The sequence below is a fragment of the Pinus tabuliformis genome, chromosome 9, assembly GCF_031772625.1.
Source record: "Pinus tabuliformis cultivar Carrire ecotype Pingquan chromosome 9, CPIR1, whole genome shotgun sequence".
Lineage (NCBI taxonomy): Eukaryota > Viridiplantae > Streptophyta > Pinopsida > Pinales > Pinaceae > Pinus > Pinus tabuliformis.
In genome coordinates, this window is record NC_142307.1 from 313,305,883 (window position 1) to 313,450,061 (window position 144,179).

The following is a 144,179-nucleotide window of genomic DNA, read 5'->3' on the forward strand; positions in this document are numbered from 1 at the left end:
TCCTCACAAGCTTCTAAATGGGAGTCCTAATTCCTGCAGCATCTACCCTTAGAAATGTATAGCTTTCAACCTCTTCTCCTTCTGGCCCAATGCCTGTATTTATAGTGCTCAAGAGGAAGTTAATCAGGTCCACCATCAATGGGATAATCCCCTCTTTGGATGGGATAGCTCCCTTATTGATGGGATAAGTTCCTCTTTGGTAGGAGTGCATGAACCATCTGGAGGCGCTCAATACACGTCGAACAACCTTCTAGAATGCTCTAGAAATGACCACAAGTAACTTTTTAAAGATGAAACTTGTGCATTTTAACCTTTACAGGGGGACGCACCTACCCCTTTACATACAGAGCGTCCAAAGACGCAACTTTTTTGAACATTGGGTGCGTACCCGCAGGTAAGGTTGAGAGAACCTGCATCCTCAGAGATAAATACATTTAGAAATACTTTCTCTCTTTTTTGGAGTTTGACATGGAGAGCAGAGGCATAAGACTTGCCTAAGAGGGTAGCATGACTGTTGATAGAGCCATACTAACTGTAAATAGTCATGGTGACATTTTTTAGTGTAACAGATTGCCCCCTAAAGTGCGAAGCCTGTAATAGATTAGGGTTTTGTATTATCTAGGAAGGGTGAAGCGCTTTATCATTTCAAGGATTATCTCATGGAGAGCCTGGTCAGAACCTGCAATTTTCAACACAAAATACATGTATAAGATTATATCATCACTGAGGTAGGCATTCCCATACTCAGATTAAAACTTTAACTAACAGACTAACTACTCTGATACAGGAATGATCTTGCAGTACATCATAATCATAGACTTTTGTAGACACAGTATGGGCGCAGCCATCTGTTTATGATTAGTCTACTTAGATAATGAATACAAAACTCCTCGCAGCATGGATGGTGGAAACTAGATCCAGGGTCTTCATTTCTACTTCCCGAATTGGTACGATTCTAGCCATGCGAATAAATGAGTCGATGTCGAACATGGTAGAAACCACTTGATTACCAGTCGATGATGTAAACTGTTAACAAGTGTGAGAGAGACCACCAGTAATGTCAATGGTTCCCAAAGTACCCAGTACAATCCATGAGATGTGAATGAATGAGTTGATGTCGAACATTTCACGGAATCCTTCGATCGAAAGTCAATGATGTAAACTGACGTCAAAGGCGAGAAACCTGCCATTGATGCATGCAGACTTCAAGGTACTGACGATTTCTAAGTCATCTCTCTAGATAATGTGCTGATGTCGATAGAAAGCGACTCGTTGCAGGGAAGCCCGCAACACGAAATCATTGTTCAAGTTGAAGAAATGTTGCTGTAAGGACTGACTCAGGGATGGTCAAATGGATGACAAGTATTTTGCAGATGAAAGTTTTGTTTGCAGACCTCTTGAACACATAACGACACAATAGATGGCTTGGTGATAAACGACTCAAAGTTAATCCTCGGAACCCGGCTGAAGACTTTCAAAGTGGTTTGTTCAACTGTGAGGTAAAGGATTTCCCAACCCAGGTGAATGAAAAGTGTCGTGTTCAAGAGTGGTAATAAAGTTTCTTCTGAGACAAAAGATAACAAATAGGCTCATTCTTCTCTCTTTTCCCCCACCATTTCTGGCAAGTACCTCTTTATTTTTAACAAGCTTGAGGAGGATAACATATGCTTAATTATAAGCTCATCCTTCGGATGAGTCCAACCTAGTTTTGATTCGAACCCTAGGAAGGAGTGGTTCGTTCCTGTTTGTAATTGAACAGGTCCTTTACTGTGAAATGTTTAACGAGCCCAGTATAGGAGAAACTCGGCGTTTTTCAATTTTAGAGAGTCTGAAAAACTTAAGAAGACTCCAAGTTGAACTTTTTCGTAGATTTGTGTCCCTCAAGCCCGAAAAAGTATAAAATAATACCTGGGGGAACCGCTTGATCTTGCGACCAAGGAGTACTTTCATAATTAGTGCCACTGACCTGAAAAGTAAAAAGCGATCAAGGACACGTCGTTTTATTTCCGTATCGAGTTTGAAACAACAAAAACCCGGCAATCTTTTCCTGATTTTACGGTAAGAAAAGAGCTATAAGGGGACCGTCTTTTAATTCCGTTTTAACGAGTGTAAAAGAAACGCTCGGCAATCTTTTCATTTTTTAGGAGTCAGAAAAGGGCTTAAAAGATGACTCTGATATTTTGGTTCGTGAAAAATGACAATTTTCCCTCTAAATCCCTTTGTCCTGCACAAAAATGACACATTACTCATACCTGTTTAAGATAGGCAAAAATACATCGAAAAAAATTCTTCCATGGTGAAAAATGAACAAATTCATCCAAAAAACCTATAAAAAGACTTTTTACCATGTCATTTTTACCATTTTACTGTTGAGGTTGAAAAAAGGGCTTTTGGCAAGAAACTTCCCGTGGTCGCTGCGGAAAATCCGACCATCAGAATCGAACGCCATCTCTTCCAGGTATTTTACAACATCCTCCTCTTCAATTTCATCCGTTTAAAATTGTGTTTTAGGTTTTAGTTTTGATTTTTGGGGGGTTTTGGGTTTCAAAGTGCGCTCTGCGGGGGACGCAGGTGCCCTTCGGGTGACCTGCGTCCCTCGACTTTTTCCTGTACAGGAAAAAGGTCGGGGGACGCAGCCCACCTTCAGGCCAGCTGCGTCCCGACGCTCTGTTTTCTGAACGCGGGGTGCGTCCCCCACGAAAGGCGGAATTTGAAACCCCAAACTCCACAAAAAACCATTTAAAATTTCCCAAATCAATTCTAATCTCTGTTTCTTGGTGTGTAGGGCACTCACCATGTTGGATTGGAGAGAAAGAGAGCACGAGGACGTTGATTTAGCCGCAATTGAACATCAACCTTCCATTGATGCCCTAAAAGCATGCAGGCTATATAAATATTGGGCCATACCTGGCATGAGGGCTCAGGTGAGATTCTTGGAATGGCTGGTTGAGAGATGGAACGTTCATGAGCAATGCTTTTACATAGGAGGGCACCAGCTCGAGATAGAGCCCTCTGACGTATACTTTCTCACTGGCTTGCCAAATAGGGGCGAGCAACTCAATCTAGCCGGGACTAGGCCGGGTGGCCAATCCCTTGCTAGTCTCCGGGCAGATTGGTGCACACCCAATGCACACCATGCGAAAGGCGTGGAAATCAAACACATCTCTCTGCGTGAACTCAAAGTTATCACTTTCACGGTTACCAGAATTTGCGACGCAGCTGCTTTACATATTGCCTCCGGGTCCCAAATGCGGATGGCGATTGACTGTTACCAAGGCACCATTTTCAACTGGTGTGATGCTGTGTCGGCTAATATGAAGAGCCAACTGACTAGGGCAAAGAACGGACAACTGAAGACCTTTGGATATGGGCCTCTAGTTGTGAGCTTTGCCTTAGAGAGAGTTCCGATGCTGATCCCTCAGCAACTCACTGTTGATATCTTGGGTCCTCGGGAGCCAAAGCTGATACGATGGGTTACGGTGATGGCCCGGCATCCTGACGAGGGCACAACGATTGTTCGATTCTCTGATAGTTATTTTCACTGGTTAGAGGACCAGGTTTTTTCGATCCAGGACTTTCCGTATGCCGGAGTAGATTTTCGAGGTGATCCGGACATGGTTCTTCCACAGGGAGAACAATGGGACGACAGAGGTACTTTATTTTTCACAAGTTTTCAAATTATGTATTTTTTTTTTTTTTTTTTATATATATCGTCTCAAAACTGACAGTAAAATTTTCAAAATGCAGATGTTGGTCCACAACGCCCAGCCAACCTCCGGCCTTTTGAGAGGAGACATCCAGTTGCACCGGTACCGGCCCCACAGGACGCGGCTGCAGAGTCACTAGCTGAGTTGGAGCAGGATCTAGAGCGTCTGACGGTGGATATACCTGAGACTACCATAGATGATATTCCTATCAGACTTCAGCGCTATGTAGTCGCAGTCCCTGGACCGTTTAGGAGATTTTTGTGTAAGGTAGCCCGTGCAGTGGTGTCGTATAAGGAGCACCACCAGTGATTGGCTAGTCACTTTGTAGACACATGTGACATTTTTGACTTTTTGTACTTTATCATTTTTGCCGATCATAAGGTGTTTTTCAACCTATGATCGAAGACGATGTATATTTTTTGACACACTCCTATCTATATATATCACTATTACCGGCTTATCTTGTTTAACATATGTGATGAAATGTTTTTAAATTTACTTGCATGATTATCGTAAATGTCTGTCCAACATTCGAGAAGCAATTGCATCTGCTAATGTATTTAAAGACCTTGGAATATGCTGATATTCAATGTAATCAAATTCACGTTCCAAGAGACGCACTCTCAAAAAAACCCTTAATAACATAGGATTTCTAATGGCATAGACTCTATTAAGCTGTAATACAACAAGTTCAGAATCTAACCTCACTATCAAACGTCGAATTCCAAATGAAATAGATTCGAATAATAATTCAACCACTGCACTGTATTCTGCAATGTTGTTCGTTGTTTGACCGAGGCTTACCCCATGCATAGAAACTAACTCGTCAGAGGGTGAATAGATAACCCAAGCTGCGGAAGAGATATTCTGTGTACTACGACAAGCACCATCAGCAAATCCAATGTATGTTTGGAGAGGCGTCGACATCTGCAATATCAAGAGTAAAACCAAGATAAGCCAGAATAACGACGAAAAACACACTCTCTAAGCTAAGCACACTGACTAACTAACAAACATACTAGCTAGAAAGAAAACCTAACCTAACTAAAAATTCTCCATACCCACCATTTAAGCATAATACCTCTTTAGGTAAAGTCCATTTCTGGGTTTACCCAAAGAGTCCCCATCAAAATCTACCAGCTCATAAGCCCCTTTTGCTAGCTTTCGCTTTACAATGTAGGGTCCATGCCACATAGGAACGAATTTTCCAGCACCTAGCTTATCGTTAGCTTGATCATATAATAGCACTAGGTCTCCTTCTGAAAAACTTCGAGGGGTCACATTTCTATCATACTGAGCTTTCATTCGCTTCGCGTGAGTCTCGATTGCCAATGCAGCGTCACGTCGAGTCTCATCTAATTTAGCTAAGTATAATAAACGTTTCTCCTCTTCGGAAGTAGCTGGAAGTAATTCGACAGCCATTTGAAGTGATGGGATTTCGCATTCAATGGGTAACACAGCTTCCAAGCCATAAACTAGCTGGAAAGGAGTGAACCCTGTTGAAGTTTTCACTGAGGTTCGGTATGCCCATAGCGCTGAAAATAACATGTTGTGCCAATTCGACCGATGAATACCAATGGTTCGTCGGATCATGATAACTAGAACTTTGTTGATAGACTCAACCAAACCGTTGGCTTGCGGATAATAAGGAGTAGAGCTATCGTGGCGCAAACCAAGCTGGCTTGTAAGCTCAGTCATCATGATGTTTCGAAAATGGCTCCCATGGTCAGTAATGATTGCTTGTGGGACACCAAACCTAGTTATAATATGATTGAATACGAAAACTGCAGTTGTTTTTCCGCTTGCGTCGAATGTAGGCATCGCCTCGGCCCATTTAGTAAAATAATCAACCGCGAGGATGATATACGCATGCCCCCCGGCCGAGTGAGGGTTACAAGTAATAAAGTCGATACCCCATTTGGCGAATGGACCAACGACAATTATAGGGTGGAGAGGAGCAGGTGGTGCGCGCATCTTGCGATCAAACACTTGACAGTTGTGGCACTTCCGGACTGCAATGATACAATCTTTAAACATAGACGGCCAGAAATAGCCAGCGCGCAACACCTTCTGAGCTGTGGCATACCCAGACATATGACCGCCACATGCTCCAGAGTGACAATCATTCAAAACCCTCTCAGCCTCTTTGTGAGTTAAACAACGTCGAAAAACTAAGTCTGCCCCCCGGCGATAAAGTGTATCTCCAATAATTTTGTATTGCTAGGATTGAAACCGAATTTTTCGACTTTCCGCCTTGGAAGCTTCAGGCCGAAAGGTTTTGGTTTGGAGATAGATGATTATATCTCCGTACCACGGATCTACAGTACTGATAAGAAACAAAGATTCGTCCGCAATGGACTCCTCTGCCACAGTTTCTGTGTCAGCACACGGGAAATCACACATCAATTCCGCAAAAACTAAGGATTTCTTAGACTTGGACTTCTCGAACTCCAAGTCGAACTCTTGCAGGATAACGATCCATTTAGAGTACTTGCCCCCTAGCAGTTGTTTTGTCAAAATGTAAATCATAGGGTTGCAATCCGAAATAACTGTAGTTTTACGGAGAAGAATGTAGTGACGAAAACGCTGGACAGCTTGAACGGCTGCCAGGGCCAATTTCTCCACATGCGAATATTTTAGCTCAGTGGGATTTAAGGTCCTACTAAGATAATATATCACATGTTCCGCTCCGAATTCATCTTCTTGAACTAACACCATTCCAATGGTGGAATGCGAAGCTGCGAGGTATAAGAAGTAGTCCTGGTTGTAGTTGGGAGGATGCAACAACGGTGCATGGGTCAACGCGTGTTTAAGTGCATCAAAAGATTGTTGGGCAATCTCATCCCAAAAGAATTGAGCGTTCTGTTTCAACAACCGTGTAAAACCTTTAGTGACCTCGGCGTAGTTTGGGATGAATCGGCGTAAAAAGTTCGCTTTCCCTTGCAAACTTTGGAGTTGGCGCAAACTCGAAGGAGGAGGCAATTTGATGATAGCTTCGACCTTCGAGGGATCGACGCGAATGCCGGCTTTTGAAACAACAAATCCCAGCAATCGACCTGTTTCTATACAGAAAACACACTTGTGGGGATTCAACCGAATTCGATAATGCCTACACCTCATAAAGATTGCTCGTAAGTGGACAAGGTGATCAGCTCGATGTAAAGAATGAGCAGGCAAATCATCGAGATACGGTTGCACAATGTGCTTGATGTCATGAAATGCGTAAGACATTGCCCGTTGAAAAGTGGCCCCGGCATTCTTAAGCCCAAAAGGTAATTTGCAATAAGCAAATGTTCCCCATGGACAAATGAATGCCGTTTTTGGTTGGTCGGCAGGTAGAATATTGATTTGATTATAGCCCGAAAAACCATCCATAAAGGAAAACATTTCACTTCCGGCACAATCATCAATAATTTGATCGATATAAGGCGTAGGATAGTTGTCTTTTGGACAAGCTCGATTTATATCCCTATAATCGATACAAATTCTTATTGTTCCTTGTTTCTTGTTGACCGGAACAATATTCGATACCCAATCCGTTAACGGGATCGGATAAATGAAACCTGCTTTCAACAGCTTTTCAACTTCTGCTTTAATCGCAGCCGCTTTTCGAGGGTGAATCTGACGCAACCGTTGCCGGACGGGTTTAGCATCCGGGTAGGTCTTTATTTCATGAACAACAATGGCAGGATCGATTCCCGGCATTTCCTCGTAAGACCAGGCAAACACATCGCGGAATTCTTGGAATAGGGCCTTGTAAGTTTGGATTTCATCTTCTGTACATGCGGCACCTATATGAATGTTCTCCTCAATTCCGGGCTTCACTGAAATATCAATGGGAATAGTGCGAGAAATATTCCCTAAATTCAACTCTGAATCAGAATGTTTCGTTGGATCCTGAGCGTCTTTGACATATTCAGCAGTAAAAATAGATGAAAAATCATTTTCAAATGCATCATCCTTAGGTAAAAACGAAGATCTGTGATGGAGATCTTCCCATGGTAGATCGTCTACACTTAGGATTTCGCGAAGTTGTTCGTCAGATGACACGACTTCGGGAAACGCTATCCGTTCTAAGGTTGAGGTGAAAAGTGATTCTTCACTGACCACATTCATTTGGTCGATTTGGGTTGAACGCGAGTCGGTAAAAGACATGACAGCTTCATAAGCAATTTCATATGGACTCAAAGGCATAGCATCACCGAATGAGTCTATCTCAGATTCAGATGGGACAATCCAAGGATCATCATAAATAATGTTTTCTGATGTAATCATATGAATTGTTGCAAATGAAGGATCTACGCTTAGTGGAGGGAGAGGAAAAGTTCCCAGTAAACCAAAATCTTTAACTAAACCTACGCCAACGTCCCTATAAGGGATTGTCGTCTTACCGACATGCTGGATACTCTCTGAAGAGGCTAGGTCGGATGAAAAGTATGTCAGCTGATCAATAGTCACGATCTTACCGTTATATGGAAACTTAATTACTCTGAAGACCGATGAAACGACCGCCGTCATAGCATATGACCAACTTCGACCCAAAAGAAGGTTGTAGTCTAGAGGGGCATCAACCACTTCCACATCCAGACTAACAGTTTTACCTTCTACCCCTATAGGCAATTCCTGTAGAATACCAAACGGACAGAACCCACGGCCATCAAAGGCCTTAAGGATGGTGGGGGATTGGTTCAACGAAGGAGAACCAAGAGATCTCCAACATTGAATTGACATAATACACGTAGAAGCTCCCTCATCAATCACAGTCCGATGAATAGGCCTGTTTTTGACTATCACTGGGATTTGGAAAGCCATTTGATGGGGGAGACGTGGTGTACTATTTTCTAGATCGAAGATTATCAAGTTCGGGTCCTGAACATCAACAGCTCTGATAGCCGACAAAAGTAATTTTCGTTGTGCTGGGCATGATTGCAGCACTTCTAACGCCGACATTGTTGAGGGTGAAACAGCTAAGTCCTCAACAATGTTGTAATTCTGGGCTGCTCTCGCATGTGGATTGAAAGCAGACCTTCGAAGTACACCCTTGGCGGGTGGTTTAATTACTAAGTCCGGGTTAGGTTTTTCGATCTGTAGTGGATCGGAACCAGGAGCTGAGGTTGATGGGTTAGAGTGAGAAGATTCTGCTTCCTTACCATCAACAGGATTCTTACTACCATAATCTTGCGATCGAGTCGCAATCCTCACATGAGACATCATCAAAATGGGTTCTTCACTGGCATTTGAGGAAGAACCTATCATCTTATTCTCCTGCTCCGGAAATGGATTTTTTAACACAGCAGGAGTGGGAGAACCTTTGACTATTTTCACAACCTCGGCCCGATGAGGGCAATCTCTCGTAAAATGATCCTCTTCACAAATAAGACAAGGATATCGAGGTTTGCGTTTTTCGTCATTGGTTTCCGACTTTTCGGTTTTCTCCTTCGGAGCCTTGTCTGCTTTAGACTTCTTCTTTCCTTTCTTCTTTCCACCGTCTTTTGATTTGGCCGTAGATGACTCTACAGCATGAATATCGGCGGTAAGTTCGGGAGAAGACTCTCCTGTCGGGGAATCAGGCAAAGTGATAATAGGAGTAGTTGAAGCCTTGGAAGACTTCTTCTTTCTCTTTGTATTCACGATACCAATCATACCATCAACGGCATGAGATCCCGAAGGAGCAGCAACGATTTGATTCGATTTTGGAAGATCCAGAATCTTCTCGTGTAACGTACCCGACTGAGTGTAAACAAAGTCAAGGTATTGTGCCTGAGCAATGACTTGCTCCTCAGTAACTACTCTGGCTTTAGCTACATCTTCAGTAATCTTCGGTAATAATGATTTAACAAACCATTCAGCTAAGATTTGGTCCGGGATAAAAACTTTCACTAGTCTTCTTCGACGTCTCCACTCATGAATGTGATCCGAAATATACGTGGACTTCGATTGTTTTAGTGAAGTTAATAACTCTGTGTCGTTATCATATCTGACCGGCAACTGAAAGTGAGTTAAGAATGAGGTAGCTAACTGGCTAAAATTGTAAAAAGAGGTCTGTGGTAGCTCAATGTACCACTTGGCCGCGAGACCAATGAGTGTACGCTGGAAAAGACGTAAGCGGATTGAATCATCCGAGATAGAATTTGAAGCACACCAGAGGTGGTATGTCATCACATGATTGGACGGATCCTCTCCAGACTTACCTTCGAACTTGGGTATATCACTGGGCAACTTATTTGGCATTGGCAGCCAAAACTGAAGATATTGAATTAGATCGTTCGTTAGGCGCGTCAAGTCTGGTAAATCCAAAGTTGCGATAAACGGTAACTGCCGGTTAGGATCTCTAAAACTCTGGGTCACAAGACCAGTCCCAGGAGGAGGATATCTAGGATAACTAGGGACAGGAGTCGCATTTGGGATATTATATCCTCCTGGAAAACCAGGATTAACCGGACCGTACTGGGGTTGTTGAGGTTGTTGATAAGTGTACCCAGGATACGGTTGATACTGGTAAACCGATTGTTGGACAGCTTGCCCAGGTTGGTACTGTCCATGGTACGATTGGTGAACAAATTGAGGTTGAGTAGTGACAACCGTACTTATACCAGGCTGACCTGCAGGCATCTGGACCGTGGTTTGAATCATAGATCCAGACAACGGTAAAGATGTCTGAGGAGTGGTTACAGAGACAGTAGAAACCGGAGCCGTTGATACTCCAGAAGTAAGTATGGTAGATGTGGCGGTAGTTGCAGCAGCCGTTTGAGATGGAGTACTAGGTGCGATTGGCGGCTGAGTAACTATCGAAGTTACAGAAGTTTGAACATTTGACTGGACAGGTTGCGGTTGCTGGGGTGGACCAGAAACTACGGGTTGTCCAGCTTGAGGTACCAACTGCATACTTGGCTGCAACATCTTTTGACCCTGTGATGGATCCCACACTAACGTTCCAGGGTATTGACCCATAACAGGTTGAGGATACTGAGATCCATAACTGGATTGAGGATAGGATTGATAATTGTAAGGTGCAGTTCCCATACTTGGAACATATGACTGACCTTGAGGCGGTTGATAACCTTGACTCTAGCATTGACCTTGAGGTTGATAACCTTGAGGTAAATACGGATACTGGGGTTGACCTTGACCTTGAGGTTGGTACCCTTGAGGTTGATATCCTTGGGGTTGATACCCTTGGGGTTTCCATCTTTGAGGTTTCCATCCTTGAGGTTGATATTGATACTGAAGTTGACCCTGGGGTACATATTGAGGCTGGGGTTGACCTTGAGGCATGTATTGCACCATGGGTACATACTGACCTTGAGGTTGCCCCCCAGACACGAATGGTGTACCTTGAGGTTGCCCCCCAGGCGTTAATTGGCCACCTTGAGGTTGGGAAATGGGAACTGAACCTGACATCATGTAAATGTCTCCTACACCCAATGGTATATTACCACTGTTTCCAGCTAATAACCCATGATCAATGGGTTGAGGAGATGCCCCCGCAAAGGTACCAGAAAGTGATGGATACCCGGTGGGAACAGAAGGACCACCGTGTTAGAAAGATTCAGGACTTTGAGTAAACACGGACGACTGACCAGACATATTTACAGGAGTATAAATACCTCTAGGTGGGAATAGAGTACGAGGTGTAGAAAAACCTACCCCTGAGTTGTCTAACAAATTGGTTAACGAAAGGTACCAAGTAGTACTTCTAGGAGGACTGTAAAAGATAGATTCACGCTCCCTTAGATCAATGGTAAGTTGATCTTCAAGGTTAGAGACGCCTATTTCTTCCTCTGGAGCAAGTTCTTCAATAGCAATCAAACCAGTAGGAAGATTTTCGGTGATAACTCGTTCTACTCTAGGTGAATCTGGAACACTAGAAGTCGGAGTAACAGGTTCAGATATTTCAGGTTCTTCGCCTGTATCACTAGCAGACGAAAAACTACCAACAAGCTCAGAAACTGTAACAGCTTCAGGATTATAACATGTCTCTAAACTTTGGTAATCTGGATGGACTACCAAGGAAGATTCTCCTTCTTCAGGTGAACCTACTCTACTGCCACTAGGAGGAGTTACAAGGACCTTCAACCCTTCGTACTGACCCGGAACGTCTTCAGGAGATCCACCCCGCGATCTACGGAGTTTTCTTAACAAATCTGTTCCGGTAACAATCTCAGGTGACTTGCCCCGAAGTCTACGGGACTGTCTCGGTAATTCCGCCACAGCTAAAAACTTTTAACTACTACACACGAAAACAAAGTAAAATTTCAAATCAAACCACCTAAAGTCTCTAAAGAACCAAACAAATTTGAATCACACGCCTAAAGAATCTCGGGTGTCAAACCAAGTACAAACAGTAGCCTTCTAGACCGAAAACGCTAGTTGGTGATGAAGCCCAACATCGCCGGATTCAGTACAGAAGTGGCGGGTGGAACAGTTACCCTGGCAACCTGCTTAATGAATAGACTGGACCAAGTTCCTCCACTTTAACCGTCTCAAGTGAAGTGAACCCCCCAGAAAATCCAAGTGAGTCTAGCCGACGTCTGCTCCAGGTACAGTGGGATCTTCCCTCCACCGTCACCTCGGTAGAATCCTAAAGATAATGGTCACTAAGGTTACCAACCGCAACAAATCCACCTGGGGGAACAGTCTAAACTCCGACAGCACGCAAGGGCAGAGTATCAAGCTCAATCCCCTTGCCGGCTCCTTGACAATAATCCAAGGTTTACCGAAAAGTGACCCCTGGCTCCTCGACAATGATTAATCTGAGGTTTACCGTTTGTAATACGTGCGTGTCTGGCGTCGTTCCCAACGAGGGGGGATTGATCCCCTAACTGGTTCGGACACGAGCTCGTGCTTCTCCTTTAAGAGGAGCTTTCCCAGAGTACAAATGAGACAATTGGATTTATTCTATCACAAGATAAGCTACTTGTTTGGTTTTGTTGTCTTGGAGAGTTAATTACTCACCTACTCCAAGACACTAGCCTGATCTAAATTGGTGTTTCAGAGCCCTAGTAAATAAAAGTTACTACGTCGATTTTACTTTAAGCGTTAATTTTATGGTTTTTCTCAAAGACAAAAGGTAGCGGAAGTGAAACCAATGGTGTGTAGACTCGACTCAAACCACTACAAAGATGCACCTAAGATGATTTACGCTACTTTCCCTTTTCAATGAAATTCTTAACTAAGAGAGTTGAGAGATGCAAATTTTATAGAAAACAACTTTCTTAGTAAAGACAATCAAAGAAACAATTCTCTTTATATTTTCAAGCATACAAACATGACCACTCTTTACGTGCACGAAAAACTCTTTTTCTTTCAAAACTTTTCAAAGCTACTTGAAACAAAACTTTTCAAAGAGATGTTTTTGTATTTTCTCTTTTTAATAAAGCATATAAATCTATCTTAACGAAAATCAATCTCAAAAACTATAAAATCTATGAAAACTTGACTCACAAGCAAATCAAAAAAGAAATTTATTCTAAGTAGACCTAACAAGGCAAAAGCTCACAAAGATGATTCTAGGTTGTTTTACTTGACCAAAATCAAATCAAGGACCAGCTAATGCAGAATCAAAAGACTAGTCAAAACAAAACTCAAATCTTTTTGTTCTTTTTGTAAAATGGAATTCAAGACTTAATCAACAAGCACTTTGAAATTTGCCCAAGAGACCAATCAAAGGTAATTTGCTCTCACAGGTAGACTTTATGACAGGTCTGACTTCTAAGAATGCTGACAAAACCGGCGAGATCTAAGGCTTGACAACTTCTACCGCCAAAGTCAAGAACTACTCGAAAATCAAACCCTAGGGCTTTAAACTTCGATGAAATCCACTAAAACACTCAATGCTATCGAAACAAGTTCAGGTGAAGATCTTTGACAAGAGACTAATGAATCTGGGCAGTAAAAACTAAGACAAAGCAAAATCTAAGAGAAAAAATGCAAAAAATGGAATTTTCTCAAATTTTAGCAGGGGACGCAGGCAGCCCGTTAAGACAGGTGCGGGCCCGCTCTGTGCACACAGAGACAGTGCGTCCAGGGACGCACTGTGCAATACTCAGAGGGTGTGTCCTACTGGAAAATTCAAGAAAAACCAAAATAAATCTAACTCTAAGCTAACCCACCCAAAGACAAAGTCACAGAGCCAAAAATCAGAAAAAAAAAAAAAAAAAAAAAAAAACCAATTTTCTCAGAGCAAAGTTCATACAAAGGAAAAGACTTTTCACATCAATGGAGTCCCCAGTGGAGTCGCCAATTTGTCAGGCGGAAAGAGTCGATTGTGCGGACACAACCAAACTCCCTAGGAGCCTAAGACTCTCTAGTGACAAACAAGACAAACAAGAGCAACCCTTCTCTAAACATGCATTTACTATATGGGAAATCAGGTGTTTAGATCCTATCTGTAGTCCAACGCTGTTGTAGCAGTCCAGCTCCGTTGATCCGGATGAGCTCCTCCTTCACTTTGAAACCTGCATACACTAACAATCAAACGATTAAATAGCACTTGATAATCTCATAGAATAAAACATATTTAACACATAGACCAAGGAGTACATGAAACAACTCATAAATAACAAGTTATTGAGAAGAATGGAATCATTTGCATTAATAGGTAACAAAAGGAACAAATACAACCTGAGCCTTGGTGTTGTGCAAGTCCCTCCCAGGGTCCATCAAGAGTTCTCCTTTACTTTGACAAAGCTCACCCACTTCCAAATAGAACAAGCAAAGATGGCAATCTCTCCTCACAAGCTTCTAAATGGGAGTCCTAATTCCTGCAGCATCTACCCTTAGAAATGTATAGCTTTCAACCTCTTCTCCTTCTGGCCCAATGCCTGTATTTATAGTGCTCAAGAAGAAGTTAATCAGGTCCACCATCAATGGGATAATCCCCTCTTTGGATGGGATAGCTCCCTTATTGATGGGATAAGTTCCTCTTTGGTAGGAGTGCATGAACCATCTGGAGGCGCTCAATACACGTCGAACAACCTTCTAGAATGCTCTAGAAATGACCACAAGTAACTTTTTAAAGATGAAAGTTGCGCATTTTAACCTTTACAGGGGGACGCACCTACCCCTTTACATACAGAGCGTCCAAAGACGCAGCTTTTGTGAACATTGGGTGCGTACCCGTAGGTAAGGTTGAGAGAACCTGCGTCCCCAGAGATAAATACATTTAGAAAGACTTTCTCTCTTTTTGGAGTTTGACATGGAGAGCAGAGGCATAAGACTTGCCTAAGAGGGTAGCAAGACTGTTGATAGAGCCATACTAACTGTAAATAGTCATGGTGACATTTTTTAGTGTAACAGTGCTACATAGGTTGTTGCAGAAAGGGCCAGTAGTGTAGGGTTTTTTTGGTTGGAACAACTAACTCTGAACCTGGTTCAGGACCCCCTAAGCCAACACTCAGTTGAGAAACTAACATTGTTGCTAACTAACTGATATCTCAATTAACTAATCAATTAGCTAAAAATAGAAAAAACCATCCATTGAATTCAAATTTCCTAGTTGAAGTGGACGAAAATGCATGTTTGTACTTACATTTGTATATTGTTGAGTGTACAATGATTTTGCATTGTGTAGGTGATCAGTTCCTCAAGTTATTATGCAAGGAAATAAAGGTTGGTTGAGGCTTGAATTGGTTGTGTTGGCTAGAGAAAGCGAGGAAGTAGGCAAATAGGATCGTAGTGCAGGGTGTGCTTTAGAGTTGAAGCAAGACATTGTAATTGTTTCCATTTTCATATGAATTAATTCAAATTAGTGGAGGGGTTTTTACTAGTTGGGTTCCCCTGTAAATAATTGTGTTTTTATGGTTTTGATTGTTGCATGACATTGCATGTGTTTATAAATTCTGATTTCCATTCAGGATAATAGTAGAGGAGATTTATAATCTCTTGATTTCAATTAAATTTCATCAGTAGTAGAAAATTTATACTAATTTGTACATGGTATTAGAGCCAAAATCACACTAGAAACTAGTCTATAGAAATTCTCCTTTAGATATTTTGATTTGCAGATCATTGAAGAAATTTTTCTTTTATGGAGCAAATTGTCTTTCAATGGGTTGAGATTGGAGTATAACTTGGATGGAACCAAAAATTTCATATCTTGGAAGAACAACATGGAAGTACTCGATGATAATGCAACATTGGAGTAGACCAAAACTAACATTCTAAAGCCAGCAGTATCAGATGCACATAAGTTAGCTTAGTGGAAGAAGGATACTAGAAATGCTAGGAGGATCATCGTGAAGGGTGTGAGAGACCACATAGTCTCAAATTTACATGGAAATGAAACTCCATTTTCTATGTGGAAGATCCTCATTGAGCATTTGAAAATGGAAGTGATGGCATGAAATTGGCATTGAGGGACAAGCTCAGAAACATCTGCATGTAGAAAGGTGAAACCATTCCACATTACCTCTCTAGATTCATTCAGTGTTCATATGAGCTTGGAGGAGTTGGAGAAAATATTTCCTCTTCAGAACTAGTAGGCCTAGCTCTCCTAGGCCTTACAAAATCCTAACACAACTACTAGGACTCTATAAATGGAAGGGAGAAATTACCAAATTGGGAGAGAATTTGATCCAATTCGATGCACAAATAAATATAGAGGAATACTAAAGATGGAGTAACATCCAAATCTGAGGAGGAAGAAAAAAATTCCTTGGTTGGAAAGGGTAAGAAGGGTAAGGGGAATAAGACCCAAAGCAAGCCAAAGTATATCCAAAACAATGACAAGAAGGACCTAAGCAAGATAAAATGTTTTCACTTCCATGAATTTTGGAACTGTGCAATAGAGTTTCCACATGAGAAGTTTGACAATAATCCTTTAGGAGGAGTAGGAGGTGAAACAATTGCCTCACATTTCGAATTAGATTTCACCCTAATTGCATGCATGGCTATCACTGTAATGGGGAGTGTGTGGTACCTAGATTGAGGTGACTCATTCCATATGCTAGGATGCGAAGAATTCTTCAATAGTGTAGAGGAGAAGGATCTCCATATGCACATAGAACTTGGGGATGATGGGCAATTCAATACCAAAGGAATTGGAACTGGAATCTTTAAGAGGTAGTTGGGCTCCCATATTCATCTGAAAGATGTCATTTATGTTGAAATTGGAAACTAGGGTCAATTTCCACTTTGGATAACTCATTTGATGGATATAATTATTGCATTGGATTCCTCTTTTTGAGAGGATGAAAATCAAACTAAATATCACCCAAATCAGCCAATGAGAAATGTGTTATTAAAGATTAGCCCACACACGTGTAAATTGTCAAGGTCAGCCACATCAACATGTAGGCTCATGAATCCTAATAGACATGTATTTTGACCCTCAATGACTTGTATAAATAAGAGAGACCTCCAACCTCATATGGCACCTCATCAACTCAAACATTCTTCTCTCTCCTCATCTGATTGGTTCGCACACCTCATTGGGCACTTGATTTTCTCACACACGTGGTAGAAAGGAGGATGCAAATTACAAGGCTGAAAATGTGATTTTTTCTTTAGTTTGGCCACGGTTTATCCAACGTTCAATTTGAATTTTTGGGAAGCTTTTGAATTCTAGTTTTTGGGATAATATTTGTCTCAATAGGCTGCATTTATTGGCACAAAAATTGAGGCAAAAGGATCACTTTGAATTATGTTGACATATACTAGTTTGACCACAAATTTGACAATAGGTTAACCAAGTTTCACTACTAATCCCTTAATTGTTTTAGGCTAACTTTTACCTGCAAGAGAGGCCAAGTCACTCTCTCCTTTGACCAATTTGTTTTGGGGAAATTTTGACCATACTTTGAGTATTGTTGACTTTCTAGTTAGGACTAATTTTACTATTATTGACTGAGGGAAGAATCCCATACTTGACAGGGTTTTTTTGGATAGTGATTTGGCGAGTCAATTTTGACTTTCAATTTGTACTATTGTACTGTCTCTTTCTATTGAACATTTGATATAATAATAAGAATAATTGAGCAAAGCATTTTCCCCATATTGGATATTTTCCCAAGAATTCACAAAATACTAGTGTTCTTTTGTCTTGGCTTGTCTTCTATATTTATTTTTTATGTTATATCTACCATTACTATTAATGTGATTAATAGTTAAACATATTTTGATTGGTAATTAAGTGGAAAATTTTCTTTGGGTTGATAAAAGGACATTGAAGTAATTGTTTCAAACATAGAACATACCATTGTTATCTAAAATTAACATGGTTTTAAAGCATAGGTGAAGGCAAATCCCAAGCAAGAGAAAAAAGAAATCACTAAGAGATATGTTGGTAAAATATTACTAGTCAAATCTCAATGGATTCTACATCCTACTTCAAGACTAAGGACAAGCTCAATGAAAAATCTGACTTCATGCATGGAAGATGATTTTGGGCCTAACATTGTAGGACCATGAAGTATTGGACTATGTGCATGGAAAGGTGGTGGAGCCTCCTTCAATTGCACCTGCTACTATGAAAACAAATTATCAAAAAGGTGAGCTCAAAGAAAACAAAATTTTGATTGACTCTATTCAAAATAATTTTGTTTCCTATATTTTGGATTTTGGAACTTCTAAGGAAATATATGATAAGTTGGTTTGGATGATCAAAGTGAAAAATGCAAGTCAAATCCTCTTTCTCAGGAACAGGTTGAAGGATATCAAGATGGATACAGGGGAGTTTATCCAATCCTACTTCATGCGAATAACTCAAGTTAAGAATGACCTACCATCAATATGAGAATTTATTGCTGACAGGGAGCTCACTCCCATTGCACTTGGAGGTCTTTCAAGACCAAGGGATGTATTTACCACCACCATTATCAAAAATGAAAAGGTACCTAGTTTTTATTAATTATTGGTTAGATGCACTCAAGAGGAGACAAGGATGATGGATATAGATAAGTCCTCCAATGGAAATGAAACTACTTCATTATTTTCTTAGGAAAAAGGAAGAACAATGTTGGTCTAAGAAGAGAGGGTCAAGGATATAAGAAGGGATTCAAAGAAGGAAGGAAATGAAGATGCTACAATTATAACGTGTTTGACATGCTAGAGAGTGTCCTCACAAGAAGAAACCTACAAGGGATGAAGACAATGAAATCAAACAATTAGAAAATCAAGGCATTAGTGGAAAATCAAACAAGGAATAATGTGAAGACGTTAAGGACTGAAAAATGCAACTAAATATGAATTAAATGTATTCAATGACTTTTGCATAGAGGTTGGAATTGAGAGGGAGACAATTGTCCCATAAAATCTTGAGCATAATGTTGTTGTTGAAAGGAATAATCAAATGATCATGGAAGCCACCTGTGCCATGATCTATGATCAAAATTTTCTGAATTTCTTCTAAGGAGAAGCTAAAAATACTATTGTATATGTTCAAAATAGGAGCACTCATCAAGCTTTGGATTTAAAGACACCGGAGGAAGTCTTCACTAGTAAGAAACCTGATGTTTCTCATTTTAGAATTTTTGGTTGTTTGATATATTTTCATGTGCCTAAAGAGAAAAGGAAAAGTTTGGAAGGATATGGGAGGAAAGGTTTATTCGTCAGCTACAGTGAAAATTCAAATGGATATAGAATTTATGTACTTGGTCAAAGATATTTGGAAGTAAGTTGTGATGTTACCTTTTATGAAGACGCTTCCCCTAGGAAAGACAAAGATCTCCCCATCTCAAGGAAGGATGATGATGATGCTACCAAAAAGCATGATGAACCTCCGATGGATGAACCTCTTAGTGAATCCTATACCTCAAGGAAATGACCATTCCGACTCAAAGATACTCTTGAAGATGCTGAGAGACATATTGGTCTAAGAGGGATATTTCATGAAAGTAAGAAGTCAAATAAGAATCAGGAGTATTTCGCAACTATGAGTACTATTATCTAAGATGAACCATACACATTCAACGAATTTGTAAAACACCAAGTATCGAAGGATGCAATGTGTTGTTACTTTACATCATCATTTTCAAAGAATTTATTGATCAGAGCCAGGGCTTAGCTCCAATATTCCTTTTAAATAAGCTTCGAAATCATTTGTAGAACCTCCTAAGTAAAAGGATAGCTAAATCAACTATGGGGGCCACTATCAATGCCTAGAGGTATGTTGAAAGGCCTAAAAGCACAGAAGCCCTTCATTGGACCCCTAACAAGAAAACACAATAGGAAAGAGAGGTTTCACTACATAGGCACGTGTCATCGACTAAGCTTTAAGAATTTTCTGGGCAGATTGTCATCTAACCCTGCCCAGATACCCTAGGAAAGAATTTCGGTTGGGGGTAAATTGCTCGAGCGTCAAACAAGAACCCCCTAGAATGAATCTTTGGATATGGATCCAATGGTCCAGATTCATTCTGAGACAGGAGCGGAGGGTCCGACCTCCCACTATCCGACCTACTGAAGGATGGTGGGAGTGGGGACCACACGCCACCTAGAACAATTGATGGAAAACTCTTCAAGTGAGCATGGATTCAAAGATAAAGGTAACTCCTCACACCCTCGCTCCTATCCACTTGTCCTCGCATAAACCAATCAAATATAGTTGTGTGTCCCCCCATGATGTCAACCCCACATTAGCTGACCATTTCCCCTAAACCAATTATAAAAACTTTCCCACCTCACCATTTTCAAATGTTTTTCACCACTCCTTAACCCCCCCATCAGCTGCATGTCTAGAACTTTGTTCAATTTCAACCAACCGAGTACCTCCTCTCGACGTCATTTTATACCCTCTCCATAATTAATCCAATCTCTCCTTTACAACTTTAAATTTTCTTAGGAATTTGTAAAAATGAAGAAAAGGACCCCCGAGACTCCAAAGGCCCAAGAGGAAAAAACCTCTTCTAGCATTGACCCCCTCATGGATACAAAGGTTCAAGTAACTAACCTATTGTGTGCATATCACATGGATAACCTTCATTTTGACCTATATGGAAACCATGTGACGGGGGAGGACCCATTCCAGCTAGTTGACTCTGGCTTGTACTACTAAATTGTGCCCACTGTGCATCATTTTACAGAATTTGTCTCATGGATGGTCGCATCATACTTTGACGATAAAAAATTCATTGTTTCGTCCTCTAGGGTCAAAATTCTAGAAGTAACCCCAAATCTAATTGAAAAATCCCTAGTGTACCCCATTTCTACAAAACCCCAACAGTTTACTGATGTCACCCTAGTGTATCATTACTCAAACCTCCTAGCTAATGAAAAATAGTCTTTCTTGCAGATGGTTTTGGCCCCTGGCCTACAAGCCCTACCTATAGTTGAAAACTTCCCTATCACCATCTTTGTTGAACCTATACAACCCATCCTATCCCTAATTTCCCATCTCTTGGGGGATGATGATGACAATTGTTGGGAGCAAGATCCCCCAAGGGCAGTTTTGGGGCTAAAAGCCCATGTTTAAGTCAATTTTTGTAATATAATGGTAAATACTCCACATTTTTTGGTCACGGAGCATGAAGGTATTATGGGTCAAAAAGGGTAGTCCGCCCTTAGTTCTGTAAGGTAAAGTTGGTTGTAAGAGACCTACCCATGGTTCGTGGACCATGGGATTGTATAAAAAGAGTTAAGCTTTAAGTAAATTAAGGAGAGGAGACAATGGGAGATCATGTAATCGAGGGATAGCTCTGAATAAGAAGTCTAAGTCTTGGGTCATAGCATAGGTAGAGGCTCTACAGTTGAGTGTGCAGAGGCCTAGGGTAGAAGTCCACAGCTAAGTGCGCGGACCCCTGCTGCTGTGTGAGTAGGGCAGATAGAGTCTGTAAACACTGGGAAGATATTAATAAAGAAAGATATTCTACAATTTATTGTCTTTGTTTTGTTGATACATCTGGATATTTTATGTACGAATTTCTTTTATTGTGCTTATATGATGCACGAAATACCACAATTACATTAATTAATTGAATGCATTTACGAATATCTGGTTACATGGTGTTAACTATAACAGTTTGATAAGATAAGCGAATCACTTATATTAATTGGGTAATTTGTACAACACGTTGCTCCAGTAGCGTGGAAGTACCTGAGTAGCAGGTTAGGGCTACGCGAAGGTTGATTGTACCGTTTCAAGGAGGTATTGAAGGCTGGAATAGAGGGGTAGTCTTGCAAGACCTAGAGTGAATCAACCTGCACGAAGGCAGGGATAGAAGGAATCAAACGAAATCACAACCATATCAGGGTGTGGAAACTTGGTTCCAGCATCCCCCCATACTGCTTCAGGTGAGACTTCGTTCCACGCTCTGCGGGCTGATGCAAAAAGGGCCAGTAGTGTAGGGATTTGTTTGGCTAATTAACGTTGAACCTGGGTTAGGCCCCCTCAAGCTAACAAATGGTTCTATTGTTGGGACCAGAATATGCATAAGAGGCGTGTGATGTTGTACCACTGGAATCCAACTAAGAAGGAGATTGGAGACTAGTTGGATAGAAAGATCCACGAATTCACGACATAGGAGAAAAAAACCTGTGACTGACAAAGGAACAATGGTTGGACATGTTATCAAAAAATCTGACCTTGATAGGCTGTTGATCAAGTAGACTGTGAGTAACTCTTTCAAACCAATCTTTTGGTTGAGGCTTAGCCTCCTCAACCTGGGAGGGCTCTCTCACTAGGTTTAGGGTTTTTGATTAATGATTAGATGGCTAACACTACGAAAAAAATGACAAAAGTATAATTGCTTGACTAGTTGAAACTATGACTAGCAAATATCTATTGGGCTATGGAGTCAAAATAGTCTTCAACAAAACAACATGATCAGAAAAACATGGAAGTCAAGGCACTTAGAGTTTAGGTTTATGAATAAAATAGTAACACAGTGAAACAACACAGTTTACAAGCATGTGAAGGAAGTTAGAGCATTTTCCAATGAATTCTAAGTATCACAAGCTCATACCACTACAAATAAATAATTGAACAAAGCCATAAGAACCTCAAACACATAAACTCTTTGTGAATCTTGAGTAGTTAAATTGATCTTTGTATTAAGTATGAAAACCACAGTTTTTTACAATAACACAATCTTTCCTTTACTAATGAAATTTCCAACCTTGAGGAATTCGATTCTCAAGCTTAATATAGAGTTTTACATCCTTGGATACTATCATCCACCTTTGGAGGAATTTGAATTCCTAACTTAGACACCTATCCATTCAAAAACAAACTATTTAATTACAACTTGACAACTAGCTGTCTTTAAGAGTCCTAATACAAATAGGAGTAAAACTCCTAGAACATGCTTTCAACAACCTTATCTGGGTCTTCAATACATTCTTGAATTAGCTTCCAACCATGTCTTCGAGTTTGATGATGTCCATAGTGTTGTTGCAAAACCTGTTGAGTTATGCCCTAACTGTCCTGAAAAATAGGAGACAGAGTTCCTCTTTTTAAGGCCCTTAACCCTTGGTGCTTATCTTCAAACAGTTTTTTGCTGGTGTATATGTGGCATACATTAATAATCTGTTAAAGTATCATTTTCCACCTGTGCAAAAGGAAATTCGAGCATATGGTGTAAAGGATGAAACATGACTGTGCTACGAAAATACTCTGTTTTCGTAGCACAACCTTCATATTACCTATGAAATACTCCTTGAAGTTATGCTATCTACACCACTACCATTTGAGAGTTCATACATGATCACCTATCTACCAGCAACCTCAAAATTTGGAACTAATCCAACCTTACCTCTGGAAAGCATCCATAAGTGCTAAATAATCATCTTCAGCAGTTTCATAGCATGCTACGAAACTGTTGTGTATGTTCTTTTTTCAACACAGCCTTCAAAAATCTGTAATTTGGGGAGTTTTTTCAAAATTCCAAGAGGACTGATATGATCAACCACAAAAAATCAAAATCACTTATCCTTATAGATGTTCTTCTTCATAGCTGTCCTTCCTTTATATGCCAAAACTCTTTTTGTGTGCCAAAACTGTTATAATATATCTCCTTCACTGCCTCTTTTCAACACCCTATTTTATAATTGCTGTAGACCTTTGCCCAGATTTGGTTAGTTGTATTTCTAGATCTTCAATTTGTTGGAAATAATACTGACAGGGGGGGTGAATCAGTATTATCTAATCAATTAAAACTTTTCATTTTCATACTCAGATTCATATACGCTACTTCAGTTAAGTATACTCGCGTATATACGCAACTATGTCTATTGTAACTAGTGTATAACCATTAAACTCATGATTCAGTTATGTGATCTTCAATGGATGCATCAGAACATTATTAGCCATATTAACAGTCAACAGTAGCAGTAAAACAGATAGATCAACACACATAAGCAACACACATGAACACCATGATATAAGGTGGAAACCCAATGTGGGTGAAAACCACCTGCTGTAATTCGTTTCTATCTTCCTTTACTAAGAAACTTCTTTTACAATGTACTGGTGCAGTCCTTTACCAGCAGGCAGGCTACAACCTTCTCTAGTTCTCCAGAATCTTCTGGAAGGGAGCTCCAACCCCCTTTGCTCTTGTACTAGCTAAGATACTACTACGTAGGTGTCGACCTACAATCTTCTCTCCTCCGGGTACCACGTTTCATACATTTTTAGACTAGATACTCCTGAAGCACAACACATAATCTGAAAGGCCACATTTCATCCAATTTTCATACTGAACCCATAACTATCATTGAAGCTCAAAACAATCACTACTAGCATCATCAATTTCTGAACCACTAAAACACTGAAACCCTGTCAACAACACAATCACCAGAACACAGAGTAGACACAGAACTCTGCAAAATCACTCAGACCCAACTGCAACTTCAAACATCAAACTTCAAAATGTATACGCTATTACAATGAATCAAACCCGCATACATACGCGCTTTTTCCAAGGCCAACCCGCGTACAGATCTAAAAATATTTTCTTATAACTTTGCAGCTGTACCAGACATCAGTCATACTCATAACATTCATAGAACATCACATGCGTCAGTATGCAGATCTAGAATAAGCATAATCAACCATATAAAGATAGTTCATTTCAAACCATTTGATCCCAGTCTCTCCTTAGTTCTTGTTCTCCATCAACCGGTGAGATCCCTCCTTAGCTCAGATCAAGCAATGCATCATCAACCCATAACCTGCAGACCTCATCCTTCCTCAGATATTCAAGACTTTTCGGATACACTTGCCTAATGATCTTCATCTCCTTTTATAGTCTTAGCCCTTTCTCAATACCATGGTCCAAAACCATAACAAAACAATACTAGGGACCCAATACGTGGGTTCAACAACTTCGAACACAATACGAAGACCAAAACCATAGGTCTAAATACCATCGACCCAAAAATAAGCTTTCCCACACGTACGCGCTTTTCCGTGCATGAAAGTGCATGCATACGCATACTCGACTTTTGATTGGTAATCTCGCGTGTATACGTGTCTTTGTATTAGTGAAGCTGCGTGTATAACCTGCGTGTATACCCTACTTGGTATATAGCGAACCTACGTATATACGCGACTTGGTACATAGTGAACCTGCATATAACCTATGTGTATACCCTACTTGGTATATAGTGAACCTGCGTATATACTCTGACCTGCATATATTCTCTTCTTTCTTCATTCTTTGTAGTCTGATTATCAAATATTTGCTACTGATCTGCTACACTATGATCTACCATCTGTGTGAGTTGCCATCACAGACAACACTTGTCTCATATTGCCAACAATCTCCCCCTTTGGACTTGATGGCAAAGCTAACTTGTCATGCTGAGAACTGTCATTTGATTCCTTTGAGCTATCCTGCATCCCATGCATTCAGCCACATCTGATATCTCTTCTGAAGATTCATCTAGTTATAAATAAGTGAGATGTTCTTCTATGAGCGGGTTGTCATCAAGTACAACACATGCATCATAATGCCAACAATCTCCCCCTTTGGACTTGATGGAAACAACACCAAATCACTCTCCCCCTTTGACATAAAGGGCAAAGGGCGGACCAAGATATTTTCTTTCCTTAATAAACATTCTGCTATCCATACTCCCCCTGAGTATCTGTTGAAATCTATGAATGAGCTCCCCCTTTGTATATGCCAGGGTGTACCAATCTGTCCGTGCTCCCCCTGAGTACTTGCTGAATCTCTACTCTACTAAAGTGTGCTAATCATGCTCCCCCTGACTGTAGGTAAGATCTGAAAAATATGTTCTTCAAGAAGAACCATGACTTAAGCATCATAAAAGACCTTCCTATCACCAAAAGACTCAATACATACATCCATCACCCAACCAAGTGGGGATACATCAGAAATTTACATATGACAACCAAGATCATTACATGTTCATCCCAGGCATAGTGGGGAAACCAGAATAGGCCGTTACATGACCTTGATAAAAAGAAGATATACATGACATAGAGACGAAATATCTAGAGCAAGACTATGAAAGTCATCAATGGACTAATATCAGCCGCATCTGTCAATCATCAGCAATCATGTTCTCCTTTTGCAGCCAATCCACTTGTCTCTGTCAGACCCATATCAGACTCTTCTTACTGATTTCCTCCAAACCAGCATATACGCGACTGTATCCACAGAAATAGGTGTATATATGCGGATATTACTCATAGAACTCGCGTACAACCACTTCTAGATCAGCAACCTGTAAATGTCCTGTAGAGTATAAGTCATCAACCTATAACAAGGTATGTCTACATCAATTCATCCCTTTGAACAGAATTTTGCATATGTCATACAGAGTCATTCACATTATATCATGTGTGAAACCACCATAGCCATTTCATCAACATCAAGATCTACATGATCCAAGTATCATTCATCATCGTGTCTCCAACAAAGCAACTTTTAGTAGTCATCCATGTATCAGCACTATATATCTTGAGCTCAAGCTGATTTGACAAAACTTCTTGATATCATCAACAGCAACAATCCTTATCCACATGAGTGCCTGCATCATAACTGTATTATATGATCTTTATGTATATGACCGTAGTAGCATATGAGTGGCCCATTACCAAGTACATTCTACTTCTCCTTATCCTTATGAAGATCACCATGTAAGCATCATATATGCACCATCTAAGAATCAATTCACAAATAAGATATGAACATCAACTATGTAACCCCAAGAATCATATGGGATTTTATCATGGACAACCCATAACCATATCATAGCAAGATATATTATTTAGCCATATAAGCATCATCACCAAGGACTATTAACCATAATGCCAACAATGCATTATTAAAGGCATATGCTCCCCCTCAACCTATGCCATTTGTTAGATATGATCATGCATATATCAGTAATAAGCATCAAAACATCATCATCATCAAGTTAGGATCAAAATACTTCTAAACATCTTACAAGTATCAAGACATTTCCACACATCCTCAGCAGACTGTAACTATTAACCAATAGAGAAAATAATGGATTAAATCATATCAGACAAATTTTCTGAGCCTGTCCCCACTGCTTTTCATCAGACTGACATATACGCGACTTTGCAGTGTCTAACTCACGTATATACGCAACTTCCCTTTATGAAACTTGCGTATGAGATTTGGGACACCGAAGTTGTACACTTTTAGCTGCCCTTGAATTTGTTATGTCTGTGCTGTGCTGCATCTGAGTACATTGTGCGGTGCCACATCTTTCTGACTGAACTTCCTTCTTCTTCCATATCTTCAAGCGTGATGATGACGTTTTCTCCTTTTGATATGGTGCCCATACTTTGATCCTGCATTCCTTTGCTATTTGTCCAAGTTTGTTACAGGCATAACATCTTACCTGTTTCATATTCCTTCTGTAGCAATCAACAACTTTGTGACCAAACATATTGCAAGAAAAGCAATATCCATTAAAGTATCTGGAATGTGATGATCTTTCTGCATGATTGTCTTGAGCCCTTCTTCTTCTACATCTAGCTGCAACATGTCCAAGATTATGAAATACATAACATTCAACATTATTCATAGGAGGAGTAAAAGATTTTCTTTGAAGGACTTCTTTCCTTGCTTGATGATGAGATTGACCTTCCATCTCCTTTTTGAGCATTTCAGATTTTTCATTAGAGTCCCTTGTCTTACTAGATTCACCTTCAACAGTTTCATGAAAATCAAGACCATTCTTGATAGCAGGAGACCTTTGACTACTAAGAATATCATCCAAGGCTTTAGTACTATCTTGAAATTGTAACAATTTATCCTTTTCTTCTAATTTACCTTTCAAGATATTTACCTCAACTTGAAGTTGTTCTTCCTTTTCTAGACATTGCTTCTTCATGTCTTCTTCAGCTTTCCTTCCTTCATCCAACTAATGCCTTAATTCAAGAACTTCGTTTTCTTGTTCTTGGAGTAGATCTTTATTCTACTTCTTTGATTCTTCAAGATCTTCCTTTAGTGAGCGGATCATAGCTTCAAGCCTTTCATAATAACTGGATCTATCTCTGAGTTTCTTGATGATTGAGCTCCTTTCATTGACTTAATTTCTTAATGATATCACTTCACACTGCAACTTTTGACATTGATTTTCCTTGTCCTTGAGTAACTTTCTTATCTTGTTTCCTTCCTATAATTGAGCTTTTAGTTTGGTAACTTCTTCTTTGAAAGCACATTCCTTTTTGTTCAATAGATCTTGTTGATCTTTAATTTTGTCTGTAAGCCTTCTAAATACTGCCTCAATTTGATATTTTTCTTGCTCACCCATAAGAGAAAATTCAGTTGCTTCACTATCACTTTCATCATCTTCACATGGATGGAAACCAGAGGATACCCAATTCATACCTGATAAATCTTGTTCATCTTCATTCTGAAGAGATTCTTAACCCGAAGTGCTTCTTCCACATAATCCCCAATCGATTCTCCCACTGTCATAGTTCTTCTGAGATGTCTTCTTCTGCTTAGGTGCTTTCTTCTTAAGCTTCTTTCCCATTGTTCCACGGATCTCCTTCAAGCGATCAAGCTTCTACCAAAGGACCTGCTCTGATACAAATTGTTGGAAATAATACTGAGGGGGGGCGGTGAATCAGTATTATCTAATCGATTAAAACTTTTCATTTTCATACTCAGATTCATATACGCTACTTCAGTTAAGTATACCCATGTATATACGTGACTGTGTCTATTGTAACTAGCATATAACCATTAAACTCATGATTCAGTTATGTGATCTTCAATGAATGCATCAGAACATTATTAGCCATATTAATAGTCAACAGTAGCAGTAAAACAGATAGATCAACACACATAAGAAACACACATGAACACCATGATATAAGGTGGAAACCCAATGTGGGTGAAAACCACTTGCTGCAATTCGTTTGTATCTTCCTTTATTAAGAAACTTCTTTTACAATGTACTAGTGCAGTCCTTTACCAGCACGCAGGCTATAACCTGCAGAAGGCTACAACCTTCTCTCGTTCTCCAGACTCTCCAGGAAGGGAGCTCCAACCCCCTTTGCTTTTGTACTAGCTAAGATACTAGTACGTAGGCGCCGACCTACAATCTTCTCTCCTCCGGGTACCACGTTTCATACATTTTCAGACTGGATACTCCTGAAGCACAACACATAATCTGAAAGGCCACGTTTCATCCAATTTTCATACTGGACCCATAACTATCATTGAAGCTCAAAACAATCACTACTAGCATCATCAATTTCTGAATCACTGAAACACTGAAACCCTGTCAACAACACAGTCATCAAAACATAGATCAGATACAGAACTCTGCAAAATCACTCAGACCCAACTGCAACTTCAAACATCAAACTTAAAAATGTATACGCTATTACAATGAATCAAACCCGCGTACATACGCGCTTTTTCCAAGGCCAACCTGCGTACATATCTAAAAATATTTTCTTATAACTTTTCATCTCTACGAGACATCAGTCATACTCATAACATTTATAGAACATCACATGCGTCAGTATGCAGATCTAGAATAAGCATAATCAACCATATAAAGATAGTTCATTTCAAACCATTTGATCCCGATCTCTCCTTAGTTCTTGTTCTCCATCAACCGGTGAGATCCCTCCTTAGCTCAGATCAAGCAATGCATCATCAACCCATAACCTTCATACTAGATCTCATCCTTCCTCAGATATTCAAGACGTTTCGAATACACTTGCCTAATGATCTTCATCTCCTTTTATAGTCTTAGCCCTTTCTCAATACCATGGTACAAAACAATAACAAAACAATACTAGGGACCCAATACCTGGGTTCAACAACTTTGGACGCAATACCAAGGACCAAAACCATAGGTCTAAATACCACGGACCCAAAAATAAGCTTTCCCACATGTACGCGCTTTTCTGTGCATGAAAGTGCGTGCATACGCATATGCGACTTTTGATCGGCAATCCCACGTGTATACGCGTCTTTGTATTAGTGAAGCTGCATGTATAACCTGCATGTATACCCTACTTGGTATATAGCAAACCTGCGTATATGCGTGACTTGGTACATAGTGAACCCGCGTATAACCTTTGTGTATACCCTACTTGGTGTATAGTGAACCTGCGTATATACTTTGACCTGCATATATACTCTTCTTTCGTCATTCTTTGTAGTCTGATCATCAAGTCTTTGCTACTGATCTGCTGCACTATGATCTACCATCTGTGTGAGTTGCCATCAAGGACAACACTTGTCTCATAATGCCAACACAATTTGCCTCTTCAACCCCATGTTTTTAGCTTTGAGCTAAGCATTGATTTTCCTTACATATTTGGCTTCTTTGATTGCAGGAATATTCCAGGTGAAGTATTGATTTTCACTGCTAACTATTTCTGGTTTGGACACCTTTTCAGCCTCCCAGAGAGCCTTCATCCTTTTGAAATTTTTCCTTTCAGCAGCATGCTCTCTTGCTCTCACTCTTAGTTTAGCAATTTCATTATTGGCAGCTTTTAACCTTTCTTCCATAACTTCATAACTGGCCTTTTCTGTTTGAGTGGCAGGAACTGTGTTTTTGTCTCCTTCAGGTCTTGGAGATGGTAAGTCTATCAATTCCTCTTGAATAGAAAAGGTTTCTTCTATCCTCTCCAATCCAACATTGGACTCCTGCATCTTCTTGGATTGCCTGGTTAAGGGCTTTCTAGGTTTAAAAACAAAAGTTGTAACATCATCCTCAAATTCTAGTTTCTTGGAGGGTTTCACTTTTTTCGACTTCCTTTGATCAAATTTTGTCACATTTTCCTGCACCAAAGGGGATTTTGTAATGTCAATGGCCTTTAAGATATCATTTAAATCACCCTTCAAGCTTGAACCTTCTCCCGAGATCACTGTTTTGCCTTTCTCCTTTGCAATTTGGCTCCTAGTCAACCTCTTTTGAACTGGTTTGCTAGTTGACTACTCTTGTGTCTTTCCTTTAACCTCAGATATCTTTTCCTTGGCAGATTTAGGAGTTTCAGGAATGACTGTTGGCATTTTGACTGCTTGCTTGTTCTTTCACCTACTTCCTAGGCTTTAACTTAACATACCTTTTTTCCTTGGACATTGCAGACTTGCTGGTTTTTACTAATGGAGTTCCTTTAACCCTGGGGCTAGTGCCTTCACCTTGTTTTTGTTAAGTTATGGTATGTTCTATGCTTATAACAGTTTACTTCTTTTTCTTATTATATTCCACCGATTAGCAATCACATGTACATAAAGTAAAGTGCAGATAGAACATTAAATGATCGACAGAAAACAAGCCAAGACAAGAGACACAAGATGTGGCAGCTAGCCAGGGACAAACCCCACAATGTGTGGGGAAACCCTTTGATCAAATCTTCTTTTATCTTCAATAATTTAGCAGAGAGAAATAGTACAATAAATCTGATTCATATCAGCAGTAGCAAACCCTAGATCAGTAGCATCAGCATTAGCAGCTTCATTATCAAATTAGGGCAGACCATATCTCACAAACCGACAGTCGGATTGACTTCATTCCACCACCAAAAGTTTCAGCTTCCAGAGGAGGTTCAGATGAACCTACAGTGCAGTTCAGATTAGGAGATCTTCTAGGCCACGCAAGTCAATCTTTACTTCTACAGTTGCAGCTTCAGTTTCAACAGTTTCCGGCTTCAAACTAGGGCAGTCGATATCTTGCAAACCGTTCATCGGATTGACTTCATTCCACCACCAAAAGTTGCGGCTTTCAAAGGAGGTTCAGATGAACCTACGGCATAGTTCCAAAGAGGAGATCTTCTAGGCCACGCAAGTCAATCTTTACTTCTGCAGTTGCAGCTTCAAATTCAGCAGTTTCCGGCTTCAAACTAGGGCAGTTGATATCTTGCAAACCGTTCGTCGGATTGACTTCATTCCACCACCAAACGTTGCGGCTTTCAAAGGAGGTTGAGATGAACCTACAGCATAGTTCTAAAGAGGAGATCTTATAGGCCACGCAAGTCAATATTTACTTCTGTAGTTGCAGCTTCAGTTTCAGCAGTTTCTGGCTTCACATGTGTGAGAGAGAGAGACCCATTTCAGCGCAGTAGAGAAGAGACTCATATCTGCGCAGTAGAGAGAGAGAGAGATGTGATGATATGAGTGAGTCCAAATGAGGAAAATTCCTCTTAAATTTATACACAACGTTGGTGGGTGAATAGATGCGACTGTTGGGCTTCTGAGCCTACATGAGTTGTAGGTCGGCTTGATAATAATTCCATACTCAAAATAAATTCATATCTCCATGAATACTTATTAGAATTGGATGATATTTATATCAATACTACACCTCTCGATGAGAGGAATCTAATAAAAATATTATTAGCCATGAATAAGATGACCCACATGAAGTTTTGCCCTGGTTTCCAATTTTAACACTCCCACTCAACCATGGAGAACTTCATCTGCAATCTATCTATCGATCGTTACTATTCATCCATAAAATGCACTACCCTGTACAGCCTGACCCTTGCCCTGCTCTGCTCTATTTTGCCTATTCTGCTTTGTCTTGTTCTGCTTTGCTCTTGCATTGTTCTGTTCTACTCTGATTTTGTCCGAATTATGAAGAAGAAGAAATGATCGAGGATGTATCATACTGACTCAAAGTCAGTCTCAAAGTATGTACCACTGGTCCCAGACCAGTCTCAACCAACCCAAAGTCAGCGTCATAGTGAGTACCACTACAATGGTCCCAGACCAATATCATCCTCCACTGACTCAAAGTCAGTCTCAGAGTATGTACCACTGATCCCAGACCAGTCTCAATCGACCCGAAGTCAGCGTCATAGTATGATACAACTCCTACCACTGGTCCCAGACCAGTATCATTGATCCCAGATCAATGGAGGTCATCCTAGCATAGGGAGTATGGTAGTTACAACGATGCGTCCATCGGTACTACTATGGTCCCAAACTTCATTTCCCTGCTCATTGATCAGATGAGAGGTACTTCCCATGAGTCCCAGACTGCATGGGTAGGATGCCTCGACAGGAGAACTAATCAATCCTGTCCTCACAGGAGAACACATCGATCCTGCTACAATTTCCATGGAGAACACATCAATCCAGGCCTCACAGGAGAACACATCAATCCTGCTACAATTTCCATGGAGAACATATCAATCCAGGGCACCATGGAGAACACATCAGTCCAGGCCTCACAGGAGAACACATCAATCCTGCTACAATCGCCATGGAGAACACATCAATCCAGGCCTCACAGGAGAACTAATCATCCTCCTACACAGGAGAGCGAATCATCCTGTTCCACAAGAGAGCGAATCATCTTGTCCCACAAGAGAGTGAATCATCTTGTTCCAGTGTGCACCACCAGGGGAGGGTGAGTCACCCTGTGGTCGTATGTTACTCCAGTAATAACCGCAAGCCCTCAGAGCTCCTAGAGCTCAATGTATGCAACATGCAGGACCCTTGTACAAGGGTTTCTTACCGACTCCAAGTCGTTTGGGAAAATCACAGATTAGATCTTTCCTCGGGGCTTTGACAAGGTGTATAAACCTGTACATCATCTTAATGTGATGGAGCTTCCTTGCTCATCGAATTGACATATCCCAGATGATGTCTATCTACTGGAGCAATTGACGAATATGGGATTCCTCAATAATCGAATCCCACCTCCGGTTGTTACAGAGAATCACAGTGGTATCTAATGTAAATCCAAACAGCTCACTGAAGATCTTTCGCAACCAGACTCCCTCACACGAGGTTATGCTAGCAACAATATATCCTACTTCGGCGGTGCTCAATGTCACCGACTTTTGCTTCCTGCTCATCCAAGATATCGAAGCAGATCCCAAGGTGAAACAGTACCCAAAAGTGCTCTTCTGGTCCACCATACTGCCTGCCCAATCAACATCAGTATATCCAAGTAGTCTCACATCTCTGGCAGTGTATCTTAATCCATGAGAGATTGTGTCCTAAAGACATCTGAAAAGATTCCTGGCATCAATCCAGTGAGGCTCAATCATATATGAGCTCACAATGCTAACTTCAAAACATATGTTCGGACGGAGGTTCACCAAGAACATCAATGCGAATGAGTTTTTGAAACTCAGAGGCATTTCCCAAGTCTCGTCCGACATCACTACCATATAACTTCTAAAAGTTAAGATCCTCGAGGTAGTCAAAGGCTTGCAGTCCATCATACCGAATCTTTCCAATATATTTACCACATATTTTCCTTGAGATAGGAAAATTTCTCCTGGATTTTGCCACACTTCAAGTCCTTGGTCCTTCATTTCAAATTCAGAAGCCATCTCCCTCTTACATTTGTGAATGAGAGGGTCTGTACCTGTTAGAAAGAGGTCATCCACATACAACACCAGTATGAGAGGCTTGTCATCTTCAACCTTAAAGTAAAGGTTAGGATCGGCTTCACTCCTAGTGAATCCCAGCTTCATCAAGTAGCTATCAATCCTCTCATACCATGCTCGGGGAGCTTGCTTCAGCCCATAGAGAGCTTTCTTCAACCTGCATACATGAGATTTTCAATCATAAATCTCAAATCCTTCGGGTTGCTCCACGTAGACCTCTTCTTTGATCGAGCCATGCAGGAACGCAGTCTTGACATCCATCTAATGTAGGTTCCATCCTTGTGAAGTGGCAAGGGCTATGATCGAGCGGATGGTTGTATATCTGGAAACAGGTGCAAATATCTCATCATAGTCTATACCTTCCTTTTGGGAGAAACCTCAAGCAACAAAACGAGCCTTATACTTTTCTGTGCTTCCATATGCTGCATGCTTTATCTTGTAAAGCCATTTGGAAGTAACAACAATATTGTCCTGGGGTCTGGGAACTACTTCCCAAACATCATTTTTTATGATAGACTCATATTCTTCGGTCATAGCGTCCTTCCATACTTGATGCTTGATGGCATCTAAGAATGACGAAGGCTCATTTTGAATGATCATGCTCATGATGGTGAGGTATCCCTGATGCCTGTTAAGTTTCTTACTTTTATGGAAGGTTCCTCAGGGTGCAGCATGTCCTTCAGCATCATCAAGTATCCCCCTAAGCCATGAAGGCCTCTTCCTAGAAGAGGAAGGCTCATGTGGAATCAGGTCCATGGGTTCTTCTACATCAGGCATTGGTTCATCATCCTTTTCTTTCGGTTACCTGGTGTCAGCTTCTTGAGAGCTACTCAAAGTCAGCAGATTGTCCACCTTGCTGAGAGCCATATCTTTGTCAAAGGTGACATCATGACTAATCACGACTTCCCTTTGACCGGTGGTGAACATTTCTTCAGGAGTTTAGGAACCCAATGCTCGATGAGGGCATCGATTTTGTACATATACGGCGGTGATTGTAGTTTCAGCCCGTAGAAACATCAGAAGTCTTTGATCATGTAGCATGGCCCAGACAGCTTCCATCATCGTGCGGTTCTTCCTTCCCACCACACCATTCTGCTCAAGAGTATGTGGTGTATTAGTCTCCCTCTTAATGCCAACCTCAGGTATGCCTGAGTGAACCAATTGTAATATATCAGAGGTCTTGCTTTGGCTTGAGGGGAATGGTCCCCTTTTTGAGCTTTCCTTTGGCACATCCCGAACATACACCTTCTTTCTCTACTTGGAATTTGGGCATCCCTGTTACCATCTGTCTTACATCGGGTAGAGCTTTGTAATGAAGGTGGGCAAACCTCCGATGCTAAAGTTCGGAATAAAGAGTTGTGTCACAAGACATGACACCTAGCGGACTTCCACCGACTTGATATAAAGAATCAACTCGAAACCCAAGAGTGAAATCATCTTTTAACATTATTTTTCCATATACATACCTTGCCATTGCTGAAGGTTACCTTGTAGCCTCTGTCTTCCATTGCCAAGATGGACACTAGGTTCCTTTTGAGGTCAGGTGCATTTAATACATCCTAGAATTTCTGGCCTTTTTGAATGCTTGTCCTCTTCCTTGATTCCCAGCTCTCCTCTTACCTTTGCTGTTGAATTTGTCATTCCTTTGATTGCCATCAGAGGGATTTTGATCATCGTCCTAGAGTGAGTCCTTTCTGTCAGGGCACTCCCTTGCATAGTGACTTGCTTTATCGCAAATGTAACATCGTCATTTTCTTCTAGCCTTAGGTCCAGCCTTTCCTTTTGATTTAGTCACGGAATTATTTCTTTTCTTTGCATGAAAAGAAAAGGTAGCAGGAGGACCTTTAGGCATGGGCATTTCTTACACTTCTTCCCTTGTTTCTTCTTGAATGCATCTAGCCATTAATTCCTCGAAACCAAGAATTACATTATAGTTCAGAAGAGTAGTCCTGAACACATACCATTTAGATGGTAATCCTTCAAGAGTTGTGAGTGCCATTTCTCTGTCAGTAATAGTTTCCCCAATAGATAGGAGATCGTTCTTGATCTCGGTGATTCTTAAGAAGTATGCTTGCATCTTTACCCTTCTTGATTTGCATCATTAACTTTAAATAAACTCACCAGTCTGTCGTAGATTTCCTTGGAGGTGTCTAGATCAGAGATGTAGGCCACCAAGCGCTTGTCGATAGAGTCCCGGATGATCTTCTTTGTTTTGACTTCTCCATTTTTCCATTTGTTCCAGGCAGCAGTAGATGCATTTGATGAAGGCTCAACAATATTACCTCTTACATGGTCTAGTACTCCTTGATCTTCAAGGGTTAGATCAATAGAAATCTTCCATCTATGATAGTCAGCTTTCTCACGGAGCTTGTCTTCGGTAGGAAAGAGTGTTAAGGACCCCATAGTTCTTTTAGGAGACCCTTGCCAATCTTCTCTTCAATGATTGCTCTTGCTCTTGCTCGAGCTTTGTTTTCACCTCAGCTATGATACCATGTTAAGTTATGGTATGTTCTATGCTTATAACAGTTTACTTCTTTTTCTTATTATATTCCACCGATTAGCAATCACATGTACATAAAGTAAAGTGCAGATAGAACATTAAACGATCGACAGAAAACAAGCCAAGATAAGAGACACAAGATGTGGCGGCTAGCCAAGGGACAAACCCCACAATGTGTGGGGAAAACCTTTGATCAAATCTTCTTTTATCTTCAATAATTTAGCAGAGAGAAATAGTACAATAAATCTGATTCATATCAGCAGTAGCAAACCCTAGATCAGTAGCATCAACGTTAGCAGCTTCATTATCAAACTAGGGCAGACCATATCTCACAAACCGACAGTCGGATTGACTTCATTCCACCACCAAACGTTTCGACTTCCAGAGGAGGTTCAAATGAACCTACAGTGTAGTTCAGATGAGGAGATCTTCTAGGCCACGCAAGTCAATCTTTACTTCTGCAGTTGCAGCTTCAGTTTCAACAGTTTCGGGCTTCAAACTAGGGCAATCGATATCTTGCAAACCGTTCATCGGATTGACTTCATTCCACCACCAAAAGTTGCGGCTTTCAAAGGAGGTTCAGATGAACCTACAACACAGTTCCAAAGAGGAGATCTTCTAGGCCACGCAATTCAATCTTTACTTCTGCAGTTGCAGCTTCAAATTCAGCAGTTTCCGGCTTCAAACTAGGGCAGTCGATATCTTGCAAACCGTTTGTCGGATTGACTTCATTCCACCACCAAAAGTTGCAGCTTTCAAAGGAGGTTCAGATGAACCTACAGCACAGTTCCAAAGAGGAGATATTCTAGGCCACGCAAGTCAATCTTTACTTCTGCAGTTGCAGCTTCAGTTTTAGCAGTTTCCGGCTTCACATGTGTGAGAGAGAGAGACCCATTTCAGCGCAGTAGAGAAGAGACTCATATCTGCGCAGTAGAGAGAGAGAGATGTGATGAGATGAGTGAGTCCAAATGAGGAAAAGTCCTCTTATATTTATACACAACGTTGGTGGGTGAATAGATGCGACTGTTGGGCTTCTGAGCCTACATGAGTTGTAGGTCGGCTTGATAATAATTCCATAATCAAAATAAATTCATATCTCCATGAATAATTATCGGAATTGGATGATATTTATATCAATCCTACACCTCTCGACGAGAGGAATCTAATAAAAATATTATTAGCCATGAATAAGATGACCCACATGAAGTTTTTTCCTGGTTGCCAATTTTAACAGTTTTTCTATTCCAAAGTGACATACAAACAAAAATGAAGACCAATCTTTGTTGACCCTTTTGAGCTCAAAGTCAGATTTTGTGATAACATTTTGGTGCATCTGCTGGGAGCCTGAAGATTACTCATTCCCGAAATCAAGAAGCTGAACTTCTGAAGATAACACGAGCTCATGAAGCTATTTGAGACTGCATCTACCTTGGTGACTCCACACATCAAATAAAAAATTGGAAGGTGACTCCATTGCTAGAAGATCGGTAGCTTGATGAAGTTTCAAGATGAGTGCCATTGCAAGAATGAATGCCAGGTATGCCCCTATGAATCAGTCTCATATTACTGGTTTTCCAAATCCTATGCCAAAGGCTGAATGGTTAGATGATCTTCCAATATTCAAAGATGAAAAGAAAGACAATGTTGCTCTTCATTTGGTTAGGTTCCATATGCATGTACACAGTCTTAAGATTTGGTTCCCTGAAAATTGTCTCATGAAGATGTTTATGACCACTTTAGAAGGAAAAGCATGGTCTCGGTATAAAGGCTTGGAAAATGGTTCATTATATTTGCTTGCTAATTTCCATGATGTATTCTATGAGACGTATAAAGAGTGTCATCCCTCCTTATTGCTGGTCAAAGATTGCTATAAACATTTTGTGAGTTTTATTCAATATTTGGAGGATTGTTATGATGATGATGAATTCATGGATGAAGAAATTTTAGAGGCTCTTCATAACAATAAATTTCAGCACCAAGAAGAAAGGATAACATCCCATGAAATGCAACAGGAAAATCAGCAGGGGTTCACTTATGAAAACCATGTTACATCCTCTGAGATTAATGTAAAGATGCAACAACCTTTCCAATCTTTTGATCATAAAGAGTATGAAAATCGTTGCAAACACCAAGAATAAATACTGGAAGATAGCTTTTATAACCCTCAGGTAGAGGAAAAGGTTGATTTTTCATGTCATACTTTGCAATAGCTTACATCAAAGAATGATCATAATAATGAGGAAAATTACATTGTTTGTGGGAATCATTCAGAAAGGCAGTTGGATAGCATATCAAAGGAATCTTGTGTGGGTGAGAATCAGTTGTCTGAAGATATAGAATTTTATGATGATCATCAAACTAACCATGTCCTTTTTGACCCTATAAATGAATACATGGCAAATCTTTGCACACCAGTATTTCTTTTTCATTTGCATTATGAAGATCAGATACATTATAAGTTGATTTGGTCATCTCACTATCATTCTTATTTTGAGGTTGAATGTAGTTAAGAGCCTCAAATATTAGAAAAGTCAATTGATTGGATTTATTGGAAATATCATGTTGCCTTACCTAAAGTGGAAATTGCAGCTGATAAGGTAGGTAGGAATGTGCAAATAAGCTTAGGGTAGGTTGACTGAGCATTTTTTAGTAGGTGCAGTTTGAGTTCCTCCTGTAGAAACCATTAAAGCTTGAGGAGCAGATTGGGCAGAATTTCAGAGTTTTATTCTAAAGGATGGAGAACAACACTGGAGCTACTGGTTCTTAGTCTCCCACTGGGGCACACTATCCCTAATGGAGCCACTATTATCACCCAAAAATTCTCAAAACATCATCGTCTCAACTCTGCTTTTGGTCATCATTTTAATATTGATAATGGGTAGGTGATAGGTTAAGAGTCCCATTTTCATATCCAAATAAAGTTAAATCAACCTTGTTCCATGTCCTATAAGTATCACATGCTGTTTAGAACCCATATTTTTAACCATTTTGAAAACTGTGTTGAAAAAGAGCATACGTAGGAATCTGCAATTTCATAGTCCAGCGAGTTCAAAAAAGGTGATTTGCGCTACGAAAATAGCTAATTTCGTAGCGCACTATGAGATAGAAACCTGGTTATTCTGTTTTTAGTAGTCAACTTCAAAGGGGGTTCCTAAGAAATTGAAAACTCATTTTTGAAAAATGAAAGAGGTTTTTCTTATAAACATTCTTACCTACGAAAACCTCCTCCATTTTTGTAACAACTATCAAGGATCAAGAGATAGGAGCTCAGGACTGCAGCCTTCTTTTTTAGGAAAAACAAAGTTATTTTTATTGGTTGATGAAGTGGCTATTGCTTTCCACTCCCAAATTTTATCACCTTTCTCTGCACATTCGAATATCATTCCTTAAACAAGTTACCCAAGCTCCTCTTTTTCATTTACTTTTCAACCTTTGCATGTATCAGTCAATGTCACCTTTGAAAAGTTAACTTTTTGACAAACAGCTTGCTGTCAAAAAAGTTCTTTACAACTGTCATATTTTGAAGAGGACAGTTTGGGTTATAAAGGGAAATTGTGTTATTGGGAAATCTAGTGTCTATTCAAAACTGCTAGTCCCACTAAGACAGGTAGCTATATTAGAAACAAATAGATTAAAGTCACTTGTTTTTCCTTTATGAGAGAGAGATGAGAAAGAAGCAATGAGTACCAACCTCACTCTTCTGCTTGGCTCCTTGCTTGTTTCCTTTTTCCTTTGACAGGATCTCACCACTGCTTCCTTACTTGTCTCACTTCAAAGAGCACCTATAGATTCACAGCAGCATATTACCATCAAAGCATAGATATCTATCACTATAAACAATATAGGATCAGATATATATTGACCATACAAATGCACACATCAACACAATATTCAGAGATACACATGAATATGGAGGAAAACTCAAATAGCTTTATTAGTAAAGGTAGTAGAAGAGAGGATTACAACCAATTGGTTTGACCCAGTGCCATCCCCCCAGCTTGAAAGCCCTCTTCACCTCATACAAAGCAAGATCACCCAACAATGTCTTCAAAGAGAAACCAGCAACACTTCTTTGCAAATTACCAAATTCCAACCTTTGGATCTTTGGGATGAGGGATCCATTTATAGATATTTGCAGGGGGGTGAGTTAGCTTCTAGGATTTTGATTAGTGTCATCTCTCTAATAGTTCTTGGTTCCACTTGACGAAGCATTTGACTTGTTGGGCAGAGGCACAACCTATGAAGGATCTGTGACCACTGGAAAGTTCCTCTTTGAGCATGTACTGATGCGATTTGGCTATTGAAAGATCTTGATGAGTGATCATGGTATGCACTTCTTGAATGAGATGATCAGTGTGCTGACGGAGGAATTTAAGGTATACCACCAGAAGAGTACGCCTTATCACCCATAGGCTAACGGGATGGTGGAAGGGTTCAACAAAGTGCTCAAAAATGTGTTAACCAAGGTTTGTAATGCTTAGTGAAGTGATTGGTACCTACGCGTACCTACATTACTATGGGCTTAGTGAACGACATGCAATAAGTTGACTGGACAAACCCCTTTTAGGCTTGTCTATGTTGCAGAAGCGGTAATGCCTTTGGAATACATCGTACCTAGTCTACGCATAACAGTGCGCATAGAAATGATGGACCATCGAGCCTTGTAGGAGAGGCTCGCACAACAAGATGAACTAGAGGAAGAAATATTTTTTGTTGTATTTCACCAGCAGGTCCAAAAGCAACGTGAAAAGGCATGGCATGATCGACACATCAAGTTGCGCACATTTAAGGTAAATGACCTGGTTTTGCTATGTGATAGTAAGTTTGATAAATTTCCATGGATGTTCAGGATGCACTGGTTAGGGCCTTATGTTATTAATGAGATTACCGATGGAGAAGTGGTACAGCTAGTAAAACTGAATGGAGAACCATTCCCAGGAAAGGTGAATGGCAGTCACTTGAAGCCATACACCGGTAGAACGGCCATGTGACTAAATGAAGGTAGCACAGTCTTATCTCTCTAGGTAGCTGAAAGGAGGTGCAGGACTATAAACTACATTGCCTGAGTTGGGGAGATGTGCAATTGTTGAATTGTGCGAAGCAGTGAAGTGTCAATGGGTCTGCGGAAGTGCGAAGGGAGCTGTGCTACCCAGGAAGAAATGGCGCAGGTTGGCTAGAAAGTGACCATTAAAGTCAGTGTTCATGAAAAGATGGCAGAAGTGAGGCGAAATGGAGGGGTGGCCAAAATTTAAGACGAAATTTATGGCTTAGATCCTTGAAAATATGTCGCCAATTCAGCATTAATGAATCAATTTTGGGGAAAACGATCAGACCCTACAAATTACAAGTCACTTCCCAATGCACAACACTTGGAATTTTGAATATTCAGCTGTTGAGCTCTCAAGTGCCTATGAATTATGAGAAATACGAGCTTTTGATAGTTTCTGGGGTATTTGCTACTTTGGCAGCGGACACACAGGAATTCTTGCAGAAGATCATGTCAGTGCCTCTAGAAGTTATCAATACATAGAAAGTAGTAGAGGAGTTGGCACAGGAAATGGAGAGAGAGGCAAAAGTAGCTTCTCCAGAAGTGGCTGATGTATTGGCATAGGTCCCTAAATCGCTCAAAACACCAAGACCAAAGCCAACCCCAACAGAGGAGATCGTGAAGGACAAGAAGGGCAAGTAGCCTACCATACTGGTGCACGCGCCTCCAAGGAGAAACCCACCAAATCCCACTACACAGGAGAAGGGAAAGGCTATAAACCTAGAGGCAAAGGAGGAGGACATCGAAGAAATCCTAATGGATGATTAGGATGTGGGGGTTGAAGTAGAGGAGCTTGAAACCCAAGGCCCTATTACACGGTTTCCAGAGTATGTCCCTTTGTGCAAGCCTAAGTCCAAGGTCCCAAAGGACATTGATGAGAGTAATACTCCCCTCCAAACCCCTCTGCTACTTGATGAAATTACTTTCGACTGTCCGTGCTTGGCCCAAGTGCCGATACTGAAGCTTGAAGACTGGGACTTGGCGGACCACAAGAAGTTCCCACACCTAGAAAACGAGCAGCAGATGCACTGCATCATAGACACAATTATGGGAATCACCATGTTGGAGCTACGGAGGTGGCTCAAGGGGGTAGAGAAGGTAGGATTGTTGAACCTAATCAGGGTGCCACACTATAACCACACCCCTGTGTTAGTTTTGGTCATCAAGTAGTTGCTATGATTGGTGCATGATGGGTGTATGTGGCTGGAGGAGCCGATACCTATCACAGATATGTTAATCCACTAAATAAATTGCCTACCATATACAGGCAAAAATCCATCTATGATATTTGGTGGCAAGGGTGGTGAGCAGGCGATTGCAGAGTCAACGAAGGAGAAATTCAAGCTAGTGAAGAAGCCGTGTGGGTACGATATCTCTAGCATATGTGACCCTGCTATGAAGGTAGCAACGCAAATCCTTGTAGGGAAGGTGATGTGGAAGTGTCGCGTAGATGAGGTGTCAGTGCCTGTCATCGCACTCGCTTAGTAGTGCACAAAAGGAGTCTAGTTTAACTGGTCAGACTACCTTCACGGAGAGTTCCTAGTGAACTACCATGAAGTGCAAGAGCAAACCAGGACCTTCCACTATGTGTGGCTCTTGCTATTGATTGTGATGGTAGCATGGGAGCTACTAAAGGACAGCCAGTTCCATTCATTTGCACCAGACCTTCCTGAAGCAGTGAAGTATGCTTTGATGTGGGTGACCAAGGATGCAGAGCAAGTTCAGGACATCAAGATCTTCTCGATCTTGATGGAAATGAATATCAAGATGGCCATCAATCGCATGCCACGATTGTCGCCCACGATATATGCTAACCTACAAAACAATGTCGAGTTCAAAGTTGATTTCCATCATGTATCTATCATGGCATAGAAGCACCCCACGTAGAAGTGGTACGACTTGCCGTACCTAGCCATAGATGACGCCATCGATGCGGTGCTTGATAAATGACCAGTGTAGTGGCGCACTACCATGGACTTAGTAGCGAGTGGAAGAAAGTCCACTGCATAGAAGAAGAAGGATGAGTCCAAGTTGAAGATGGCACAACTAGTCGAAAAGAGGAAAAAGGAGGTTTCTAAGAAGGCCCAAGCGAAAGAGACAGGAAAGGAGGCAGGAAAATAGACAGGTGGCACAGAGTGGGGCTTTGAAAAATGTGCATGATCACCTTCACCTGAGACCAAATAGGAGGACACAGAGTAGCATGGCATGAACCCCCAGGAGACGTCCATTCGCATTAAGCACCCGAGAGAGCTAGAGAAGGGAGGGTCCATAAATAAATCCAAGGTGACCAAGACCTTGTTGGACCCATTCATATTGAGGAAGGGTGACTTATATGACATTGGTGACACAACCAGAGATGTCACTATGGAGGCCCTGCAGCAATTTCAAAAACAACAACAGATCATCCTAGGGGACATCCACACCGAGCTGGAGGAGTTGTGAACCCGCACATCGCAAGCTGGTATGGTGTCTATTAGCTTTCCTATTGGCACGTCAGAGGCTACTGATATGCTACACACGAGGGCTTCTAATGCGATACTGTTGCCAAATGGAGCACTAACAATATAAAATGAGGTTAACAGTTCCATTATTAGTGCCTTGAAGGGAGTTGGGCTGAACTTGGGAGCACTTCCATGCAAAGCACTCCACCTCTTGCTGGATGGAGTAATTCAAGAGCTGAGGGCCTGTGAGCACCGTGGCCTCTAGGTGATCAATGAATAGAGGATAAACAATGAACATATCTCCCTATAAAGAAATGCTTCCATCACCACTGAGGTTGAGGAGACCGACCAGAGTAAGAAGATCATGCAGGTCATGGAGGAGGCATGTAGAATGGTCCCAAAGTTGGCCATTCCAGAGGAGGAGCCAGTCAAGGTCCACATCTGCAAATTGGCCATAGGGGTGCATGACACTCAGAAAGAGATGGTGCGGTTCAGTTAGAGTTGAACCTACAGATTATAGAGGGCCCAACCTCCAACACTGCCATAGGTAAAGGAATCGCGGTGGTGGAGAGTGCAATAGCATACTTCACATAGTTGTTCAAGTAATCATTTGAGGTCCTGACCAGCTTGCAGGAGGACCCAAACATCCAGAGGCTAGAGACGAAATCACGCGAACTGCAACAACGCTGTGATGAAGTTAAGGGCACAATGCGAACTGTCACGCTGACACAGAGGTTAGCCAAGCTGTAGGAAGCCAAGCAGATGAAGGAACAGTTGGATGCAACACTTCACAAGGAAGTAGTGTTGAAAGCGCTACTAAAGCCTTGGCTAGAGGAAGCTTACGCATTCAGGAAAATTTGAAGGTAAGCTTGCGACTCTACAAGTGATGCAACAAAAGCTTCAGGCTAACAGTGCAGGAGCAGTAATCGAGAAGATAGTTGAAGATGCGAAGCAAGTAGTAGCTTAGTGCACGGACAAAGTTGCAGTCGTCTGGGTCGAGCTAGATGGGCTTCACGCAAAGATATTCATGCCTACCGAGTGACTCGAGGGTGAGTCACGATGTTTGTGTTTGGGGCCTGTTGGGAGTGGGATCCACCAAGGGCAGTTTTGGGGCTAAAATCCCATGTTTAAGTCAATTTTTGTAATATAATTGTAAAGAATCCACATTTTATGGTCACGGAGCATGAAGGTATTATAGGTCAAAAAGGGTAGTCTGCCCTTAGTTATATAAGATAAAGTCAACTGTAAGAGACCTACCCATGGTCCACAGACCGTGGGATTGTATAAAAAGAGTTAATCTCTAAGTAGTTTAAGGAGAGAAGAAAATGGGAGGCCATGTAATCAAGGGATATCTTTGAAGCAGAAGTCTAAGTCTTGGGTCATAGTGTAGGTAGAGGCTCTACAGCTACGTGCATAGAGGCCTAGGGTAGAAGTTTGGAGTTGTGTGTGCAGGGTGGACATAGACTGTAAACACTAGGAAGATACTAATAAAGAAATATATTTTGCAATTTCTTGTCTTTTTCTATTGATGCATCTAGATATTTTATGTAATAATTTCCTTTATTGTGCATATACGATGTGCGAAAGACCATAATTACATTAATTAATTGAATGAATTTATGAATATCTAGTTACACGGTGTTAACTATAACTGTTTGATAAGATAAGCGAATCACTTAGATTAATTGGGGAATTTATACGGAATGTTGTTCTAGTTGTGCGAAAGTACCTGAGTAGTAGGTTAGGGCTATGCAAAGGTTGATTGTACCCTATCGCGGAGGTATTGAAGGCTGGAATAGAGGGCTAGTATTGCAAGCCGTAGAGTGAAGCGACATGTAAAAAGGCAGGGATAAAAGGAATCAAACGACATCACAACCATATCAGGGTGCAGAAACTTGGTTCCAGCAGCCACCCATACTACTTCAGGTGAGACTTCAGTCTGCAATCCATGACCTGATGCTGAAAGGGCCAGTAGTGTAGGGACTTGTTTAGCTAATTAACACTGAACCTGGGCTAGGCCTCCTCAAGCCAACAACAACATAGCAAATAAAGCCACCTTGGTGTTTTTAAGATAAATGATGCAACCTGACCACCTGTTTGATATTCCAGCCTACCTATTTGATGCCATAAGGTTTTAGCTGCACCATTTTTCCACTACATCCTATTTCAGGTACTATTTTTTGTTTTTCTATCTGTTTGTTTGCCAATGTGGATGAGTTTGACTGGCTCGGCCTCATCTTGGTGGATGGAAACAAGCAGAGGAAATATGTGTTTGAATGGGACATTGATGTTCGAAAGAGGCCAGATATTGATGGTTACTCTCAATTCATATTAACTTATATGACCATTGCATATAATATCATCGATGGTTTTTACCCCTCTATGGTTCTTCCCTAACAAAGAGAGCTTCTCCAGCTTATTAAAGACACCAGGGTAGGTGAATTGTACCTTTTTGAGGATCACACAAAGATCATGGTTTATGGTTGTGAACTTCCCCCTTACCATCTACTTGTGTTCATGCCTATGAGGATATTTTCCCTAGACTTTATTTGGCAGAGTCTCAATGTGGACCAACTCCACTTTGTCCTTACAAATAAGGGACATATGTTCAAATTTGGAAATCCTGTGGGACATTTTGTTTTCGACTCCAGGCAGGACTTCATGGAAGTTGAAGAATTACTCAAGAACATGAATTTTGAGCTAGGAGATGTTTAGATTTATGACCATCATGGTGTGATTGCTCAAAGAAGGGACAAGATAAAGGCTTCAACCTATTAACATGAGTATAGGCCTGATATTGAATGGGAAGATAATATTTATTCATGGCTTATGGATACAGAAATGGAGATTGAGCCGCCAGTAGCCAAGGACAAAGCACAAAATAGGACCATGGATGAGACTGGAGATACAGAGATGGAGGATGTACGGGAAGCTAAAAACACAATGACCCAAGAGAGAGAATAAGAGGAACTTGAAACTGAGCTAGTGGAAATAAGGCTAGATTTACCTGGTTTCCAAGTGAAGTTGGAAGATCCATCACAGTCTATTGCCTCATCTTCTTCAGAGGTAGCTATCGTAGGTGCAAAAGGAAATGCAACTGCTACTGGTTCAAGCTGGCCAACTGGAAAGGCCGTTGAAGAAAGCAATAAGAAGGTGAGAGAGGAGATGAAAAAAAAAATGGCTTCTCACTTAGTTTCATACAAGACCAAACTATTGGATGCCATGGATTTAGAAAGAAATTAGATGAAGTTTTCACTATAACATCCACGGTCATAGTCTTTTCCTTCAAGTTTCCAGTTCAAATCTTTGGATGTTTCACTGGACTTAAGAAGTGTTCCCTTGCCAGACAAGATAGAATTCCACTGATTTTGTATAGCGAGCTTAACAAGAACACAATGACCATCAGCAAGGTTGAGAAGCTACTGGATAAGGTTGTAACTAGGTTGAGGCAAGAGAGAGCCAACTCAAGGGCTCTCCACATGCAAAATGAGAGATTCAAGGAGATGGTCATGAATCTAGGAGTGAATCCATAAGATAAAATTGCTTCTGAAGCTCTCCTTCAAAGCTCCCAAACAGAAATCCAAGAGTTGAGGAATAAGTTGAAGATGCTAGGTAGTGAGCATGTCCAATCCAAGGAGCTTGCATAGGTAGAATAAGAGAAGGAGATACTGGCCAAAGAGCTCATTGACAGGAACAATGAAATAGTGGTGTTGAAGCAACAGGAAGCAAAGCTACAAAAGGGAATAGATTAACATATATGTGTAGTGATAGTGCTTCAAGATCCTCAAAACCCAGCTGAATGACACAAAAAGACCCTCACTGAGCTCTAGCTTTTAGAGGGGAAGCTTAAAAGGGTGCAGAAGGATCTAGATGCTTCCCAGAAAGGCCTAACGTAGAAAGACAAGCAACTAGAGACTCCCAAGACAAATTCATAAATCATTAGTAAGAATCTATAGGCAACAAACTAGGAGATCTCTTCTCTAAAGGTGAAACTCAAAGGAGACATGTCCCTGCTACAAGCCAAGCAACTATTCTAGGATGAGAGCATTGAAGAGGTAAGGAACTACTAGGAGTATATAACCTTGATTGATGAAAAGAGGATTGTAATCAAGGATTATGAAGGCTTCATCCTTACAACCAAATAGGAGGTAGAAAAGAAGTCTGAGATTGCCAAAAGGTTCATTCAGTTTGTGAATGAGAAGCCACTCAGTGAGTTGAGGCCCACAAATGTGGTTGACAGAGTAACTCATATCATGGATATTTTCAAGGTTTTCCAAAGGAGGAAGCTAGGTTCAAAGATGAGGAGTGCATAGAGGTGGTTTCAAATAATGTGGCTTCCTTCAACATTTAGTTCGACAAGATTATCAGAGATGGTTTTCCTTGCTATTGGGACTTTTGGGGAGTGTTGATCGAGTGGGAACAATATAGTGAAAGAATAGTTGAGGCCAAAAGAAAATTGGACTCTTCCCATGTGAATACTACCACTCTGAGGGATTTTTAGCTGTTAGGGATGGTAAAGACCATGTTTCACCCTAGACTAAACTACACAATGACTGACCAACCTCAAGATTGCATATTAGCAGTTCTTCCAAACTCCTCTTCAAGCACCAGAACTGTGGCAAAGATGTGAGAAGTTTGTCAAACCTCCTGTGCTTCAAATCATTGAACCATATATGAAACCTCTATAGCCTACCTATTGTGACGACTGATACTACAGATCGTGTCGATTATGACACTTTTTATTTCCCGTTTATCTAAATATTTTATTTTCATCAAGTCATCTAGGATTTTGGTTAGTAAATTTGTGTCATAAATCATGTTGAGGTTTTTGTTATGATTGTCCATTGTAATGAAATCAAGAAAGAATATTTTGTAATGGGCTCTCTGTTGGGTGTGGAGCCTGATTATCTTCTATATTCAAATGTATCGCCACATAGGACCCCAGTTCAAAATTGGGGCAGCAACGCCGCCCGTAAAATATTCGCTGCAGGGGGGGTCCAGGGGGGGCGGGGGGTTTCGGGGGTAGCGCCCCCGAAGCTAAAAACAACTGTAAAATTGCCTTGTAAAAGTATAGTAATTTCTAGTCAATCTGGGCCGTTCGTTAGGCGGATGATATGACGGTAGAACTTATGTTTAGTTTAGGGTTTTTTGCCCTAGAAGGAAACCCCTCTCTTTGTATGAGGGTATTGTATTTGAGGCTGTGAGATAGATGTGTATTCTGTGAGTGAGAAACAGAGAGGTGAGACTGTGAGAGAAAACAGAGGATATTACAACGGATTTGCTATAGGTTGTGTCTCTTCATTTTGCTGGATAATAGAAAGGAAGGACTGGCTATTCGAGGTGGACATAGCCCAAACTGGGTGAATCACGTATATCTGTGTCTCTCTTGTTTTGTGCATTTTGTGTGTTTATATTTCTGCAATATTTTATGTGTGCCATTGCTCCATAATATATAATTTTCTAACAACTGGTATCAGAGCCGAAGGTCTATTTGGTTGATAAACGCGCAGGAAAGAAGGGTTCCTGGTTCGAGTGGGAGCGATGGCGGAAGATGGTAAGTTTAGGGTTGAGAAATTTAACGGCCAAAACTTCTCGTTGTGGAAGATGCAGATGGAAGATTATCTGTATCAGAAAGATCTATACCTACCATTGGGCGGAAAAACAAAGATGCCAACAGGTATGAAAGATGAAGAATGGAACCTTCTCGATAGGAAGGCACTCGGAAAAATACGGTTGTGCCTTGCTACGTCAGTCGCCTTCAACATTTCGAAGGAAACCATGACAGAGGGTTTGATGCAGACGTTGTCGAAACTATATGAAAAACCCTCAGCCTCAAACAAGGTATTTCTTATGAAACGGTTATTTAATATGAATATGTCGGAAGGTGGATCTATTGCAAACCATTTAAATGATTTTAATACAGTTACAAGTCAGTTAAGTTCTGTAGGGGTAAACTTTGATGATGAAGTTAGAGCTCTGTTATTCTTGTGCTCATTACCAGAAAGTTGGAATGGTTTGGTAATGGCCATTAGTAACTCCGTTTCTAGATCTAGTACTTTAAAGTTTGATGATGTTGTCGGTGTTATCCTTAGCGAGGAAATGCAACGGAAAAGCTCCAGTGAGACATCAGGAAATGCTTTGAGTGCAGAGTCTAGAGGAAGAAAAATGGAAAGAGGAAAGAGCTCAGGATATCGCAGTAAATCAAGGAAAGGCAGATCCAAGTCCAAATCGGGGATAGTGTGCTGGAAATGTGGAAAGAAAGGACACCTAAAGAAAGACTGTAGATCTTGGAAGGGAAAAGAAGGAGATGCACAGCAAGAAAACAATCATGAAGCAAATGTGACATGTGAGGTGTTACAAGATGCTTTGATTCTTTCTTTCGAAAATATTACTGATTCCTGGGTGGTAGATTCAGGGGCTTCATTCCATGCCACACCTGATAAGAAATACTTTCATGACTATGTTCAAGGAGAATTTGGACAAGTTCGTCTGGGTGATGATAAACCCTGTAAAATCGTTGGAATGGGTAAGGTTCTTGTAAAACAACAGAATGGAAACAAATGGCTATTAAAGGAGGTAAGGCATGTTCCAGATCTAAAGAAAAATCTGATTTCAACAGGGCAGTTAGGCGGTGAAGGTTGTGTGACAACTTTCACAGATAAAGCTTGGAAGGTCACTAAAGGAGCCCTGGTAATAGCAAAAGGTGAAAAGGTTGGTACATTGTATTTATGCAATGGTATTTCTAACTCTGTTAATGCTTTAGCTTCCAGAGGAGCAGATGCAGCATTATGGCATCATAGGCTCGGACACATGAGTGAAAAGGGGATGAAGATTCTTCACTCAAGGAATTTGTTGCCGGGTTTGAAGAATGTTGATTTGGACTTCTGTGAGAACTGCATTTATGGAAAATAGAAGAGAGTCAGATTTCTCAGAGTTGGGAAAGAAAAGAAGAACGAAAAATTAGAGCTTGTGCATACAGACGTATGGGGACCTGCTCAGGTATCATCTCTCGGTGGCTCTTGTTATTATGTTACTTTTATTGATGATGCAACTAGAAAAACTTGGATTTATTGTATTAAGAATAAATATGATGTATTTGATACTTTCAAGAAATGGAAAGCTTTGGTTGAGATTGAGACAGGAAAGAAATTGAAGTGTCATAGATGAGACAATGGAGGTGAATATTGCAGCAAAGAGTTTGATAGGTACTGTTCAGAGCATGGAATTCACAGAGAGAAGACAGTTCCAAGAACACCACAAGAAAATGGTGTGTCAGAAAGGATGAACAGAACAATCATGGAGCATGCAAGGTGCATGAGATTGCATGCAGGATTGCCTTTACAGTTTTGGGCAGATGATGTAGATATTGTTGTTTATCTAATAAACAGAGGGCCTTCAAGTTCCTTGGATGGTGGTGTTCCAGAGGAAGCATGGACAGGTAAAAAGGTAAACTACTCTATTTTAAAGCCTTTTGGTTGTGAGGCCTTTGTCCATATTGATAAAGAAAATAGAACAAAGCTTGAGGCAAAGTCAAAGAAATGTACCTTTATTGGATATGGTGTTAATGATTTTGGTTATCACTTATATGATTACGAAAATCACAAAATCATTAGGAGCAGAGATGTAATATTCAATGAAAAGGTCTTGTATAAGAATCAGTTGCAGGAAAAGAAACAGGAAAAGGAAAACAAGGAATACACAGTTCTTGATGAAATCACTAAAAAAGTAAAGGTGGCTGAAAATAATAATATTCAACAATAGCAACCACCACAACAACAACAGGCACCCCAAACACCTGAAAGTGGTGTTAGAAGATCTACCAGGATAGGTAGACCCCCTGAATGATACTCTCCTTCGTTATATTATTTATTGTTGACTGATTCCGGTGAACCCGGATGTTATGAAGAAGTAATGCAGGTTGAAAGCAGGAAGAAGTGGGAGGTAGCCATGGAAGAAGAGATGGACTCCTTAATTCATAACCAGACTTGGGATTTAGTCAGGTTGCCTGTAGGAAAAACTACATTGAAGAATAAATGGGTTTACAGGCTGAAGGAAGAAGATGGAGGAAAACAGAGGTATAAAGCTAGACTTGTGGTGAAGGGGTTTGCACAGAAGAAAGGTATTGATTTCGATGAAATATTTTCTCCTGTTGTTAAAATGACTTCAATCAGAACTATTTTAAGTCTTGTAGCAGCTGAAAATTTGCATCTTGAGCAGTTAGATGTAAAGACAACCTTTCTCCATGGGGATTTGGAGGAAGAGATATATATGCAGCAGCCACAAGGATATGAGGTGAAAGGGAAGGAGAAACTAGTGTGCAGGTTGAAGAAGAGCTTGTATGGCTTAAAACAGGCTCCAAGGCAGTGGTATCTAAAATTTGACAAGTTTATGTCTGAACAAGGTTATATTAGATGTCACTCTGATCATTGTGTTTATTTGAAAAAGCAAAATGATGGCAGCTATATTATATTGTTACTGTATGTAGATGACATGCTTGTTTCCGGATCTAACATGCAGGAAATAAATGTGCTCAAAAGAAAATTGGCAAATTCATTTACAATGAAGGATTTGGGAGCTGCGAAACAAATCCTTGGTATGAGAATAACTAGAGACAGGAAAAATTGTAAATTAACATTGTCTCAGAATGAGTACATAGAAAAGGTGTTGAAAAGATTTAACATGCACAATGCAAAACTAGTTAGTACACCTTTTGCTAGCGATTTCAAACTTAGTAAGGAAATGTGCCCAAAGACCCAAGAAGACATGGATTATATGTCTAAAGTTCCATATGCATCAGCAGTTGGAAGCTTAATGTATGCAATGGTCTGCACAAGGCCTGATATTGCACATGCAGTGGGAGTTGTAAGCAGGTACATGAACAATCGAGGAAAGGAACATTGGATGGCAGTGAAATGGATTCTCAGATATTTGAAAGGTACCACAAATCAAGCATTATGCTTTGGTGGTTCAAACATCTCCCTACAAGGATATGTTGATGCAGATATGGCAGGTGACAGAGATAACAGGAGGAGCACTACAGGATATGTATTTACTCTTGGAGGAACAGCTGTCAGTTGGGTTTCAAAAATCCAAAGTGTTGTTGCACTTTCAACAACAGAAGCAGAGTATGTTGCTGCTACAGAGGCTAGTAAAGAAATGATTTGGTTACAAAGGTTTATGGGTGAATTGGGTAAGGAGAATGATATGGGCAAGTTATACAGTGATAGCCAAAGTGCCATTCATCTTGCAAAGAACTCAACATTTCATTCCAGGACTAAACACATACAGCTCAAGTACCATTTCATACGATCAGTGTTGGAAGATAGAGAGTTGAAGCTGGAAAAGATACACACTAGCCAGAATCCTGCAGATATGCTAACAAAAGTTGTAACCAGGGAGAAACTGAGAATATGCTCAGTTTCAGTTGGTCTTCAAGGATGACGATGAAGATGAGAAATAGCCAAGTCCAAAGAGGAGTCATTGTCCAGCAAATGGAGCAGCGGTGGAGTTGCTACAATCAGTCTCCAAGTGGGAGATTGTTGGGTGTGGAGCCTGATTATCTTCTATATTCAAATGTATCGCCACATAGGACCCCAGTTCAAAATTGTGGCGGCAACGCCGCCCGTAAAATATTCGCTGCATGGGGGTCCAGGGGGGGCAGCTGCGACCTTTGGGAGCCCCCCCTGGCGGGGGGTTTCGGGGGTAGTGCCCTCGAAGCTAAAAATAGCTGTAAAATTGCCTTGTAAAAGTATAGTAATTTCTAGTCAATCTGGGCCATTCATTAGGCGGATGATCCGACGGTAGAACTTATGTTTAGTTTAGGGTTTTTTTCCCTAGAAGGCAACCCCTCTCTTTGTATGAGGGTATTGTATTTGAGGCTGTGAGATAGATGTGTATTCTATGAGTGAGAAACAGAGAGGTGAGATTGTGAGAGAAAACAGAGGATATTACAGCGAATTTGTTGTAGGTTGTGTCTCTTCATTTTGCTGGATAATAGAAAGGAAGGACTGGCTGTTCGAGGTGGATGTAGCCCAAACTGGGTGAACCACGTATAGATGTGTCTCTCTTGTTTTGTGCGTTTTCTGTGTTTATATTTCTACAATATTTTATGTGTGCCATTGCTCCATAATATATAATTTTCTAACACTCTCCGTCTGAGGCCTTATAAAAGTAGTTTTATGAGACTGAACCAAGGGTTTAAAATTTTCGGTTTTGCAAGAGAGAATTTTTGTTTGCTGTCAAATGAAATGTAGCCTTTGTGGAAGATTAATACAAATTTTGGTGATTCCAGCTCATCTGAATCTGTAGAATGTTCTCCCCTATGTTTTTTCCATATGTCTTTATTATTCTCCTCAGATTACATGCGATAATAGTTTTTGGAAGTGTTTTCATGAATTTATTGATTCATCCTAGTCTAATGATTATGAAAGGCTCCTATATTGATATGAAAGTTAATACTTCAAATGTGCTCCATGTGTCTTGGCATTCAATTCAATTCTCTGTTCCATCTATTTCACTCTTCATTTTGATGCATCAGATTCATAGATTTAAGCCCTATGTATTGATTTCTCTCTTTCTCAAGTATTCTACCAAAAATACTTTAACAACTAAAAGCTATAAGTTCATGTGATGTTGGCCTTACAAATCTAATCTTAATGCTTCTGGGAGTAATAGTTTTCATCAGGATTTTGCATTCCTCCTTTTAAGGAAGGTTCTGAATTGATTTTATCTTTAAATGTTAAACATTGAGTGTGATGCGAATTTCCAACAAATCCTTAATACACTCATCATGATGTCGTAGGCACTGGTCTCTCCTCAACCAAAGGGCTTTCTCTAGGAGCTACAACATGATGAATGAGGAATGTTAATCTATCATGAAGAATGATGTCTAGGATGTGGTGCATAGACCTAAGGATAAGTCCATGGTCACCTCAAAATGTAATCTATGTGGATATTGGTGGCCACCTACCTATTCCACCTAGACCTACAATTGGGTTCATCTGGTTCCTTGTTTATTTCATCATTTACTATTTTTAGCAGTTTTTCGGGCCCTGAACTTGTGGAGCAATTTTGACCAGCTAAATGGATTTTTTTTTTATCTCCACAGTAGGCCCATAGCCATAGGTAGGGGCCTACCATAAATCCTATAGTAATCAGAGAGAATTTTTGAACAAGGTATCATTCGTGCCAAATGGAGATAATAAGTCCAAGTTACACTACGGGAAGTTAGATACCCAACAAAAATGATTGATGAAAGTGGAATTATGTACCTCAAACATAATTCAAACAACTTCATCAATTTTCCAGCAACCTCATGCAAGCATCAAGTAAATCATCAACTACAACACTCACATCATGAGCATCTCAGTAGCAACACTTTAGCTGTGGATATGAAGCAAAAACAACAACAACAACAACAACAAAATCGAGAAGACCTCCAAATTTAAGGCTATGAGCAATAGGAACTCCAGCAAATTATCACATGCAGCTTCAGGATCATTAGTAGCAGCTTCAAAACCACCATAGATGGCTTCAATGGTCATATTAGCAACCTCAATATCACCTACAAAAACACATAAAGGGTAAGGATCAAGTATGCAATCCTCTAAAAATTTCCTATCAACTTATTTTAGCTTGAAAAATGTTACAAATGTATGTAGGAAAAGTTTTTTTATAGCCAAAATGAGTCAGAGAGCAACCTCGGCCTTATCTAGAAAATAACATCACCTTTCTTCCAACATAGCCACATGTGTGGGAGAGGAACAAGACAAAAGCAAAGAGGACTTGAGAAAGTGTGTTGTAATCATTTAGTAGTCATGGAGGAAAAGTTGTACGAAGGGATAAGTGAGGGTCAAATCATTAACTCAAAGCACTTTGAGTTTATTTTGAATGCAATGAAAAAAAAGAGACAAAATTTAAGAAAAGAAAAAACAATGAAGAAATCAATAAAAGAAGGTGGACCCACCACCTCTTGGCATGCAAGGAGTAGCAGATATAGAATTCAAGTTGGTTGCTATAGGAGAAAACATAACTACTACAGGAAGAACATATTTTCTACTTGAAGAAAAAATTTTCTAGAGGAAGGAACAATTTGTTACAGGAAGATATCAGAGTGCTATAGGAAGGAACATTTTGCCCAAAACAACCACTAGAGACTTGGGAAGCAAGGAAATATTCAAAGTAAAAGTAAGTTAAAACTGTTTCTCTCCAAGATTTGAAAGGATTCCAAAAGCACCTCAATTATCAAGAAAAAGTACTTTGCAAATTTATAGTTTGGATTATAGTAAGAGAAAACAATTGGATTGATTGAGAATTTGTTTAAGAATATGTTGTGCTGAATAGGGAAAGGGTTCATTTTGAAATTTTTCTTTCCTCAACCTTGAAACAATATTTTAAAAAGCCTATTTTGTTACAACAACCTCCACTGCATAGGAACCTATAGTGTCTATAAAAAGTGCTATAGGAAAGTCAGAGGTTGCTACAGGAAGCTTGGTAATGGACAACATTGCTCTCAAACCCTATAAAGTTGGAAATATTCAATAGGAAAATAGGGAAATTACATTCACATTAGTATGGGATATCATGAAGGTCATCTAAGGCATAGGAAAAGAACAATAGGGCAGGAATATGGATAGGTTGCTCAAAGAATGAGCAACAATTTTAGCTGGGGGGTATGACAAGGCTCTAAATTAGACACAAATTAAGGCCCATCTAACCTTCCTTAGGAACATGAAGGCTATATTAAACGTCTCCTACTACACTTAATAATGTTTTTATAGCTTTAATATGTTCATTAGGAAGGTTTAAATATAATTGCATATTTATGCCTAATACTATTTATTTTTGTAGAATATTGTGACAATATCGGGCAAAGTGTGAAGATTTGGAGGAAATAATTTAGGGACTTTCTCCCTACTACATGAGGATCAATATTGGATAATAAATCAATATGATATTATGAAATTATTGTACAAATTCAGGAGCTCCAATGATTGAGAAAATCTAGGAATGTGTTCCTCTCATTTAATGTAGATTCCTAGTGTTGGGAACCAGGTCCACTATCTGAGGGATTTTGGAGGGTAAAGCTTCCTTAATTAAAGGATAATTCTTCCTCATAATTTTTCATAAGTAGCAATTCTAATTTTTCTCTAGAGTTAGGTATTTCTTAGTCTTCTTGTGGAGAAAACTTGTATTTTTGCAGTTCAACTTTCATTTCTAGCAGAGATGTACTTAGATTGATTCAAATAATGAATATTGGTCCAATTTTTAGCTTATAAAGCTTGGTATCCTTAATAGTACTCTTATTATCCTTGGCCTTTTCCATTCCAAGAGCCTCAAAGATCTCTTGTACAATATACATTTCTTATTCTCATTTTTATTCACATGCATCTCTTATTCTTGTTTTCCCTATTTTTGCATTTAGTATTGATGCTTCTTTTGTCGTAGGATTTGGAAAAATGATTGAAGGAAGTTTTTTTTCAGGTTATTCATAAATTAAAAATCATTATGCATCCTTATCATATCTTTGAAAATTCATTTTCATGATTGAGCTACTTGGATTGGGTTACTAGTTCATGAATCTAGAATTTCTAGAAGTCCTTGTGGCAAAATAATAGTAGTTTTTTGTTATTTTTTAGAACGTGTTAATGAGCTTCATTTGAGTTTATTCCATTTTAATTAGGTCATAAAAACATTAAATTTAATAAAAAATTACCCCATTTCATTTTCATTTGATTGAGTTAGGCATTTGATAGGTTAACTAGCTCACTAGTTTTCAAATTTCTAGATTTTAGACTAGTAGTTTTCTGCTATTTTTTAGCACGTGTTAACAAGGGTATTTTGGAGTGATTCCACTTGGAATGGAGACCTAAGACATCCTAATAAATAAATAAATAATTCCCATCCTATTTTAATTTGATTTACTTGGTCATTTGGTAAGTTATATCCTCCTATAGAAATTTTGTCTTCTCATGTAGTAAAACTATAACACCACTTTCATTCAATAGTTTTGATCCCCGCTGCAACTATGACTTAGTATAGATGAATAATGAACCCCAACTATTATTTTATGATAAGGGGAATATCCTAAGTCACTCCAACCCTTCCTTTTATTCACTGCAAAAGTAGATAAGACTTAGTTTCTTTATCACAAGTATGATGCAAGTAGGTTATTGATTTACAAGCAAGTGTGATCTTGGTAGATGGTACATGAAATTCTAATTGATAGTTTGATGAATTATGAAAGAAAAAAGTAAATTTATTTTTGCAATTATATTATCCTTTGTCCTTTCATGAATTTATTAGGTAGCATTTACAAGTTGAACAATTAGCATTTCCATTTCTTTCAAATAGAGTAACAATTCCTTTTTTTCAATTAGTTTAGGCGTTGATTTCATGAAATTCACTCCATTACATCAGATCAATGAAATAAGGACACATTTTATGTTGCACATATAATGTCGATACCTCTTAATTTTTTACCAACCTCGGGTTGATAATTAAAGTTGGTATCCTTGGGAGTCGCAACATTCTTGTTGCAATATTGAGGCTCATCAAGTATAATGGCCAAATACTCTACGACGGGCACAAGGTTTGTTCATTTGAAGGTCCTTATTTTTCTTTGGTTGTTCGCCCTATTTATGGGTTGTGTAATTAGGTTGGTCACCCTTATGGGCATTAGGTCATGGACCTTGGTTGTCTTGGTTACCTTGAGATGGTTTGTTCTGGTAACCCTTCCCCTTATTCCTTCTCTTGGGGTTGGAGGGATTGGTTGTACTCTATTGAGCATACACTTGACCTTGAGGAGGTGGTTTTTGTTGTGGCAGAGGTGGAGGAGGCATGGGAGGTTGGGGAGCTAGTGTTAATGGGATTGGAGTGATTTGAGGTGCACAAGGATAGTAAGGATTCACAGAAACATTTGGATAACCAGGTGGAACAATAGTTTGCCTTGACATCGGCTCATGCAAATGTGAATATTCATGTGATGTATTGTTACCTCGGTAAGAATTTACATACTAAGGATCATGATGGGTATAGGTGTAAGTGGAATTGGTCCCCCTTGGGTTGACCATAAAAAATAGAAGGTAGAGGATATAGTGATAGCTTATGGTGTGAGATAGATCCAATGATTTCATCAGCAAAATAAGATGCTCGAAGTGCATTAACAATACTAGGCTAAGGCAGGTCAGGAAGGACAATATAAACATAACCTAATTGCACATAGAACAAGTCATATTTCAAAGCTATCTGGAGCATTTCTTCCTCAGATTGAGGGAAGTAAGAGGTGATATATTTACCTATAGGGGCCAAAACATTTATAAGGAACTAATCCATATAGATGAAATCTTCGAATTCAGGGGACCTACACATGCTCCTCCTTCCTCACCATTCCTTAACATGGTCAGATAGGTGGGTGGAAGAAGTTTCATGGAGAGAAGTCAAGAATTCATTATTAGTGTAATATCAAAGAGGTATATGGAAGTATGATAGAAAACATTTGGTGAGAGTCACGAAGATGAAATGGGAGGCATGACACTAGTACCACACTATTTAGCAGCAACTCCAGTAATGGTTTTTTGGAACAAGCAAAGCTGAATGGAGTCTTCAATGGTGGAATTTGATGAAAACCATATATGGAAAGAGAAAACATGATTTCTTGGGTCTTCTCTCGGATTACCTTCGAACTTTGGAATGTTAGAAGCAAGGTTGGTAGGCATAGCATGCTAATTGGGGACATGGAGAAGAGGATCATTGATGATATTACTTAAAAAAGGAAGGATCAAACCAGCCATATAGGGGAGCAATGGAATATTAGTGACCATACCAAAAGAGGTTCCGCTTGTGGAGTTACCTTGGTTACCACCTTCATTTCCTACACCCACATTGGTGCCTCACATGGTGGCGGTATGGGGTTGGGAAGATGCAAAATTGAAGGAAGGACTAGAAAAATTAGAAGAACTAGATTCAATATAGGGACTCAATGGAGGACTAGGAGGATGAACTCTAACTCAATGGAGGGGAGTAAGATGTACCAAAGGAAGTTGGGCCCAAAAATTCTATACAAAAAATGCGTAGGGGGACTAATGATGTCAAGACAATGATGAATCAATAGACTAAAGCATGATGATAGGGGAAAAGAGTAGCAGACAACAAGAAAACACTAACGTAGTGGTGCAAATGCGAACTAACTATTTTAATATGCTACTCTAATTCAAGAAAACAAGTCCTATCAAAGAAACAATTTCCTCTAGCCTATAGGTGATATATATCCTCAAACAAGTCCTAGCTATATTATTTCACATGGCCTTCTAAGAGACTTATTACTTGACATAATATGATCCCTGCAAGCAGAGTTGTCTAGAGAAAGGTGGGGTAGAGAACTAATTGTTGCCCATAGTCAATCCTATAGGGTGCTTTCCTATGATTGGTTAGTATGGTTACTTTTGTCCCAAGGGGGTGATTGAGTATTGAGCTTCTTGCTGATTAAAAAAAGCACAAGATTCCTTGCCATGGGGTGGGTAGCCCTGAGGAGAACTGTTCACACGATGACCTAGCCTAACCCCCTTTGAATTGAGTTTTTGACACACTCTAGATTTGGACTATGGAATGGTGGAGGCTTTTAAGCTACCTAATATGTCAACGGGATATGTATCAATGTAAGTTATCAATGGGTATTATTAGAATCCTATCCCATAGATCCTACACCTAACTACACAAATTGCTTTGGCCCTAGTGCCCAAGTGGGCTTAATCTAGGTGAGTTGAATTATTAAGGTGTAGTGTTTCAAGTCTTGGCCTTGTAGTGTTAACCAAGCTCACATTTTCTTAGGGTGTGCATGTGTGTGTGAAAAATGTGTTCAATGTATGAGTTAATTGAGCATGTTTTATGATGTCATGTGTTGCTGAAAATAAAGTGTTGAAAAACTATAAATAATGTTGAAAATGGACAGTAAAATAAATAGTCAATCCAAGAACACAAAACCACACCTAAATTGGAAAACAAGAAGCAAATGAAGAGGTAGAAAACAAGCTATTAAAATATGCACTTATGGCCAAAATATCTAAGGTCAAAGGGATTGGGATCTAAAGGCAACAATCTATTGTAAATGGGGCAGAAAACTAGCAAAAACCAGAGGTGAAAATGTTGGACAAGGATAGGAAAGAAGCTCCAAAACCAAGGATTAACAATGTGATCCTAATGGGGGAAGGAAAAAATAAATGTAAAGGGATTAAAATTACAAATAAGCCTATCCAAAAGCTCTCTAAAATAGTGCACAAAACCCTAAAAAATAGTGGCTGAAAATGCTACCCTCTATATTCCTCAACTCAACAAGCCTCTTCCTAAATAATGGAGGTGTACCCTAAACATTAGGGGGATTTTTCCTCCAAAATAAGAAACTACAAAGTGGATATAGGCCTATGGGTGACTAAGGATAGGACGGAAACCCTTCCCAGTACAAACACAACATTGTCTGCAAAACTGGAAAATTCTAAAAAAAAATTCTGAAAAATGACACAATGCAAAAACTTACCTAAAAGGTGTGTTTATACATGGATAATGGGATGAAAAGTGCGTTGGGACATAAAAAAGACGTTGATAGTTGTGTTTTGTTCCCTCAATTCTTGCGCGATAGATCTCACGCAAATTGTGTCGTCTCCTACTTGACGGGTACCTATGATCAATGAAAAGATGTGAAACCCCAATTGAAATAAAAAATATTCTAGAAAAAAAAAAGCAGATATAAAAATATACATTCAGAGGCTAAAACTAGTTGGTAAAACACTGAAGAGGCTTGAAACAATAGTCACCAAGGTTTTGAATTACTACACCAATGAAGTCACCATTTGTTAGTGTAAATATTTTGGAAAAGTGTACCAAAAATACTTCACTTAAGTCACTGGTGAAAAGTGACCATAACAATAAGATTTGGTCACTCTTATGCTTTAGATCTGCAAGAAAAAGTGATAAATACCTACTAGAAAATATATTATGCAAGCCAAAAACATATAGCAGTAGTAAATAAAACTGGAATAACCCAACATAAGGACTTCAAATGAATAATATTTTATTATAACACTTGATGATGAAAATTTATAAACATGGGTATGTAGATTCCCTCCGTTGAATGGGTCCTTTTGATGTCCTTATGCTTCAACAATCTTGTTTTTCTCTCTCAAATATACAAAAAACCCATAAGCAAGATGGAACTCAAGTGGGAGCTCAAATGTTGTGATATGATAATGGTGACTATGATAATGATCATGGAGAAGAATGAATGAAAAGCATTCTTATTTATAACAAAGTATTGAGCTCAAATAGAAATTGTAAAATAATAAAATATTGTTGAACAAATCAAAATCTAACCGTTAGGAATACTTTATTATAGGTTTTGGAGAGGGAAAAGATATTCAAAATGGTCAAATATATTTATTTAGGAAATGGTTTAAGTAATTAACAAATAAAATGATTTATTAATCACTTTGTGAAGATTTCAAAAAAGTGTGAATTTGAAATAATTATTAAATAATGTTTTCACTATTAATCCAGAAATAAGAATAAGGAACAATAATTAAATAATGGTTTATTTAATAATGTCAAGGTGATTTAGTCAAATGTGTTAAGAAATAATTATAAAATAATTATTTAATAATCATTTATAGAGAAAAATAAATAAATAAATAATGGTTTATTCAATTATTCTCATGGGTTTTCTTAATTTTAAATAGAAATACTTTAATAAAAATGGTTTACTAAATAATTTCCTACGGTGAAAGTGATTTTAATATGGTAAAATTAATCCTACATGGTATATTTCAATCCACCTAGTTAGAAATGGTTGTGATATTTTTTTAGGTGATAACATTTAGATTGCAAATGAAATCGCAATTGAGTTACAGTGACACTAAGGTATACAACTATGATTTGTGACCTATGGACAGAGGAAATTATAGTCTTGTTGCGGATTTCATTTATAGTGAAGGTTTAAATCCTTTTCACAATGCAAGTCACAACCTAGACTTCTAATGCAAATTTCATTTTCAAATTACAATCATAGTGAGAACTAGAAATGCAACTTGTGATCCAAGGAAGGGAGGAAAACAAGCTTAGTCATAGATTTTCATCCTAGTTTCACTATGTTGCATGTGCAATTTGAGACTTGAAAGGTAGAGGTCTTTCATACCAATTATAATTCTAGTCTCTAGTGACACTGGGTTTTAATATTGTGACTTGCAAAGGGAGAATGCCCAATCAGATTTCTAGTCACATTTCTCAATCATAAAGGCCCTAGTTATCACTTACAACCATGATTTTTGATGAGGAAAGGGGATTATTTATGCTTGTGAATTACAAGGCTCAAATGGAATACTTGTTAAATTTGGGAGCGCTAACTAAATGGACTGATATGATTTCGTAACTGTTTTAACAATGCATCATATGTATTAAACCTAAAAACAAATACAACTTCCCTCAAACAAATTTGCACAACACCAAGTCACAAAATCATAATTAAATGATGTCATTTCAGTCATTGTGTATACCTTTGGGTCATTCAATGTATAAATCAAAAGAAATCCAAATGAATTTCATTTGAGAAAATGGATAAATTTAGGGTAGAAACCCTTGGCAAAGGAATGGTGGGTGAGAATTCAAGGCCACAAGCACCAATACTAAGAACTCAGAAGAAATTTGAAGCTTCTACGAGAGCATAACTTATATGTTCAACGAAGTTTTTGAGGGGAATCTTTAATTTCTAGAAAAAAACATGAGGAGAAAAGTGCACTAAAGGTATAAGTATGCAGAGCTAGGGAAGATGAATCACTTATATACCTGGAAAGTAGGAAAAAAAGCAATGATGGAAAGGGAGTTTCATTAGTTACCAAGAAATCATAGTTAAAAATCCTATCTGAAGGAGGGGTCCACTCATACAACATTGAAGTAAGAATGTAATTAAAGGTGGAGATACCTCAATAATAAGTGAAGGTGCGTTTGAAGAAGTTGCAACTTGAAAGTGTGACTCAGATTTGTCGCATGCAATGAAGGAAATCCTAGTCACAAATCGCACATCCAAAATATATTCACAAGTCAATATGAACTATAAGTGTGTTTTTTTATTTAAGAGAACAACTTTCTTAGGGTAAGTCACAAATCACACTTCCAAAGGATAGGAAGACTAGCACTACAAGTTGTGGTTGTGACTTGAGGAAAAGGAAAAAAATGTAAGCTTTTAAAGTTGTAATGTTATGCTTTCTAGGATGAAATGCAAGCATGGTCAGGTCAAAGGAGGATTCAAGGCTTGAGAAATCATACGAAAAGTGTGAAATGGAGTTGAGTAAAGTGGGGCTCCAAATTTGGAAATAGTCAAAATATAGGGCTTTTGTAGTGGCTACAACAATTGGTGCTTTATTGGTAAGAAATAAAAAATTTGATTGACGTTTACTCTAAGATGAAGTCTAATCCTCAAGAATATTGTATCATACTTATGGATCCTACTAGTTCCACTGTTCAACCCTACTTATGGGTGTAGTCTCTTTATCACTTCGATTGGCTTGCTTCAATCATGATTTATAAGTTAGGAGTCAACACTAATAGCTTCGATAGAGGATTAGAATAATGAGTCTTTGAGATGAAGATGTTTAGAGTTGAAGTGAGTCTTTGGTGTTGCTTCACTACCAACAATAACCCATAGCCCCGATAGTCTCACTCAAGAAATCATAAGAATTACTTTGCTTTCAATGAACATCCATAGCCCTAATGAAGTTGCTTGCATCACCTCTATGTTGATGAAACATTTCTCATTCCTTTACCATTTATTAAATTAACTTTATTTTACATGCATATTGTCATCATTTATTAGGTATTCATTGCACCTTGGAATATGAGGGTCATTGACTTATTTTATAAGAAAGAGCGGTTGTTTCTTGTTTTCAAATACTTTAAATATTTTTTGAAGTGGATTTTTTCACTATTTTTTTTTTCCTTTCCCTTCTCTAACCACTAGGTCAACTCAATTAGATCATAACTTGAGTTTAAATCCAATTCAAGTAATAAAAATCCTATTAAGGATACCGAGTATTCTAGCCTATTAGATTTCTCCACAAATTATAATCCATGTTTTCCTTATGGTTATCATTGATCATAAATATGTTCAAGACTAAATAGTGGAAAGAGATTTAATGTTATCCAATGATTAAATAGTCATCATAGCATCCGTAAAATGTTCACCTTATTAATAGGTCCCATAGAATTTTATTTATATACAAGGCCTTTCTTATGTACATAATCTTTTGGATAAGACCTAGAAACAAGTGCATTAGGAAATGACAGGAAACTAAATTCATGACAAGCAAATAAAGACATGAAATGAAAATGACATGAAAGTAATATGTACAAAGAAGAGAGAAACTACAAGAGTTGCTAATTGAAATAGAACTTCAATTCTTGGCCATTCACAGGAAGAGAATCAATGTTCTCATCTAAGGTTTGGATATGATAAGTGTGTTAGCCAAGTTTTTGTTTAAATTGATATGGACTAATCCTCGGGGATTGAAACTTGGTGTGATTACCCTTGTCTTCATGCGATTTGTCCCATTTCAAGACAAGATATCCCACACTAAATTCCCTATTTCCTAAATATTTCTTCTGAAACCATCTCTTAATTCAATTCTAATGAGACAAAAAAAATTCCAAGCCTTTCGCATTTCTTCCTCAAGTTTTAACTAGGTGTCAATCCTACTTTACATTATTGGGCATGAACTACTGTGAGATTCTTGGGATAGTTGTAAACAGGGTAGTTACAGGTTGGGTTACGGGGTCACTTCCTTTCCATATATGAGGAAGTAGGGTGAAGTACCAAGAGAAGGCTTAGGATTAACCCGATCAACCTAGAGAGAGTTGGTTAGAGAATTATGCCAATTTTTTTATTGAATGAGCCTAGTTTGCTTGATGATACGAATGAGGTTTTTATTGGTGGATTCATCTAGTCCATTTCATTGGCATTAGTAATTGGCAGAATGTTTCAACACAATCCCATTTTCCAAATAAAAAACATATAAACCTAATGATGAAAATTAAGTTACATTATCAAAGACAAGTGAGGTTGGAATACCAAACCTAGTAGTGATGTTTTGATTGAGAAATTGAATTACCTCCTGATCATTCACTTATCTAATAGGAATATATTCAACCCACCTTGTAAAAAAAAATTGGTTCTAAGAATGTACTTGTGCCACTTTGAGGAACGTGGAGTAATTCCCTGAATCACATCCAAACCCCACTGCTAAAAAGGTTCTTCTACCATAATGGGTTAGAGTGAAGAAGCTAATCATATGTCCCTTTTGTCACATTTTTGACAGATGGAACATTTGCATGCATATGCATAAGAGTCTTTGAATAATGTATGCTAATAATAATTCAACCTCATAATCTTACATGTTGTCGTATCACCAACATAGTGTCTTCATGCCAATTCTTTGTGAAGTTCCTTTAATACCTTCTTGACATCAAAAGATTCCTAAAATTTTAGCAAAAATCCATTATGATGTTTTCAAAATAGATATCCATGGACCAACTCATAGGAATTATATTTAAATATGATGGTCCTTTTCTATTTCGCTGATAAATGCGAAAGAAAAGTACCTTGTTTGAAATATTGCCTCAATTCTACATACTAGGAAAATGGTGTATTGGGTATGGGTGCAAAGTCATGGCTATTCATCTCAATATCTTGTTCTCCTCCTAAAATTTATTCTTCATGTGGATTTGTAGCTTCCATAAAAAAACTTACATAAGCCATGGCCTTTGACTATGTCATCCGACTTGAAATCAACATCATATTCTTGTAAGTAATCATCTAGTTGGCTTTGTGTTCTCCTAGTTCCTACTACACAAATAGGTATCTAACTACAAGATGAGGAACAAACACTATGATATGATTTTTAAGAATATATGGCTTAACCTTGTTTGAAATCCTTGTACACAACATAATATTTCTTGTCCATATCAGGGTAATTCAACTTCGATCCTTGCATGCTTGTACTCATAAAGGTTATAGTTCATTTGTTCACTTAGTCATCCTTCTATGTCAAAACGAATGTCAATGAAGAATTTGAAGCAAAATTATAGAGGATAAAATACTTTTTGAAATCGGGACTATATAGAGTGAGAGATTCAGATGTAGTTTTCTTAATCTATGTGAATTCATCCTTCTCCTTTTGGTTCCGTTAATAGACCACATAGATTTTAATCATATCTTGCACTAGTTTCATGATTTGGGCATAATTTGAAATAAAATTCGGTAGGAAATTAATTTTACCCAAAAATGATTACATTTATTTATTACCATTTAGATATGCAATTTAAGTGATGGATTTAATGCATTCAGGGTGATATGTCTTAAGACATTCCCTTTGGACATGGAAAAAATGTTTTTCTTAGGATTGCGTGATATATTGTATTTTCCGAAGCGCTCAAAAAATTGCCTCATATGTCATAGATGATATAGCCTTTTCATTTAGAACACTATGACATCATCGAGGTACACTATTGTCAATCCTAGTGTGATGCAGGAAAGTGTTCCCTCTGCAGATAGAGGCAACCCCTCTAGCCCTAGAGTGGGTCTAGTCACAAACAAGGATAGATCAACAATAGCCTTCCTTAAACAGTCATATTTTGAGGCCTACCTCAACCGGTGGTCGATGGAGTTCCGTTGCGCTACTCCAGCTTCCGCTTCCTTCTCCTAATGAGTAATCAACCCGAAAAAATGCAAAGGAAATACAAGAAAGCACGTAACCAGAACAACAATGATCTATTTACTCACAAAGTCAAGAAGTCATGAGCTATCAAGTACATTACATACAAGACATAGGAAAACATCATTGATTGCATTAATTATAAAATAAGAGTAAGCTTACAACCAAAGTCTTGACGTCATAAGCCTTCTCAGGAGGATCCAGCCTGCATGTTCCTCAAGCATTCACTCTTGAAGATGGATCTCCCAATACACAAGTCTCTCTCACTCACAAGTTTTACACAAGATTAAGGGCACTTCACAACCTTCCTCAAGCTATCAACAATCCCACACTTGTCACACTCACACCAGCTATCTAGCAAACTCACAAACACTAATAGCACTATCAGCAACTATTCCAAGAACTGAGAATTCAAAAAACTAGCAGCACATAGCAATGGTGAGAGTTTAAATAGGAGAACGAGTCCCCATGAAAGTTGGGAGAATGAGCTTATCTCCAAGGAAGGTAGCACAAATGACGGAACAGCCACGCCAGAGAAAGGAGGGCGACATAAACTAGGCCAACAACCAGGTCTGGAGTCATCTGGAAGGTTGACTGTTGGAACAAATTCACCCAATATAGATCATCGCAGGCACATAACTGGCCTGCCGAGCTAACATCGCTATTGAATAACGTAGCTAGTCATGACATCGCTCAGGATTACAAGCAACAGACGTGTTGGCACATAAAATCCAACCATTGCGGGAATCAGGTGTACTTCTATGATGGCAGCGCTTCTGGGCTGTTTTGGAGCACCCTTCAGCGCGTTTATTTAGCCAACAGACACGATGAGGTAGAAAGCTTTGGAAAAGTGGGTCATTTGGGAACATTAGAGAGCATTTGTCTAATATGAGCATGTATGACTTGGACACATGACATAGTAGAAAGACTGGAGTGAAGAAAGTGACAAATTACTGTGGAACACCTAGAGACAACCTCTGGATTGAAAGAAGACCAGTACCCAAGACATCTAGATGGAGTGAATTTCCTATTATTCTTAGAAGGATTCAGAGCACCCTTTAGATGTTACTTACCATTTAAATTTAGCTGGTTCAAACAAATTTAGAAAGACAAATTTCATGAGTTCATAATAAATAAGATATACACAATGATATAAAGTATCAATCAACAGTGGCCAATATCATTCAAGGACTTCCAATGTATTTTTCATTTAATAGAGATGAGACAACAAAAGAAATTGAAGAAGAAACCCATCACATAGAGCTCGATATATCAAGTATTCTACACATATGGATCTAGAGAGATATGACAGTCTAGAAATAACAATGAATTATATGATTGATGGAGAACATTTATGGATTTGAATTCACAACCTATACAAGCATTCTTCATCAACAATTTGATTAAAATGAACCTATATTTAGAGGAAAACCATCAAGAATCTACTTAACGAAAAACCTATAGAGAACCTGAAACATTTATGAATGCACGAAGAAGCAGAGACATACTAGAATCCCAAAATTCAAGAATCACCATTGATTTTTGCAATAATATTCTGAGTAGCATACATATCAAAGAAATAGAACATTCACCAAAATAGTGAAGAGTTTCTTTCCAAAATTATGGATTTGTTCTAAGTATTTCTCCCTCTCTTTTATAAGGAGAGGGAGAGCTTGAAAATTCACTACAAAAATATCTTAGCCTGAGCATCTAGCTATCTGAATGAACAACTGCCTCGGCATGATGGCTTTAACACCTTCAATTATTACAATAAAATGACATTGTTGGTTACAAATAAAACAAACTAACAAAACAAAAAAATAGTAAAACTTGGAAACTGAATGATGAGGTATTAATATTTATCCTTGCCATGCTTATGTTGCATCATGCCTATCAGTTCCATGTTGCCATCAGCCTAGAAAGGTCTTTAATCCTTCACCTACGAGAGCCGGGAGAGATCTCGCATAATGACCATGATGCATTCTGCACACTACCAACAACTCAACTGTCCCTTCAAATTCCTTGTATAATGTTATTGGATCCATACATGCCTTTTATAACATCCATTGTGCAATATCAGGGATTTTCCCACGCTGGTACTTAACACTCAAAAACCATGTAAAACCATGAATTTTGTTCCCCTTGATCCCCCTTGTGCTTAGATCCCTTCCCCTTTTCGTCATATGATTGGGGGCTATGACCAGGCATTTAGTCCATGGGAGCTAAATCTTTTGAAAGCATGTCTGGGAGACTCCTTCCTTCATTAAATAAAATCCCACATATCGATGAAATCCTTCACCTTTACACTGGACAAACTTTGCAATATCATAAGCGTCGATTGCCGATTGGGCCTACCTGGAGTATTGCAATCGGCACATTGGAAATTTCCGAGCCGTGCCACTAGTTTGACCTCCATAACTTGCAATCGTTGATTTCTAGTCACCTCTCCTACTTAGCCCTTGATTCCTTGCTCTTTCTGTGACCATGGTGTAACCCCCAATTAGAGGTTCGCTATCAGCAAATTCCTTTTGATGCACAATACGTTGTTACCGTCGATCGTCGATTTCCATTATGACTGATGTCATCACTACCATGTGTCACTCCCTGAGTGGTGACATGTGTCACCCATATATGCCCTTATATGACCTTGAAAATCCTAGATCGTCATGCCATGTGTCCTCCATACTACCACATCATGATGAAATTAGCAACCTCGTGTCTTTATCAAATCCAATCAAGTATCACCATGTGTTACTTATCGGAGCTAGTTCTATGTAGCCACGTGTCTAGTTTGAGGAGAGAGGAAAGGCCCATCCACCCTTGGTTTTGTGTTGGATTCATTTGTCACATTTTTCGAGGCACCTACTAGTGTTTTACTCTATCATCCCTTTTTCCCCACAATTTCTTTATAGTGGTCAATTTACATATCATTAAGACCTCCGATCTCCAATTTGCAATATCGTCGATTGGTAATCGTCGATACTCCTTGCTCTGTTTCTAGCCCTCTGACTGATCCAAGTATATGTTGGTGGCCACCCACCTATTCCAATGGGGACCCCACAATTTCCTCTTTCATTTTTTTAGTTTCCTTAATTATAGAACATTTTACTATCTTTTGGTAGCTTTTCGGGTCCTGAACTTTTGAAGCTGTTTTATGGCCCTAATCGACATTTTTTGAGAAAATCGAGGTGAATAAAAGTTTTTCCAACGTTGGCTAGTTGGAAGTTTTATTCCTCAGATAGATATTTCTAACAAGGTATTGAGGGCATCAAATGAAGATCATATGCCAAAGTTACGACACCGAGAAATTGATGTACCAATTTACCCAAACGGGGCCCATAGTTTTGGCGCTTCATCTCCTAGGGTTAGGTTTTTGGATGTTTATGGTTTTCCATTGTTTCTCAATAATAAATAGGCCTTTGAGCCTCATTTTAGCACATTTTAGAGGCATGTCGCCACCACATCTCTTTTAAGAGATAAGCTACCATCGCCCGAGCTAGTCCTATTTCCATTCTGTTTGTAAGAATATTTTAGTATTTGATATTAATTAAATGACATGTTATTTCTTCTGCATCTTTGTATGTATGGTTATATATGTAATTTTTTGCATTCCTATTTAAATCCATATCAGTGGTATCAGAGTTATCATAACAGACTTCTACTTCTCTGTCTTTCTTTGCTTGTCCCCAACAAGGTCAGGATATAAGGAGTTAAGTCTCGAACTAGTCGAACCTTTACAAAACTAGCCTTGCAAATTTCGATGGCCTCCCATGGCGCAAGAGAAGAAAGATGAGGAGGGAGGAGATCCTTTCAAAATCTTGCTTGAAGAATACCTTGAGCAACGAGGAAAGCAATGATGGAAAACTTTGCCTAGATCCTTTAGCGGCTACCCAAGGGTGACGCAACTCCTTCTTGTAGCTACTCTAGAGGCACCACACCCTTTAGGGTACAAGTTAACTTTGGCATTTCCATATTTGAGGGTCAGATAGATGCAGACGCAGTAGCTAAATGGTTAAATATGCTAAAAGGATATTTTTCGGTTCATAATTTTTCTAGCAGGGAAAAGATTACTTTTGCGCTTCTCAAAGCTACTCGTCAAGTCAAGGATTGGTGGGAAACCTACTGTGAGAAGAAGGATGAAAGTAAGCCCTCACTATTTTCAGTCTCACCCACATGGAAGTTGTTTTTGGATGCCATCAAGGAGTAGTATTACCCTATTGGGAGCTATGAGATGCCATCAAGGAGCAGTATTACCTTGTTGGGAGCTATGAGGATAAGTACATAAAGTGGACCATACTACGACAGGGAAGGGACCAAGACGTGTCGAAGTTTACCAATGTTTTTCATACCCTTGGCACGATGTTGGGTATCAAATATTTTGAGAAATATTTGGTACTCAAGTACCATGGCTTCCTACATAGGTACATCCATGATGAGATGGAGTTCCTCGACATCTCCTTGCTTGGCACAATGTACCGATACAATGTCAAGATTGAGAAGAAGTTTAAATAGAAGAAGCGAGACTTTGGATCTGCAAATCCAAAGCAAAGGAAAGGTGTCCCCAAACCAGAGAATAAAGGACAAATCCAAGGTGGGGTGACCCAAGACAACCCATCGAAGCCGCAACAAAATAACATCACCATGAAGTCAAAGAATAACATAGGAAAGTGGTGTGAGTTCTAGAAGAGCCCCACTCACAACACAAGTGAGTGTCGGACCAAGCAGTCACTTGTGATTGAGTTAAAGGCTTTAGAATCAGGTGCATGTTCTAACTCTAAGTCAGAACCTGAAAATAGGAATGAAAAGGGGAAAAATATTATTGATGCAGAGCCTAGTGCCATTGTTGCCACCACCAATATCTAGAAGAATGAACTGAAAGATATAGAGGAGGGGGAGCATCTCTTCCACTCAGAGATGTGGGTGAATGGTTTTCTGCTTCAATTCATTGTTGAAAGTGGGAGACAAAATAAAATCATTTCAGGAGAGGTCATGAAGTGGCTGGGCCTAATGACCACACCACACCCATAATTGTACAACATCGTGTGACTTCACCAAGGACGAGATCTCTGAGTTAGTCGACAGTGCAGCTTTCCCTAAAACATCAAGCCCTTCACAGATGAGGTATTGTGTGATGTTTCTCCTCTTGATGTTTGTGAAGTATTATTACGAAAACCATACTTATGGAAGTGACATGTTGTATATGATTCGAGACCTCACTCCGTTATTATTTTTTTGGGTAATATGTTGTACAAGATACCGAGATAGATCCACCTACCACCATCTCTTTGATCTTTTCTAAGAAAAGTAGTAATATCATCTCCTAGACTCAGAAATTTGTTTTCTTTATGATTTTCTCGCACAATAAGGGCAAAATCATATCCACAGCATATGGCCCCGGAGAGGGGTTCCCTCACACATCAGAAGCAGGTGGATACGGTCGTGGAAGAAAACAGAGACATCTTCTCCTCACCCACATGGGTACCCTTGGACTGTCAAGTTAAGAATTCATTCGATTTGACTCTCGAAGAACCTATACCCAATGAGATGATATATTTACACTCCATTATTGAAAACTCCAATTATAAGTAGCGACATGATCAACATCGGGTGCCACACAAGTTTCAGGTGGGCGACAAAGTTTGGTTGCATTTGTAAAAAGAATGTCTTACCAAAGCCCATGGGAAGCTTAGATCACTCTAATATGGTCCTTATACCATTACCAAAGTTGTGGGAGATAATTCTTTTGAGCTCAGCATTCCCCCATTCCTTGGCCTACACCCAATGTCAAATGTGGGCCACCTTTGACCATACTTTCCACCATTATTTTACACATCAGACATTGCATAATATCTCACACCAACATAGTTAAACCTATATTGCATGGAACATGCCATAACTAATTATATTATGGACACATAGGTCAAGAACACTTCCTAGCAAATGTCCAATTTTATCGGGTTGTCAAAATTGTCCAACTCCTGCACCAAGGCAAGTGACTTGTGAGGGACCAAGTTCAACAGAAGTTTCCCCATCTCATGGAGGCACTCAATTCAATGAGGACCATTTCTTCCTAAGGGGGGAAGACTGATCCAGGTGGATGTTGGTGGCCACCCACCTATTCCATTAAGACCCTGTGTCTTTTAGTTTTTTAGTTTCCTTAATTGTAGCACAGTTTACATTTTTTTGGCAGTTTTTCAGGTCCTAAATTTTTGGAGTCGTTTTGACGCCCTAAACGAATTTTTTTTGCAAAATAGGGGTCAATATAACTCGCTCACCTATGTTGGTTGGTAAAAAGTTTTAATCCTCAAATATATCTTTCCAACTAGGTATTGTGTGCATCAAGAAAAGATCATATGCCAAAGTTATGACCCCTAGAAGTTGATGTACCAATTTACCCTAACGGGGCCCATAGTTTTCGCACTTCTTCTCCTAGGGTTAGGTTTTTGGATGTTTAAGGTTTTCCATTGTTTCTCAATAATAAATAGGCCTTCAAGACTCATTGTAACACAGTTCATTGGCATGTAGCGACCACATCACTTCTTAGAGATAAGCCATCATCGCCCAAGCTAGTCTTATTGTCATTATGTTTGTAAGGATATTTCAGTATTTGATATTAATGAAATGAAGTGTTATTTCTACTGCATCTCTATATTTATGGTTATATCTATAATTTTTTGTGTTCCTGTTTAAATTCATATCAGTGGTATTAGAGGTATCAGAGTAGACTTCTCTTTCTTTGTCTTTCTTTGCATGTCCCCAATGAGGTCGATATATAAGGAGTTAAGGCTGGAACTGATCGAACCTTTACAAAATCATCATCGCAAATCTCGATGGACTCCCATGGTGGAAGAGAAGAAAGATGAGGGTGCAAGATATCCTTTCAACATCTTGATCGAATAATCCCTTGAGTGATAGAGGAATGTGATGATGGACAACTTTTCTCAAATCCTTCAACAGTTACCCAAGGGCGTCGCAGCTCTTTCCTGTAGCTATTCTCAAAGCGCCATGCCCTTTAAGGTACAAGTTAACTTGAAATTCCCATATTTCAGGGTTAGATAGATGTGGACACTATAGACACATTTTAAAATATATTAAAAGGATATTTTTCTGTTCATAAATTTTCCAGCCGGGAAAAGATTAATTTTGCACTTCTCAAAGCCATCCCCCACTTCAAGGCCTGGTGGGAAACCTACAGTGAGAAGAAGAATGAAAGTATGCCCTCATTATTTTCGGTCACACCCACTTGGAATTCATTCTAGGATGCCATCAAGGAGTAGTACTAACCTGTGTTAAATGTAAGGGTCAGGAACATGACAAGGACCACTACCCAGTGTTCACGATTTACCTCACGGGAGGAGGACCAATGCCATTGAGACCGAAGGCACAGGTAGGACCTAGCACAACACCTGCATTGTGGTGTGCAATTTGTCAAATAGGAGGAAAGCATGCTATGGATAACTGCCATTTATTGCAAAAGTACATGTAGAATTCACAGTAGTTGTTCTGTAATTTCCATAGGTCAGTGGGACATGATGAGCGCACTTGTAGAATTTATGAGCTGATGATGGATAGGACTCCCACCTACAGAGTTTAGGTGAATGCGGCCCCTTGACTAGAACGTAGGGATGGCATGAACCAGATTTCAGGGGCATGGACGAGGTTGAGGTGGAGGAGGACCTGGGAAAGGTTGCAGACCGCTGATATGTTACAATTGCGGAGGGCTAGGACATTATGCCAATGATTGTACAAACCCAACGCATCCATCATGATTGTATTGTACATTTTTTTACCATGAGACGGAGGATTGTCCCACACTAATAGCAAGGCTGTGCAATAAAGGAGCACTCCAACCTCCCCCGACACAGAACCTACAAATGATGAGGCCTTAGCCACGCGAGGAAGACCCCAATGTGAAAATTGTGCTCTGAAGTGAAATTACAATAGGGGATGATAAAGGCAAGCAACCTAAGGATAGTACTTGGGTTCACAAGGTTCCGATGAAAGAACCAGAGTTTGATTTGGATCGTGCTAAGGAAACCTTCATGGAAGCTAGGAAGAGCTTCATTGTTTCCTCCACTTCGCGAAGCAAAGACAGGCCGAAGACAGAAATAGACCCATCGATGCTCATGACATTCTTGGAAACATGCATGAAGCTACTGCGTGACAACAAGGTTGTAAAGGCACTGCATGAACTCATCAATCGATGTGCTGGAGCCATGCCAGGAGAATCACGTGTAGTCAGGAAGGTTGGAAAGCATGCAACGAGTACGGGAAGAGAAATGCGATTGACGTCGCATATTAGAGAATACGAGACGGACCAAGTGCTTCTAGACCTGGGACCAGATGTGAACATTCTACCAAAGTAGACATGGGAGCACATGGGAAGGCCTACGATGCAATGGTCTCCTATCCAACTACGAATGGTGAACTAGCAAAAGATCCTACCTATGGGAAGATTGCATGGAATCACTGTAGATATCGAAGGAGCGAGCACGTTAACAAATTTTGAAGTGATAGAGATTTTTGATGACAACAATCCCTACCTTGCTCTATTAGGGATCGATTGGGCCACTAACATGAATGGGGTGATAAATCTGAAGAAGCACAAGATGATTTTTGATAAAAAGTCTTTGCGCGTAGTTGTACCTTTTGACCCTGCAAAAGGATCACGCTACATAGAGCGAGTGCATGACTATGATAGCGATGACGACTTGGACTGCATCTACAAGATAAATGCGCAAGAGCAAGACTGGGTAAATCCCACCGTAGATGGATGAATCTCATGGGAGCACGAAAGCTCCTATACATCAGATTCTAACAAAGAGATAGAGCGATGGCAGAACTGGTTACACGAGGTATCCAGGTTGAACTGCAAAATGATCATGAGATCGCTGCTATGCATATCAATGGAGGTAAGGCATCTGCCTACGTATGATGGGTTAAGCGAGGTAGATGACTTCCTGAACAGATTCGAAAGGGAGGTGCCAGAACAACAACGCTTCGAGGCTTTGAAATGGGTACTATGCGCTATGCCCACGAGGTGGTGGGGTACGCACCAAGGAAGATTTGAGGACTGGTGTAAATGTAGGAAGATGATGCACATGCAATTTGGAAAGCCTCAAATGTGATTAATAGATAAGATTGCTCGATGGAACGATCTGTGAGTGCACCTGTCTAGATGGATACATGCATATCTTAAAAGACTTGTGCAGATGCACACTGACTTTGCATTAGGAGACACGGTCAGTAAGCATGTGCGGTCGAGGCAATTGCACAAATGACCCTCCCGGTTGGAACAACAAAGTATGGAAAGAAAAAGTGTACAGAAGGTTGGCCACGCAGAATCTTTTAAAATATCACGCGAAGCACTGAACAAGGTATATGATGTGTAACAGACTGATTGGGATCTACGTGTACCAGCGGTTCTATAGGCTTATAGGACAATGTGCAAGAAACCGATGGAGTAGGCACCTCCAAGGCTGGAGTATGGAGCAGACACTATAATCCCCAGAGGCTATAAAATTACTAGTCTGTGCATAGCAACGCCGGTAGATATGACAGCTCCCGGAGCCGTAGAAGAAGGGATCGCGCATGTGAACAAAGTAGAATGCTTGGGACCTAAGGAAGAAATCCGACATAATTATCTTAGGCTCCGAGAACTTATGAAAGAAAGAGTGCAATTAAGAGAGAATAGTGCTCTGCTGGAAGCACAAGTCAAGAAGTATGAGGATGAAATAAAGAAATATTTTCTCGATAAGAAAACCAAGGTGATAAAACAAGGGGCGCACAATTATGTTGACAAATTTGGGGACTATTGTCGAGAGTTGATCAGCCTGATGCCTTGGCTTGGACTGCATATTATTAAACGAATCACCCATGGTGGCATGCTACCAATGATAAAATGCGCGATGCAAGGAGTAACAATAAAAAATGGATGTTTTCCAAGGAAAGTGATTGATGACCGATCAAAACCCTATATAAGTGGCGTGGACACCTGACTAACCATGGGAAGTATAATCTCAATGCTCCAAGTAGTTGAAAGGAGGCATGAGACTATAAACTACTATGCCTAGGAACTGCATGATGTTGGAGCTATGCACAGGAGCAAAGTGTCACACAGTCCGCGACTGCACAAGGGGGGCTTAACTGCCACGAGGGTTGGCTAGAAAGTGACTGTTGGAGTCACTATTCATGATGTGATGCTTGACTTAGGACAAAATGGAGGCAAGAATATAAGACGTGCTTTATGGGAAAGATTTGGGAAAATAAGTTGCCAACGGAGCATTAATGAACCGGATTTGGGGGGAACGGTCGAATTCAAATTCAAAAGGCGTTATAAATTACAAAGGGCTACCCAGTAAACAACACCTGGTAATTTTTGAATTGATCTATTATATGCCCTGCGTATTCTGAGCCAAGACCTAGTTGCCCTATGCAGAGCGTTGATTAAGACACTGATTGAGAGATTGAGAGATTTCAGAACCAGCAAGATGGCAACATCAAAAGAAGCTAGGGAAATTGCAAAGATGATTGCCGAAGAGGCTACACAGGCTCTGATCGTAGAAGATTCCCCTAAAGGCGTTGGGATTGTGGCGGATATCCATAAATCACCACACATGCTAAGGCTGAAGAAAGACAAACAACCAATGATTCCAATGTGTGTGTCCCCTCGAAACCCGCTGCGCACAAGATTAATGATGGAGGAGAAAGGGAAAGCAACTAACTTGGAAACCGATGAGGAGGAGGAAGACCTGGAGGACCTCGTAATTGAAGAAGATGAGGACGAGGGCATGGAGGAAGAAACTAAGCCTACGCACCCTCCAACAAAGTGTGCCGCATATATCCCCCCATGGAAGGAGAAGGCAAAAGTGCCAAAGGACCTCGACGAGAGCAAGAGCTCTCTCCAGACTCCGCTCCTCCTAGATGACATCATCTTTGAGGGCATGCGCCTGGGGCGGGTGCCAAATTGAAATTTGAAGATTGGTATCTCACTAACCACAAGAAATTCCCTCATATAGAGACCACACAACTCATGAATCCCATGAAGAACACCACGGCGGGGGTTATTGAATTGGAGCCGCGAAAGTGGTTACACGGAGTGGAAAACGCAGGGTTATTAAACTTGCTCTAGGTGCCACATTTCCACCATGCCCCAATAACGATATTCATCATTAGGAAGTTGCTCTACCTGGTGCATGGTGGGTGTTTGTGGCTGGAGGATCCCATCCCCATCACGGACCAATTAATCCATCGCATTACGTGACTCCCATGCAAGGGAAGGACCCCGTCGACATCTCGGAGGGGAAGAGAAGTGATTTGGCCATCATAGAGGCCATGAAGAAGAAATACAAGCTAGAGAAGAAGAAAATGGGCTACGCAGTATCCAACATCAACAACAAAGCAGTTAAAGTGGTGACCTAGATACTGGTAGGCAATCTCATGTAGAAGTGTTGCATGGACGACGTGCCCATGTTGGTGGTTTTGTTGGCTTATAGGGGCTCGACCCAAGTTCGGAAGAGTTATTTAACCAAACAAATCCCACAGCTACCAGCTCTTTCAGTAATAGCCCGTAGAGCACGGACTGAGGTCTCACCCGAGGTAGTAGGGGAGGGTGCTGGAACCAAGTTTCTGCACCCTTGGGATGTCTTGATGTGGTCTAGAGGTTTCATGCACCATTCCGTGCCACTCTCCTTCATGCAGATCTAGACCTAGAATACTCCTTAATACTTATTAATGCTTTGTTTATAGATTCAATCTACTTTTTATGGTCTTTAAGTAAACATTTATCATAATTAACCAGTTCGCTTACTTAGAATAGATACAGATTCACATATATTCATATCATAAGCATATGCGCATAGATAAAATAGTTATATTAACCATACATTAGCTAGATCTGCAATAATTCAGATTTAACACAAAATTTCATAATCAAGTTATCTTTATTCAATTTCTTCACCAATACATCCAGATCTATCCTGTGCACTCAGCTGCAGGGGTCCGTGCGCACAGCTGTGGAATCTTCCAAGCCTCTGCACACACAGCTACAAAGCCTCTATCTACTACCCAATACCTTCAACTCGGACTTATAGATGGGCATATAACCTTCACAGACCCCTAGCGCTACTAATCATTCTTTTTCCCCAAAAAACTGCCTTATACCCTTAGAGCCCCACTCTATTTATACATTCCCATGGTCCACGGGCCATGGGTAGGTTGACTTACTCCCTAATATTCTATATTATTTCTTGGGCAGAAAACCCTTTGACTCGACCTTTTACATTTCGCGCTCCGCATATTTCAGAGTTTTACAATATTTTTATCCTAACTTATAGGCTCTCAGCCCTAAAACTGTTACGCAGGACCTTCGCTACCCAATAGTCCCCTAACAAAATCATCATGACTCATCGTGAGTCACTCATCAGTGCGATGAGACGCGCTGCCTTGGCTTCGCGGTTCACCTCCCTTTGAGGGACGCTCATCGTCCTGTTGCACCTTCGTTATCTTCTGCAATGCTTCGTCCAACTCTTACTTCGTTGTTTCTACCAATTCTGACAACCGAAAATGTTGATTCTGCTCTGCTCGGTTAACACAAAACACCCCCTCATAGGATTTTAGCTCTAGCGAGGGAGCCGCATACCATAGTTTTAAAAACCGCTTAGAAAAACCGGTAACCGGTCAAACCGGCCGGTTAGCTAGCTGGCCGGTCAGACCCTTCATTTGCCCGATTTTTGGCCCTAACCGGTGAAAACCGGCCGGTTTAGGACAAAACCGGCTGGTTTGTTACAAACCGACTGGTTTTGTCCTAAACCGGCCGGTTTTAGGCACAACCACCATAAAGTTAAAAAACCATGTTTTTGACTGTGTTTGAGGGGTTTTGGGGGGGACTAAGGGTGTTTCAACCCTAACAATGTTGGCAATTAATGGTAATGTTAAATTCTTAAAGTAAAAGTGACATTTCCTTTAATTTTCATTTTCATCCTTTTACTTAAATTTTTAACATTACCATGAAATGACTCAGGATGTTTGAGAGTCGTTTCGACCTCATTGGATTTCATATGGAGAAACTAGAATTTTAGATTTCACTCAAAATTCAGCAGACTTAATGGTTTTCAGGATTTCATGGTTTGGGGGTAAACAATAAATGCAATTAGAGCTCCAAATGATAAGAAAAACTCCTGATCTAGATCCCATTGTGTTGGACGATATTGATCCAACATCAGAATGGGTGGAGGAGACTAAAGAACCTGTGTTTGAGGCTGATTTTGATATCGACATGGCTTTGGCGGGGGATGAAGCAGATTATGTGGTGGCATAAGAACCAGGATCAATAGCGGCATCAAGGAAAGGCAAGGAACCAATGGAAGGCACTAGTCATGCAGGTCGACAAACTCGTGCTTCCATTAGGTCCACTTCTATTGTCATTGGTGGCATTGATACTGAGGTTGCAGATCAGGCTGAGGCATCCTCAGACTCTGAACCAGATGATGTCTATGTAGCTCCTCATGATGATCTTGTGTCTACTACTAGTAGTGGTAATGAACTTGATGATTGATCATGTGTATACTGTAGACTTGTAGTAGGCCAATGGCCTCATAGCTTGCAGCAATGTTTTTGGACTTTATAGGCCATTTAGAGCCTCATTTGTTATGTATTTTGCTATTTTGTTGATGATATGTATTGCACTCAGTGCCATTTTGATGTATTCACCTTTACATGGTATATAAATGAGAAAACTTTGCATATTTTGTCTCTATTGGCTTGGAATCATGGTTTTACATCTAAAAATAGTTTTGTTTCATTAAAAATTGACTATTTAATGTATTTTTTTAAAACCGGTTCGTTTAGACCAAACCAGTGCCGGTTAGACTGGTTCCGGTCAGTAAACCGGTTCATTAGGTGGACCCGTCTGTTCACCGGTTCCGGTTTTAAAAACATTGCCGCCTACGGGACCTCGTTGTGCCACCACAGCCATGTCCTACCTTCGTATCTTCTCTTCGCACTGTCTACTGTAGCTTTTTTGTGATTTTGCAAGACCCTGGCTGCTGTCCACGAGATCTCAATCCTCAAGGTACATTAGAGAAGAATTATTAACTACACTTCTACTAGTGGTCTCCGTCTTTCCATCATTTCTTTTTTCTGTTGTGGTTCATCGGCCTGCCCATGGATGGGGCTGTGGCTTCCAGACCAGTTCTACTTTGTGTCTACCATTTTCCAGTACATCCCCTACCGTCGGTGCTAAACTTTGTAGGTGCCCGTAGCTGTCAACACCATGTTCTTCAGAGAGCCCTGCATCTCCATCGACCAGATCACCACTCTTGGGCTTACTCCTTGTGCATATATAATGAAGAGTTCCATAGCAGTAGGGAGGCACAATAGCTTACGGTTCAAAGAAGCATAGCTCGCTTGGTGGATGCCCCCCAGTGAATTATAAGCGTTGCGAATTTCAAATTTACTAGCTCCTGTCTGTTTTGGCACCCTTACATTAAAACTGTGGCAAATTGTTCCATATCTGGCTCGTACCCCTTCTCTTAATTTCCCTCTATCCGCTCCCTTTCGCCATGATGCAGACATCTTGTCATGAACAGTGATAGAAACGGTCACTTCTTTGCTTCAATGCATCAGCACAACCCTTTTCGAGTAACCACAACCCTTGGGATAGGCTAAATCTATGCACATCCTGGCAGTCGCACCTCTTTCCCCCAGATTGCTTTATCATCCCGCACATTGTTTCAACTAGTTGGAGTGGTGAGGCTGTCCTTCGGGCAGTTAGTCAGGCGGTCGGCCCACCCATGTAGAGCTTCAGGTGACTGCCATTAACTCTTCTAGGGAAGGGGTCTCCATTGAGCTTGGCAAGCTGAACCGCACCCCCATCGGTAACTTCTTTGACGACATAGGGTCCCAACCAATGCATTCAAAGTTTGCTAAGGAATTTCTCAAACTTTCTATCGTATAGTAATACTAGATCATTTTCCTTGAAAGTGCACACCTTGATATGGCGATCATGCCACACTTTCTCTTGCTATTTTTGTACTTGCTAATGGAATCCAGCCAAAAATCGATCCTCCTCAAGTTCCTCTAGTTGCGCGAGCTGTTCCTCGAAAGCCCCACAGTTAGCCATGCCTATTATTGTTGTTATTCGCAAACTAGGGACAATGTATTCCATAGGCATCATGACCTCCTTGCCATAGACTAATCGAAAAGGTGTCTGGCTCGTCAACTTATTGCACATATTTCGGTATGCCCATAGCATAGTAGGGATGCACAAGTCTCAGTCGTTTTGTTGTGCATTACAGACCTTGGCCAATGCAGTTTCCAAAATTTTGTTGAAGGCTTCAATGGTCCCATTCGCTTGTGGGTGGTATGGCATACTTTATTGATGATATATCTGGAATTCCTCAGTGAGTGCGTTGATTGTTTCATTCAGAAAGTGCATACCCCGGTCGCTCATGAGAATTTTGGGACATCCAAACCTTGTCAACATGTTCTCGAACAAAAACTTCACAGCTGTAGGAGCCATGCAGTCCTTAACTGGCTGTGCCTCTGCCCACCTAGTCAAATATTCGGTCGTGGTGATGATATAGCGTGAGCCCATCTTCCCTTGAGGTGCAATAGGTCTTATGAAGTCGATTGCCCACTTCTCGAATGGTTGTAGCATCATCTGTGATTTGAATGGAATTTCATCCCTCCACGATGGTTTCCTTGTCCATTGACAGATGTCACAGGCCCGATAGTACGCTTTTGAATCCTGATGTAGAGTTGGCAACCATAGTCCTACGCGAAGAATATTCTATGTTGTAGTGTGACCTGCAAAATTTCCTCTAGCCACCCCGCCATGTGCTTCGGCCAAGATTTGTCCACACTCGAATTCAAGCACATATTTGGATAAGATTTTGTCATTTCCCATTTTGTAGAGATGTCCTGCAATAATGGTAAAGTCTGCTGCGCATATCACCAATTCTTTCTTCTGCTGAACAGAATATCCTTGCGGCGCGGTTCCCATAGTCAAGAAGTGGATTATGTCCTTAAAATGGCCATCCGTGATGTGAATAGCATAAAACTGTGCATCCAAGAGTCCATATTCTAAGTTTGTGGGCTCTTCGCCATTCTCAATGTAGGACAGATGATATGTGTGTGGGTTGAGATGTCCAGGCTTTATGATTACTTCGAATCATATTCTTGAAATAAAAATAACCATCTACAAATCTGCCCCCCCCAACATAGGCTTATTCAGTAGGTATTTCAGCGCAGGGTGGTCAGTATACATCTTGAAATGCCCTCCAAGTAGATAGTGGTGGTATTTCTGAAGTGTGTATACCATCGCCAAACCCTCTCGCTCAGTAGTGGAGTAATTCTTCTCAGCTTTTGATAATTGTCGACTGGAGAAAGCAATCAAGTGATCAATTCCTTTTGCGCCTTCTTGAGTAAGTATCGCACCCAATGCGATACATGACGCATTGAAATGCACGTGAAATTGGACATCCCATTTCGGGAAGACCAATATTGGGGCGGATGCCATCTTTTCCTTAAGCATTTCCAGACTTTTGTCACATTCCTCATTCTAGCAATAAGTAGCATCCTTCATGAGCAACTGTTCCATTGCTGTCGTGATCTGTGCATATCTTTTTATGAATTTCCAATAATAACCAATGTGTCCCAGCATGATGCGTAATTGTTTGACACTGTGCGGCGCTTACAGATTGAGTATGACAGCTATCTTCGCCAGATCCACCATCAGACCTTACTTACAAACCACATGTTTGAGCAGATTCCCAAAGGGGACGAGGAACGTACACTTCTTGAGGTTTAGCACAATATCGTGCCGTCGGCAAGTATCCAACATTAAATGTAAGCTTGTGATATGCTTCTTAACCAGCCCAAATACGGTCCAATCATCAAGATATACTTCTAAAAACTTGTGTATAAATTCCTTGAATGCAGATACCATAATGCGTGAGAATGTCACTAGTGCATTCTTTAGTCCAAAGGGCATCACCGTATACTAAAAATAGCCCCATTCAGTGGTGAAATTTGTCTTGCTCCTATCCTTTCGCATGATCTTGATCTAGTGGTACCCCAAGAACTGTCCGTGAAGGAGTAGGCTTCCTGTCCTCCCACATTTTCCCGTACTTCATCCATAAAGGGCATTGGAAACGAGTCGTTAACACAGGCATCATTAAGCTCCCTGAGATCCACGCAGGTGTAAATTTCACCCTTCTACTTCTTCTCTTGCACAACCATAGGACTTACCCAGTCAAACTCCTCGACTGGTTCAATTATTCTTGCTGCAAGCATCTTGTCCAATTCACCGCAGACCTTTACTTTGTATTTTGGATTCAACTGGTAAGACCATTGCTTAACTGGCTTTTTCTATGGCGTAAAATGCACAGTGTATGGAGAATGAAACCCTCAAAGGCCTTCCTGGGACCTTTGAAAAACTATAATATTATCTGCAAAAGTTACCAAGTTATAGACATTTTCATCTATCAAATATTAGTTAACCAAGTATGGAAAGAGTGTTTACCTCAAATCTCCTTCTAGATTTGTTTGGAGATCTCAATGCAGCCAAGAAGAACTCCTCCAAATCTAGCTCCAAGACAATTCCTGCACAAAGGAAAGGCAAACACAATCACAACATACAATCTAGAAAGCTAATATCAGAATGCACAATGAACATATGCTTGTATACAACTTAAACTACTCAAGTCGATAAGTATCGAAATGAACAACTCAATGAACAATGTTACCGACACTACGGAGTAGGGAACACAACTGTAGTTTTGTATTTATAATGGAAGAGTGATTACAACCATTCATTGTATCAGCCTTCCCTTTCCCCTTCTCTCTCTCTCTCTCTATCTCTCTCTCTCTCTCTCGCTCTCTCTCTTTCAGCTCACTTCTTCAAGTATATGACAGTTCACAACAGCTTAATGGGCTATCCTTTCAAATACTCTAACCCCTTCAAAATGGCCCTCTCACTACTTATGTAGCAATCAAGTTAGGGCTGCCAAGCTCCTCCTAGAGTTCATTAGGGAAAAAGCCATGAACCTGCCCTGTTTTCAAGCTTTTTCCCATTTTCCTTCATTCTCAGATTGGAATTTCCCCAAATAATTCGATTTTTGGGACTTTCCCTGCTTTTCTTGAGCAAATTTAGGGATAAATATCTAGATATTTGTGAGCAGATTCATTGGCTTGACCCACTGAACATCTCTTAGTTTCACTAACGCTCCCCCTAGTCTAACAACTTGAGTTAGCAGGGTGACTAACGCTCCTCTATGCTTGGTAACAAGCTTTATAAAGCAGGTTAGTAGTGCAAAACCAGCATTAGTGTGGATTCATGGCCTGCAATTGTGGTCTTTTCTTCATTCACGCTGTCTTTCACCTCTGAGTTGATGAGGAGGTCATTTTGTCCTATAACAGATGTCCCCTAAAGTGTGATATCACAGGCAGAGACGATGGCTGAAATACTTTACTAAAACTGTAATTTTTTGTCAAAATTTTTAGAGAGAGAAGCTTTGGGTGGTAAGGGAAAACCTGATACAACAACATACATATATATATATAAACTGCTAAAATCATGTCCTAAGTGGGGCATTCCCATGCTCAGTAGTTATGTCAGAGTAATTTTCTCTTCTGAGATAACAACGCTGGACGTTGATAAGCACGGAGAGGATCCAGTGTCATAATAGATCATCCTGAAATAGTTGTCTCCAAAGAACACTATCCTCAGCTTGGGAGAGGAAACAAGGTTGAATGATGCAAGCCTCTACCCAAGGTCTTGATTTCTGCTTCACTAAACAACATAGATTGGTACATGTGATAAGATGTGTTGATGTCGAACATGCACGAAAATCATCTGATTACCAGTCAATAATGGAGACTGTTAACAGATGCGAGGAAGGCCACTGATAATGGTGATGGTCTCCAAGATGCACAGTGCAAACTAGCAAGTGTGAAAGATTTCTTTGTCATCAAACACTCGTAGAATCGCTTAACCAGGAGCCAATAATGAAAACCCCTGATCAAACACAAGGTAACCTGCCACTAATGTTTGCAAGTACCAAGGCACTGAATGTGTTTTTGGGTTATCTTCCTAGATAGAGTGTTGAAGTCGATAGGAAGAAACCTGTTGAAAGGTACGTGAAGACGTGTCCTACATCAGTCGACACGAAACCAGACAAGAATGATTTTGTTTTTTGAGGAATCATGTTGAGCATTTGGGTCTAAACAACGGATGGAATGATGAAAAGATATGTATGATTGGTTGATAGAGGAAACAAATGGGAACCCTTGAATAATAAAAGGCATGACAACAATTTTAACCAGACAGCACTAGACTCATGAACACTACAGAGTGTTAGGATATAGAGATGCAATTACATCAGGGTATATAGGCTAAAACTCATAGGTCGGTAGGGTTCATATTGAGAGGCCATAAAAATGAAGGTTTATCTGAGGGAGTGCCATGTTCAAGGGAACGATTGCTGCCAAATCACGCTTTCAAATACGGAATACAGTTGTATTGTCCACTTTCCTCATTTGATTAATTTAATGAGTCCAGAAGGGTAAACTCATCAATCTTTTCATGTTTAAATAGTCTGAAAAGGATCGCAAAAAGAACAAACCTTTTCCCTATCTAATTAGTTTAATGAGTCCAGACAGGAAAACTCATCAATTTTTTCATGTTTTAAGAGTCTGAAAAGTATCATAAAAAGAACGACTCTATATCTTGTCTGTGTAATTTAAAGAGTCCAGAGTAGAAAAGTCAGTGGTCTTTTCATATTTAGAGAGTCTAAAAAGATCGTAAAAAGAGACTCCATGGTGGTCCCTTTGTCATAGTTGTTAACCAGGTGCGACAAAAGGTTAATAGTATACCCGGATCAGTTACTTTTTCGTTTGTTAATCTATTGAACCTGGATAAAGAGAAACCTATTTTCAATAGATGTCGACCTCATTTTGTTACGAGTACGAGGCGATGGACTAAACTCATTTTTTGTCACGAATTTTTAATGAATCGTGCGATGACAAACTCAATACCTTCATCAAAATTTTTAATGAGTTAGATGAAGAAAACGCGGGGTATCTTTTTTAGTTTAATGAGTGAGAAAAAGAGGAAAAAGAACACTTCATCCCTTCTTCATAGTTTTACAAGCTCGAAGGAGGGGAAAAACTTGGGGATTTTTTGATTTAAGAGCGAGAAACAGTGCCAGAAAAGAAAGTGCTCTTGCTACTGCCGTCTATTTCTAACAAGCCCAATAACAAAAACTTGGGGTTTTTCAATTTAATGAGCGAGAAAAGTACCTAAAAGAATGATTAGGTCATCTTTAGCAAGTTTAACGAGGAACAAGACATAGCTCGAGTCATCTTTAGAAAGTTTAACGAGTAGCAAGACATAGCTCAGGTCATCTTTAGCAAGTTTAACAAGCAGCAAGACATAGCTTGAGATTTTTTTAGTTTAAAGAATGAGAAAAAAAGTGCCCAAAAAGAATGCTCTTTTGGTATTTTTTTGTTTATGACCTGGAAAAAGATCAAAAAAGATTTGCTCGGAGCATCGTTGTATGTATTTAACGAGCGCAACGATGATAAATCGGAGATGTTTCTAGTTTTTAAAGAGCAATAAAATATCACAAAAAGTGCTCTAACTATTGTTGCACATATTTAATGAGCTCAATGATAAAAACTCGGAGATGTTTATATTTTTTAAAGAGTAATAAAATATTCCTAAAAGTGCTCTGTTATATTCTTCGTTGTAGTAGTTTAAAGAGCCCAAATAAGGAGACTCTAGGTTTTTCAGACTAATGAGCAAGAAAAATACCATAAAAAGAATGCTCGATCTTCTTCATGGGAGTTTAACAAGCCTGAAGAAGGAGACTCGAGGTTTTTTCGAATTAACAAGCAAGAAAAATACCATAAAAAGAATGCTCGATCCGCTTTGATCTTATGCTTGACAATAGAAGGATCTATGCCATGCATTTCCTCATAAGACCAAGGGAAAACATCGTGGAAGTCCCTAAATGGGTAGGTGAAGCTCACAATTTCCTCAGGATTGTGATTGGCTCCAATCTGTATGTTTCCCTTATGCCTATCATGACAGAAATATCGAGGAGCAATGTTTTTGAAATATTGCCCATGTTTCCTTCCGAGTCCAAAGGTTGGATAGTCATATACAGTGAGGAAAAAATTTCATGTGCGTCAAATGGCAGGATTTGAAGAGGCATCATGTTCGAATCAGGTATCGAAACATGATGGTGTGAATCCTCCCAAGGTTGCTCTTCTAAACTCATGATCTCGCTAATAGCTTCGTCCATATGTAGGACTTGATTGAGTGGATCGAAAGAAGGAGCAGTTATGAGAGGGGCAGTGGTACCATTGGCTGAAACCAAAGTGACTGGAGATTCGGATGGACTTTGAATGGCTTCGCAAGCCAATTCAGCTAGTGACAGCGGCATTTGTACTCCGTATGTGTCAATGTCTAAAGGAGTCGGTAGGATCCATGGATTGGTCTGTTCATGAGGAATAGATGAAAGCATATTGATCATTTGTGAAACCTTTGGTAGCTGAAGAGGGAAACAACCCATGAGGGAAGAATCCTTTGATAGACCAGTACCTAAACTGACATAAGAGTCAGTTCCACCTTCTACTAGGGGTACGAAGCCACTTGGTAATGGTGAATAATCATGGGTGAAGAAAGACAACTGATCTACTGTAACTACCTTTCCATCCAATGGAAATTGGATTATGGGAAAGACAGTAGATACAATGGCCATCATGGCATATGTACAACTACGACCCAACAACAAATTATAGTCCAGTTTCTTTTCCATGACTTCTCTGTCTACCGTTATTGTTTTCGCAGCCAAAGTGATGGGAAAACTGGCTAGGTATCCTTTTGGGATAAATGTGCGGCCATCGAAAGCTTTAAGGGATTTCGCTGGTGAGAATAGGGTTGGGGAACCCAGGGCGAGACAACATGAAGCTGACATGACGCAAGTTGAATCGCCTTCGTCGATGATAGTTCTATGTACACCTTTACCTCTTGAAGTGATATGCACCTGAAACGCAAGCTGGTGGGAAAGGGTAGGTTTACACTTGTCCATGTCGAAAATAGCAAGCATGGAATCCGTAGGGTCAATAACTCCGATAGTCGAAAGAAAATATTTATGTTGGGTGGGGCATGTTTGTAATACTTTGAGCATCGACATAGCCGACAACACTTGCACCAAATCCTCTATGATGTTGTACTTTTGGGTGGCACGTGCAGATGTATTCTGTGTTGTGTGTCAAAGTGCCCCTTTTGGGGGTCAAATTACAAAGTCTTCAACCGGCCTTCTGATATGCAAATCGGTGGGCGGCGATGGGTTTTGACCTAAGGATGGTTCTATTGTAGGAGTGATAGGAGCTCCATAAGATTTGGCTCTTGTGGCGATTTATACCATTTCAAATGTGAAAATGGTAGAAGATCCTTCACCAACTGAAGGATGTTGTGAACCATCGTTGTCCCCTGGCATGGGTTGTTGTTGCTTTGCAATAAGATTTTGCTGCTGTTGAGTGGGAAAAGGATTCCTAAGCACAGAGGGGGTCTTACCAGTATCCCTTTTGGCAAGGTAATCTGTGCATTCTTGAAGATGTAGACAACGCCAGGTTACATGGTCTGTAGCATAGAGTTTGCATGGATATCTGGTGCCTTTATCCTCTTCCTCATCAGTAGGTACAACAACCTTCTGTTTTGGGTTGGGCTGCTTGGATGAATGCTCTTCAGAAGGAGTGGTCATGTTCTTATTCTTCTTCTTCTTGCCATTCGATTTTTGTGTAGACTGCATAGAGTTTATCGTAGTCGCAGGAAGAGCAGTCACTTTGGTAGAGGGGTCCACTACCAGCTTGGCAATGGAACCACTGAGTTTTTTTACAGTGACCCCAGAGGTTGCACCTACAATCCCGTCAGCGTGCACTCCAGGGTGCTAAGTGGTGGAAGCGTTGGGGTTACCAGGAGCATGGGGGTTTATGTTGTAAAGAGTGCCAGATTGTGAATAAATAAAATCTAAGTGTTGGGCACGACCTATGGATTTGTCTTTTGTGACCACACCACCTAGAGCGACATCTCTAGCAATTTGTGGGAGTAAGGACTTACAGAACTAGTCCGTTAAGAGAAAATCAGGTATGGGAGCTTTGACTAACCTCCGCCTATGTCTCCATTCATGAATACGATCGGAGATGTGGGTGGCGGTATCTTGATGAAATGAAGTAAGGAGCTCTGTCCTAGTGTCATAGCAGATAGGTAACTGAAAGTGCTTTAGGAACTCCATCTCTAAAGCGTCAAAGGTATTGACTAACATGCGTGGTAACTCAATATACCATTTCATGGCATTGCCAGTGAGGGTGCGGGGAAAAAGATGTAACCAGACACTATCATCCACCATAGAGTTAGAAACACACCAGAGATGGTAGGTGGTGATATGGGTGCCCAGATCCTCCCCTTGTTTTCCATCGAACTTTGGGATGTCCGTTGGTATTTTATGTGGGATCAGCAGCCATTGTAAGTTGTGGTAGATGGGGTCATTTGTCAACTTGTATAAGTTGGGAATATCCAACGTTTCCAAAAAATGCAGAGAGTTAGGTGCCCCCAACTTGAAACATGGTGATGACGGATGACCTGAGGAGCTCTGTGCTCCTCCCATCATTTGGTTCACTATAGTGTACATGGGTTGCGTGGTGTAGAAGTTTCTTTACGGTATGGAGTTGTAGAGTGGATTTCCATGAGGATTTTGATACTGGGGTATGAAATTGCCCCCAGTGTAAGCGGTGCCCCCTTGACTCATTTGAGTCTGTGAGTAGGGTGCCCCCATGGATTGGTTGGGAACCCCTTGTGGATTCCTGACCGACATAGAACTAACCATTTGGCTTTGATTGACATAGGGAACACTCATGTCAATTAACTACTGTTCATGCATGCCTGAGAACAAAGGGGGAACTATGACATTCCCTACCAGCATGTGCATATTGGGAACCCCCCTAGATATCTGAATCTGAGGGTTGGAACTGTACATTGGCGGTCGACCATATTTTTGGTAAACGGGAACCGCATCCATAGTGCCACATTGAGTGTTGGATGGAGCACTATATGTGGCACTTGTCGAAGGTATGCATTTTGGCATCATAGGAGTGGGACTTGGCATCTGCTAGGTTCCACTTATAGAGGGTGTTATGTGAGTTGTCGTACCTGGGAAAAACGGGATAGCAGGATTCCAGATTACCGGTATTGTGATGACCGTCGACTAGGGAAGTGGTAGAGGACCAACAGTGTCTCTAAAATTCCACAACCCGTGAGTCGTCGACTGGATAGATGGGAAAGCTCCACCTACGGAAGAAGGAAGTATAGGTACCACCGGAACCACGATGTGGTCGACAGATTTGTGAGCAGAGTGTTAAGGTGAGGAAGAAATCTTCCAGCAAACTTGAATCTTTGTCGTCCACATAGATCCCGTGTGAGATTTAGGAGACTGATTCCTCGAAGATGAGGAATTTGAGTTAGTGGAACTCAGAAATCTTCCACAATGAGTGGAGGAAGTCCTAACAATCATCTGGAGTGACGACGAGGGCCGGATGTAGCCATGGTGACCATTAAGTTTCATCAAATAAATTTTAATGTGATATTCTTTAAATTCTCAAAAATGATAGCACTCAGGTACCTAAAAATAAAAAATACACTAAAATATCAATCAGAAAACAAAGGGAAAGTACCTTGTCTGATAAGTACCGATCATTGGAGATGAAACCCAGTATCTCAATGAATAACAGAGAAGGATAGTCAAATGTATGGTTACGTTACTCTAGAGCTTCACCCGAACCTTAGATTGAGGGGCCAAGTACTCTCATGAAGATGAGCACCCTCCCAAAAACTGAAGACATAATAGATCCATCCATGTTAGGTACCAGGATAGCCTGTCCCAATCACCTTATGTAAGTACCTAAAATTTTTGGCCACTAGAGATACCTCAAATCACAGACATTACTAGGGGGGACATAGTCGTAGACAACATTCTATGTGGGTAGGAAACCTAAGTCCCCAACTTAGTTCTGAAATCCCCAAAGGGACCCCCAGTACACAGAATGCCCAAAGGATTTGTAAGAGAAGGCGGGCTAACTTCAATTACAGTCTGATATTGTCTTGTATTTCGCTCCGTTGTTAGTGGAGTGGTCCTGGTAATATTAGTGCAGAACGATTTTTCACTCGTTAATGACACTAGTTTTGGTTTTCAACCTTGAGCAGTTCACTCACATGCTTATCCCAAGATCCTAGCCTAGCTAATGTTGGTTTTCTCAAAAGAGTAACTGATTGATTTTAATGTAAATTTTAAGTGTACTTGATTATTTGTCTTCAGTAGGGGTGTTGACGTATGAATATGATGAGACTCTTGATTCGATACATCATGCAAAACAATGCTCTGAAATAAAATTCCAATTTTTTATGCAAACAAGTCTTATTCTAGATATTCATCTTTTCACATATTCATAGATTCGTCTGTGCATCTAAAGCCATTCAAAACTTGCATAACCAAAAGATTCTTTTTCCAATATTTCCTAACCACTACTGAAAACCGAAATGAAGTATCTTACAACTATTTTGACAGAAGGATGAATACAATTTATCAGTCTTTCTTTCAAAAAAATGTATTTTAAGAGAGAAAAACTAAAACTTTTTCCTAAAAATAAATTTTCAGGACACCAAATTTGTTAACATAATATAGTTGCAGATCTTACTTCAGCCCATGAGAAAATTTCCCCGCCCCCTTTTGGTCCACAGACACTACTGGAAATCATGGAAATGGGAGACTAACGCTCTGTTTCAGTGTAAACAGAGAGTTAGTTGGTCCACTAACGCTCCCTGTACACAAGCACAGTGCTTTATAAAGCTCTGTTTAGCCTGGTAACCTACGTTAGTGAGGGAAATTGCTCAAACAGAGGGCCTTTAGGATCAGTTTCTGAGGTGAATGCAAACTAGTAGGATGTAACAAGATAGTTGGTGGATCAGAAAAGGATTTGAAGAAGTAGGGAGCTCTTAGAAGAAAGAGAAGAACTTAGAGGAGTCCGGGTAAACCGGGAACTAGATGTATAGTCCCCAACAGAGTCGCCAATTCTGCTATGGGGTAAAATGCATGGTGTATGGAGAATAAAAACTACCCTCAAAGGCCTTCCCGGGACCTTTGACACACTGTAAGATTATCTACAGAAGCTACCAAGTTATACACATGTTCATCTATCAAATATCAGTTAACTAAGTATGGAAAGAGTGTTTACCTCAAATCTGCTTCTAGATTTGTTGGAGGTCTCAATGCAGCCAAGAAGAACTCTTCCAAACCTAGCTCCAAGACAATCCCTGCACAAATCAAAGGCAAACACAATCACATCATACAATCTAGAAAACTAATATAAGAATGCACAATGAACATATACTTGTATACAACTTAAACTACTCAACTCGACAAGTATAGAAATGAACAACTCAATGAACAATGTTATCGACAATATGGAGTAGGGAACACAACTGCAGTTCTGTATTTATAATGGAAGAGTGATTACAACCATCCATTGTATCAGCCCTCCCTTGCCCTCTCTCTCTCTCTCTCTCTCTCAGCTCACTTCTTCAAGTATATTGTTGGGTGTGGAGCCTAATTATCTTCTGGGTTTCAGCCAGATGTATAACCTAGGAAGACTGTACACCCCACAATGTGGGGGGGTGTGGGGGACACTTGTTCCCCCTATGGGGGTCTAGGGGGGTAAATCCCCCCCGGTTGGGGGGTCTGGGGGCCAACGATCCCCCGTCAGGGGTTCAGGGGCAGCGCCCCGAAATCTAAAAATAGATGTAAAATTTCCTTGTAAAATTCTAGTAATTTCTAGTCAATCTAGGCCATTCATTAGGCAGATGATCTGACGGTAGAAGTTATGTTTACTTTAGGGTTTTTTTCCCTAGAGGGAAACTCCTCACTATATATGAGGGAATTGTATTGCATCTATGCAGATCTGTATTCTGAGTGAGGAAGAGAGAGGAGATTGAGAATGAAGAGGGTGTTACATTAGATCTGTTGTAGGTTGTATCTCTTCAATTTGCTGGATAATATAAACAAAAGGACTGGTCGTTTCTCCATAGACGTAGCCCAAACAAGGTGAACCACGTATATCTGTGTCTCTCTTGTTTTATGAATTTTCCATGTTTATATTTCTGCAATATTTTATGTATTACTATTGCTCTGTAATATATAATTTTCTAACAACTGGAATCAGAGCCAAAGGTCTATTTGGCTGATAAACTTGCAGGATAGAAGGGTTCCTAGTTTGAGTGGGAGAAATGGTGGAAGATGGTAGGTTTAGGGTCGAAAAATTCAACGGCCAAAACTACCAGTTGTGGAAGATGCAGATGGAATATTATCTGTATCAGATAGATCTCTACCTACCATTGAATGGAAAGACACTACCTACAGGCACAGAACGGGATATTCTCAATAGAAAGGCACTTGGAACAATACTATTGTGCCTAGCGGCATCGGTAGCATTTAATATTTCAAAGGAAACGACAACACAGGGTTTAATGTCAGCATTAGCCAAACTATATGAAAAACCCTCGGCATCAAATAATGTATTTCTTATAAGCGTTTATTTAATATGAAGATGTCGGAGGGTGGATCTGTCGCTGATCATTTAAATGATTTTAATACAGTTACAAGTCAGTTAAGTTCTGTAGAGGTAAATTTTGATGATGAAGTCAGGGCTCTATTATTTTTGTGCTCATTGCCAAAAAGTTGGAATGGTTTAGTTATGGCCATTAGTAACTTTGTCTCTAGATATAGTACTTTAAAGTTGGATGATGTTGTCAATGCAATCTTTAGCAAGGAAATGCGATGGAAAAGCTTCAATGAGACATCAGGTAATGCTTTGACTGCAGAGACTAGAGGAAGAAAAGTGGAAAGAGGAAAGAGCCCAGGATATCAAAGTAAGTCAAGAAAAGGCAGATCCAAGTCTAGATTGGGGATGGTGTGTTGGAAATGTGGGAAGAAAGGACACCTGAAGAAAGGCTGCAAGTCTTGGAAGGGAAAAGAAGGAGACGCGTAGCAAGAAGCTAATCATGAAGCGAATGTAACAGGTGTTGTGTTGCAATATGCTTTGATTCTTTCATTAGAAAATATTATTGATGCCTGGGTGGTAGATTCAAGGGCCTCATTCCACGCCACACTTGATAAGGAACATTTTCATGATTATGTTCAAGGAGATTTTGGACAAGTTCGATTGGGTGATGATAAACCCTGTAAAATCATTGGAATGGGTATAATTTTCATAAAAACCCAAAATGGAAATCAGTGGCTATTGAGGAATGTAAGGCATGTTCCAGATCTAAATAAAAATCTAATTTCAACAGGGAAGTTGGGAGGTGAAGGTTGCATAAGTACTTTCCCAAATAAAACCTGGAGGTCACTAAAAGACCCCTGGTAATAGCGAAAGGAGAAAAGGTTGGTACATTGTATTTATGCAATGGTATTTCTAATTCTGTTAATTCTTTAACCTCTACAAGAGAAGATATGGCATTGTGGCATCATAGGCTCAGGCACATGAGTGAGAAGGGGATGCAGATTCTTCACTCAAGAAATTTGTTGCCAGGTTTGAAGCATGTTGATTTAAAATTCTGTGAGAATTGTGTTTATGGAAAATAGAAGAGAGTCAGATTCCTTAGATTTGGGAAAGAAAAGAAGAGCGAAAAATTAGAGCTTGTGCACACAGATGTATGGGGGCCTACTCAAGTATCATCTCTTAGTGGCTCTCATTATTATGTTACTTTTATTGATGATGAAACTAGAGAAACCTGGATTTATTGTATTTGAAATAAATTTGATGTATTTGATACTTTCAAGGAATAGAAATATTTGGTTGAAAATGAGATAGGGAAAAGGTTGAAGTGTCTCAGATCAGATAATGGAGGTGAATATTGCAGCAAAGAGTTTGATAGGTACTGTTCAGAGAATGGAATTCACAGAGAGATGACAGTTCCAGGAACATCACAAGAAAATGGTGTGTCAAAATGGATGAACAGGACAGTCATGGAGTGTGCAAGGTGCATGAGATTGCATGCAGGATTGCCTTTACAATTTTGGGTAGATGTTGTAGACATTGTTGTTTATCTAATAAACAGAGGGCCTTCAAGTTCCTTGGATGGTGGTATTCCACATTAATAAAGAAAATAGAACAAATCTTGAGGCAAAATAAAATAAATGTACCTTTATTGGATTGGTGTTAATGATTTTGGTTATTGCTTATATGATTATGAAAATCACAAAATCATTAGGAGCAGATATGTAATATTCAATGAAAAGGTCTTGTATAAGAATCAGTTGCAGGAAAAGAAACAGGAAAAAGAAACAGAGAATACACAGTGCTTGACGATATCACGGGAAAAGTGATGATTCCTGAAAATCATAATGATCAACAGCCAGAACAACAACCACAATGGCAACAAGCACTTCAAAAACCTGAAAGTGGTGTTAGAAGATCTACCAAGATAAGTAGACCCCCTAAATGATACTCTCCTTCATTATGTTATGTATTGTTGACTGATTCTGGTGAACCAGAATGTTATGAAGAAGCAGTGCAAGTAGAAACTAGGAAGAAGTGGGAGCAAGCCATGAAAGAAGAGATGGACTCCTTAGCACATAACCAGACTTGGGACTTAGTCAGGTTGCCTGCAGGTAAAATAGTGTTTCAGAATAAATGGGTTTACAAGCTAAAGGAAGAAGATGGAGTAAAATAGAGGTACAAAGCTAGACTTGTAGTGAAGGGGTTTGCATAAAATAAAAGTATTGATTTTGATGAAATATTTTCTCCTGTTGTTAAAATGACTTCAATCAGAACTATTTTAAGTCTAGTAGCAATTGAAGGTTTTCATCTTGAGCAATTAGATGTAAAGACAGCCTTTCTCCATGGGGATTTTGAAGAAGAGATATATATGCAACAACCACAAGGATATGAGGTAAAAGGGAAGGAGAAACTAGTGTGTAGGTTGAAGAAGAGCTTGTATGGCTTAAAACAGGCTCCAAGGTAGTGGCATCTAAAATTTGATAGGTTTATGTCCGAACAAAGTTACACTAGATGTCACTCTTACCATTGTGTTTATCTCAAAAGGAAAAATGATGGAAGCTATATTATATTTTTATTGTATGTAGATGATATGCTTGTTGCATGTTCTAACATGCAGGAAATAAATGTGCTCAAAAGGAAATTGGCAACCTCATTTGCAATGAAGGATTTGGGTGCTGCAAAACAAATCCTTGGTATGAGAATAACTAGAAACAAGAAGAATCACAAATTAACATTGTCTCAAAGTGAGTACATAGAAAAGGTGTTGAAAAGGTTTAATATGCAGAATGCAAAACTAGTTAGTATACCTTTGGCTAACCATTTCAAATTTAGTAAGGAGGCATGTTCCAAGACTCAGGAAGAAATGGCTCATATGTTTAAAGTTCCATATGCATCAGCAGTTGGAAGCTTAATGTATGCAATGTTCTGCACAAAGCCGATATTGCACATGCAGTGGGAGTTGTAAGCAAGTACATGAACAATCCAAGAAAAGAACATTGGATAGCTGTGAAATGGATTCTCAGGTATTTGAGAGGTACCACAAATCAAGCATTATGCTTTGGTGGTTCAAACATTGCTCTACAGGGATATGTTGATGCAAATATGGCAGGTGATAGAGATAACAGGAGGAGCACAACAGGGTATGTGTTTACTATAGGTGGAAAAACTATCAATTGGGTTTCAAAATCCAAAGTGTTGTTGGACTTTCAACAACAGAAGCAGAGTATGTTGCTGCTACAGAGGCTAGTAAAGAAATGATTTAGTTAGAAAGGTTTCTGGATGAATTAGGTAAGAAGCGAGAGTTGGGCAGGTTATACAGTGATAGCCAGAGTGCCATACATCTTGCAAAGAAATCTGCATTTCATTCCAAGACTAAACATATACAGCTCAAGTACCATTTCATACGGTCAGCATTGGAAGATGGACAATTGAAGCTAGAAAAGATACACACTAGCCAGAATCCTGCAGATATGTTAACAAAAGTTGTAACCAGGGAGAAACTGAGAATCTGCTCAATTTCAATTGGTCTTCAAGTATGATGAAGAAGATGAGAAACAACCAAATCCAAAGTGTAGTCATTTTCTAGCAAATGAAGCAGTGATGGAGTTGCTATAATCAGTCTCCAAGTGGGAGATTGTTGGGTGTGGAACCTGATTATCTTCTATATTCAAAGGTTTCAGCCGGATGTATACCCCGGGAAGACTGTACACCCCTCAACGCGGGGGGGTGTGGGGGGGGCTTGTCCCCCCCGCGGGGGTCTGGGAGGGTAAACCTCCCCTGGCTGGGGGGTTCAGAGGCCAGCGGTCCCTTGGTAGGGGTTCGGGGGCAGTGCCCTGAAGCTAAAAATAGATGTAAAATTGCCTTGTAAAAATCTAGTAATTTCTAGTCAATCTGGACCGTTCATTAGGTGGGTGATCTGATGGTAGAAGTTATGTTTAGTTTAGGGTTTTTTGCCCTAGAAGGCAACCCCTCACTGTATATGAGGGAATTGTATTGTGTATATGTAGATCTGTATTCTGAGTGAGGAAGAGAGAGGAGATTGAGAGTGAAGAGGGTGTTACAGCAGATCTGTTGTAGGTTGTATCTCTTTAGTTTGCTGGATAATATAAAAGGAAGGACTGGTTGTTTCTCCGTGGACATAGCCCAAACTGGGTGAACCACGTATATCTATGTCTCTCTTATTTTATGCATTTTTTGTGTTTATATTTCTGAAATATTTTATGTGTTACCATTGCTTTGTAATATATAATTTTCTAACACATGACAGTTCACGACAGCTTAATAGGCTATCCTTTCAAATTCTCTGACCCCTTTCATAATGGCCCTATCACTGCTTATGTAGCAATCGAGTTAGGGTTGCCAAGCTCCTCCTAGAGTTCATTAGGGAAAAAGCCATGAACCTGCCCTATTTTCAAGATTTCTCCCATTTTCTTTCGTTCTCAGATTGGAATTTCCCTAAATAATTCAATTTTTGGGACTTTCCCTTCTTTTCTTGAACAAATTTAGGGATAAATATCTAGATATTTGTGAGCAAATTCATTGGCTTGACCTACTGAACATCTCTTAGTTTCACTAACGCTCCCCCTGGTCTAACAACTTGAGTTAGCAAGGTGACTAACACTCCTCTATGCTTGGTAACAAGCTTTATAAAGCAGGTAAGTAGTGCAAAACCAGTGTTAGTGTGGATTCAAGGCCTGCAATTGTGGTCTTTTCTTCAGTCATGTTGTCTTTCACCTCTGACTTAATGAGGAGGTCATTTTTTCCTATAAAAGCTTTGCATCTGGCTTTAGAGTGATCTTCATCATTCCCAGGTCACCGAGGATCCCTTTTAACTCCATGATTTTTTTTGAGAATAAATCACGATATTCTCTAAGCAACTCGAAAACCTTTTCCACTGTGGCGTCGTCCCAATAATCCTTGAGTGTTGCGTACTTCAACTCTTCCTTTGTTCCAATATTTACTTGTTTCGTTCTCAATGGCTTGATGATGTCTCGATCTTCTATTGTTGGTCTGCGCATCTCGCGACTCCCCTCTGATTCCAGAATATTGATGTTTCTTGGGTCGTCGTCATCATCTTCTACCTGCACTTTTTAACATTCCAGGGCCTAGCTCAACTGTTGTGACCAGTCTAGTTGTATGATTTCTTCCAGTTCCAACAACGTTTTTAAAATGGTGGCCTTCACTAGTTGTAATGCGTCGTCCACAGTATCCATCCATTGATCTTCAAAGAGGAATGTCAAAAAAAACCCTTCGCGCAAGATATCCCACTCACCTGTGCCATGGTTGAGCTATGTTTCAATATACCAGTTCCTGGGAATGACGTCCAAGGTGTGATAAAATAAGTGTACCCATTCTGGTTGAGGCTCCTCTCCATAGGCTTTGATCCATCTGGTAAAGTGCATGTGCGGGTCATCACATCATATTTCTCCATTATCTGTAGTTCCGGCTTCCCAAATCTTGTTTTCATCATGCGCCTACAGCCGCACCAATCTTCAAAAGTCCCTTCATGTGTGCCCCACCATCGCGCAGGTGTCACGCGCAACGCCCATCTCAACGCATCAAACCGTTTGTGCTCTGGTACCGTGATTTCAAAATTGGTCAGGAATTCATCTATTATTTTCAGCCCATCATACATCAGCTGCTCGTGATCCTGGGCCCTAACGCAGTACAGAGATTTAGTCATCATATTGCAATGTAACACGGTTACTCTGTTCAACCTAATATGCCACCGCTCATCTTCTTCATCTAAATCGGTGGTGCAGGACTCTGCATAGCCCTGTGATATTCTTCTTTCCTCTGTTGACTTGACCCATTCTTGCCTTTGTGCATAAATTTTGTAGATATAGTCTAATTCATCATCACTTTCTTTGTTGCGCACGGGTTCAATGTAGCACAGTCTTTTAGTCGGATCTAGCAAAACGACTATGCGGAGCGACTTCTTTTCAAATATCATTGTCTGCTTCTTTAAATTAATAAACCCATTCATATTGGTGGCCTAGTATATTCCTAAAAATGCAATATAAGGCATACTTTCATCCATGATTTCTATTACTTCAAAGTCTATTATAGTGCTCGCACCTTCTATATATACCGTAATTCCCTACAACATTCCCATGGGCAGGATCCTCTGTTGGTTCACCATCTGCAATTGAATAGGAGACCATTATAGTGTAGGCCTTCCCATGTGGCCCCAAGTTTGTTTAGGCAATACATTTTCATCCGAGCCCAAATCCAAAATGATCTGATCCATCTCATAGTCACCAATTTGTGTCGTTAATGGCATCTCTCGCCCCGTCCATGTTGCATTTTTTCCTAGTTTGTAGACCACGCTAGGTTCTCGCGTCCCTACACACCTCTTTATTAATTATTACAAGCCTCTAATTGTTCTATTGTCACGCAACAATATTATGCATGTCTCTAAAAAGTAGTTAGCATTGAGGGATCCCTATCCTGCTTAGGTTGATCCCTGCTACCTGGGGTAGAGACCTCCACGAAGCTCTCCCTAGCTTCCAGATATGTCTCCTTGCCAACCCCTGTGTCTTCCTTACTTAAGTTCCCTTTATCCTCTCCTATGGTCGTGCCACTTCTTAGTACCATGTTTACTTTGGGGTCTTCGTCCCGAGGTTCCAACCTCATCATTTGCACGTTCTGGGTCATCGTAGGTTGCATTGCCCTTTTTTCACGAATCTATGCTATCAATGTAGGGAAATCTATCCACTCATGATCGAATTTCTCACAGTAAGTGCATGATATTCTAGTTGGGTTGGTACAATCCCACGCATAATGTCCTGGTCCTCGACAGTTGTAACAGATTAGCTGCCCGTGATCCCTTCTTCGCCCCATTCCACCCCATCCTCATTCAAGTCCCTGGAACCTACTGCACACGATTGTCATGGCTAGATCCTGACCTCACACCTCAGTATGCATTCTATAGGTAGGTGACTGGTCCATTAATAATTGATAGATACGACAGTCTCTTTCCTCATGGCCCACCGATCTGCAAAAGTTGTGAAATAGCTGTTGGGGGGTCTGGTTGAATTTCGCTAGTAGATGATAGTTATCTGTGTTATGCGTTCCTCCCACCTGACAGATTGCACACCAAAGCAAGCTTGTCATGCTTGGCCTTTCCTGTGCCTCTGGTCGCAATGGTGTTGGTCCCCCCATTGCCACATAATTCACCAAGACCAGGTAGTGATCTTTATCGTGCCCCTGGCTCTTGCACTTTATACACCATACTTCCTCCTAGACTTCTGGGTGAGGTGCCTGTTCCTATTTTAACTTCTTCATTTCCAAACACAAGTTTTGTATCTACACTTGGATTTGTTGAACTCCCAACCTCGAGTCCTGTAACAGGGTTTCGTGCAACCTCAATGTTGTCTCCAATGCTTCAGCCTAGGTTGATATCTTTTGTTGTGACAAAGCCGTCCTCAGATGTGGTGTTAATGATGCCATAAACCAAGCACAATGTTGCGCATCTGTTAGTGTCATGTTTGCTTCGCGGATGGTACTTTTCAGTCTTTGATCCAAATCCCACGGGGTTTCACTAGGCATCATCGCAATCTCCTTAAACCCTATGATCAATTGTGTTTCTGACTTCGGCTAACTAAACTCTTTTTGTAGTTTGGTCTGGATCTCTACTGTCCTCGCAGTCGGGTGATTTCTTAAGTGCATTATGTACCATGTCAGGGCTTGGTCCTGTAGTGCGCTAACTAAGGTAGCCTTTCCGATATTATCATCCGTAATTCTGTGTGCATTCCATACCAATGTTAACACGAACCAAAATTGTTCTAGATCTTTGCTTCTTGCTCCTTTGAATACCGGTAGCTGGATTGTGCTTGTCATTGTCAACCTCTGGTTTGCACGTCAATGTATTCTGAACTATTACTACTCTTGATTCCTTCGACCCTTAAATTCCTTATCTATAGAGTTCCAGCATTCAACATCAGAAACCCCTTAGGCGGATGCCGATCCTGGCAATGGAACCATTTGTTGGCTTATAGGCGCTTGACCCAGGTTCGGAAGAGTTATTTAGCCAAACAAATCCCACAGCTACCAGCCCCTTCGGCAACAACCCACGGAGCGTAGACTGAGGTCTCACCCGAGGTAGTAGGGGAGGGTGCTGGAACCAGGTTTCCACACCCTTGGGATGTCTTGATGTGGTCTAAAGGTTTCATGGACTATTCTGTGGCATCTCGCCACTCTGCTTTGCATAGATCTAGACCCAGAATACTCCTCAATACTTATTAATTTGTTGTTTATAGATTCAATCTACTTTTTATGGTCTTTAAGCAAACATTTATTAGAGGTAACCAGTTCACGCACTTAGAATAGATACAAATTCACATATATTCATATCATAAGCATATGCACATAGATAAAACAATTATATTAACCATAAATTAGCCAGATCCACAATAATTCAAATTTAACACAAAATTTCATAATCAACTTATATTTATTCAATTTCTTCACCAATACATCTAGATCCATCCTACACACACAGCTGCAAGGGTCCACGCACATAGCTGTAGACTCTTCCTAGCCTCTGCGCACACAGCTGCATAGCCTCTATCTACTATCCAATTCCCTTGACTCAGACTTACAGACGCACATATAACCTTCACAGACCCATAGCACTACTAATAATTCTTTTTCCCCAAAAAACCACCTTCTACCCTTACAGCCCCACTCTATTTATACATTCCCATGGTCTACGGACCATGGGTAAGCTGACTTATATTATTTCTTGGGCGGACAACCCTTTGACTCGACCTTTTACATTTCACGCTCCGTATATTTCAGAGTTTTACAATATTTTTATCCTAGCTTATAGGCTCTCAGCCCCAAAATTGTTATGCGGAACCTTCGCTACCCAACAGGTTACACTTGCTGAGTAGTGCATGGAAGGCGTCCAGTTTAACTGGTCTGAGTTCTTATGCAAAGAGCCTCTGGAAAATTGTCGCGAGGCCCAGGAATAAGGAAAAACATTCCACTATGAATGGCTGCTACTGTCCATAGTGCTGGTGGCAAGGGAATTTCTAGAGGACAGCCAGTTGCCCACAATTGATAGGGATCTACCGGAGGCTGTGAAGTATGCTTCACTGTGGGCCATGAAATATGCGAACCGAATCTGCGACAACAAGATATTTTGGGTGTTCATGGAGATGAACATCAAAATGGGGATTAACCGCAAGCCGCGGTTGTTACACAGTAATTTGTCACTGTCCCCTGTCAGTCACCCTACTGTGTCAAGAATTCACGATAACCAAGTTCATGCCTTCTGAACTGGCCCAAAACCCACTTTTCCAAAGTTTTTCTCATCAGCGCATCTGTTTCTAAAATATCCACGCTGACCGGCGGCTCTTAGTGTTTTCAGTGCGCTGCCAGCGCGGAAGCACATCACTTTTCCGCGCTGGTTGCATTTTATGAGCCAGTGCACCTCTCCTGTGTATTGGGTCGCGCTGACATGACTTTCCTAGTTATTGAGGCGCGACGTCAGCGCGTCAGTCGCCTTATAATCCGCACTGATCCTGTTTGGGCGAATTTGTTCCAACAACCAGCCTTCCAGATTATTCCAGGCTTGGTTGTTGGCTTTGTGAGTATCGACTCCCTTCTATGGCATGTCTGTTCGACTCTTTGCAACCACTTCCCTCAAAGATAAGCTCATTCTTCCACCTTTTTAGGAGGCTCCTTCTCCTATATAAACTTTCACCATTACCATGAGCAGCTAGTTTGGAATAGCTTGGATTGTGTAGAGCTTATAGTGCTCAGATTGCTGCTACTATAGGTATTTGGTTTGCTAAGTGTGGAAGTGATTAATAGCTTAGGGAAGGTTGTTTTTGTGTTGCTAGTGTGAGAGAGAGCTTCTTGTCTTGAGAGAATCATTTCCAAAGGTGAATGCTTGAGACGCTTGCTGACTGGACCCTCTTGGGAAGGATACCGACGTCAGAACATTTGGTTGTACTCTTCTCTATTTTGATTAATAATAGATGACTGCTACTATTGTTCCATTCTCATTTGTACATGCAATTGTTAAATGCGAATTACATCTTTTCTGACCGATGTATGGTTGCTTTTACTAGGTTTCATGCTTGCATTTGTTTCCTCTTCGTGTGTGCAGGTATCTATTCGCGGAGATTGCGGAGGATTGTGACCAGCCGAAGCGAAGGAGCGAAGGCAACATCTCTTCATCAAACGACAGCGCGGGAATCCAAGTAGGTGCTCTTTACCTCTTGTTTAATCGTAATTAGGAGCATGCATAGCAACATTGTGTGATTGTTGCTAGACCCTTGCTGGGCTAGTAGGGATCGCCTCTATCTGTAGAGGGGATTTACCTCTCCAACAATTTGGCGACTCCACTGGGGATCGAACCCAGAATCTCTGGTTTCGCAGACCAGAGATTCTGGGTTCGATCCCCAGTGGTGTCGCCAAATTGTTGGAGAGGTAAATCCCCTCTACGGATAGAGGCGATCCCTACTAGCCCAGCAAGGGTCTAGCAACAATCACACAATGCTGCTATGCATGCTCCTAATTATGATTAAACAAGAGGTAAAGAGCACCTACTTGGATTCCCGCGCTGTCGTTTGACGAAGAGATGTTGCCTTCGCTCCTTCGCTTCGGCTGGTCACAATCCTCCGCGATCTCCACGAATAGATACCTGCACACATGAAGAGGAAACAAACGCAAGCGTGAAACCTAGTAAAAGCAACCATACATCGGTCAGAAAAGATGTAATTCGCATTTAACAATTGCATGTACAAATGAGAATGGAACAATAGTAGCAGTCATCTATTATTAATCAAAATAGAGAAGAGTACAACCAAATGTTCTGACGTCGGTATCCTTCCAAAGAGGGGCCAGTCAGCAAGCGTCTCAAGCATTCACCTTTGGAAATGATTCTCTCAAGACAAGAAGCTCTCTCTCACACTAGCAACACAAAAACAACCTTCCCTAAGCTATTAATCACTTCCACACTTAGCACACCAAATACCTATAGTAGTAGCAATCTGAGCACTATAAGTGTTGGGGGGGAAAGTATCTAATGCAGAATGCCTCTATCCCTACTCTGAAGGTGATAATACTTCAGCAACAACTGAATGCAAAGCTATTCAAAGTTTCTTCTTTATCGGATGAGAGAGGGAAGAAAAGGATGATCTACTAACCGTTATCTTGCGCTTATAGTCGATCCAGTCTTCACTCCTTGCTGCTTGCTCCTAGCTCCTTGCCCTTTCACCGGCCCAGCTACACACAGATCCTGTAAAAGCACAAGAAAAGGAAACTACATGAAGCATACATCCATAATCGATTATAGGATTAGCATAAATCAAATGTACAAACATCTATTCATCATAAAGATACATGCACATAGAAGAATCTTGAATGCTTTATTGATAATAGAAGTAAAGTTCTGAGAGAGTTACAACCACAATGGGCCCAATCCAGCAAAACCTCCTAGCTGAATGAAATCTCCTCTTCACCTCCTTTAAGCAAACACCCAATAGCTCTAATCACAAACCAACAGCACTTCCTTACTTGCACAAAATTCCCGCCTCCATAGACCTCATGAGAGAGCTCTATATATAGATTTTTGGAGAAAGGATGAGTCATCTTGAGACTGGCCTGAAGCTGACTTGTGTCCTCTCCCACTTTAGTTAATCTTCAGTTCTTGAGTCCACTTGGAGAATCTTGCTTCCACTTGGAGATCAAGACCCTCTTACTCATCATAGGGTGAATTCCTTGAACCAAGTGTCAGTTTGGAAGCTTCCTGGGCAGTTAACACCTTGCAGAATGACTGTGCCACTTGGCCAATCTCGCCCAGCGCAGGTAGTCTTCATTGATTTTGACCTTCAGCGTAGGTACAAGGAGGAGCAGTTGACATTCAGCGCAGATGCTCAGTGGGGCAGCTGACATGATCCAGAAATGGCCTGTTTTTGAGTGTTTTTGAGTGGAGAACTGATTTTCAGTGCTATGGTTTGCAGACCTTGTTCCTCTAAGGGTAAGAACAACATGTTTAGGGACTTTGGATCCCTCAGATTATTGACATTTTATGCTCCATGCTGTTAGGCACAAAAATGTCTATAACAGTTGCCCCCTAAAGTATGAGGTCATTTATCGGGTGAAATGCTTTATTAGGAGGATCCGAAGTTCATTCAATCAACTGAGAGGTGCCCTGCAATAAAATACAATACAATACATTATTTTTCATTCTGCTTTCATGATCTATCTGAGGCGGGCATTCCCATGCTCAGCTTTATAAATTCATTTTGGTACATATAACAGACGATCGTCTGATGATAGACTGATAATCCTCTGCTGAAATTATCATCCTTTAAGTAGGATGATCATCTGCTGCAGTCAATGTACATATCAAATGTCTTTATGTCCTAAATATATATCGCAGCCCGGATGGATGAAACTAGATCCGAGGTCTTCAATCTCGTTCGATTTTCACTCTAAGTACAAGTCGATCCATGTGAGAATTACGCTGAATTCGAACATGGAAAGACATCGCTTGATTACCGGTCAATAATGTAAACCGTTAACAAGCGCGAGAGGAATCACCAATAATGACAATGACCCTGAAGGTACTACAGTACAATTCACGTGGTGTGAATAAAGGACTTGGCGTCGAACACCACGCAAAATCTTCTGGTTGAAGGTCATTGATGTATACCTATCGCCGGAAGTGAGAAACTTGCCATTGAGGCATGCAAGCTTCAAAGTACTGGGGGGGGTGTTCCTAGATCAACTTCTTGGATAATGAGCTGAAGTCGACAAGAAGCGATCCATCAAAGGAGGGCCTTAATGAATCCCACATCAGTGACACAGAACGGAGCTAATGACTTTAGTGGAGGTGAAAACAAACTGTGAGATATGATTCAGGGTGGCGATCAATGGTGGATGAAGGATAATGTATGGCAGTGGATGGGACACGGTTGACTCTTTCTGAACACATCTCTTGAACATATAATGACACTAATGTGATGGATCGGTAGGATTACCCCAAATACGGATGGTTTGGCGAGGACCATGGTGATGAGACTGGTGAATGAAACAACCCAACCCGATGTGGTACGGAGGACAAAGTGTCATGTTCAAGAGCGACTTGCTACCATCAAAGCTTTTCGAGATTCTCCCAATTTTTCCCCAGTCATTTCTGACCAGTACCTCTTTATTTTTGTCAAGCTTGAGGAGGATAACATATGCTTGTTCTATAACCTGCCCTTCGGGCAAGCCCATCGCTATATTTTAACAAGCCTAGCGATAGGGAAACTCGTTCTAGTCTAAAGACAAGTTTGTCGCTATTTAATCATTTTAACGAGTCTAGCGACAAAGACAACTCGGTCCTTTTCATTTTTAGAGAGTCTGAAAAGGTACAGAAAGTTAACTCCAAAATTCCTTTTTCGTCATCTAATCCCTTAAGTCCGAAAAAGTATAAAACAATACAAAAGGGATGAATTTTCGATAACTTTAACGAGCCGAATAAAACAAGCGCTCGACCTTTTTGTGCAATAATCCCTCAGGTCCAAAAAGATTAAAATCTAGAGGGATAGCTCTTCCGGTCCTTTTAACGAGCTGGAAGGCCAAAACTCGGCAAACTTTTCATATTTTACTAGTCAGATGAAAAGAGCTCAAAGAAGACTCGTCTTTTGAGGAACGAGTGATAAACAGGGATAGCAGCAGATTCCAGGTACAAGTTGGAATTTTCCAATCACGGCAGTGTCACAAGGATGGCTAAGTGAAATCACTCTTCGCAACTGTTCCTCAAAATGGGTAAACAATCATATGGAGGTTAACGATAGGCCAAATGAAATGGAGGTGGCGGGTGCAAACACGACCAAGGCTTTTATGACTAATAAATTTACGATCACAATGGTTATTTACCGGAATAGGTTCATTTTTTATTTAAAAATGAGCTTAAACTCTGGAGGAAACATTGCTCAATGCTTATATTTATTTTTGAACGAGCATGAAGACCGCGTTAAAACTGCTCGGATCTTGCGTTTATTTTTTAACGAGCATGAACTTTATGCTAAAATTGCTCGATATACCAGTAATGAGATAAGAAATGTCTCCTGTGAGATAGCTATTTTTTATGGAGCTTTATCTCACGAAGCTATGCTCCTAATTTGGCAAATTTTGACTTTTGCCCCACATCTTTGCATGCCCCCAGGTATAAAGTACAATTTCAAGACTGCCCCTACTTATCCGATAAAACATTTGTTTTAAAGGGTGAGGCTTGACTCTTTCTGGTTACCCAAAGAATGGTTTTATTTGCTGCCGCAAATGAAACTCTTTCTTCGGCGGTGTCTATCATTAGGTTACTCAAAGATGGTTACTACTTGTTGCAGCAAAGAGTCCCCTTCTTTGGGGGCTGCCCCTACTTATCCTCTAAAACATAGTTTTAATGGGTGAGGCTTGCCTTTTACCCAAAGACGGTTACCATTTGCTGCCGCAATAGAATCTCTTTCCTTGGTAACCTACCTGTTTAGACAGAGATGAGTGACACTTTGTCAGACAAGTAACCTTATCAAAAGAATCCTCTTCTAGAACAACCCCTCTTCCATCCACGGACGGGGTACGGACTAGTCATATTCTTTCGCGGAAATTCTACTTTATACCCAAGGTTTCCTCTGCCCGAAGCAGACCAGGATGCATGCCCCCTGGGTTCCAGTTCTATCTTTCCGAATCACTCGCATTCATCGGGAAGGAGGACTGGGGGTGGAGACCTTTCTTGGGTGAATAGACCATTGAGGATTGGTATTTGACTATTTGCGATGCGTGATCCCGGAAATGAAAGTTGGTCTACGAGCTTGACCACCCTTCCTTCGTGTGGAAAACACATTACCCTAAAGAGTGAGGAGACTATAGCTCCCATGCAATATATATAGTCACATCCAAGGAGTAGGTTATAATCCAAGGGTCCTTGAACGACCATCACGTTCATATTAACGGTCTTCCCTTTCACTGTAACAGGCACATTGGGGAGGATTCCTAATGGTCGACTGGTTCCTTTATCAAAGCCCGAGAGATTTCTCATCTCAGGGAAAAGCACCGGGGAACCCAGTGCTTTCCAAGCAATAGAGGAAAGGATACTCACAGATGCCCCTTCATCAATGATAGTTCCAGCCATCACCATTCTATAAATTTGGACTATGATTCTGAATGGTATACTGGCTAGTAACCGGGGTCTTCCCAGTTGGTTCCAATCAAAGGACACAACCAGGTTGCTTGGCGGTGGGACCGAATACACGGCCGGATACGATCGTGACGATGTTCCTTCCTGCGATAAAGGAATGGGTGCATTGCCCTGATTCTCATTAGAATCTGTGTTGACGAAAAGAATCTGGATGGTGTCATCCTTATTCTCTTCCGTGAGGGTGTCATTTGAAGATGAATCTTCAATGACGGTGTCATTTGAGGATGAAACCTCTGAAGGAAGAACCGGGTCAACTGCCGTATCAACCTTTAGACTTTCGTCTGGTCTGGATTCAGTAGGTTCATTTTCAATGACTGACGCTTCAGCTGACCACTTGAGCAGGCCAGCTGTATTTTCAACCAACGAAGGACTTGGCACGAGTTTTTTGTATCCAGGAGGAAGTATTACCGGAGAAACCGGACGATCTTCCAAAACTCTCTTCTCTTCGTCTAAGTAGGGACAACGGTGGATGGCGTGACCGCCTTCACACAGTCTGCAGGGGGATCTTGCTCCCCCTCTTTGTCTTGAACCTTCAATTTCGCTGGTTGACGGTAAGCAATCAACATGGCTGTCAGAGGTTGATGCTCCCGAATTGTGCAAACGAGGTGACCAGTCCCTTAGTATCCGGGGAATACAGGGACAATCTCTATGGAAGTGGTCTCCTCTACATATGACACATGGTGATTTAGGCCCGGTCTGTGCTGTGTGTGGGTTTTTGTCAGATGTCTTTTGCTTGCCCCCAGCTGCCTTAGGCTCCTTCTTCTTCTTCTCTTTCTTCTTCTTTTCCTTCTTCTCCGTGGGAGCTTGGCTTTTTCCAGCTTTACCTTTTGAAGATGAAGGATCGGAGGAAGGGTTAGAGGAAGTAGAAGGCTGGTGGGATGCTCTAGACTCATCTAACTGTTGACTCGACTGCTCAGGAACCATGGTGTTCTGAACTACACTAGTTGAGAATAGCCAAACAGGCAGGCCAATTGTCAGTCCTGGAAGCGACAATGTGGCCATGTGGGACGCACCAACTTCTCCCCAAGAGGAGAATGGACTAGGACTTCCATCATGTGGAGTTCCTTGGTTGGGGCGTTCCATGTTCTCAACTTTAAGATCAACGCAGGAATAGGAGGTGATTATGTTCCGTTTAAAATAAATTTTATAACGACGCTTAGACACAACTTGCTTTTTCACTTTTTAAGAGTCGAGAAAAAGCTAAAGATGACTCTAGTCTCCTTCGATGTTTTAACGAGCCCGAAGTGACAAATGCTCGGATGGACTTTTTCAGTTATAGAGTTTGAAAAAGGCCAAAAGAAATTGCTCTGGAGTTCTAGGTAGAGGGTGTGCCAAACTTTTCGCAAAACCACAGAATACGTTTTACGGTACGGGTGGTCGATCTTCGTGAATGTTGTGTTCACTGCATTGCGATCAGTAGAGCGGCCGACACGGTTTCCTATGGATAAAGGCTTAGATCCTATAGGGGTATCCCAATATACGCGACGGTACGCGGGAGCACAAGTCCGTATTGATACTTATCACTTCACCGTGGAGGAATCACCCAACCACTCAATGCTAAGATATCACGTTTAACAACGCCGGAACACGTCTCTAGCTTAGACCTCTAGATGTTTGCGTTATGTTTCAATGCGTTGTTATGTAAATTCAATTTATTTTAAGGTTGATCTTGTTTAGCAGTTTTCCTTTATGGATCACCACGAGATGTATAGAAACACTCCTAAATGCAATCTAAGATGATAAGCAAGCTTTTCTATCTTTCAACTTTGAAAACCTTAACTACTGAGGGAGAAGGAAGATAACACCTTTTCACACAGATCATAGAGCACACACTAATGCAATTTCCTAAATCAACATGCAAACTGTCGTAATGTACATGCACAATGCAAGTATTTCTTTTCTCTTTCTTAATGTTTGATGAAATGCAAAAAGAAAGCTGTTGTATAACTTTGAATTCAATTTCAAGCGAAAGCAAACAAGTTTGTCCAAAAATCGAAAGACACCTTACGATCTACTTGTTTCGACACTTAGAAACATATGAATTCAAACCATATAACGAAAGCGACACACACAATCAGCTATGAATAGCAAATAAGCTAACTCTTAAGATCAGAAACGACACTTAATCACAGGTCTAGATCTAAGAGGTCAATGCAAGACTGGTTCACTTTTGTTATGGGAAACTGTAAATGACGTAAGAAATACAAAAGAACAAATACAGTTTCTTTATACAATTGAGGCGGAATAATGACAAAGGAAGATTGGTTCAGATAAGCCTACTGACTGGCAGCAAACAACAAAAACCACAGTGAAAACAAATCAAGACACAGCAGGAAACTCTAGGAACTCAAGCCAAGATGGTCCAGCGCAGGTGTAACACTGCATGTTTGACCTTCAGCGCAGGTAGCCCCTTCGGGAACTGCGCTGAAATGCAGACTACTAGTGTACAGCCTGCAATGAAGAACGAGACTTTCGTCCGTCTTGGTTTCCGGGTCACAGATTGCTCAAACATTCACATTTTTTGCTCAAATCAGAAGCTATCAGTTAAGGACACACTAAGGGATGTAAAGGAGGATGAAAAGCTATCACTAAGAGCTTATTAGAGTCTCTGTGGATCAGCTCTTCAACTCATAAACTTGCTCAGAAACTGAGCCAGAGTAGCTGCCCTCTACTTTGTGTTTGATAGATTCAAACACAGTTCGATTTGGTACTCTCCTTGTTTATGAAATGAATAGCAAGAAACACAACAAACTAACAAGAGATCTTCCCCAGCGGAGTCGCCATTTTGTTGGGGGGGAAAGTATCTAATGCAGAATGCCTCTATCCCTACTCTGAAGGTGATAGTACTTCAGCAACAACTGAATGCAAAGCTATTCAAAGTTTCTTATTTATGGGATGAGAGAGGGAAGAAAAGGATGATCTACTAACCGTTATCTTGCGCTTATAGTCGATCCAGTCTTCACTCCTTGCTGCTTGCTCCTAGCTCCTTGCCCTTTCATCGGCCCAGCTACACACAGATCCTGTAAAAGCACAAGAAAAGGAAACTACAAGAAGCATACATCCATAATCGATTATAGGATTAGCATAAATCAAATGTACAAACATCTATTCATCATAAAGATACATGCACATAGAAGATTCTTGAATACTTTATTGATAATAGAAGTAAAGTTCTGAGAGAGTTACAACCACAATTGGCCCAATCCAGCAACACCTCCCAGCTGAATGAAATCTCCTCTTCACCTCCTTTAAGCAAACACCCAATAGCTCTAATCACAAACCAACAACACTTCCTTACTTGCACAAAATTCCCGCCTCCATAGACCTCATGAGAGAGCTCTATATATAGATTTTTGGAGAAAGGATGAGTCATCTTGAGACTGGCCTGAAGCTGACTTGTGTCCTCTCCCACTTTAGTTAATCTTCAGTTCTTGAGTCCACTTGGAGAATCTTGCTTCCACTTGGAGATCAAGACCCTCTTACTCATCATAGGGCGAATTCCTTGAACCAAGTGTCAGTTTGGAAGCTTCCTGGGCAGTTGACACCTTGCAGAATGACTGTGCCACTTGGCCAATCTCGCCCAGCGCAGGTAGCCTTCATTGATTTTGACCTTCAGCGCAGGTACAAGGAGGAGCAGTTGACATTCAGCGCAGATGCTCAGTGGGGCAGCTAACATGATCCAAAAATGGCCTGTTTTTGAGTGTTTTTGAGTGGAGAACTGATTTTCAGTGCTGTGGTTTGCAGACCTTGTTCCTCTAAGGGTAAGAACAACATGTTTAGGGACTTTGGATCCCTCAGATTATTGACATTTCATGCTCCATGCTGTTAGGCACAAAAATGTCTATAACAATAAGCTCTACACAATCCAAGCTATTCCAAACTAGCTGCTCATGGTAATGGTGAAAGTTTATATAGGAAAAGGAGCCTCCTAAAAAGGTGGAAGAATGAGCTTATCTTTGAGGGAAGTGGTTGCAAAGAGTCGAACAAACATGCCATAGAAGGGAATCGATACTCACAAAGCCAACAACCAAGCCTGGAATAATCTGGAAGGCTGGCTGTTGGAACAAATTCGCCCAAACAGGATCAGCGCAGATTATAAGGCGACTGACGCGCTGGCGTCGCGCCTCAATAACTAGGAAAGTCATGTCAGCGCGACCCAATACACAGGAGAGGTGCGCTGGCTCATAAAATGCGACCAGCGCGGAAAAGTGATGTGCTTCCGCGCTGGCAGCGCACTGAAAACACTAAGAGCCGCCGGTCAGCGCGGATATTTTAGAAACAGACGCGCTGATGAGGAAAACTTTGGAAAAGTGGGTTTTGGGCCAGTTCAGAAGGCATGAACTTGGTTATCGTGAATTCTTGACACAGTAGGGTGACTGACAGGGAGACTAACAGGAAGCAGAAGCAGAATACCTCTAGCGAGAACGCTCCTCAGGGCCAATCAAATTCTGGGAGTACCTCCGAGGTAAACGTCGTTCATTCCACCGCGGCGGACAAATCCTCGAAAGGGAAAAAGAAAGGGAAGGCTAAAGATAAATCTGGACAGCCCAAGCAGAACCCTCCTAAACCTCCCTCCGAGGAAGGAGCCAAACGGAAGCCTAAGTATCCTTGTCTCATCTGCGAGGAGGATCACTACACCAAGGATTGCCCTAGGCGGTCCGAGGTTAGTCGACTTTTGAAAGGTGCTCCGGGGCCTCCTGCTGTGCTAAAAGAGCCTTTCCCTTCCCAGCAGACGCATCAGGTGGCAGATCCTTCTCAATCCTCTTCCTCGTTCGGTTCTCAAGTGTTCATGGCTGGAACAATCCCCATCCATGTTTCAACTCGAGCGAAAGATTATCCATCTCCAGCCGGGAAAGAGCCGGAGGTCCCCTCTAGCGCTGCTCCGTCCAGTTCTGGTCCCCTTCACATCGAACGGCCCAGCACTGAGATGATCCCCCGACCCCCTCCCAAAGGTGTACTCAGGAAGTCATCTTATAACCCCAATGCTCGTGCTGCCCAGCACTATAGCATTGTCGAGGACTTAGCTCAGGCTCCATCTGCTATGTCCGCATTAGAAGTCCTCCAGAGCTGCCCCTCCCAGAGGAAGTCCCTGCTATCAGCGATTGGTGGCATAGACCCGGCAAATTCGGATTTAATTTCTTTTGATCTCGAGGGTTTCACACAAAGACTGCCTCATCAGGTGGCCTTCCTTATACAGGTTCTCATCAATGGCAAAACGATCCATCGTACAGTCATTGATGAAGGCGCCTCAACCTGCATCATGTCAGTTTCTTGCTGGAGGGCTATTTGTTCTCCTGCTCTGAGCCAGTCTCCTACGACCCTGGAGGCTTTCGACGGAAGATAATCTCGTCCATATGGTATCCTCCCGCGATTGCATATCTCTTTAGAGGGGAAAACCGTAGAAGTAGAGGTTGAATTCGTTGACGCTAATCTCACTTACAACCTCCTCCTTGGACGAAGCTAGACGTACGCCATGTAAGCCGTGGCTTCCTCCTTGTTCCGTGTCGTTCGCTTCCCCCATCAAGGAAGAATCGTCACGGTGGACCAGCTGTCCTTTTTTGCTTCCTCTTCTGAAGGGAATGTGCCATTCGTAGAGCATACCTCCAAGTCATTAGTGAGTGTGGGTGCTGGATTATTCAAAGATCCCTCCTTGATGGGAGTCTTTCCCCTCCCACCTCCGAATCTCGCCCCCGTTAACATGATTTTAGTGCGCTCTGATCCTTGGGTTCTTCCTCCCTTGAATCAGGAAGACTCTTGGGGTAAGATGATGCCGTTGAGTCCTGCCAAGCTCAACTACATCGAGATTGTCGCTGCATCGGCTCCCCCTCCTGAACCTGCTTTTCCAAGCAGCGTTCCCGATTCATATGATCACTTCCCTTGGTTAGGAGATGAGGCCACTTCGCATCCTTTGAAGGAATCATTCCCCTCCGATGAGGCTATCATTGAGACTATGTCTCTCGAGGAGCTCCCTTGGTTAGATCACCACCATCACTCTTTGTTTCTCCCTCCACATTCGAAAATGGTCGCATGTATCGAGCGGTTTGCTTCATGTGTCCCATCTCCGCCTCTCCAAACGCCTGTTCAGTTATATCAAGTGTCCTCGGAAGGCAATATGGGTAACATCAGGCAAACCCAGACCATCGACATCTCTGTCAAATCAGGGATTGTCGAAAATATTTTCATTGGAGTCACATGCACTCCTGAGGAAGTTCAACTTTACATCGCTTTATTTCGTGAATTCCGTGATGTTTTCGCATGGTCTTACGAGGAAATGCCCGGCATCGACCCTAGTATTGTGGTGCACGAAATTCCTACTTATCCCGGCGCTAAGCCTATTCGTCAGCGTTTACGTCCGGTGCACCCTCGAAAGGCTGTCGCTATCAAGGCCGAAGTTGAAAAGCTCCTTCGAGCTGGTTTCATCTATGCCATTCCCCTCACGGAATGGGTATCCAATATAGTCCCTGTGAATAAAAATCAGGGCACTATCCGGGTCTGTGTCGACTACCGCGATATCAATCGCGCCTGTCCAAAAGATAACTTTCCTACGCCTTTTATTGATCAGCTTATTGATGACTGCGCGGGAAGTGAGATTTATTCGTTTATGGATGGCTTCTCTGGTTACAACCAGATCAACATAGCCCCCGCAGACCAGCATAAGACAGCTTTCATTTGTCCTTGGGGCACCTTCGCTTATAAGAAGCTACCTTTCGGTCTTAAAAATGCCGGTGCCACTTTCCAGTGTGCGATGTCGTATGCTTTTCATGATATCCGACACATCGTACAGCCTTACCTGGATGACCTTCCAGCTCATTCAGCTAAACATCAAGACCATCCATCTCATTTATGCGAAATCTTTCTCCGCTGTCGACACTACCGTATTCGACTCAATCCGCATAAGTGTGTCTTCTGCGTAGAATCTGGCTGACTGCTCGAGTTCATCGTCTCCTGGGAAGGCATCCGTTTGGATCCCTCAAAGTTGAGGCCATTTTGAATCTTCCTCCCCCTGCCTCTTTGCAGCAATTGCAGAGCCTGCAGGGTAAAGCTAACTTTCTCAGATGATTCATTCCAAATTATGTTGAGGTGGCTAAGGGTTTCACACGGTTGTTAAAGCGAGACACACCCTTTCGTTGGGATGCTATCGCCCAGGAATATTTCGAGCGTCTTAAAGACCTTCTTGTCTCAGCTCCGCTCTTAAGACCTCCGAATTACCACCGCGACTATACCCTCTATCTGGCCGCTGCTGACACCACCATCGGCATGGTTTTAGTGTAGGATGATGATACTGGCACCGAGCACGTTGTCTATTATCTTAGTCGCAACCTTCTGGATACGGAAACTCGCTATGCATATGTCGAGAAGTTGGCATTGGCAGCTGTCTGTGCCGTCCAACGATTCCGTCATTATATCCTGTTGTGCACGACGACCGTGATCTCTGATTGCAACCCCATGACCTACATTTTGTCACGTCAGCTGCTGGGGGGCAAATACTCGAAGTGGATTGTAATCCTCCAAGAGTTCGACTTGGAATTCACTGCAGCCAAGTCTAAGAAATCTCTGGTCTTTGCTAAACTTCTCTGTTCCTTACCATCTCATTCTGCACCATCTCGCTCAGAGGAGCATATCCCGGATGAAACGCTGTTTCTCATCAGCACCCTCGACCCATGGTACGGGGACATTATCGTCTGTTTACAGACATCTTCCTTCCGTCCAAATGTATCGAAAGATGCTTGACGGCGAATTCGTCACCAAGCTCAACCCTATCGCATTTTGGGCGACATCCTGTATCGCCTTGGCGTTGATTCTGTTCTCCGCCGTTGCTTGACTCTCGAGGAGGCTGAGCGGGTTTTGAATCACTGCCACTCCGGCGCTTGTGGCGGCCATATGTCCCACTATGCTACTGCTCAGAAGATCCTCCGTGCTGGTTATTTCTGGCCTTCCATCTTCAAGGATTGTATCCTTGCTGTACGAGCATGTCACGAATGCCAAGTTTACCACCGGAAGATGCGTGCACCTGTTGCACCACTGCACCCTGTTGTCACCGTAGGTCCATTTGCCAAGTGGGGCATCGATTATACGTCCTGTAACCCTCGTTCGGCCGGGGGGCATGGGTACATTATCGTTGTTGTGGATTATTTCACCAAGTGGGCCGAAGCGATGCCTACATTGAACGAAGACGGTTACACAGCGACGCAGTTTTTATTCAATCGTGTCATTACTCATTTCGGAGTCCCTCAGGCTATCGTCACAGATCACGGAAAGCATTTCCGTAATCACATGATGACAGAACTAACGACCCAACTAGGCTTGCGCCAGGATAGTTCGACACCGTACTATCCACAATCTAATGGTCAGGTCGAAGCCGTGAACAAAGTTTTGATCACTATGCTTCAACGCACCGTCAATACGCACAAGTCTAATTGGCATCTGATGCTGTTCCCAGCCTTGTGGGCCTATCGGACTTCCGTGAAGGATGCCACCGGTTTCACTCCATTCCAATTGGTTTATGGGCTGGAGGCTACCCTTCCCGTCGAATGTGAGATTCCTTCGTTGAAACTAGCTGTCGAGTTGCTTCCCAACACCACTTCGGTGGAGGAACGGCTTCTGTACCTAGAACGGTTAGACGAGACTCGTCGTTTAGCTTCTCTGGCTATCGAAGCGCAAAAGAAGAAAGTCAAAGCTCACTTTGACCAGAATATTCATCCTCGTTCCTTCGTTGAGGGAGATCTAGTACTGCTCTACGATCAAGCTAAAGATAAGCTGGGGGCGGGAAAACGCGAGTCCATGTGGCTAGGTCCCTACATCGTGAAAAGAGTTTTACAAAAGGGCGCATATGAGTTAATTGATTACGAAGGAAACCCTCTTGACAAGCCCCGCAACGGGCTGTATCTAAAGAAATATTACGCCTGACTTCATGCACTCAGTTTGTACATACACGTGTTTAGTGTGTTTTATGTGCATGGTTTCATGTTCTGCTTTGGTGTGGAAGCGTGTTTGCCTCTTATTGTGTTTTCTTCTTCTCGTGCAGATGTCTAGTGCACCTTATGTTGGTTTGGCTGATGGCGCCTGCCGTAGTACCTACAATTTGTCTTCTGCGGCATGGGTGATCTACGATCCTCACGGAGAGTTGCTAGATCTCCAAGGAGTCTGTCTCGGTCATACCACTAATAATTTTGCTGAATACAGTGCTGTAATTGAGCTACTAGCCGAAGCAGTTGATCTCTGCATTCGAGCAATGACAGTAAACCTGGACTCCCAACTGGTCGTTCATCAACTCAACGGGCGATATTCCGTCAGAGACCAACGTATCCTAAGGTTGTACCTACGTGTCTGTTGGAGAGGTAAATCCCCTCTACGGGTAGAGGCGATCCCTACTAGCCCAGCAAGGGTCTAGCAACAATCACACAATGCTGCTATGCATGCTCCTAATTGCAATTAAACAAGAGGTAAAGGGCACCTACTTGGATTCCCGCGCTGTCGTTTGATGAAGAGATGTTGCCTTCGCTCCTTCGCTTCGGCTGGTCACAATCCTCCGTGATCCCCGCGAATAGATACCTGCACACACGAAGAGGGAACAAACGCAAGCGTGAAATCTAGTAAAGGCAACCATACATCGGTCAGAAAAGATGTAATTCACATTTAACCATTGCATGTACAAATGAGAATGGAGCAATAGTAGCAGTCATCTATTATTAATCAAAAATAGAGAAGAGTACAACCAAATGTTCTGACGTTGGTATCCTTATCAGGAGGGGCAAGTCAGCAAGCGTCTCAAGCATTCACCTTTGGAAATGGTTCCCTCAAGACAAGAAACTATCTCTCACACTAGCAACACAACACAACCTTCCCTAAGCTATCAATCACTTCCACACTTAGCACACCAAATACCTATAGTAGCAGCAATCTGAGCACTATAAGCTCTACACAATCCAAGCTATTCAAAAACGGACACAAGAGACAAAGAGGCTGATCCCCAGTAGAGTCGCCAAATCTAAGAAATCTCTGGTCTTTGCTGAACTGCTCTGTTCCTTACCATCTCATTCTGCACCATCTCGCTCAGAGGAGCATATCCCGGATGAAACACTGTTTCTCATTAGCACCCTCGACCCGTGGTATGGGGACATTATCGTATATTTACAGACGTCTTCCTTCCATCCGAACATATCGAAAGATGCTCGACGGCGAATTCGTCACCAAGCTCAACCCTATCGCATCTTGGGCGATACCCTGTACCGCCTCGGCGTTGATTCTGTTCTCCGCCATTGCTTGACTCTCGAGGAGGCTGAGCGAGTTTTGAATGATTGCCACTCCGGCGCTTGTGGCGGCCATATGTCTGGCTACGCTACCGCTCAGAAGATCCTCCGCACTGGTTATTTTTGGCCTTCCATCTTCAAGGATTGTATCCTTGCTGTACGAGCATGTCACGAATGCCAGGTTTACCACCGGAAGATGCGTGCACCTGTTGCACCACTGCACCCTGTTGTCACCGTTGGTCCATTTGCCAAGTGGGGCATCGATTATACGTCCTGTAACCCTCGTTCGGCCGGGGGGCATGGGTACATAATCGTTTCCGTGGATTATTTCACCAAGTGGGCCGAAGCAATGCCTACATTAAACGAAGACAGTTACACGGCGGCGCAATTTTTATTTAATCATGTCATTACACATTTCGGAGTCCCTCAGGCCATCGTCACGGATCACGGAAAGCATTTCCGTAATCACATGATGACGGAACTAACGACCCAACTAGGCTTGCGTCAAGATAGTTCGACACCATACTATCCACAATCTAACGGCCAAGTTGAAGCCGTGAACAAAGTTTTGATCACTATGCTTCAACGCACCGTCAATACGCACAAGTCTAATTGGCATCTGATGTTGTTCCCAGCCTTGTGGGCCTACCGGACTTCCGTGAAGGATGCCACCGGTTTCACTCCATTTCAATTGGTTTATGGACTGGAGGCTACCCTTCCTGTCGAATGCGAGATTCCTTCGTTGAAATTAGCTGTCGAGTTGCTCCCCAACACCACTTCGGTGGAGGAATGGCTTCTGTACCTAGAACGGTTAGACGAGACTCGTCGTTTAGCTTCTCTGGCTATTGAAGCGCAAAAGAAGAGAGTCAAAGCTCACTTCGACCAGAATATTCATCCTCGTTCCTTCGTTGAGGGAGATCTAGTACTGCTCTACGATCAAGCTAAAGATAAGCTGGGGGCAGGAAAACTCGAGTCCATGTGGCTAGGTCCCTACATCATGAAAAGAGTTTTACAAAAGGGCGCATATGAGTTGATTGATTACGAAGGAAACCCTCTTGACAAGCCCCGCAACGGGCTGTATCTGAAGAAATATTACGCATGACTTCATGCACTCAGTTTGTACATACGCATGTTTAGTGTGTTTTGTGTGCATAATTTCATGTTCTGCTTTGGTATGAAAACATGTTTCCCTCTTATTGTGTTTCTTCTTCTCGTGCAGATGTCTAGTGCACCTTATGCTGGTTTCGCTGATGGCGCCTGCCGTAGTACCTGCAATTTGTCTTCTACGGCATGGGCGATCTATGATCCTCACGGAGAGTTGCTAGATCTTCAAGGAGTCTGTCTCGGTCGCACCACTAATAATGTTGTTGAATACAGTGCCGTAATTGAGCTACTAGCCGAAGCAGTTGATCTCGGCATTCGAGCAATGATGGTAAACCTGGACTCCCAGCTAGTCGTTCACCAACTTAACAGGCGATATTCCGTCAGAGACCAACGTATCCTAAGATTGTACCTACGTGTCCGATTGTTAGAAAGGAATTTTGATTATATCACGTATCAACATATTCCAAGACGATTGAACACGTTGACTGATGCATTGGTGAATCATGTATTAGACAGACATTCGCGAAATAGATAACATCATACAAGAAGACATAGGAAGCATAATAGAGTAAAACATATGTAAATATTTTTTAAAGCATAGTTCGCATGCGTGCAGTGTGTGCTTTTAAACTTGCATTAAAAACATTAAAATACATGGGTCATCTGTTGTGCAATTCATACATAAGATCACATTTGTACTGAACATTCGCATAACATACGCAAAACATCATCATATGTAAGCAAGATCCATCCAAAAATCGGTATGTATATATATATATATATCGTGTGGCGCACTGAGGCGCTCAAAAATAAGTGTATGTGTCAAAAATACAAGAGTCACTGTTCTCCATACATCGAGACAAATGTCTCGCAAAACATCAAAAAGAAACCTAGGCGACTACTGTGCTGGGTTGTGCTCTCTATAGCACACAGCCGCTCGTGCCACCCGCCTCAGCAAGCGGTGCACCCTGGGTGCCACCCCCACTGTATGGATCTGGTGCTCTATGGGAACCTCCTCGACTCCCTGATAGTCTGGCACACCCTCCAGCAACCCCTCAAGGTTGCGAGCTATGGTCTCCGAAGTATCAACTCCTGGAGGGACTAAGGCAAGGACATTAGCTCCCTGCCCCTCTCTCCGTGCCTCTGGAGCTAAGCTGATGGGTCTGACAGGTCCCACATCTGCACACGGCGACATTTGATAAGACATATACATTAAAATCAAAAACATTAAAAAACTCAGAAAAATCAAAGTGTCATACCTCCATCATCCCAGTGGTCTCCCGGCGGCAATGGCATGTCGGGATCATTGCGGAAATCCATACCTGCGTACGGCCAATCCTCGACGAAAACGATCTGATGCTCCAACCACTCTCGAAAAACCACTCCCCAATGAGCTGGCCGGCCACCACCTCCGCGTGGCATGATGTGAGCCCATCGAGTGGCCCGCGTCTCCCGAGGACTCCTGGGAGGATCCACGGCTATAGTCTGCAGCCGCATGACTAGTACCCGCTCCAGAATGAGTGGGAGTAGGAGCGACCCATAGCCAAACTGTTTCGACTCTCCGCGTCGACAGTTGTTGAGCTGCCTCTTCATGCTGTTGGTCACCGCAGTGGCCCAATCAAACACTGTAGGCTGTAGACAGTCAAGAGCTAGCAGCAGGTGGGTCTTTGAGGCCTCATGGTTGGCCAAGCTTCCCGCTGCCCGGGTCACCATAAACAAGATGGTGCGAAGAACTATGTCTCTCACCATGGGAATCGACACCTTCCCACTCCGCGTCTTCTCAGCCTCTGGACATACTCGAGCCATGAGTTGGTCGAGAGTCTCGCCGCTGGGCCGCTGCCCCTCCAGAATGGGCCTCGCACCCCGGCGTGACAAACCGGTCAAGAAATATATGTCCATGAAGTCGAAATTGATATCTTTACCACGAATGGTAAATTTACCGTCTATATGGTTCCATGACCGGATCAGGAACTCCACTAAGTCGTGATGAGCTCTTAGGCGTGGAGTCAAGAAGAATTTTAAAAATCCACATGCCCGCATTGCATCTCGACAATCCGCTCTTGCAAAAGCGGCGATATCCTCAACATCATGAGCCCTCTCTTGCCACTGGAAGGCCATTGTGTCCTACATAAACAATAAGAACAATTAGAATGCTGGTAGATAAAAATTTCACGTCCAAATTATTAAAAACAAAATTTAGCTGCGCCAGCGCGGCTGTTTCTAAAACAGACGCGCTGAAAATGGCGGTCCTTTGTATTTTCTTCAGGTCAGCGCGGAAGAACACGGGTTTTCCGCGCTAACCCGAAATTTGGTACGTGTTATTTTCATCGGTCAACGCGGTCCCGAGCGGGAAACCCACGCTGACCGAGAGCGCACCCATGGCTCAAAAACTCGCCCAATTGGGCCAATCCCACCGTTAAATTACGAATAAAAATGCTCAAAAAAGGGCGCGTGGCAAGAAGAACCTACCTGGAGCAAGCCGTTCGCCAAATGGTGTCCACACGAGGAAGAATTGGCTCCGCCAACTTCACAGCTTCACAACGTCCTCAGAGGCTCAATTTGGTAACAATCGTGAAAATGACTATTTACCTTTCTATTTATAGTAAAAATGGCTTAATTGACTTTAATTTTTGCGAATATGGGTTTATGGTCATGTTTTTACCATGGATTTTACGCTTCTATACTGTTTTATACATGTTTTAATATGTTTTTAACATGTCGAACGGATTTATGCGGGTGTTTTCTGTTGTGCAGGTCCTTCGAAACGGTGAAAATCATAATGATCTTAAAATCACTTGATTGCGAACTGTCGTCTTTGAGCTCTTTTCCGACACAAAACAAGAAAAGATGGCCGAGTCTCCTTTCAGCTCGTTAAAGGGAATGAGAGGCAGTCATTTTAAGCTCTTCTTCTGACCGTGTAACTTAAAAAGATTGCTGGGTGTTTGTCGTTTCGCACTTGTTATCGGCTCTAAAACGACGCGTTTCCGACCGCTTTTTTACTTTTTTAGGTCGAAAGCACTATTTACGAAAAGTACTCCTCGATCGTAATGGTCGGGCGGTTCTTTCGGGCATTGTTTTATACTTTTTCGGGCTCGAGAGACACAACTGCATGAAAAAGGACCCCCCTGGAGTCTCCTTTTCCGCTGTCTTTTCAGACTCTCTAAATAAGAAAAGATGCCGAGTTTTTCCTTTGTCAAGCTTGTTAAACACTTGATGACATCGGACATTGTCGAAATGACACTCTTCAAGCATATGCTATCCCCGTCAAGCTTGTCATCCAAAAATAATCGGGGTACCTGCCAGAAATGGTGGGGAAAATGGAACTATAATCATAGTCGTGTCGGCAGTATGTCGCTCTTGAACATGGCACTCCTCTGCTTCGTGTCTGGGTGGGACCATCTCATCTCGCTTTTCACTGGCTTCCGTGGGTTTGGGTTATCCTATCTGGCCTATCATCTGCTCATTGCCATCGTTATCATACCCTTTGCTCATTTGATGTCAAATACTGCCAAATCCACTATAGTGCCGCCGATATGTTCAAGAGAAGTTGACCTCTGCAATAATACAACCTCATCTGCTATCTCACACACATCATATTACCTCTGTCTCGTGTCGATGATGTGGGAAACATTATGGCCCACCTTCGGTCAAGGTCACTTCCTGTCGACTTCAACTCATTATCCAGGAAGGTGCCTTAGAGACTCCCTTCAGGTGCCTTAGAGCCTGCATACCTCAATGGCAGGTTCTCCGTGTTCGATGCGAGGTTTACATCATTGGCCTCCGATCGAATGATTCCGTGGGTGTTCGACACCAGCTCATTAATTCACACTCCGCGGATTGTACCTATAGTACCTTGAGGGCCATTGTCATTATTGGTGGTACCTCTCGCGTCTGTTAACAGTTTTCATCATTGACTGGTATCAGGCGATGTTCATGCGTGTTCAACTCCAACTCATGTATTCACACGTTTGGACTTGTACTTTGTTCGGGTCGGGACAGAGCGCAAGACCCTGGATCCCCGTCTGTTATGGTCCAGGCTGCAATTTTGTGGACGATCATTACATGACTCATTGATGGATGGCTGCGTCCATACCTGAGTCTTCATGGATGGCTGCAACCATACCTTATCATTATTCTGGTCTCTTTAGCTGGATGGTTGCGCCCATTCCATAGACCTTTTCGCATGTCTTTTGGATGGCTGCGCCCATGCCTAGACTGCATGTACTTGATTATCAGAGATATTTCGGACCTTCCTGGTGGTGTTCCGGTTCGGCAAAGTGTTGTAAAGCATTTCACCCCTCCCACTCTCTCGGTCTTCATGCTTTAGGGGGCATCTGTTACACAGTAATTTGTCACTGCCTCCCTGTCAGTTACCCTGTTGTGTCAAGAATTCACAACAATCAAGTTCATGCCTTCTGAACTGGCCCAAAACCCACTTTTCCAAAGTTTTCCTCATCAGCGCGTCTGTCTCTAAAATATCCGCGCTGACCGGCGGCTCTTAGTGTATTCAGTGCGCTGCCAGCGCGGAAGCACATCACTTTTCCGCGCTGGTCGCCAGCGCGTCTCTGCTTGTGTTGAGTCGCGCTGACATGACTTTTCCCGTTATTAAGGCGCGACGTCAGCGCTCCAGTTGCCTTATAATCCGTGCTGATCCTGTTTGGGTGAATTTGTTCCAACAGCCAGCCTTCCAGATTATTCTAGGCTTGGTTGTTGGCTTTGTGAGTATCGGCTCCCTACTATGGCATGTCTGTTCGACCCTTTGCAACCACTTCCCTCAAGGATAAGCTCATCCTTCCACCCTTTTAGGAGGCTCCTTCTCCTATATAAACTTCCACCATTACCATGAGAAGCTAGTTTTTGAATAGCTTGGATTGTGTAGAGCTTATAGTGCTCAGATTGCTGCTACTATAGGTATTTGGTGTGCTAAGTGTGGAATTGATTGATAGCTTAGGGAAGGTTGTGTTGTGTTGCTAGTGTGAGAGAGTTTCTTGTCTTGAGGGAACCATTTCCAAAGGTGAACGCTTGAGACGCTTGGTGACTGGCCCCTCCTGAGAAGGATACCGACGTCAGAACATTTGGTTGTACTCTTCTCTATTTTTGATTAATAATAGATGACTGCTACTATTTCTCCATTCTCATTTGTACATGCAATGGTTAAATGTGAATTACATCTTTTCTGACCGATGTATGGTTGCCTTTACTAGATTTCACGCTTGCGTTTGTTCCCTCTTCGTGTGTGCAGGTATCTATTCGCGGGGATCGCGGAGGATTGTGACCAGCCGAAGCGAAGGAGCGAAGGCAACATCTCTTCATCAAACGATAACGTGGGAATTCAAGTAGGTGCTCTTTACCTCTTGTTTAATTGCAATTAGGAGCATGCATAGCAGCATTGTGTGATTGTTGCTCGACCCTTGCTGGGCTAGTAGGGATCGCCTCTATCCGTAGAGGGGATTTACCTCTCCAACAATGTCTGATTGTTAGAAAGGAATTTTGATTATATCACATATCAACATATTCCAAGACGATTGAACACGTTGACTGATGCATTGGCGAATCATGTATTAGACAGACATTTGCGAAATAGATAACATCATACAAGAAGACATAGGAAGCATAATAGAGTAAAGCATATGTAAATATTCTCTCAAGCATAGTTTGCATGCGTGCAGTGTGTGCTTTTAAGCTTGCATTAAAAACATTAAAATACATGGGTCATCTGTTGTGCAATTCATACATAAGATCACATTTGTACTGAACATTTGCATAACATAAGCAAAACATCATCATATGTAAACAAGATCCATCCAAAAATCGGTATGTATATATATATATATATATATATATATATATATATATATATATCGTGTGGCACATCAAGGCGCTCAAAAATACATGTATGTGTCAAAAATAAGAGTCACTGTTCTCCATACATTCGAGACACATGTCTCTCAAAACATCAAAAAGAAACCTAGGCGACTACTATGCTGGGTTGTGCTCTCTATAGCACACAGCCGCTCATGCCACCCGCCTCAACAGGCGGTGCACCCTGGGTGCCACCCCCACTGTATGGATCTGGTGCTCTATGGGAACCTCCTCGACTCCCTGATAGTCTGGTACGCCCACCAGCAACCCCTCAAGGTTGCGAGCTATGGTCTCGGAAGTATCAACTCTAGGAGGGACCAAGGCAAGGACATTAGCTCCCTGCCCCTCTCTCCGTGCCTCCGGGGCTAAGCCAACGGGTCTGACAGGTCCCACATCTGCACACGGCGACATTTGTTAAGACATATGCATTAAAATCAAAAACATTAAAAAACTCAGAAAAATCAAAGTGTCATACCTCCATCATCCCAGTGGTCTCCCGGCGGTAATGGCATGTCAGGATCGTTGCGGAAATCCATACCTGCGTATGGCCAATCCTCAACGAAAACAATCTGATGCTCTAACCACTCTCGAAAAACCACTCCCCAATGAGCTGGCCGACCACCACCCCCGCGTGGCATGATGCGAGCCCATCGAGTGGCCCTCATCTCCCGCGGACTCCTGGGAGGGTCCACGGCTATAGTCTGCAGCCGCATGACTGGTACCCGCTCCAGAATGAGTGGGAGTAGGAGCGACCCATAGCCAAACTGTTTCGACTCTCCGCGTCGACAGTTGTTGAGTTGCCTCTTCATACTGTTGGTCACCGCAGTGGCCCAATCAAACACTGTAGGCTGTAGACATTCAAGAGCTAGCAGCAGGTGGGTCTTCGAGGCCTCATGGTTGGCCAAGCTTCCTGCTGCCCGGGTCACCATAAACAGGATGGTGCGAAGAACTATGTCTCTCACCGTGGGAATCGACACCTTCCCACTCCGTGTCTTCTCTGCCTCCAGACATACTCGAGCCATGAGTTGGTCGAGAGTCTCGCCGCTGGGCCGTTGCCCCTCCAGAATGGGCCTCGCACCCCGGCACGACAAACCAGTCAAGAAATATATGTCCATATAGTCAAACTCGATATCTTTACCACGGATGGTAAATTTACCGTCTATATGGTTCCATGACCGGATCAGGAACTCCAGTAAGTCATGATGAGCTCTTAGGCATGGAGTCAGGAAGAATTTTAAAAATCCACATGCCCGCATGGCATCTCGACAATCCGCTCTTGCAAAAGCGGCTATATCCTCAACATCGTGAGCCCTCCCTTGCCACTGGAAGGCCATTGTGTCCTACATAAACAATAAAAGCAATTAGAATGTTGGTGCATAAAATTTTCACGTCCAAATTATAAAAAACAAAATTTAGCTGCGCCAGCGCGGCTGTTTGTAAAACAGACGCGCTGGAAATGGCGGTCCTTTGTATTTTCTTCAGGTCAGCGCGGAAGAACACGGGTTTTCCGCGCTGACCCGAAATTTGGTACGTGTAATTTTCATCGGTCAGCGCGGTCCCGAGCGGGAAACCCGCGCTGACCGAGAGCGCACCCATGGCTCAAAAACTCGCCCAATTGGGCCAATCCTACCGTTAAATTACGCATAAAAAGGCTCAAAAAAGGGCGCGTGGCAAGAAGAACCTACCTGGAGCAAGCCGTTCGCCAAATGGTGTCCGCACGAGGAAGAATTGGCTCCGTCAACTTCGCAGCTTCACAACGTTCTCAAAGGCTCAATTTGGTAACAATGGTGAAAATGACTATTTACCTCTCTATTTATAGTAAAAATGGCTTAATTGACTTTAATTTTTGCGAATATGGGTTTATGGTCATGTTTTTACCATGGATTTTACGCTTCTGTACTGTTTTATACATGTTTTAATATGTTTTTAACATGTCGAACAGATTTATGCGGGTGTCTTTTATTGTGCAGGTCCTTCGAAACGGTGAAAATCATAATGATCCTAAAATCACTTGATCGCGAACAATGTCGTCTTTGAGCTCTTTTCCGACACAAAACAAGAAAAGATGGCCGAGTCTCCTTTCAGCTCGTTAAAGGGAATGAGGGGCGGTCATTTTAAGCTCTTCTTCTGACCGTGTAACTTAAAAAGATTGCCGGGTGTTTGTCGTTTTGCACTCGTTATCGGCTCTAAAACGACATGTTTCCGACCGCTTTTTTACTTTTTCAGGTCGAAAGCACTATTTACGAAAAGTACTCCTCGATTGTAATGGTCGGGCAGTTCTTTCGGGCATTGTTTTATACTTTTTCGGGCTCGAGAGACACAACTGCACGAAAAAGGACCCCCCCTGGAGTCTCCTTTTCTGTTGTCTTTTCAGACTCTCTAAACAAGAAAAGGCGCCGAGTTTTTCCTTTGTCAGGCTCGTTAAACACTTGATGGCATCGGACATTGTCGAAATGACACTCTTCAAGCATATGCTATCCCCGTCAAGCTTGTCATCCAAAAATAATCGGGTTACCTGCCAGAAATGGTGGGGAAAATGGAACTGTAATCATAAGTCGTGTCGGCAGTATGTCGCTCTTGAACATGGCACTCCTCTGCTTCGTGTCTGGGTGGGACCATCTCATCTTGCTTTTTCGCTGGCTTCCGTGGGTTTGGGTTATCCTATTTGGCTTATCATCTGCTCATTGTCATCCTTATCATACCCTTTGCTCATTTGATGTCAAATACTGCCAAATCCGCTATAGTGCCGCCGATATGTTCAAGAGAAGTTGACCTCTGCAATCGTACAACCTCCTCTGTTGTCTCGCATAAATCATGTTACCTCTGTCTCGTGTCGATGATGTGGGAATCATCATGGCCCACCTTCGATCAAGGTCACTTCCTGTCGACTTCACCTCATTATCCGGGAAGGTGACTTAGAGACTCCCTTCAGGTGCCTTAGAGCCTGCATGCCTCAATGGCAGGTTCTTCGTGTTCGACGCGAGGTTTTCATCATTGGCCTCCGATCGGATGATTCTGTGGGTGTTCGACACCAGCTCATTGATTCACACTCCGCGGATTGTACCTATAGTACCTTGAGGGCCATTGTCATTACTGGTGGTACCTCTCGCATCTGTTAACAGTTTTCATCATTGGCTGGTAATCAGACGATGTTCATGCATATTCAACTTCAACCCATGTATTCACATGCTTGAACTTGTACTTTGTTCGGGTCGGGACAGAACGCAAGACCCTGGATCCCTGTCTGTTATGGTCCGGGCTGCGATTTTGTGGATGATCATTACATGACTCATTGATGGATGGCTGTGCCCATACCTGAGTCTTCATGGATGGCTGCGACCATGCCTTATCATTGTTATGGTCTCTTTAGCTGGGTGGCTGCGTCCATTCCACAGACCTTTTCTCATGTCTTTTGGATGGCTGTGCCCATGCCTAGACTGCATGTACTTGATTATCAGAGATATTCGGTCCTTCCTGGTGGTGTTCCAGTTCGGCAACGTGTTGTAAAGCATTTCACTCCTCCCACTCTCTCGGTCTTCATGCTTTAGGGGGCATCTGTTACATAGTAATTTGTCACTGTCTCCCTGTCAGTCACCCTACTGTGTCAAGAATTCACGATAACCAAGGTCATGCCTTCTGAACTGGCCCAAAACCCACTTTTCCAAAGTTTTCCTCATCAGTGCGTCTGTTTCTAAAATATCCACGCTGACCGACGGCTCTTAGTGTTTTCAGTGCGCTGCCAGCACGGAAGCACATCACTTTTCCACGCTGGTCGCATTTTATGAGCCAGCGCACCTCTCCTGTGTATTGGGTTGCACTGACATGAATTTCCTAGTTATTGAGGCGCGGCATCAGCACGCCAGTCACCTTATAATCCGCACTGATCCTGTTTGGGCGAATTTGTTCCAACAACCAGCCTTCCAGATTATTCCAGGCTAGGTTGTTGGCTTTGTGAGTATCGACTCCCTTCTATGGCATGTCTATTCGACTCTTTGCAACCACTTCCCTCAAAGATAAGCTCATTCTTCCACCTTTTTAGGAGGCTCCTTCTCCTATATAAACTTTCACCATTACCATGAGCAGCTAGTTTGGAATAGCTTGGATTGTGTAGAGCTTATAGTGCTCAGATTGCTGCTACTATAGGTATTTGATGTGCTAAGTGTGGAAGTGATTAATAGCTTAGGGAAGGTTGTTTTTGTGTTGCTAGTGTGAGAGAGAGCTTCTTGTCTTGAGAGAATCATTTCCAAAGGTGAATGCTTGAGACGCTTGCTGACTGGCCCCTCTTGGGAAGGATACCGACGTCAGAACATTTGGTTGTACTCTTCTCTATTTTGATTAATAATAGATGACTGCTACTATTGTTCCATTCTCATTTGTACATGCAATTGTTAAATGCGAATTACATCTTTTCTGACCGATGTATGGTTGCTTTTACTAGGTTTCACGCTTGCATTTGTTTCCTCTTCGTGTGTGCAGGTATCTATTCACGGAGATCGCGGAGGATTGTGACCAGCCGAAGCGAAGGAGCGAAGGCAACATCTCTTCGTCAAATGACAGCTCGGGAATCCAAGTAGGTGCTCTTTACCTCTTGTTTAATCGTAATTAGGAGCATGCATAGCAGCATTGTATGATTGTTGCTAGACCCTTGCTGGGCTAGTAGGGATCGCCTCTATCCGTAGAGGGGATTTACCTCTCCAACAGCGGTTATCACCCACTGTCTACAATAGCCTAAAACGTTTTTTAGAATTTAAAGCGGACTTCCACAACATATATATCAGAGCGCACAAGGACTCGACCAATAAATGGAGTGAGCTACCCTTCATAGCCATAGATGACATAATTTTCAATGTACTGGATACATGGCCACTGGAGTGGCGCACCCCGGACATCGATGTGGTGGAGAATTCTACTGTGTAGAAGAAGAAAGAGGAGGCCAAACTGCACATCTCGCAGTTGGCAGAAAAGAGAAAGCAAGAAGCGGTGGCAGCAAAAGTGCAAGAGGAACGGGACGCTATGTAGGCACCAGCAAAACAAAGAAAGGCCACAACAGTAGTAGCACAAGAGGTAGCTAAGAAGGCACGTGATGCCCAAAAGTCGCCTTTGCATGGGCAGGAGAAAGAAATGGAAATAGTGGAAGAGGAGGGTGGCGTGAACCCAAAAACAGCGTCAACACTATTGAAGCACCAGTGCTCGAGTGAGCGGATGGGGCTGCGCAAAAAGGTGAAAGCATCCAAGCTATTGATCAACCCAATCACCCTTACTAAGGGTGATCTTCATGACATAGGCGTGACGATGTGTGACGTCACCACCGAGGCCCTCTAGAAATTTGCAGAGGAGAACGAGATTGTGTTGGGGACCCTCCGAGTGCAGATTCAGGAGTTGCAGGTGCGCACTCCTCATGTTGGTACTCTTTCAACCAGCCTCGCAATAGGGACAACTACAGCCGAGAAAATGCTTCGTGCTCGGAAAACCAACACAATAGTGCTACCAGAAGGGTCACTAGTTACGACAAATGAGGCCAACAGACCTACGACACTCAAAGGGATAGGGATCAGCATGGTTGCGCTACTGCGGGAGATGCTATATGTTCTGTAGGATGGGATTACTACAAAACTGCAGGCTAGGGAGAGTCGTGCATTGCAAGTGTTGAGCGAGAAAAAGATCAACATGGAGCAGTTGAGCTTGCAGCACAACGAGGTTGTGTCGCAGAACAGGAAAATGGTACAGGTACTAGAACAAGTGTGTTAGATGGTCCCTGAGCTATCCATCCCAGCAGATGCACTAGCAAAGGCTTGCATCCACAGATTGGCAGCAGGGGTGTGTGAGGCGCGAGAAAAAATGGCCAAGGTTTACCTGGAGCTGAACCTTCAGATACGAGAGCTTTGGTTGAAGGTGCAGCCATCCACCCCTCCAGAAGTCAGAGAACATTGCGCTAGTGCTATTACATCGGGGATGGAAGAGATCAGTAGTGCAGTAAGGGACTACACCAGAATGTTGGAGGAGTCATTCGCACTAATATGCAGGAGGACCCTAAAATCCAGTGCTTAGAGATAGAGGCGTGTGAGCTCCATGAAAAATATGACAGCGTCAAAGGGACCGTGCAGACGGTGGCCCTCACTCAAAGGCTTGCGCAAATGCAACAAGCCAAAGCACTGAAAGAGCAAGTGGATGTCGCATGACACCGAGAAGTAGCTTTGAAGGCACACGTTCAACCTTGGATCGACGAGGCCTTCGTCATTACAGCAACAAATGAAGGCAAGCTCGTGCAAATGAAGGGGATGCAAGAACAGATCTAGGGAAGCAATTCTGACATCGCTGTCTCAGAACAACTTGTATAGGAGATTTAGCAGGCAGCCACTCAGTGCACTATCGACCTTATAGATGTTCGAGTAGAGTTGGAGGGACTCCGCGCAAATATCTCTGCACTGACAGAGTGACTCAAGGACAAGTCATGATGTTTGTGTTGGGGGTCTGTTGGGCATGGAATCCCCCCCAAGGAATTTTTTGGGGCTTAAAGCCCAAGTTTTGACAAAGTCCATGGTAAAGACTTCGTGATTTGTGGGCGTGAAGCATGAAGTCATAATAGAGTCACAGGGTTTCCCGCCCTTGTTTTGGTAATGTAATGTTGGCTTGAAAGATCTACCCATGGTTCATGGACCATGGGATTGTATAAATAGAGCGAGGATCTAAGTGTAAGAGAGAGATGAAGAGTGAAAATATGAGTCTAAGGAATTTATTGAGTCGAAGTGTAAGTTGTGTCTTTGGGTCGTAGAGTAGGAGAAGGCTCTACAGCTGAGTGCGCAGAGGCCTAGTAATCCGCAGCTAAGTGCGTGGACCCATGCAGCTGAGTGCGTAAGGCAAGTCGAGTCTGTAACTATTGGAAGCATTTATAAAGAGAAGTTTTATCATATTTCGGAGTATCTTTTCCTGTCTTATGTATTATTGGGTATGAATTACAAGTTTACTATTTATTTGTTGTGCAAACTCATATGAATCTGTTGTATAAATAAATATAACATAAGGCATCCATTTATGCAGAGATAACTAACTAGTCTAAGAAGATAAGTAAGATCTCGGGTGTGACTTAGGGAAATAGTGCAGAGCACTTCTCCAACAACGCAGAAGCCCCACAGCCCCTAGTTAGGGTTGTGTTATCACAAAACCAGTACTAGGGGCTGCAACCAAGCAAGGTTTCATGTAACTGTTTCAGACCAGACTTTAGACTAGGAATTAGCCTTCCTAATCAGAGAGGGCTCTCTCACAGGCTTTTGATAGAAAATTAATCACAACAACAGAGGGCTAACTCTTCACACATTTATAAAAATATAGCTGGCTGGACATACATCAAATTAGTCTTCATTGGGCTATGGAGTCTCTCACAGTTAATAAACAAAATCACAGTCATCTCATGGAAGTCAAGGCTCTTTGCATCATCAGATGTTCAAACATAATTTACCTAAATCAAAGCTTGCTAAACATACAGGAAGTCAGAGCATTAAAAATGAATTCTGAGTGATGTTCAAACATGCTTCACCAAAACCCACAGCTTGCCAAACACACAGGAAGTCAGAGCATATAATATGAATTCTGAGGGATTGTGCTATAACAAGGCTGTAAAAAGAACATTAAGAAACTAAACCATCATCACACTTGAACACAGTGATCCATTGAGAATCTTGAGAAGAAACAACCTGTTTTACCATTACTGTAACAGTCTTTACATATGCTCAAAAAAAACTCTGTTTTTGTATATACAGTCCAACCCCTATTACATCCTAGCTTTTACCTTATATAGGAAAACATTCCCCCTTTCCTAGAATGAGCTCGAAGCTCTATTAACTACTCCTACATGCCTTTAACTGCTGCATTAATTACAAACATGCTGCACTATAATTAAACACAATCCTAATCAAACTAAAACAATAATTCTTTTCTCCTCGTAGACTTGATGCTTTCTTGAATGCTGTGACAGCTGTCCTCTTTCTGTTAGGCTGAGATGGTTGAGGGAACATTCACCGAGCAAGCTGGTCTCGAATGCTAGCTATATATACCGCCTATTCATTAGTTAAGATAATCACCCTACATCCACGGTCTCTGTCTCCCAACATTTTCCTAAAGTATAGCAGCATGTTCCCGAATCTTTTAATAACTCCAGGTATGGAATGATGCTAGGTTTCTGATAGGTTTCTGATGTGCTGTAGGTGGTATTTGATAGACAGCTGTTCCTCTTCTTCAACTCCCGCTCACCGTGTCAAACTAGCTGCTCACAGTATCACACTAGCTGCCCTGCGCTTTAAATCATCACCTACAGCAGTTTCGTAGCGCGCTACGAAAATGCTGTAGATAACCTCTATTTGTTTCGTAGCAAATGAATCTTGAGCTGATAAATGATTTGCTTGAGAATCTGTAGACAAGTCACAGTCCTTGGACTATCCCTCCATACTACTGGAAATTTTGCTTCAGAAATCCTTCATACCACCTCTAAAGCTGCAACTTTCAATAGAAAGAAAACAAATTTACATGTGTTTCCTCTTGTCACTTTGACTATGATTTGAGTCACTATGAGCTCTTTTATTGTTTTGATGCTGTGGTGTAACCTCAAATCGGATTTCTGCAACCTGAGAAGTTGACTGAACCAATAACACTGTATTAACATTATTGCAACCGGGGGCCATCTTCGAAATGTCAAATACCCCAGCTAATGCTGTTGGAATGATCACAAATAAATTAAGCAATCATAAGAAAATTATGAAGCACTCTGTTCTAAGCTACCAACCATGGTGATCTTTATGAGAACCATCCAATATCTAATCAAACTATCTTAGCATAAATCTTTGGAGTCCGAGTGCACAAAATGATATTGAATACTGCTCACAACCGCACATCAAACATCTAAGTTGCATCTAGTTAGAAACTAAAGTGTTGAAACTGGAAAATTGGTTCTGTGAGATCTCAGTTTGCTTCACAGATATGAAAACATGTATGAAGTTCAGCCACCCAACTTTACACTCTTTATCTAGCAGACTATTCCCTCTCTGGCTGACAATTGGGATTCTGTTGAACCTAAAACCAATTGAGCTTCGAACCCTTCTATCCTTCAAAACGCTGTCTCGTTCAGCAAATTTTCATCTTCCACACAAAACAAGTTTTCTATCTCTGCCATGGTATAACGATACAGAGGATACTGCTGACCGGGGTTGCATTCACAAAGTCATTCTTGTATGTTGTAGACAGACCAAAACACCTGATGATAACTGCACACAACAGCAGAAAGATGTAAAAAATATGAACATATAATACATTCTGGATCCTCTTTCAGTACCGCCACATGTCCAGGATACTTTCCAAGAAGTCATTCGAGAGGCTCTCACAACACCCTTTTTCCAAAGTTGTTCTCTATGATTGCGCTCAGTATTGATTATACAACCTTTCTTCACTTTCGCTATCATCAATGGCTTTGTACTCCATGTTCTTCAAAGCAAGTTATACACCATAGCCAGCCAAATTCAATAGGCTCCCTGTGCCTACTGTAGTGCAGTACTCGGCCTCTGATTCACAGCCAGAGGGTAGGATGGGCCGATCAACATATTGAACTTTTCCTTTTCTAGATGCCTCAACTAATGCCAAGTGAAAATTCGAGAAGTAATTTACCCCAAGAACTCCATACAAAACAGCTCCAGGACTCTTTCTATTTGATTCTGGATAAATGTGATCAGTTTCAGAAATGTCAGGTTCTTCTGTTGAATCTTGTGACAATGTTGTCGCAGTGCTAAACCAATCAGATAACTCTGAAATATCAAATAAAATGATAGAACCTACATCAACCCAACAACATTTTCCCTTGGGAGCATTTGAGTTCCTGCTCACTGACCAACGATCCAAATCTTTCTTGTAAATGTCAGAAGCATTTCCACTGTTCATGCTTTCTTCGTGCGACAGGGAAAAAGATGATAAGAAGTCCTAGGCCGGCTGCCGGTAAAGTACAAGTTTTGGAGAAGCTGAACGAAAAACAAGTGATAATTGGAAGAAAAAATCCAATGATCCACTTAAAACGTAACTTTCATGTTTCAGAATCTCTTGAAAACAATCTTCTGGAGATGTGGAAGCCTGATGAAGGGAAGCGCCCGACCATTTAGCCCGCAGAGAAACCTGCACGTTCTTCAGTTGCGGATGCTTGGCATCAGACAAACCACTGATCAAAATTGCCAAAATAATCAGAGGAATCCAATGACTAGAAAGCCTGTATTGGCGCGAAAGTCTAATAAAACCCTGCATCTTTTCTTTTGTTCTAATCCCGCGACTTTCCAGGGCCAACGTTATATGTGTTAAAGGATAGCATAGCTCACAATTCGGTGCATGGAAACCAGATCTGACACAATCTGAAAAGATTTTCAACAAAACTATTAAATTAACAGAGAATGAGGGGAAGGACGTCCTGCCTCTTTTCGTCACTGTCTCCTGCGCCCTCCATCCCCAATATAACAGACTTCAATCACGAAGCCACGCCAACACCTTAGAAAAACGTGTTCAAAACCATGCTCTGATGCTTGCCATGTGTGCACACCGCTGTCATTCAATCATCAATGTAGAAACTTCGACTTTCCATCCTCTTGCTTTTCTGTAGGAGGCATTTAAATGTGCATAGAAAGCTTGAGGCAAAGATCGAAATCTTGACCTCAGCATCCCCAATATTCATATCTCACCAAGTCGGCGAAAGGCACCATATATACCTCACCATTTCGAACTTTCAATAAATCGCTTTATCATGGCAATAAAAGCAATATCGCCCCCATTACATTAAGAACCAGATTAGAGCACGATTGCAGAAATGTATAATGAGGGACTTTCCCACTTGTCACCAAACTAATTCTTGAAAAGTTTGCCAAGACCAATTGGGTTATCATCAAACATACTACAGCACCCAGTATTAGCAGCTGCTATTAAACCAAACAGGAATCCCTGATCATCTTAGAGAATATGCTCAGCTACAGCCCTTATTTTCTGGAACTCTAACGCTCTAAAATCTTTCTATGAGTGCAGAGGCTACGAATTTTATGGTTCTGAATATTAAAATAATGCCAAACTGGATTTAACTCGGGCTCCAACTTCAATAACAGTAAGATGGTGTTCTCAAGCTAGGATACATCAGATGCAACAAGCCGAGGCTCGCACTGCATTCAAGGGTGCAAAGTCCTTCCCTTAAATATCTGTCATTTCCCAATTTCGCAGCGCAGCCACTGTAATGTCAGTGTTTTCGCTACGAAATCACTAAAATATATGGCGCTGCGAAACTGTTAACAAGTTTATGCGCTGCGAAAACACCCTGCCTTTTAGATATGCTAAAAAATTTTGACAACTGCATTTTCAGTGATAACAGTGGCTCCACTAGGGATAGTGTGCCCTTGTGGTGCGCTAAGAACACGCAGCTCCAGTGCCTTACCCATTTGTGACAAACAAAAATTTGCTTGACAAGCCTGACTGTAGGAGAAAGAAACTACTGCTACTGAAAAATAAATGCTCAACCAACCTTGAGCTTATTTGCAACTTACCTACCTACCTACCCTAACAATTCAAACTTTCCTCAGCTCAATCAATATGAAACTTCCAATGCAGCCAATCATTTGATTTATCTGACATTTGACTTCTTTGCCTGTCCCGGAGTTCAGCGCCAATGTGATAGTGAGATGACCGCTGCCACTGAAAGTGTCTTTGACTGTATCGGATTTCAGAGCCAATGTGATAATGTAATGACCGCTGCCACTGAAACTGTCTCTGATCTTCATAGGTAAACTGAAACACCGGAGAGTAAAACTCTTCCATGTAATCAGCTACAGGATCCCAGAACACATGATCAGCTTGTCCTTCCACGACACTTTCCAGCTGTGCAAACTGATCTTCAACCACAGTGTTCAGTTCCTCAAACGTAAAAGAGAGGGGAACCAGCATAATCTCCTTGCGCTCAGCCATAAAATATTTCTGAGAATAATGATCATGATCATGAAAATTATATGCCTGAATTTGCCCTTCTAAACCTTCAATTTCTTTCTCAATGTCTTTGGAAAATTCATCAAAAAATTTCATCTTATCCTCTGACTTGCAGTCAAAAGATTCCAGATATGAGGACAGGGACAAAGAAAAAGATTCATTTGTTTCTTCTTTATTATGATCATCATTCCACTGTTTAAAACCTTCAACTGAAGGAGACTTTACTTCCACCTCTGACCTATCTATCCATTCCTTCAAGAACAAAAGCCAAAAGTCTGGCAATGACTTAATGGACTTGGCAGGCAAGCATTCAACCCACTGTTTGCATTTCCCTTGGAAAGAATCATAAAATAACCTTATGCAAACATCTTCATATTTAACTCTAAGAACCTCAGCAAAATGACAAAAATCTGAGATATGATCCAAGGTTAAACTCAAATCTTCTCCGTTAAATTTTGGACCATTCTTTAGAAAATAAACATCCTTGGGAAAATGGTTTGGGAAACCATGTAGTCCTGAGAAATCTATGCATGCATACCTTGAACAAATAATGGCAGCTTCTGGGTCTTTCATAGCTCCAGTGGAATCACCCTGAATGTATGAACTTTGAATTTTTCAACAATGGAGTCGCCAAGGTAGTTTTGCAGCCATGAAAATCATTTTGAACTCCTGCTACCTTCAGAAATCCAAACTTAAGCTCCCGGCAGACGCACCAAAATGTTATCACAAAACCAGTACTAGGGGCTGCAACCAAGCAAGGTTTCATGTAACTGTTTCAGACCAGACTTTAGACTAGGAATTAGCCTTCCTAATCAGAGAGGGCTCTCTCACAGGCTTTTGATAGAAAATTAATCACAACAACAGAGGGCTAACTCTTCACACATTTATAAAAATATAGCTGGCTGGACATACATCAAATTAGTCTTCATTGGGCTATGGAGTCTCTCACAGTTAATAAACAAAATCACAGTCATCTCATGGAAGTCAAGGCTCTTTGCATCATCAGATGTTCAAACATAATTTACCTAAATCAAAGCTTGCTAAACATACAGGAAGTCAGAGCATTAAAAATGAATTCTGAGTGATGTTCAAACATGCTTCACCAAAACCCACAGCTTGCCAAACACACAGGAAGTCAGAGCATATAATATGAATTCTGAGGGATTGTGCTATAACAAGGCTGTAAAAAGAACATTAAGAAACTAAACCATCATCACACTTGAACACAGTGATCCATTGAGAATCTTGAGAAGAAACAACCTGTTTTACCATTACTGTAACAGTCTTTACATATGCTCAAAAAAAACTCTGTTTTTGTATATACAGTCCAACCCCTATTACATCCTAGCTTTTACCTTATATAGGAAAACATTCCCCCTTTCCTAGAATGAGCTCGAAGCTCTATTAACTACTCCTACATGCCTTTAACTGCTGCATTAATTACAAACATGCTGCACTATAATTAAACACAATCCTAATCAAACTAAAACAATAATTCTTTTCTCCTCGTAGACTTGATGCTTTCTTGAATGCTGTGACAGCTGTCCTCTTTCTGTTAGGCTGAGATGGTTGAGGGAACATTCACCGAGCAAGCTGGTCTCGAATGCTAGCTATATAGACCGCCTATTCATTAGTTAAGATAATCACCCTACATCCACGGTCTCTGTCTCCCAACATTTTCCTAAAGTATAGCAGCATGTTCCCGAATCTTTTAATAACTCCAGGTATGGAATGATGCTAGGTTTCTGATAGGTTTCTGATGTGCTGTAGGTGGTATTTGATAGACAGCTGTTCCTCTTCTTCAACTCCCGCTCACCGTGTCAAACTAGCTGCTCACAGTATCACACTAGCTGCCCTGCGCTTTAAATCATCACCTACAGCAGTTTCGTAGCGCGCTACAAAAATGCTGTAGATAACCTCTATTTGTTTCGTAGCAAATGAATCTTGAGCTGATAAATGATTTGCTTGAGAATCTGTAGACAAGTCACAGTCCTTGGACTATCCCTCCATACTACTGGAAATTTTGCTTCAGAAATCCTTCATACCACCTCTAAAGCTGCAACTTTCAATAGAAAGAAAACAAATTTACATGTGTTTCCTCTTGTCACTTTGACTATGATTTGAGTCACTATGAGCTCTTTTATTGTTTTGATGCTGTGGTGTAACCTCAAATCGGATTTCTGCAACCTGAGAAGTTGACTGAACCAATAACACTGTATTAACATTATTGCAACCGGGGGCCATCTTCGAAATGTCAAATACCCCAGCTAATGTTGTTGGAATGATCACAAATAAATTAAGCAATCATAAGAAAATTATGAAGCACTCTGTTCTAAGCTACCAACCATGGTGATCTTTATGAGAACCATCCAATATCTAATCAAACTATCTTAGCATAAATCTTTGGAGTCCGAGTGCACAAAATGATATTGAATACTGCTCACAACCGCACATCAAACATCTAAGTTGCATCTAGTTAGAAACTAAAGTGTTGAAACTAGAAAATTGGTTCTGTGAGATCTCAGTTTGCTTCACAGATATGAAAACATGTATGAAGTTCAGCCACCCAACTTTACACTCTTTATCTAGCAGACTATTCCCTCTCTGGCTGACAATTGGGATTCTGTTGAACCTAAAACCAATTGAGCTTCGAACCCTTCTATCCTTCAAAACGCTGTCTCGTTCAGCAAATTTTCATCTTCCACACAAAACAAGTTTTCTATCTCTGCCATGGTATAACGATACAGAGGATACTGCTGACCGGGGTTGCATTCACAAAGTCATTCTTGTATGTTGTAGACAGACCAAAACACCTGATGATAACTGCACACAACAACAGAAAGATGTAAAAAATATGAACATATAATACATTCTGGATCCTCTTTCAGTACCGCCACATGTCCAGGATACTTTCCAAGAAGTCATTCGAGAGGCTCTCACAACACCCTTTTTCCAAAGTTGTTCTCTATGATTGCGCTCAGTATTGATTATACAACCTTTCTTCACTTTCGCTATCATCAATGGCTTTGTACTCCATGTTCTTCAAAGCAAGTTATACACCATAGCCAGCCAAATTCAATAGGCTCCCTGTGCCTACTGTAGTGCAGTACTCGGCCTCTGATTCACAGCCAGAGGGTAGGATGGGCCGATCAACATATTGAACTTTTCCTTTTCTAGATGCCTCAACTAATGCCAAGTGAAAATTCGAGAAGTAATTTACCCCAAGAACTCCATACAAAACAGCTCCAGGACTCTTTCTATTTGATTCTGGATAAATGTGATCAGTTTCAGAAATGTCAGGTTCTTCTGTTGAATCTTGTGACAATGTTGTCGCAGTGCTAAACCAATCAGATAACTCTGAAATATCAAATAAAATGATAGAACCTACATCAACCCAACAACATTTTCCCTTGGGAGCATTTGAGTTCCTGCTCACTGACCAACGATCCAAATCTTTCTTGTAAATGTCAGAAGCATTTCCACTGTTCATGCTTTCTTCGTGTGACAGGGAAAAAGATGATAAGAAGTCCTAGGCCGGCTGCCGGTAAAGTACAAGTTTTGGAGAAGCTGAACGAAAAACAAGTGATAATTGGAAGAAAAACTCCAATGATCCACTTAAAACGTAACTTTCATGTTTCAGAATCTCTTGAAAACAATCTTCTGGAGATGTGGAAGCCTGATGAAGGGAAGCGCCCGACCATTTAGCCCGCAGAGAAACCTGCACGTTCTTCAGTTGCGGATGCTTGGCATCAGACAAACCACTGATCAAAATTGCCAAAATAATCAGAGGAATCCAATGACTAGAAAGCCTGTATTGGCGCGAAAGTCTAATAAAACCCTGCATCTTTTCTTTTGTTCTAATCCCGCGACTTTCCAGGGCCAACGTTATATGTGTTAAAGGATAGCATAGCTCACAATTCGGTGCATGGAAACCAGATCTGACACAATCTGAAAAGATTTTCAAC